The sequence below is a fragment of the Coregonus lavaretus genome (assembly GCF_964263955.1).
Source record: "Coregonus lavaretus genome assembly, chromosome: 19".
Taxonomy (NCBI): Eukaryota; Metazoa; Chordata; class Actinopteri; order Salmoniformes; family Salmonidae; genus Coregonus; species Coregonus lavaretus.
In genome coordinates, this window is record NC_140006.1 from 26446690 (window position 1) to 26590477 (window position 143788).

Genomic DNA, 143788 nt, shown 5'->3' on the forward strand with positions numbered 1-143788 from the left:
CTACTAAACACAGTACCATTTTTCTTGTACTGAAAATCAAAATAACATTTAATAAATTATACACATACACAATAACCATGGAAAGTACAGCTACCATCTAGCCACACTACACAAAGTACATTTCTGAGCAATCTCAAACAACAATCAAAACTCTGCTCGTCCTGTAAGCAGAATACTTCAGGTTTAGCGCCACAACATTTTAGTCCAGAGAAATGCACTAAACGTGTTTTAGAATAGGCTACACATTAGCTAACTTTTGCACATTAGTTACATTTGATTCATAGGCCTTAAATAATTACTTGATTAAAGTCGTATTGAAAAGTTACCCAGGTTTATGGAAGTAAAATGTAATAAAATATTTTTTACAAAACCACTTACCAAATATCTTGGCATAGCTGTATGTTGCTCCATTTCAGTTGTTTAAGTATAACAAGTATTTTGTAATAACATAAATGACAGAAAGTAACACACAAAGCTCATAATAAAATATATTTATTTTAACATTACAAATCATTTCTGTCCTGTTTCATAATGGACCTTAATAGATTTAAAAAGTGCATAGGCTACAATTACAGTACATACTTACATAATTCTACACAATGTACACACATTTTTTGTGGGAAATTACACAACTATTTAAATCAAATGGCAAACATTGTACCCAGGTGAAAGGAAATAAAGCTGCCCAGTCTTCATACCTATATTGCTTCCTATATAGCAATTGCTGTATTATTTCAATATTTGCAGTTGTTAAGCAAAATAAAGGCCTCTTAAATATAAATTATTGGCAGTGGTGGAACAAAGAACAATGTGTGCAAATCAATTGTGGAATCAAAGTATATACACTACCGTTAAAAAGTTTGGGATCACTTAGAAATGTCCTTGTTTTCGAAAGAAAAGCAATTTTTTGGTCCATTAAAATAACATAAAATTGATCCGAAATACAGTGTAGAAATTGTTAATGTTGTAAATGGCTATTGTAGCTGGAAACGGCTGATTTGTAATGGAATATCTACATAGGCGTACAGAGGCCCATTCTCATCTCATCAGTCCTGTGTTCCAATGGCACGTTGTGTTTGCTAATCCAAGTTTATCATTTTAAAAGGCTAATTGATCATTAGAAAACCCTTTTGCAATTATGTTAGCACAGCTGAAAACTGTTGTGCTGATTAAAGAAGTAATAAAACTAGCCTTCTTGAGACTAGTTGAGTATCTGGAGCATCAGCAATTGTGGGTTCGATTACAGGCTCAAAATGGCCAGAAACAAATAACTTTCTTCTGAAACTCGTCAGTCTATTCTTGTAGTACACAGCGTTGTACGAGATCTTCTGTTTCTTGGCAATTCCTTGCATGGAATAGCCTTCATTTCTCAGAACAAGAATAGACTGACGAGTTTCAGAAGAAAAACACACACTATACAATTTCTTCAATTTGCACATTTGACATAATTACAGTTGTATGGTGTATTATACCTTCACAATTTACCTTCTGTACATGTTGTTTTGTGACAAAAACTGAGTGCAAAAAGCTCCTGAAGATACACCTACAATAATAATGTACAGGTGAGGGATCTTAATTTGATCAGCCTGTTGCAGGAGAACTTTCCAGGAAATGTAAAACTTGTACTGTATTTGAGGTTAAAAAAGGCTTTTCCTTACGAAAAATGTATCAACCGCTACAAAAATGTCCATTCATTATAATCCACATAATAATTCACATTTCCTGTTGCTGCTGTATTATTTTCCTGCTGTAGGAGACTGGCTCAAACTAAGATCCAAATCTGTAGTTAACCATACAATTGATCACACTTTCAATATGTAACAGTTTGTCTTCAAAATAAGTAACTGCTTCATCTAACAAAATAAAGGCTATTCCTTACAGCTATTCAAAATGCTATTTTTCTTTATGCCTGCTGTGGAATCGCTCTAGTAATGCTCGAAGGACATTCCCAGGAATGATTTGGTGTCTGTCAATGAGTGCTTGAACTGCTTGCTTGGTCTGCAAATCAGAAAGAAAGATTAGGAAAATTCACTCCGACCCCATCTTTCCCAATCATTTGACTTTTGTGTGCACTACATTTCAGACAGTAAGTAGCCATTGAATTACAGATATATGCCACAGTTGCATAATGTCTTACCTTTTCAGCTAATTCTGCTGCACTAATGTTAGGGTCATATGGGATGGGGTCACCTAAGTATGTACGAAACTTCACAGGAAAACCTCCATAGACAGGGGCCATAGGCATGCGGAACTTTTCATACGACCATCTGAAAAAGCCTGAGAAATATAACATTTTGAAGTTAATTTATGCGCTTCTATTAGTTACACTGTAATTAAAATGAATAGTTAAGCATACTTACTTAACCCGCCGAGAGATCGGAATCCTTCCCTGACGTTTTGAGTAAACATTGGAATTATTGGCTAAAAAATATAAAGACAAACATTTAAGTGATGCTCCTTTGTAAGAGGAAAGTGACATGCACTGCGTCTGTCTCCAAATGACACCCTATTACCTATAGGGCTCCAGACCACCATAGAGCTCTGGTTAAAGGTAGTACACTATATAGGGAATAGGGTGCCATTTGGGAACAAAGACAGAAGGAGACAAAAAACAATATGTACCACTTTGGAATCGATAGCCACTTGTGCGAAGCCCTTTCTCTTCCCCCAGACAAGTGGATAGGTCTCGTCACTGAGGAGGGCCTCCCTCACGCCTCCAGGAGAGATGCCCAGGAGGTGGCCACTTTTCAGGGCCTTCACACACTCCTCCTGGGGCCCATGGATCACACTGAACACCTCCAACAGCAGCTTGAACCCTACAGAGAAGAATACCAGGTCATGCTTTTAGTGTCCAAGGCTGCGTTTACACAGGCAGCCCAATTCTGCTATTTTTTCATTTTTTTTGTATTTTGACCAATCACATTTCAGTCATTTAGCAGACGCTCTTATCCAGAGCGACTTACAGTTAGTGAGTGCATACATAATTATTATTTTTTTCATACTGGCCGCCCGTGGGAATCGAACCCACAACCCTGGCGTTGCAAGTGCCACGCTCTACCAACTGAGCTACACGGGGCCCACATCAGATATTTTGCGTCAGATCTTTTTCAGAGCTGATCGGATTGGTCAAAAGACCAATTACTGAAAAAAAGATCAGAATTGGGCTGCCAGTGTAAACGCAGCCTTAGTATCTCATGTAGTAAGAATAGACTAAGGCAGCTGTAGGCTACATACAGTACACTGAATTGTCCAACTACATAGAGGGAACATATCCTGAATAAAACATCTCCACCTTTATATTTAGATACTGGGAAATGGATCTGTGAAGATCTTACCTGGAACTTTGAACAGAAAGTGATCAGCGACTGAGTGAACAATACGTCCCTTCTGAATGATTACATTTGCCAGAAAGTAATAATAGTCAATGGGAATAGCCCCATGATAATAGACTATAAGAGCTGCTCCTTCATCTGGAATCTTCTCCATACCATGGATTTCATATCCTGTCAAGAAAAGGAATATGGTAGCATCCACATTAATGTAGAAGTGTTTAGAAACATATTATATTATATTATACAATAAAAGTGACTCCAAAATGGCACAATACATTATTTACCATTAATTTCTATTGGGCACAAAATAATCTGAAACACAACCAAAACAAACAACAAATGCATCCAACAAGTTTGAAGTAATCATTGCGAGCTAGGAATATGGGACCAAATACTAAACTTTTGATTACTTCAATAGACACATAAGTGAATTTGTCCCAATATTTTTGGCCCCCTAAAATGGGGGGGTCTACGTACAGAAAGTGCTGTCATTTCTAAACGGTTCACCCGATATGGATGAAAATACCCTCAAATTAAAGCTGACAGTCTGCACTTCACCCTCATAGTCATTGTATCATTCCTAAGTGCTGGAGTACAGAGCCAAAACAAAACAGGTCACAGTCCAAATACTTTTGGAGCTCACTGTAACTATGGACCCAATCATTGAGGAAAATGAATCCATGTCCCATGACTGATTGACAGGCAGGTGAGACTACAGAGGTGTGAGAATACAGAGATGGGGAAAAAGAGGACAACTCTATACATCTCCATCCCTAAACACTGTAACACACCCATCATGGCTTACATAGTGGCACTGCGGCACCTAGGGGCCCCGCCTGACAACCTTAGCCTCCCTCCCAGGCAGCAGATCGGCGACGCATGTTAAAGCTTCAAAGATGACACCATCTGTCATCATTAGCGGTGTAGGGGAGGTAAATACCTTGGCTTCACCCGATATGGATGAAAATACCCTCAAATTAAAGCTGACAGTCTGCACTTCAACCTCATAGTCATGGTATCATTTCAAATCTAAAGTGCTGGAGTACAGAGCCAAAACAACAACAAAATTGTCACTGTCCCAATACTTTTGGAGCTCACTGTATATATATAAATATATATATATAAATACCGTGCCATATGAACCCGTGGCCATCCCACAACGTTGCCAGAGTTTTCCTAGCACCATCCCACAGGTTGTTGGAGTAGGCCTCCCTGAGCTGGTTCTTGTGTTTGTACACATGGAGGAAGAGGATGGAGAAGTAGAGGAGGATCACAATGAGGAAGGGCAGGATGAAAACAACGACCAGAGGGGTGAAAACCCAGGCCAGGTACTCCAGATAGCTCAGATAGTCTTCCAGGGGTCCTAGTCCTGACCATTCCTCAAATGCGTGAAAGATGCAGGCCACAAACTCGGCTCCATCTCTGAACATGCAGGACTCGTTCCCATTTGACATACTGCCACACAGTTAGCCTCTCCCAGAGGAAGCCAAGTCGAATAAGGATACCATCTGCCAATGGGCAGGCCTGGAGTACAGAATAGAGAGAAGAGGGCTAAAAAGGTGATATTTCAGTACAGTCCAATACATTCATATTAATGTTTGTTCTGCAAAGACAGAGAGCAAACATTGAAGTGGGAATCGGATAGAAAAAATACATTGCCATACAGTATCTATTAAACTCAATATAAATATTTTACACACCATGCTGATTCTGAAATAAACAAATCAGCATGCATTTATAAACTGAACAATCAAGTTAGCTAGATGAGGTGCGGCTACTTCAGAAGCAACACAAATTGCAAGTAATCAAATGGTTGCATTTGTATCATCACTGAATTAAAAAGTACATGTTTTAGGCGGCAGGTAGCCTAGCGGTTAGAGCTTTGGGCCAGTAACTGAAAGGTTGCTGGTTCGAATAACCGAGCCGACAAGGAGAAAAATATTTTGATGTGCTCTTGAGCAAGGCACTTAACCCTAATTTGCTCCAGGGCGCCTTACTACTATGGCTGACCCTGTAAAATAACACATTTCACTGCACCTATCTGGAGCATGTGACAATTTTTTTTAGATTTACATTTTTGTCATTTAGTAGACACTTAGCCAGGGCGACTCTACATTTTGGTAGACGTTTCACAAACCCTTTTTCTTCCAGTGTAAATAGTACTGAGGACAGATCATACCAGGCTCACATGAAACACCTGAAAGACAAAAGTAAAGGGTCAAGCCATTCACACAATCAGAGACGGAAGAGGAAGCAAGAAATCCCACTATTATTATTATTATTAAAACATTTCTGGTTCACCCATGGCCAGCAGATGGCGATATTGAGACGTTTCATCTTACCGTCCAAAGGGAATCCATGCAGTCGGCTATACGTGGACCGGTTTGTACATAAAACATTCTCCATTCAGGCTGCAAAAGCGTACATTTCCTCCTTAACTCAATTTAATGGCGAGTAGGCATTTTTTAAAAAGGGGGGGGAAATATGCGTACTTTCTTTATGAAACACCTTTTTCAGCACCATGCGATGGTGGCTAATGCAACTTCCTGATATTGCGCACAGCGTTCAGACCAGGGGAGAACAACTTCCCCCTCTCATTGAAGCCACGAAAGTTCATAGCTGATCGCGCAACTGCAGGCATTGTTAGCAGAAAACAGGATCCCCATTATAGTGAATTGAAAAATTGCGATCTTCGTGGTCAATCTTCGCGTAAATAAGAAAATGTTTCGAACCAATCATGGTACCAATAATTGCTTCTAATACACCAGATGTACTTCCTTGAACGGATTATTAAAAAATCTAAAACAGAACAAGTTATGAGGATAATTGAGTTGCTAATGGCAGACTGCAGTACCCCGGTCGGTCTTCAACTTGAGTTACTCAATGGAGGGCACTGAGCTAGCCTGCAATGTCACTTCCTGGAGTAGCTCAAACTGTGCATGTTGTCTCCATGAGATACCATCTTAAAGGTAGACTCAGTGAAGTTGCCACGAGCAGCACCGCAGATGAGCGAGATGCAAGACTTCGCTCTCACACAGTCACACACAATTTCTGTGCATGTGCACAGGTTCACGTCACGCTGTTCACAGCATGGTAGCCAGGGCACCAAAACAGCAGAGAAATTGAGCCTCGAGCTTCAACGTAGAGCCCTGCACAGGCATGAATTTTAAGCCCTACCCATGCACGCAACGTTCAGGCCCTACCCTACCCAGGCACGATTGCTTCTGCCAAATTTAACGCCTGGCCCTGCCCGAAACCCGAAACCCGAAATCAAAAATAACTTACTCCGTTAGTAAATCCATTAGCTGCTCCTCTCTGCATGCGCTCTGCTCATGGCTGCTCTGAGTCTGTGAGTATCCATAGCAACAGCTCTGCTTGGGCTGCTCTGCTCAATGAAGAGACATGAGAGCACTTAGCTGCTAGCTACTTTGTTACTCAAATCTGACAAAACTTTTTTTTTCATAATCTCACCTGTCTTATATTTGATGAGGTTGAGGCACTTCTGACACCATGTTATAATCTTAGTCATGTGACTGTACTGCGCAGCAGCACACAATCAAATGGCTCAGCTTCAAAATGTTAGTGATCAATTTAGTGATGCCTAGCAGGTACCCTAGTTATTGATGAAAAACAGGCCCTACCCGGCCCTAACCCGATGTATAATGTCGGGGCCCGTCGGGCTCAGGTTGGGTAGCATTGCTCTATTTCAACACGCTTAGTTGTTGCGGAAACGGACCCACCATAATGTTTACTTTCTGCATCTACATCATATGGCTGAGTCTACCTTTTAACCGACTTCAAAGGCTATTGAGTCTTCTCATAGGAACGAATGGTGTCACGTGATCATATACACAGTCATTTGTTCAGACAAACGGTAAAAAACAGACTGCTGCAACCTGATTGGCTGAACGCGAACCGTCACATCTGGGACTAGCATTTAGCCACTCTAGCATGGTGGTGGAAAATGGTGTTTCATCAAGAAAGTATGCATATTTCCCCCGTTTTTTTCTGCCTTCTCGCTATTAAATCAAGTTAAGGAGGGAAACGACGCCTTTGCAGGCTGAATGGCGAATGTTTTATGTACGGACCGGTCCACGGGGGATATGAGTGTATAGCCGGCTGCATGGATTCCCTTTGCCTGTAATGAAACGTCTCAATATCGCCATGTGCTGGCCTTTGGGCTATAGACGGGTTGGTTGTTTAGCAACAAAACCGACCCCTGCACAACTATGGGGCAAAAAAGACGGGGTTGGCTTAGATTATTGACAACATGTAAACAATATTTAGTCTCCAGATGTTTATTGAAAACATAAATACATTTGCACAATGAGCACTTGTCTCTCAAATACGTCGTTGGAGTTGTTGGTTAGCTAACTAGTGTATTTTTTTGCTATATTAGCATTGACATGAAATCAGTCAAAACACCTCAAAACAAGACATGGTATCAACAACAAGATAACACTTGCTGAAACGAGCCACTTACGATTCCCCACATGCCAGCTTCATGTCATTGTTACTAGCTATCTGACCATTCCGAATCATAATAACGCACGGCTTCTGGCCACATCTATGCGGGCGGGTCAATTTCGTGACGTAGTCAGCCAACCCTTCTATGAACTCATGCTGCGTTCAAAACAACTGGGAACTCCGACTGGGAAAAATCGTTTTGAACGGTAATCCAACTCGGGAACTCGGGCCTCTTTCTAGAACTCCGACTTTCCGACCTGAAGATCACTGATGTCATGATTTGACCTCGTATTTTCGGAGTTCCCAGTTGTCTTGAAAGCACCATCAGCAGACCACCAGACCCAGCTGCTGTCCATTGGAGAGCCACCCCGTATTTGACAGCTGACTGAGCTAGTTACAGTGCTAACTAAGGCGTTAGTCTGACACCTCTGAGTGACACAACTGACTACTAGATATCCAAGTAGCTGCATCTTAAAATTCACTTCATACCTAGACAGCCTAATAATGAAAAAGTTGTTGATTATTTCGGATCGGCATTTCCCTCGATTAGCAAGCTGATTTGCTAATTTACACAGCTAATAAATTAGCAGGTTAGCTGGCTAGCTAGCCTACTTCTTGAGACTAGCTATAATAAATTACCTCAACTAGCCTTGACACGAGCAAAAGCTAAGAACATCCACTGCATAGACACCAATACTAGTATTGTATAAATAACAATACAATATTTTTATGAAATCATTACATACGTTTGGATCCCGTTGGTAGGTCGAGAGGAGGAAGATTCCTGATATTTTTTGTCCTGGTTCACCCGGTACCTTATTCATGTGACACAACCAGGAACGAATCTCATTGGAGCCTAAACGTGTGTGGATCCGAATGAACTTCGATAGCAGTGGAAGAGCCTTTCTATTTACATTTTAACGTTCGCTAGCTAACAAGCGTGAATATGATGATTGATCATGGAAAATGGAATGTGGTTGCCGACATTATTTTTAGCCAAAGGAGCTTGGCTGGAGATGATGGGACGATACACTGCTTGTGTTCGAGAGCTTTTGTACAGTAAGTGAGCTAGCGAGCTATAGCGAACGTTACAAGTACAACACACAAACTGTGTTGCACTGTTTTCACTTTGTGACTGTGTCCTCTTTTTCTCCCGGTGTAGGGATCGTGAGTTGTACAGATCTGACCGTAAAGCCATCACTGACCTGGCTGAAGCCGGTGGGCTACAAGGTAGGACATAACCAATGATGTTTGTATACATCATTAGACATAAGTTCCCTAGCCAAGTAAAGCTCAACTCCACGATGTACTTCACATCAAAGGCGTTGATCAGACTAGGGTGACCGACTGGAGCTCAGACATCACATACAATTTTGTTTTGATCAAAAACGACGGATTTCATCATCCAAGGAGAAGCACGCAATTACACAGGACCTTGTCCTATGTAATTGCTGGCTATGGTTGCTGAAATCCATATTTTTTTGAGAAAAACAATAATTTTATGTGACTTGGAACTCCAGTAAGCCCACACTAGTTGCAGATCAACTCCGTTGATGTGAAGTACGTCCTGGAGTTGAGTTTTACTTGGCTAACCTCTCCCAATGATTGACATTGACATGCATGTTGCCAACCTTTTCACAAGCTTTTTTAAACCTGAAAGTTGTCTGTAACTCTGCCTATTGTTGCACTCACAGAGGCAGAGGATGAGCATGGAGATGACCAGGCAGAAGATGAAGAGACTGAAGAGGAGGAGGAGGAGGAGGATGATGGACCAATCGATGAAGAAGCCCAGCTTATGGCCAGCATGGGACTGCCTGTAGAGTTCATAAGCTCCTCTGCACAGAGGAAATCTGTAAGTAGTAGCAAGTAAACATTGCCTATGTTTATCCTTCACAATAGAGTCCACCTAAAATAAAGAAAATAAGTAATGTTGCTCCGATTACTGATGTGCGGGTTGACTCATAACCCGCAGTCCCCACGGTTATATCCGCAGGGCGGGCGGGTTTAGGGTCATGAAATATTGTGTGGATGAAGGGCGGGGTGGGTGGTGGGCGGGTAGAATAAAAAGAAAACTATACCTTAATAATTCATAAATGTATAATTCTTGTGCAATTTATGTCTATAGGCTACATTGAGGTTTTTCTTTCATTATTTTAGGCTATCTAGCATTAGTGCGTAAGCCTAAGCTTTAGGGCCTAACTGTACACACGCCAAATAGCCTACATGCCAATCGCCAAATGCTTTTGGGAATGGGCAGAAAAAGATTGAGGAGCTATACAAATTCAACAGTCACAAGATGGGGACTTCAAATATGCCTATGGCACATCAAGTGAACTGTAGCCTACTGTTCAGATGGGTTACATGGAAACTGAAATCTGGACACTGATCATAGGTCTATAACCTCTCACATAGCCTTAATATTAACTCCTACAGAAGTAAGCAATTCTTGCAGTAAAATGATACACCAAATGTAGGCTACATTTTGACTCGGGGAACAGGAGAAATATGATTTATTTCTTTCAACATCTTGAGAGAATGCTAATGCACAGTTAGGGACCATCTGTAGTGGTGCTATCTTTATCAGCATCATAGCATTTCAACCACATAAAATAGTCTATGCATTCAAGCCGAACTGAAATATTATCAGAAACATGTTGGCTCGTTTTCACATCTTTGTTATTGCATGTTATCCCGGTCCCTAAACGTATTTGCGCCACGAAACAAACAGAGATGACAGAGAGAACTTTTCCGATGTCAACTAGATTGAAGCATTCATTCTATCGATTTATGACATTATTCTGAAGAGCAAGAGTTTATTTAGTCTTCTAGGGCAACATATAATGACATAAGAGAAGCAGCATGTATCTAATTATAGACAAGGTGACTAACAAATAGCCTACCAAAATGTTGTAAATTATCATCAGAAACATATCTAAATCAGGCAAAAAAAATCCTGCACCCCCTGTCAAAAAATCTTTCTACCATTTCTGACTGTAGCCTACAGTGCATGTTCTATGTTTGTGGGTTAGGGTTATTATCAATTGCGCACAGTTGCGTGTGAACAAACAGCTGACCCGCACACCACTAGCTCCTATGCTGTCTTTCACCTAGTGTCCTTGTCTCTCCTAAAGGGGAGAAAGTTAAGAAGGAAGAATGCTAACCACTGGGAAGCAGCCCCTGAGAATCTGGATGAAGATGATCCACATCCACTCCAGTTGCAGAAGGATGATCCCAGTGTTGAAAGCACAAATCCGGCATTTGATTGGTTTGATCTCACTGAGAGGCCAGGAGGAGAGGCAGACGCAGAACCTCAACCCACCCAGGCCCAGGAGGGTTGGGAAGGCTACTGGAGCCAGCAGGGAGAGGGGTTGTTGTGGCAGGGCTGGTTGGAGAAGCACCCTGAGACCTCCAGCTGTCCAGCCACAGCAGAGCCCCCCTGGGACTGCCCAGGCACTAAGGAGGCATGGGAGCAACACGCCAGCCACACCTTTCTCTACTACTGGGAGCAGTTCAACTACTGGGCAGCCCAGGGATGGACCACAGACTATTCAAGCGGTGCACCCATTGAACCAAAGCAGCCTGGACAGGAGGGTGAAGCCGAGGGAGAGCCAACTCCTTGTTGTGACCCACGGGAGTCTGAGTTTGGAGGAAGGCTGGAGCGGAGTGAGGCGGGCACTAGTGAAGTGGTCGATCTGATTGGGCAGATGAGCCTTCTGTCAGAGGGAGTTGGCCAGTGTGATTTGAGCAAACAACAAGCGGACCATGTCTGTGGAAATGATGATGAACCTTGTGATGGTGGTAATCGTAAAAGACCTGCCTCCTCAAAAACCAAGTCCACTGAATCAAGAGGTGAATCCTTCCACCTACATACATTATATTTCTGTCTCTCAGTTCAGTAAACTGTCCTGTATCATTGACTGACACTATATTGATATAGCAGTGATTCCCCCAGTTCTAGCTCTCAAATCGATTAAAACCTAAATATTAGGGCTGTGACAATACCAGTATCCTGATTTTTATTTTATTTTTCATGGCAAAATGAAAACACGAAGTAGACCTCACTCTTTGGTCCTTTAGAGTCCTGTTGTATGTCAAATATGGTGTGCTATAGCTTGGAAAATAAATACATGTGACTCTGGATGACAACATAATAATGTTTGTTTCCAGCATTAGGGCTGTTTTCCTAAATAATTTAAAATCCGCTTTGTGTTTTGTTTCCTTGCCACAATACTAACGAGTATCGCCATACTGGTATCGTCCCAGCCCTACTGAAGATGTCATTAGAGTAGCCTATTGCAACCAGGCAGCCAAATGATATTACATATTATTGCTATAGCCTACTCAACATGGGTAGGTGATAGCAATATGTCCTACAAACCACCTTTTTAAAACATATATTTTAGTCCTTGTAATTTGGGGCTTTTTCCAAACTGTGTGTTCACTCTGTCTGAATATTTTATGCATCATACTATCAAAAGATGTGTTCCTTTGAATGAAAGGACCATGTGACACAGGCCCATGCATTGTTAATGGCTCCTCTTGTCTGAGAGAGCAAAGCTCCACTGCCTGAATCAAAGGCAGTCTCCTCTCCTCTCTGTGACTTTGTAGACTGGGATGGATGCTCTCTAAAAATGGAACTTTCCATCTTGTCTGTAACTGATCCCACACAACACAACACTGCTGTCATTTCTATTTCATAGTATCTCTGTTTTTATCTTGCTTTGTAGCATTGTTAAACACCACATGCCGACTTTGCTTTCCCTGTTTTATCCTCTCAGAAAACATGTTGAAGGGACAAATGGATGTACACTTTTTTCCCCTTCAGATTCCAAACAGGACGGGTGTCACCAGAAAAATAACAATGGATCAAGTGAGAGAAGAGCATCTAATAGTGATGAAGATGATGATGATGAACCACCAGATGGAAGAGTCACAAAACTTAAGCGAAGGTAAGCTAAATGGCAATTTATTTATATTTCCATGTCTTGCAGTATTGTACATTATTGTCCTCTATTCCTCCTGTTGGCATAGCAATATACACTGCTCAAAAAAATAAAGGGAACACTTAAACAACACAATGTAACTCCAAGTCAATCACACTTCTGTGAAATCAAACTGTCCACTTAGGAAGCAACACTGATTGACAATAAATGTCACATGCTGTTGTGCAAATGGAATAGACAACAGGTGGAAATTATAGGCAATTAGCAAGACACCCCCAATAAAGGACTGGTTTTGCAGGTGGTGACCACAGACCACTTCTCAGTTCCAATGCTTCCTGGCTGATGTTTTGGTCACTTTTGAATGCTGGCGGTGCTTTCACTCTAGTGGTAGCATGAGACGGAGTCTACAACCCACACAAGTGGCTCAGGTAGTGCAGCTCATCCAGGATGGCACATCAATGCGAGCTGTGGCAAGGTTTGCTGTGTCTGTCAGCGTAGTGTCCAGAGCATGGAGGCTATACCAGGAGACAGGCCAGTACATCAGGAGACGTGGAGGAGGCCGTAGGAGGGCAACAACCCAGCAGCAGGACTGCTACCTTTGCCTTTGTGCAAGGAGGAGCAGGAGGAGCACTGCCAGAGCCCTGCAAAATGACCTCCAGCAGGCCACAAATGTGCATGTGTCTGCTCAAATGGTCAGAAACAGACTCCATGAGGGTGGTATGAGGGCCCGACGTCCACAGGTGGGGGTTGTGCTTACAGCCCAACACCGTGCAGGACGTTTGGCATTTGCCAGAGAACACCAAGATTGGCAAATTCGCCACTGGCGCCCTGTGCTCTTCACAGATGAAAGCAGGTTCACACTGAGCACATGTGACAGAGTCTGGAGACGCCGTGGAGAACGTTCTGCTGCCTGCAACATCCTCCAGCATGACCGGTTTGGCGGTGGGTCAGTCATGGTGTGGGGTGGCCGCACAGCCCTCCATGTGCTCGCCAGAGGTAGCCTGACTGCCATTAGGTATCGAGATGAGATCCTCAGACCCCTTGTGAGACCATATGCTGGTGCGGTTGGCCCTGGGTTCCTCCTAATGCAAGACAATGCTAGACCTCATGTGGCTGGAGTGTGTCAGCAGTCCCTGCAAGAGGAAGGCATTGATGCTAAGGACTGGCCCGTCCGTTCCCCAGACCTGAATCCAATTGAGCACATCTGGGACATCATGTCTCGCTCCATCCACCAACGCCACGTTGCACCACAGACTGTCCAGGAGTTGGCGGATGCTTCCAGGTCTGGGAGGAGATCCCTCAGGAGACCATCCGCCACCTCATCAGGAGCATGCCCAGGTGTTGTAGGGAGGTCATACAGGCACGTGGAGGCCACACACAATACTGAGCCTCATTTTGACTTGTTTTAAGGACATTACATCAAAGTTGGATCAGCCTGTAGTGTGGTTTTCCACTTTAATTTTGAGGGTGACTCCAAATCCAGACCTCCATGGGTTGATACATTTGATTTCCATTGATAATTTTTGTGTGATTTTGTTGTCAGCACATTCAACTATGTAAAGAAAAAAGTATTTAATAAGATTATTTCATTCATTCAGATCTAGGATGTGTTATTACAGTGTTCCCTTTATTTTTTTGAGCAGTGTAGTACCATTACCAAGAATAGTATAACTGGAAATTACCGTTTTATGTGGCTGCCATATATGCTGCCAGTAAATTACATATTTTTTAATAGGGGATTGAATTGAACTACGATTCAAGTTGTAAATGATTACATTCACTGCATCATAGCCAATAAAGAAAAAGTGTCAGCCAGGGGAATGAATGCTTATGTCTTTTCAATTTCAGTTTGATCCAAGGAGATGTTCATGTCCAAGACATAGATTTCGATGCTTCGATGATAAACACTCCATGTTTCAATAACCAAGGATTCTGTAAATGGAATCTGTATGCATGAAAATCAGTAAACATCACATGATGGCCCATTCCAACCTAAAGCCTGGTATTGGGGACTGATATGTGATTTAGCCTACACAATGCTTTGTGAGACTATAACAATATTTTTCTGCATTTTCCTTTTTTCTTGTCTATTGCATCTCATAAACGTTCTACTGTTGGCCACACCTCTTCTGCGTCCCGAATGGCACCCTATTCCCTATATAGTGTACTACTTTTGACCAGGGCCCTATAGTAAAAAGTGTACACTATATAGGGTATATGGTGCCATTTGGGATGGAGCCTTGTTCGATCATTGTGATGGTGTGTAAGGCTAATGTTGTGTATTGATCTATCGTCTACTGATCTGGTGATTGACACAGTCATGAACTGGATGTGGAGGAGAACCCTCAGATGTCTGTGGATGACGCCTGGGATAAACTGGGATTAAAGCGCAGCCACGACCCCATGTAAGTCAGCATTACTCCCTCAGACATGGGCTGTGTCCCAAATGGGAGCCTATTCCCTAAAGAGTGCACTACTTTTGACCAGCCTGTTATATGTACAAATGGTTGAGATTGTCCTCTTAGGATATCAGTCTCTCTTCATAGATTCTTAGAATATCAGTTTCTCTTCATAGATTCTTAGAATATCAGTCTCTCTTTATGTTTATGTTTTTTTAGGATTGAGAGCGTGCTGAAGTTTAAGCCCAGCCCCAGTCACCACCATGGTAGTAAGGCATGGAGGAATAGGAAGCAACATGGAGGGAGGAAAGCAGCCTGCTACATCAACAAGCACACCTTCTTCACTGAAGAGGGAGATACCACAGAGCCAAAGATGACCAAGACCTTTCAAAAAGTAAGTCTTCTGAACATTTTACCAATTATTTTCACACAAACAGTACAATCATTATTGATTGCGATACAAAGCGAATCACCCTCGTTTTAGTACCACACACACATTTCATAGCAGCTCCTGACTGGATTAGGAGGAGGATGCCCTGTGGTTGACACTGGGGGAGCCTTGTCAGAGAGGTCTCAGCCTCAGTCTCCACTGGCAGAGAGAGAAAATGAGAGTACAGCCAATACTCCCATCCTCCCTCCCCTCCTGTCAGTGCTGGCCTCCTCTGACACACCACATCTCTTTATGCATTCAGCTGCTGTTTTCAGCCAACTGAATCTATTTACAATGAGCTACCACATAGCACTGTACTGGTCCGAGGGTAGCCGCACTGTTTAAAGTTTGTATCATCCGCTTATTTGAGTCGGTCACATTTTAATTGGTAAGACTACCTTTGGATGGCTGATGTAGGAAGTTCACATCACTGGCTGACCTTGAGGAGTAAAGGGAGAGTGTGTTCAGCTGGTCCCTATGAACTCAAACATGCTTATTCACACCATGATAGAGAGGTTAAGAAATGCAGCTATTCTCTGTTTGCTGACTATGCGGGATTGTATTATCCCAAAGAAATTGGAACTTGTCAAAGTACTGCACTTCAAATAAGGAGATGCTTAATGACTTACTGTACCTACAGGTATAGTTTCCCCATTGAAGTGGACATCAGTGTGTTTCTACTGAGTTGGCACTGAATTGAGACATTAAGTCATGTGTCGCGCTGTGGGAGGACTTAAACCAGTTAAATGCAGTGCTTTTCCATTGATCTCTTTGTTTGAACTCACTGAATTGATCTTCTGGGCAAGACTTGCAGTATTTACTGTCTGCAGCAAATGGCACCATTATCCAGCAGGCACAGTAGAAATGACTTGAGCCCTGTTGAGGCCTACTTTAAAGTCTGGTTTCGTTGTGATATTTCTCTGTTCATCTAGCGTTCATTGGTCATGTGTGTTTCTTGTACACACTCACTCATGTGCTGCTCTGTTTTCAGGTTCAGAGTTTCCTCCAGAGGGTTCAGAAAGACAACAGCACACACACAGCCTTCACAGACAGGTCAGAAAGCCAGTCACATGAGCACGGGGAGCATGCCGACAGGGAGAGCCCTGCTTGTCCACAGTCAGAGGGAAAAGAGGAGAGACTGGAAGAAGAGATGGAGAAGGAAGATAGTCCTCAACTCTGTTTGGAGTTGGACTGTACTGAGCAGCTCCCTCAACCCTCCCAGCAGAACATCTTCACCAAAATAGAGGAGGAAGAGGATGACGAGATTAAATTCAGAAGAGAGGTGTACTCACTGGACATACCAGACTACTTAAATCACAATGCACCTGAACACAATAACACAGGTGGGTTTGCCTTAACAGCTGGTTTAGACCTTTTTCTAACCCAGGGCTTCTTTATAAAGAGTTCATGTCAGATCTATACTTGTTGGGGGGTATTTCCTGTTTGATTGTTGAAGTCTTGTACAATGTACTACTTTTGCGCTGCCTATTTCCCAGAGTCTACTGGGAAGACGGGTAAGAAAAAGAAGAAGAACAAGAAGACAAAGAAAATGGGGAAATGTGGAGGGATGCCAGCTGAGATTGCAGCGGAGCCCGAGCTGGCTAAGTACTGGGCCCAGCGCTACCGCCTCTTCTCCAGGTTCGATGAGGGCATCAAGCTGGACCACGGTGAGTCATGGAGCAAACGGAACACACACACTTAATAAAACACAACCAATTTCTTCATACAGGCTCAAGCAGAAAGGGTTCATCATATGGAGGAACTACTTTACCTCCATATTGTTGTTAATATTCCTCAAGTTTGAGAATAACTATTGTAGTCTCCCAACCACATCTATTAATGCAGCCCAAACGGAGGGTCAAATGCGATTCAGGAATGCACTTTATTCTGAAGAGAAAATGATTTTCTCAAGGTGACTGAACGTTAATTCTTTTTCTCTGGTTGAGAAACGAATGGCTGTTATGTCCAAGGTAAAAGCTACAGTTTTGTTGCTCCTGAAGTCTAACATCATGTTGTCAGAGAAGAAAAGAGGAAGAGATGCAGGGATGTTGAGATGTTGGTGGTGGGGATATAGAGGGATGAGATGGCAGGCAGGGCCCTGTCTGTAGGGAGAAGTGCTGATGCCAGTGAAGCATACCTCACATTTCTCCCTCCTGCGTCACATGACAGCAGCAGGCTCCCTCCCTGTCTCCCAGCAGAGCAACTCTACTCTCTCTCCCTCCCGCTTCCTCCCTCCCTTGTTCCCTCCTCGTGCACATGTCCTCTAATTTTAGTGCACCAGACCATGACTCTGTTTTTAAACACTGATGCACTGATAAGAGACTAATGATTGGCATTTTGTATGCAGATTAGGTTCATTTTAAGTAGAAGGATTATTTTTCCATTTCCAACACAAAGTGTAGATACTGTAGCAGAAACAGAAGCAACCTTGTACTCTAGAAGGACAAATATTCATACCTTTAGTGCTCAGTTATAAAAGCTTAGTTTTTACCTCCACTGAAATCCTCCAAATGCATCCTTTTGATTTAGAATTTTAAACATTGATTTTAACATTGGTTCAAAACGTCAAGTGGTTCTATAACCTATTTCTGGCAAAGAGCTGATCTGTTATCAGAGGGCCAATCTCATCCTGCCCAATCTCTCCCTATTCTCCAAAGTATTAGGACTAATATGTTCCCCTCGCTCAAATCAGAAATCTTTCACAGTGCATTCTGAATTCTGTTTGAAAATGAGATCAGAGCCTTCATAACTACTCACTTATTCATGTCAACAGAGGGGAGCCAGGATACATACCGCAGCATGACTGAAACTCACTCCAGATGATTTACACCTAGTCCTATCAGATCTATATGGTGTCTGTCGCTCAATTAGATACAGGAAGAAAGCCAGAGAAAATCTCTATACAGCCTCATGTGTAGCAGTGTCTGGCAAATGATAGAGAGCAGATTGTGAGGAGGGGTAATCTAGTCTTTTGGGACTGAAGTCATGTAGGTTTAAAAAAAAAAAAAGCTCTTTAACGTGGTGTTATAGGTTTCCTTCAGGAACAGCAATCTGTTTTGAGAATCCACTGCAAACTGCAAGGAAAATCTCCTGTCTCAGTGAACATTAGGAAAATAAATAAACTCTTATTTATCTATTTACGGATCCTCCCTTGAGCTCAACTGGAAAGTCCATCCATGTTTCTTTGTGAAACATCCTCTCCTCAGCCACTTTTCTCAGAACGGAGGGAGGGATGAGTACTGTAATGAAAGAGTGAGAAACGTGAAGCGTTAAAAGAGAAGAGTGCACTCCCATCATTGTTTGCCTTAGCAGGTGTTTATTCTCTGAGGAGGCTGTGAAAACAAGCAGCGGAAAAGAAAACAGTGATGGCTGCTGGAGAATAAAGGCAGATGGTCTAGGTGAGGAGAGACAGGAGGATGTGGTTGGTCTATGAAGCATCCCAGTCTCTCCACATAGTCTAATATACCTCAATATCCACAGCATACTTATTCAATACTTTTTGGGTTGTCTTGTATGGTATATTCAGGCTATTCTCAATGTGATGGAAAAACACACACCTACTTTATATTCCAGCAGGAATATTTGTGGCACTAGCATGACCCACAAAATGAATCAATTAGATGATATATCATATTTCTGGACAAATTTGATAAATCAAAAATGAAAATAAATATGTGGCTTGAATATCAGATTGGCATTGTTTGAACAAAACTATTTGACAGTTGACTGACCCCTGGTGGCTATGCTTTGCATTGGCGATGCCTCCTCCCCACCCCCCCATCCGATAAATGAAATTATGATTGATTAAAATATGAATAAATAAATAAAATAATTCTACAATGCATTGATTCGCTTTAAAATAGTAAAATGAGAGACATTATTAAATGCATCTTTGTATTCAGTTTGTTAAAGCCTTTCACTCCTGTCTGTCCGTCCGTTTGTCCGTTTGTCTGTACAGAGGGCTGGTTCTCTGTTACCCCAGAGAAGATAGCAGAGCACATTGCCCTGAGGGTCCAGGAGAGTTTCCACTCTGAACTCATCATAGACGCCTTCTGTGGAGTGGGAGGCAATGCCATCCAGTTTGCCCTCACTGGGAAGAGGGGTATAGTAGCATCATATTTGAGCCAAACTTCAGAGGCTCCTTTGATTTAATATCTTATCAACTTTTTTATAAGATATTTTTCCTGACCCTGTGACGTGACCAGGAAAACCTCTTGGCCCTTATTATATCCTATAGGTTAACAGTTATAATGCATCATATTGTCCTTAGTGGTTCTCCCTGTGTGTCTGACTCAGTCTGCGTCTCGAATGGCACCCTATTCCATATATAGTGTAGTTATGGGCCAAAAGTAGTGCACTACATAGGGAATACGGTGCCATTTGAGATGCACCCTGACCGTCTATGTCCCTTCCCCTTCCTCCAGACATTTATACAGATATAAAGCATGTTGTCCTGAGTGGGATTCCGTGTGTGTCTGACTCTCTGTCCTTCATGTCCCTTCCCCCATGCAGTGCTAGCCATTGACATCGACCCGGTGCGTCTGGCCCTGGCACAGCACAACGCCCAGGTCTACAAGGTGGCAGAGCGCATCGAATTTGTGCAGGGAGACTTCCTGAAGCTGGCACCGCATCTGCGGGCGGACGTGGTGTTCCTCAGCCCCCCCTGGGGCGGCCCAGACTACCTCAGCGCAGACGTCTTCGATATCAAGACCATGATGGCTCCAAATGGATATCCTTTATTTCTCTCAATGAAGCTGCTCTCAGGCTATTAGTCAGGCAACGGGCCAGACTCAGAGACGGGCCAGGACAGAGACAGATAGAGAGGCAGAGGTACATGCAGATAGAGGCAGAGTGACAGGGCCAGCAGTTTGTTAGCTAGCTAAGGGGGAATGTGAAGGCAGGAACTTTGGATGTACAGTTCGTTTTGTTGGTGGGTTGGTCTTTGCTTGCCAATCTGAGTTAGCTATCTTTTATATTTCACTAGTATTTACTATTTACAGGCATTGTAGCATTATATTATATTGTCGTAGAAGAGTTTAACACTGTTGTTTTCCTTAACTTTTAATACTTTTGACATTTTCAGGTTGTCCAAGATGATATCTGATAATATTGTGTACTTCCTCCCACGAAATGCAGACATGGATCAGGTAGGTTATTAGGTTATATGGACAAGTGGAGGAGTATTGGCGGTTTGCAACTCATATTTTGATGTTGAGTTTGTGCATGCTAGTCATGCTTGGCTAATTGTCTACCATTGATTCAATATATATTTGTTGATATTTCAGTGTAAAGTAGATAACAGCAGTATAGTCTAAAGGCCTATAGAAGTGTGATGTTTCTGCAGGGCTCCTTATATGGAAGCTGCATCCCAATTCACCACCCTTATCCCAAAGTGTGTACTTGCAAATTCCTCATCATTGATTCAAAAGGATTGGTATAAGGATTGGCTAGAGGGAGTTGCCACCATTTGATAAATCCATGCGAGGAAATGTGCAAGTGCACACTTCAGAAAAAGTTGGGACATAGCCGTAGTCAGAGCTGATGATGCCAAGCGTCTGCCTGCCCGGCTGAGCCTCCTCTACTGAGCATGTTCTGGGGAATGCCCATACTTCTCCTTTATTTACATGGCTTCCCATCTCTGTGCTCTGTGCTATCCCATGGCCTGGGGCTGTAAGTGTTCTCACTGTCAGATCAAAGGCTCCCAGAGCTGGGAGAGGCTACATAGGCCTCATGAATATTTCATTATGCCATCCTCATGTATGTTATCAGCAGTCTAACAAAGCAGGCTGTCACCTATTTGGTAACCTATTGATCTACTTATTTAGCAGTGGCAGATTTAACTATTTTTATTGCATGTCTACTACTACTTGCTACTATAAAGCTATGTCCATGGTAGCTGTTATCAGAAGATAAGAAGTATAATGAGCTTAGAAGTAGTACACAACCCTCCATATATATTTGGACAGTGAAGCCAAAATATTTAAATAGGGCTCTATACTCCAGGATTTTGGATTTGAGATTCATGTTTCATATGAGGTGACAGTACAGAATGTCACCTTTTATTTGAGGGTATTTTCATACATATCTGTTTGACCTTTTAGAAATGTACCTAGTCCCCCCCCATTTGAAGAAGTCATAAGTATTTGGACAAATTCACTTATAGTGTATTAAAGTAGTCAAACGTTTAGTATTTGGTCCCATAGTCCTTGTACACAGTGACAACATCAAGCTTGTCACTCTACAAACTTGGATGCATTCACAGCATGTTTTGGTTGTGTTTCGGGTTATGTTTTGCCCAATAGGAACTGAATGGTGAATAATGTATTGTCACTTTTATTGTAAGCAAGAATAGAAGATGTTTCTGAACACTTCTACATTAATGTTGATGTTACCATGGTTATGGATAATCATGCATTAATTGTGAATGATGATGAGTGAAAAAGTTAGTCAGAAAGACACATTTTTTTAAATGTAGCTTCGCTGTCCAAATAAATACAGAGGTGTATAGAACTACATTGACCCAAGCCACCCAGTTGATCAATTGGTACTATTTGCGTATTGGCTAATGGTTCTAGGCCCCTATTTATTTTAATCAGAGTTAGTATTGTTCTTTTTCTGTTCCATTCTCTAGAGGGGTTTGATTGTGGTGGTTCTGACTAACTCATATATTTAGGTCAGAGTCTGGTTCTGTTTGGCCTTTACTGTTCCTGTCAGACGACTGCGGCGGCGTTTATACAGGCACCTCAATTCTGATCTTTTTTCCAATTAGTGAAAATACATATCTGAATTGGGCTTCCTCTGTAAATAATAACTTGCCAGCTTTATAGGTATACAGTGAACTAGATTTACATACAAATCTATTACATTATTTAATGAACATTTTAATTGAAATAGACTTTCATTATATATCAAGGTGCTGATTTATTTCTCTCTATATAATTCATTTTTATGGCCATGACTCTGACTTGTAATTAGTATATAGTAACTGTTGTTGTTTTCTTGTTATGATTGTGTTCCAGATCGCCTCTCTTGCTGGGCCTGGTGGGAGAGTAGAGGTGGAACAGAACTTTCTCAACAACAAGTTAAAGACGATAACTGCGTATTTTGGCAATTTGATTAAATCAGATTGCTAGTTTTATTTGACCTAATGTTAATCATGATCTCCGTTTGAGGTCAGTTTTTTTAGTGCATGTTTGCAATCTGATAATGTGTAATCTGTAGCTCAGCTGGTAGAGCACGGCGCTTGTAACGCCAGGGTAGTGGGTTCGATCCCCGGGACCACCCATACACAAAAATGTATGCACGATGACTGTAAGTCGCTTTGGATAAAAGCGTCTGCTAAATGGCATATTATTATTATTATCTGATGTTGTTTTGTGTTAATGGTCTGCCCATGTGGTTATACACGTTTTACTGCTTTTATTTTTCAAAGAACAGATTTTCTTGCATTATCTATTTTTGTATTAAAGCTAACCATGCCATTTATCATTGGCTGGTTCTCAACATTGGCTTTTTTTTGTGGAAATACATTAATATGTTATCTACACACTAGATATGCGTAGATAGATTGGCATCAGAGTATAGCCAGCCAGCACAGAGTGGTGCTTGGGTCCACAGATGGGTCTCCCTCTCTCTGTGAGCTCAGCCCCCAAACAAAAAATCCAGTGGACATAAAGGTATGTAATAAATGACTTTGACCTCAAATTACCTTGGCCTTTCAAATGTGTACGGTTGGTGCGCAATTATGCAAATGCTTTGGACAAAACAGAACGTTGTACCAGGAAGTTGCACACAAAAAAAATCCCTACCATTTAACATATGAAGTTCCTCATTCTGTTAGATGAATGTAACTCTAATTGTCAGCTCTAATGAAGAGGTAGACATACGAAAGTTGAGGATTACAAACATTTTGTCTTTATTTGGATGAGCCGCTCAGCCGCATCTCCAACTAGTGACATTTGACAGGTAAATCTAGCCTATTTTATGGCATTGCACCTTTATTCTATGTATTTTCCTTGTCTACATTTTGTTTAAATCAAACAAGTCTTAATTGTATTTCTATAAACATAACGCTAGTCCATTTATTTGGCAATGTTGTCCACATTTTTGCTATAAAAAAAAATGTCATATGGTCCACTGAGCCGAGTGCACAAGTTAAAATTGTCCTTAAACCTCTGTCTGTACAACCCAGGGTGTTGCCTATGTTTTAGGAAGTGACATATTATTTCCAAAAATGTGTGGGGTTTAAAAGAAAGAATTTAAACTGCACTATGCAGCAGGTTCCCATCGCCCGCTCACATTTCACGATGGTGTGATCAGTGACCACGTTTACATGGGCACAGTATTCCGTATATAGTAGCTCATATCCCGCTTAGTCTTATTCGGGATAATCTGTTTACATGCACCTTTGATATCCCGCTCATGAGTATTCCTGTAACATGAATAAACAGAATAGGGGTTAAATGGAATAGTAACTCAAATATGGACACTGACTATAGGCCTATAACCTCTCATAATATAATATTAACTCCTGCAGAATGATGCATTTCTTGCAGTAAATTTATACAATAAATGTGTAAAGTAGCCTACTTAAGTAAAAATACTTTAAAGTACTACTTAAGTAGTTTTTTGGGGTATCTGTACTTTACTATTTATATTTTGTATTTGTATATTTAAAACCAAATACTTTTAGACTTTTACTCAAGTAGTATTTTACTGGGTGAATTTCACTTTTACTTGAATCATTTTCTTTTAAGGTATCTTTACTTTTACTCAAGTATGAAAATTGGGTACTTTTTCTATCAGTGTGTGCATGTAAACATGGTTATAGAGATAGATAGGGGACTCTAATGCGCACAAGCCCAGTTTATCATGAGCAGCGCAATTGAGGACTTTCACCATTTTTAAGTAGTCAACTGGGTGGGACTTCCTATGGGTTATGGAAGGGTCACATAATTCCATCCAGGTCACCAGGAAGGATCAGCCAATTAATTATACTTTTGAGCAAACATTCCATAACTGCAAGTGCCAGTAAATCACCAACCTTGGCATTATACATGTTCAAACAACACACTCCAGGTGGCAGTATAGAAGTAGTAGAAGAAGAAAATGGACTACTTCAAAATGGAGATGCTCCCACAGACGCCATAATGGAACAGGTACAAGGATGTGAAGTCTGAGTGTAATTGACACACCTGGCATGCGCATGCCCACATGCACTGTCCCCTCCACTAATCTAGGCCTACCCAAGTGTGTGAGGCATGGTTTAAAGCTGGAATCCTTAATGGTGAAATAGCCACGTCCGTTTGCGATGTTACTGCAAACAATGAACACTGTTTTTTCCCCTTGGACATCGTTGCTTGCACGATAGAACAGCACAATAAGTGCTGCGTTTGTTTTACCTGTTGCGTAATGCTCCTCAGCTCGGCAACAATAAACATAACAACGGTGGTGGGGTGGCCAGTGGCGCTGTTTCCACCTACTGTGGATTCCATCTTCAAGTTAATTTTTTATTTTCATCAATGTCTTTGTATTTATTCAACATTATTCAATGGAATTGCACTTTCTGCATTGTTTAACTAAATGAATTCCTAAAGATAGTAATAGTTGACATTAAACCTAAACAACACCAGACTTGGTTGAGAAATACATACATTATGCAGAGAGGGTTGTTCCTTGCAAAAGGCAGTGGCTGGTCAAATGAGGAAGTGTGCAGAAGCCACAGTAGCACGTAGCCTCTGTATACTTATTTTAATCTGTCCGGAGCCTTTACCTGTATCCTGTCAGTCATCTAAAAATACAGCCACAGCACTGAGACAGCCAGAGCCTGACACCCAAAGGACCCAACAGTGTAGTTGGGTTTGTTTTTCAGCATTTGATTCAGAGCACTAGAATGCATTATGTTGAATGCATTATTTTTATCACAGATATACAGTACCAGTCAAAAGCTTGGACAGACCAATTCGTTCCAGGGTTTTTCTTTATTTTTACTATTTTCTACATTGTAGAATAATAGTGAAGACATCAAAACTATGAAATGACACATATGGAATCATGTAGTAACCAGAAAAGTGTTCAACAAATAAAAATATATTTCTTCAAAGTAGCCACCCTTTGCCATGATGACAGCTTTGTACACTCTTGGCATTCTCTCAACCAGCTTCATGAGGAATGCTTTTCCAACAGTCTTGAAGGAGTTCTCATATATGCTGAGCACTTGTTGGCTGCTTTTCCTTCACTCTGCGGTCCAACTCATCCCAAACCATCTCAATTGGGTTGAGGTCGTGTGATTCTGGAGGCCAGGTCATCTGATGCAGCACTCCATCACTCTATTTCTTGGTCAAATAGACCTTACACAGCCTGGAGGTGTGTTTTGGGTCATTGTCCTGTTGAAAAACAAATTATAGTCCCACTAAGCGCAAACCAGATGGGATGGCGTATCGCTGCAGAATGCTGTGGTAGCCATACTGGTTAAGTGTGCCTTGAATTCTAAATATATCACTGACAGTGTCACCAGCAAACCACCCCCACACCATCACACCTCCTCCTCCATGCCATATTTTTCTCTCCCTCAGTTTTAGTAACACAGTAGTTTAAGATGAGGCAATAGGCCTATTGTGTTAATTCTATTATTTTGTAGCTCATAAGATAATACGATATTTATAACTTATAACTGAAATCCTTGGAGAATTCTCCTGGACACTGAGCATTGTCATTGGAGTGTGTAAACATGTTGTGACACAGTAAATCATGTGCTGCACCTGGTCCAGGTGAGCCGGCTGTAGAACCATGTTTTCTGCTGGTAGATAGAAAACGCGGCCTGTATCATGTCTATGGTATTAACCTACACAGCAGACAATGTAACATACCTAAAATTGTGACCTTTACAGTATAGTGCTCCAAACTGTGAGAGAGAGAGAGAGAGAGAGAGGAAGAGAGAGAGAGAGAGAGAGAGAGGAAGAGAGAGAGAGAGAGAGAGAGGAAGAGGGAGAGAGAGAGGAAGAGAGAGATACTGATACACAACCACTGCTGCTCACAACCCACTTGCTTCTATTTTGAGGTGTAACTTCATTTGCAGACACCGCTGAATCAAGTGGTGTTGTAGTACAGGAGAGGTTTCAACTCCCCTGAGAGAACATGTCTAACTGAGCCCAGTTGTTCAAACAGAAAGTGCCTAACTCAAAAATCCATACTTAGTTTATACAGGCTTGTTGCTCAGATACTGTATGTGTACTCTGTCTGAATACGAAATCATTTATCATTTCCAAGCCTAACAATGCCGAAGGACATAAAAAAACAAGTAAATCATTGATAATGCCTGTTAATGTTTGTGAATGAATAAAAGTTAAATGAGTGAGTGAGGCTTTGATCTGTGCTAGGTTGTGTGCTATCAATATTACGGCAAATAAATAGTTATATATTTTACAGTTATTGACACAGTTGACTCCTGATCAGTGCACTGTCATAAACTCTGCTGTGCACTGTCATAGTAACTTAGTCCCAAGCTACTGCAGTTCTACTTTACTTAATAACAAGTAATCTGTGTTTATGAGCAGTGGTCATCTGTGTACAGTCAGTCATGAACACTGCTAACACACACACACACACACATACAGTCAGTGTTTATCTTATGTTTGATGTATCATCTTTGTGATGTTTCCCATCCCTCATTCCTTATGGGCATTTAGCTGGAATATAGAGATGATGAATAACAAGCCATGTTCCAAATGCTATGTGCCCATCTGTGGTATTAACCAATGGGAAAGATGAGGTCAATACATTAAAGTTAGCTTCTGTGTCTTTCCCAACAGACAACATGGGTTGTAAAAAATCCAAGCTGAATGCCGGTCTGAATGGAGGTGTGCTTGATGGCAAGAACCGACAGCCAGTACGTCCCGACCAAACTGTAGATTTGAAAGATCACACCTGCAGTAAACCAAATGCTAAAGTAAGTACTAGTTTCAGGTGAAACAGTATTTTAGTAATCACTACAAAAAATCCCTGTCCTGGAAACAATTGACAAAATTGGTTAAAGTGCGTTGTTGATGAATCTTCGAATATTGACCATATTTTTTATTTAAATGGACGAAATAGCACACATTTCTCTGTCTCTTTCACTATCTCTTCACCTTAGATTCAAACTATTGTTCATAGATTAGCACAATAAAACCATAACAACATTTTGGCAAACTACGGTTCAGAAGTTCTGATATGAAATTATATCTTGATACAGAGTAACTCACCTCCTGGAGGTCTCCTGCCTGGTCAGGTATTCATGAATATGGAAGGTATGCTTGTTGCATTTCTTTATCGCACATTGTTACAGTAATGATGCAGAGCAAATATTGTATGATGGTTCCAGTTCTTTTGCAGTGCATTGTAATATTCCAATAACATTTGATTGCAGAGAAGTGTGTTCCCACTCTCTCCCCCCCTCTTTTCTAACACAGAGCAAAGCGAGTCTGGTAAAATAGCTATTGCAATATACCCATATGATGCAGTACATGCAGACGATTTGGGATTCAAGAAGGGCGAAAGGCTTAAGGTTCTTGAAGAGTAAGTGCCTGTTCTCCATATTATTACATTTGAGTGTGTTGGATTTTATGCATAAACCAACCCAATGTTGGACTAAGAGGAATATTGTTTTTGCAAGCATTTTATATAAAGATGATTACAGTGTCATCATTGAATAGAACACACTTAGAAAAAAAGGAGCTATCTAGAACCTTCGGATGTCCCCATAGGAGAACCCTTTGAAGAACCCTTTTTGGTTCCAATGAGAACCCTTTTGGGTTCCATGTAGGACCCTTTAGTTATACGTGGAACCCAAAAGGGTTCTCATTGGAACCAAAAAGGGTTCTCCAATGGGGACAGCTGAAGAACCCTTTTGGAACCCTTTTATTCTAAGAGTAGCTTGTTGTTGTGTCCCTTCCTTCATTGACATCATATGAATCGTAACTGTTTTCAGGCATGGTGAATGGTGGAAGGCTAGGTCTCTGACCACTAAGAAAGAAGGGTTCATACCCTCCAATTATGTTGCCGAGGCCAACACCATGGAGACAGAGGAGTGAGTGTCATTATCATAATGACTTTTACACATTTCTCTCAGCACCAACAAGGCTTTCTAGTCACCGTTAATAGATGCACATAGCTGTTATTTCATTCATTTCAGGGGAAGATTGGATGTCTAAATTGTGTCACTATAATATTGTTTTCTGCGTAGATGGTTTTTCAAGGATATTACAAGGAAGGACGCAGAGAGACAACTTTTGGCCCCTGCAAACAAAGCAGGATCTTACCTCATTCGTGAGAGTGAGACATCAAAAGGTAAGGACCCACTGGAGAAACTATGTCTCTCTAATGAAAAGAACTTGTCCATGATTCCCATACGTAAAATAATTTATGCACGCATGACTGTAAGTCATTTTTTGATAAAAGTATCTGCTAAATTGAATATATTATTATTTTATATATTATTCACTGTATTGTATTTGGATGTCTGAATGTATGAGTATGAGTATGATTGTGATTGTGTTTTTTCTCTTTATCAGGAAGTTATTCCATGTCTATCAGAGATGTGGATGCCCAGGGGACAGACGCTGTGAAACATTATAAGATCCGCATGCTGGATAACGGAGGCTTCTACATCTCTCCTAAAATCACATTTCCTGATATTGGCAGCATGATAAAACATTATTACAGTGAGTACCACTGTATTTGAGCCCACCTGTAATGTTGCACAAATGTAAATGTCTTGCTTGGTGACTTTACTTTGACTATTTATGACCTTAAATTAAGACATTTCAACTTCTCTATATACTAAAAGCACTCTGCTATGTCTCAACATCAGTTTGTGGTGTGATTGTCAGTACAATCAGATGGTCTCTGTCGAAAGCTGGAGAAGCCGTGTGATAAACCCAAAGCTCAGAAGCCATGGGACAAAGATGCCTGGGAGATCTCCAAGGAGTCCATCAAGATGGTGAAGAAACTGGGAGCAGGACAGTTTGGAGAAGTGTGGATGGGTGAGTCAATGAAATATACACTATATACACAAAAGTATGTGGACACACCTTCAAATTAGTGGATTCGGCTATTTCAACCACATCCGTTGCTGACAGGTGTATAAAATCGAGCACACCGCCATGCAATCTCCATGGACAAACATTGGCAGTAGAATGGCCTTACTGAAGAGCTCAGTGACTTTCAACGTGGCACCGTCATAGGATGCCACCTTTCCAACAAGTCAGTTTGTCAAATATCTGCCCTGCTAGAGCTGCCCGGTCAACTGTAAGTGCTGTTATTGTGAAGTGGTAATGCTTAGGAGCAACAACGGCTCAGCCGCTAAGTGGTAGGCCACACAAGCTCACAGAACGGGACCGCCGAGTGCTGAAGCGCGTAGTACGTAAAAATCGTCTGTCCTTGGTTGCAACACTCACTACCGAGTTCCAAACTGCCTGGGGAAGCAACGTCAGCATAAGAACTGTTCGTCGGGAGTTTCATGAAATGGGTTTCCATGGCCGAGCAGCTGCACACAAGCCTAAGATCACCATGCGTAATGCCAAGCGTCGACTGGAGTGGTGTAAAGCTCGCCGCCATTGGACCCAATCGAACACCTTTGGGATGAATTTGAACGCTGACTGCGAGCCAGGCCTAATTGCCCAACATCAGTGTCCGACCTCACTAATGCTCTTGTGGCTGAATGGAAGCAAGTCCCTGCAGCAATGTTCCAACATCTAGTGGAAACCTTCCCAGAAGAGTGGAGGCTGTTATAGCAGCAAAGGGGGGACCAACTCCATATTAATGCCCATGGTTTTGGAATAAAATGTTCGATGAGTAGGTGTCCACATACTTTTGGTCATGTAGTGTACACCCTGTGTGCTTGATTGTGTTTGTACTGTATATGTGTGTGTGAGTGTGCAGAATGTAGGCTAGTAGTGATTATCAGATATTAAAATTAGTAAGTAATCTTTATTGTAATAAAAATGGATGCATGAGTCATGGCAGACGTTTGGTCAGAATCCTCCATTGTTATTTAATACTATCACTTTAATGTGGTGTAATTGTATCAGGGGTAGGGCAGCTGAGACAGACAGGCATAGTCAAATGTTGATCTTACTGTCTCTATGAGATTGTTAGCAGCCTTAGAGAGTGGAGGGATGGGACTGGTACTAGGAGCTGTGGACACTGTTATCAGAGGCATCTGTAGAGGAAATGTATGTGTCTAACGTCGAATTTGCATTGGATTTTATTATTATTCATGCATTACCTTCCTGCACCTCGGCCTTGATGAATTGCAGGACATTTTTGGCATTGCAAATATACAAATGGACTGTGGGGCCTCCTGTACTGCGCTCAAGATGTTTCCTTCGTTTTCTCTGACCTCTCTGACCATTAAGGGCTTTTCCTATGGCATAGTGAGCCAGACAGATGGAACCGTCGAAAGTCCTGTTTCCTCTCATTCACCTCCATTTGTTATGTCTCTGGAGAGTTGTCTCCTTTTCTCTATACAAAACGAGGAATTAAAAGAGGCTTAGATGGGGGTGAAGTTCAGGGCTTGTTCAGCTAGCACGGTGGAAACACAATAGAGTTGTAGGAGACTTATGTGATAAAGAAATGCTATTCTAGACGGAGGGTTCAAAATGCTCAAACTTGTACTGAACTCCACTGGTTAGTCAGTAATACATACAGAGAAACTCTCTAGCTTGTATTTTATTAGTTTACATCCCAAATGGCACCCTATTCCCTACATAGTGCACTACTTTTGACCAGAGCTCCATGGTCCCTGGTTAAAAGTAGTACACTATATTTTTTAATTTTACCTTTATTTAACTAGGCAAGTCAGTTAAGAACAAATTCTTATTTACAATGATGGCCTACACCGGCCAAACCCGGACGACGCTGGGCCAATTGTGCGCCGCCCTATGGGACTCCCAATCACGGCCGGTTGTGATACAGCCTGGAATCGAACCAGGGGTCTGTAGTGACGCCTCAAGCACTGAGATGCAGTGCCTTAGACCGCTGCGCCACTCGGGAGCCCGAGAATATATAGTGAGTTATTGTTTTCAAATCGAATTACATTTTATTGGTCACGTGCCGAATACAACAGGTGTAGACTTTACAGTGAAACGTATGTACGAGCCCATTCCCAACAATGCAGAGTTAAAAATATTTGCTAAATAAAAAAGGAAATAGTAACACAATAAAAACAATAATGAGGCTACAGTATATACAAGGAGTACCGGTACCGAGTCAATGTGCAGGGGTACGTGGTAATACAGTATGTACAGTGGGGGAAAAAAAGTATTTAGTCAGCCACCAATTGTGCAAGTTCTCCCACTTAAAAAGATGAGAGATGCCTGTAATTTTCATCATAGGTACACGTCAACTATGACAGACAAAATGAGAAAAAAAAATCCAGAAAATTACATTGTAGGATTTTTAATGAATTTATTTGCAAATTATGGTGGAAAATAAGTATTTGGACAACAACAAAAGTTTCTCAATACTTTGTTATATACCCTTTGTTGGCAATGACACAGGTCAAACGTTTTCTGTAAGTCTTCACAAGGTTTTCACACACTGTTGCTGGTATTTTGGCCCATTCCTCCATGCAGATCTCCTCTAGAGCAGTGATGTTTTGGGGCTGTCGCTGGGCAACACAGACTTTCAACTCCCTCCAAAGATTTTCTATGGGGTTGAGATCTGGAGACTGGCTAGGCCACTCCAGGACCTTGAAATGCTTCTTACGAAGCCACTCCTTCAATGCCCGGGCGGTGTGTTTGGGATCATTGTCATGCTGAAAGACCCAGCCACATTTCATCTTCAATGCCCTTGCTGATGGAAGGAGGTTTTCACTCAAAATCTCACGATACATGGCCCCATTCATTCTTTCCTTTACACGGATCAGTCGTCCTGGTCCCTTTGCAGAAAAACAGCCCCAAAGCATGATGTTTCCACCCCCATGCTTCACAGTAGGTATGGTGTTCTTTGGATGCAACTCAGCATTCTTTGTCCTCCAAACACGACGAGTTGAGTTTTTACCAAAAAGTAATATTTTGGTTTCATCTGACCATATGACATTCTCCCAATCCTCTTCTGGATCATCCAAATGCACTCTAGCAAACTTCAGACGGGCCTGGACATGTACTGGCTTAAGCAGGGGGACACGTTTCGCACTGCAGGATTTGAGTCCCTGGCGGCGTAGTGTGTTACTGATCGTAGGCTTTGTTACTTTGGTCCCAGCTCTCTGCAGGTCATTCACTAGGTCCCCCCGTGTGGTTCTGGGATTTTTGCTCACCGTTCTTGTGATCATTTTGACCCCACGGGGTGAGATCTTGCGTGGAGCCCCAGATCGAGGGAGATTATCAGTGGTCTTGTATGTCTTCCATTTCCTAATAATTGCTCCCACAGTTGATTTCTTCAAACCAAGCTGCTTACCTATTGCAGATTCAGTCTTCCCAGCCTGGTGCAGGTCTACAATTATGTTTCTGGTGTCCTTTGACAGCTCTTTGGTCTTGGCCATAGTGGAGTTTGGAGTGTGACTGTTTGAGGTTGTGGACAGGTGTCTTTTATACTGATAACAAGTTCAAACAGGTGCCATTAATACAGGTAACGAGTGGAGGACAGAGGAGCCTCTTAAAGAAGAAGTAACAGGTCTGTGAGAGCCAGAAATCTTGCTTGTTTGTAGGTGACCAAATACTTATTTTCCACCATAATTTGCAAATAAATTCATTAAAAATCCTACAATGTGATTTTCTGGATTTTTTTCCCTCAATTTGTCTGTCATAGTTGAAGTGTACCTATGATGAAAATTACAGGCCTCTCTCATCTTTTTAAGTGGGAGAACTTGCACAATTGGTGGCTGACTAAATACTTTTTTTCCCCACTGTACATGTGGGTAGGGGTAAAAGTAACTAGGCAATGAGGATATATAATAAACAGAGTAACAGCAGCGTATGTGAAGAGTGTGAAAGTGTGTCTATGTGTGAGTGTGTGTGTGGCGTCAATATGCATGTGTGAGTGTGTGTGTGTGTGTGTGTTGGAATGTCAGTGTAGTATGTGTGAGTGTGTGGGTAGAGTCTAGTGAGTGTGCATAGAGCCAGTGCAAGAGAGTCTCTCTGGTAGTTCCATTATCATTCCCCAGAGATGTCATACAGTTGATTTTTGTTCAGAGGGTAGGGAAGCTGCAACACAGGAAAATGTATCTGTCTCAACCCACTGGGCACAGACGTCATTTCAATGTCTAGTTTTGATTTACATTTGGTTGAGTTGTCAACTAAAATTAATTCAACGTGAAATCAACAGAAAAAATGTAGGTTAAAAGAAGGAATTCCCTTACATTGATGACTTTTTGAAAATCTAATCAATTTTCCATGTTGATTCAACATCATCACATATTTATTTATTTTTAAGACATGGAAACAGTTTTTCTTCCCACATGGGAAGGCTCCTGGGGCCTCATTTATCAACCGTGTGTAAATATCGTACGTGGACAGTCTAGGATTTACTTGCACCACAAGTTATTGGAATTTAGCAAACTATCGCACGCAACACGCATGTTTTCATTGATAAATCAGAGCCATATTATACTTGTGCAAGCTGGAACGTCTCATAGGGCAGGAGCCTATCTCCTGTTTCTGTAGCGTGAGGCAGCTTAATGTACAAGTACAGGATGCTAGTCTATCGCAGGGCCTTACCCCCAATATATCTCCTTAATGCTGAGTGCCAAGCAGAGATGCATCCGGTCCCATTTTTACAGTCTTTGGTATGACTCGACCGGGGATCAAACTCACACTCTAACCACAAAGCCACTAAGTTGGTTGACTTGTCAATTAACGATATTTCAACATGAAATCAACAAAAACTGTCACCATGTCATGGAATTTAGGTTCAAAGTTGTGTGGAAAAAACACGAAATTCCCTTACGTTGATGAATTTTTGCAAATCCAATCAGTTTTCCACGTTGATTCAACGTGATCACATAATTTGGTTGTTGTTGAAATTATGTGGAAATAACATTGATTCAACCAGTTTTTGCTAAGTGGGATACTTTAACATACTGCCAAGGCTACCGGTCTATTTACTTTGGAGCATGCTTGGCTATTGAATGAGCGATTGATAAATGGTAGCCTACTATTTGTTGTGTAGCAGGAATAATTTAAACCAGTTATGTCAGAAAAGGAGAGACCTGTCCTGCAATATGATTATGATTTAGGCCTATATAATAAAATATATTAGACTTCATGCTGCTATGCGATCTCCTTACCAACAGCAAATGCATCAGTTTTACCATTAGGCCTACATTTTAATGTTTTTATTAGCCTACCATTATTATAATCAAACATTTCCCCCAAACGAACAATAAGAACAGAAGTTGAGAGTGGAGATACGCACACTTTCCCGTCAAGTTCAAATTGTATAAATACCAACCTTTGCAAGGTTTAGAGTATTTTTTGTGCGCACGCACATTGATAAATGAGGCCTTGCTGTCTACTTTTAGCTCTGTCAAACAAACTCATGTTTTCTGAACTGTTACAGCTTAATTCTTCAATTCTATTTATTGAGCATTTATTACGCTGCAGTCCCAAGTCCCTAGTGTTCGAGTCCGAGTCCAAGCCGGAGTCCTTTATACTCAAGTCATGAGTTGAGTCACAAGTCCCTTGGTAGTGCCATACATTGCTGTCCAACCATTTTTTAAAGCTAACTTTCATTACACTGTTTCACATTTGTAAGGCTAAATATATATTACAGCTATCTAACATTTGGTGTTGTAGCTAGTATGTTGAATTAAGAGAGAGGTTTACTGACAGCAAAGTCACAAGTGGTCGAGTCCAAGTTCAAGTCTGAGTCACCACTGGTCGAGTCCGAGTCGAGTTACGAGTCATAAAAATCGTGACTTGAGTCCAAGTCTGAGTCCTGGATGTGAGTACTACAACACTGCTTAGCACTGGCATTGGTTCCCTTGTTGCTAAGTCATGTGAGACAGTATGCATGTCACCTGTTTATGTGAAATCTTCCAATCAAAATGTCATTCAAATAAAAAAAGAGACAAAAAGATACAGTAGGTACAGTGGCTTGCAAAAGTATTCACCCCCCTTGGCATTTTTCCTATTTTGTTGCCTTACAACCTGGAACCTGGGGGGGTTTGTATCATTGATTTACACAACATTTTTTTGCGAAACAAACAAGAAATTAGACAAAAAAAACAGAAAACTTGAGTGTGCATAACTATTCACCCTACCAAAGTCAATACTTTGTAGAGCCACCTTTTGCAGCAATTACAGCTGCAAGTCTCTTGGGGTATGTCTCTATAAGCTTGCCCATTCTTCAAGGCAAAACTGCTCCAGCTCCTTCAAGTTGGATGGGTTCCGCTGGTGTACAGCAATCTTTAAGTCATACCACAGATTCTCAATTGGATTGAGGTCTGGGCTTTGACTAGGCCATTCCAAGACTTTTAAATGTTTCCCCTTAAACCACTCGAGTGTTGCTTTAGCAGTATGCTTAGGGTCATTGTCCTGCTGGAAGGTGAACCTCCGTCCCAGTCTCAAATCTCTGGAAGACTGAAACAGGTTTCCCTCAAGAATTTCCCTGTATTTAGCGCCATCCATCATTCCTTCAATTCTGACCAGTTTCCCAGTCCCTGCCGATGAAAAACATCCCCACAGCATGATGCTGCCACCACCATGCTTCACTGTGGGGATGGTGTTCTCGGGATGATGAGAGGTGTTGGGTTTGCGCCAGACATAGCGTTTTCCTTGATGGCCAAAAAGCTCAATTTTAGTCTCATCTGACCAGAGTACCTTCTTCCATATGTTTGGAGAGTCTCCCACATGCCTTTTGGCGAACACCAAATGTGTTTGCTTATACTTTTCTTTAAGCAATGGCTTTTTTTCTGGCCACTCTCCCGTAAAGCCCAGCTCTGTGGAGTGTACGGCTTAAAGTGGTCCTATGAACAGATACTCCAATCTCCACTGTGGAGCTTTGCAGCTCCTTCAGGGTTATCTTTGGTCTCTTTGTTGCCTCTCTGATGAATGCCCTCCTTGCCTGGTCCGTGAGTTTTGGTGGGCGGCCCTCTCTTGGCAGGTTTGTTGTGGTGCCATATTCTTTCCATTTTTTATAATGGATTTTAATGGTGCTCCGTGGGATGTTCAAAGTTTCTGATATTTTTTTATAACCCAACCCTGATCTGTACTTCTCCACAACTTTGTCCCTGACGCTTGCTTGGTGGTGCCCCTTGCTTAGTGGTGTTGCAGACTCTGGAGCCTTTCAGAACAGGTGTATATATACTGAGATCATGTGACACATAGATTGCACACAGGTGGACTTTATTTAACTAATTATGTGACTTCTGCAGGTAATTGGTTCCACCAGATCTTATTTAGGGGCTTCATAGCAATACATATGCACGCACCACTTTTCCGTTATTTATTTTTTAGAATTTTTTGAAACAAGTAATTCTTTTCATTTCACTTCACCAATTTGGACTATTTTGTGTATGTTCATTACATGAAATCCAAATAAAAATCCATTTAAATTACAGGTTGTAATGCAACAAAATAGGAAAAACGCCAAGGGGTAGGAATACTTTTGCAAGGCACTGTAGCCCTAGAGGTCAGAAAACAGTGGGCAGTAGTCGTACAATATGTATGAGGAGGTTTATACTTCATACTGAGAAAATCCCTCCTTGTTGCAGCGTTCTACAACAACACGACCAAGGTGGCAGTGAAGACGCTGAAGCCAGGCACCATGTCAGCTGAGGCCTTCATGGACGAGGCTAACCTGATGAAGACCCTGCAACACGACAGACTGGTGCGCCTCTACGCTGTCGTCACCAAGATCGAGCCCATCTACATCATCACAGAGTACATGTCCAACGGTAACACACACTCAGTCCAATTCCTTCAAGACAGACCTCTTGGTTTCAAACACTATTTTGTGGCCAACATGGACTGTTTTCATCAATACATAATACAGAAGTTACAGAAGTGTTCTGTAAGTCACCTTTGCATATTTTCATTGGTTTGGTTTCTATTCCTCAATTTTGTTTCTTTACCTTTTGTAGGTAGCCTCTTAGATTTCCTAAAAAGTGAGGCGGGCTGCAAAGTACTGCTACCTAAGCTAATCGATTTTTCTGCACAGGTAATGCGTGTTCTTCTTACATCTCTCTATGTCTCAATGATTAAGAGCATTGCTCTTTCTAGACTCTTTCCTTTTAAGAAATAGATGCTGATGTCACTTTTTCCATTGGTAAACCAGAAAGAGGAACAGAATACCATGTTTTTTTACACTTTCCAAATGAGCTGCAACAAACTAAGAACATAGAAGTGCCAAGTGAAGACCATCCAGTGGTCCCTCACACACCCCATGGAAGTAGAAGAAATTAGGTTAAACCAAACCGTCAATACACAAAATTATGATTAACCAGTGGAGGCTGCTGAGGGGAGGACAGCTCATGATAATGGCTGGAACGGAGCAAATGGAATGGCATCAATCACATACAAACCATGTGTTTGATGTATTTGATACCATTCCACCTATTCCGCTCCAGCCATTACCACAAACCCGTCCTCCTCAATTAAGGTGCCACCAACCTCCTGTGTGATTAACATGTACCATTGATAATATGCCTACCCAAAGAAGTAAACTACCTAAAAAAGGATAAAATATTAACCAAAATACCTCATGCCATGTCAGTACACTTGAGATACTAATTAGATGGGGTAAATTCAGAATTAACTTTAATCAGGTAATTGTGGAATGTCAGTTCTGGGGAAAACTGCATCAAACCACAGTTGCATATCCTCTTAGTGAAAGAGGATGCCGTTTATGAAATGAAACACTTGTCCCTTCCCTCAAATGGACAACCACTCCTCAGCTCAGCTCACTTAAACCCGTTGAGTACTAACAAAGTCAAATGGTTGGTAGCTAATTCAATTCTAACCAGACGTAAAACACATACATTAACTATGTTGTGCAGCATTGCAAATTACTATACTGAATTTTAGTCAGAAGAGGAGGAGTCTAGTTAATAACCATTTTTCAGTACTGTTTTATGGGAACACAACAACACAAGTCAGAGAGTCGGAAAGTTCTACTGAGTTGGGTTGAGTGCTCAATTGAGTTTCATTTTAGAAAATACTTTAGGTACTTCATTAATCCCTGAGGGGAAATGTCATCCTTTTTCAGATTGCAGAGGGCATGGCGTACATTGAGAAAAAGAACTACATCCACCGTGACCTGAGAACAGCCAATGTCCTGGTGTCTGAGAGTTTGCTGTGTAAAATAGCTGACTTTGGCCTGGCCAGAGTCATCGAGGATGACCAGTATACAGCCAGAGAGGGTAAGCTTCCAGTCTGTGCATGCTAGAATTAGTCAGTACAGTATTACACTGGCCAAAATGTTATGCATGTTGTGTTTCATGTGATAACTGTCATAACTGATTCAAAAGATCTGTCTAGTGTTTGACTGAGAAAGAGAAATTCCCTGGTGTTTTGAAGAGTTGTATTACAGTAGTGTAATTGTGTATTTGTAGAGACCAGAAGTACATCCATTCCCTCGAGACATGTTGTTGTTTATCTAAGGGACCAGGTCGTCACTAGTTGCCACAGCCACAAAGTCATAATTATGGCTAAACCCCACCCATTTCTACAATTTATCTTCTTAAAATCTGATTTCAAAACTAACACTAACACAAACCTTAACCACACTGCTACCGTTATGCCTAACCCTAACTTTAAATTAAGACCAAACATTTTTTGTTTTCATGGATTTTTATGATATAGCCAATGTTGACTTTGTGGCTGTGGTAATTTGCATATTGTGTGTTTTTTTTATTCTCATGCCAATCAGGAAGTAGAGGTCAATTTCAGCAATGTCAACATGTCAGAAGGAAACCTGCTATCAACACATATTGCATAGTTAATACAGACCTGGTTTGTACAAGAATGTTTCTGTCAGCATGTACAGCATGTAACATTACTTTGTTTTTCCTCCTGCAGTATTGATAGGCCTATATCAGTGTCAGAAACTCTTTCCCCCTCTGAATAATGTGAGTGTTTGTCCATTACAGGAGCTAAGTTTCCCATCAAGTGGACGGCACCAGAGGCCATCAACTATGGCTCCTTCACCATCAAATCAGACATGTGGTCCTTCGGAGTCCTCCTGTATGAAATCATTACCTATGGAAAAATACCTTACCCTGGTAATTACATGCAACCTTACACACAAACGCACACAATCAGTTAATATTTAAGACTAGCTACCCAAGACTGATTTTCCAACAACATGCTGCAAAATTTGGAGCTTGAATGCACTCAATAATAGGTGAGCAGATATTTATCGCCATCTACTGGTTAATGAAAGATGTTGCAAGAGATCATTGGGGTGTTTTCTCCAGATAAGGACCCCTGTCTTTGCTTTGATGGCATTTATTGTGATGTGTTAACAAATACCAAAATATCTGACTTTCTTTTATTTTATTCCTCTATTGCTCAACCATTTTCTCTACATAAATAAGAATTGGTCATGTTTGCTTCTTTCAATTTAGGTGGAACTGCTTTTCAGAGTTCCTGCTTCTTTTCACTTCTGATTCTTTGTTCCCTTTTTCCTTTTCTAGGGATGAGCAATGGTGAGGTGATGACATCAGTGCAGAGAGGTTATAGAATGCCCTGCCCTGAGAACTGTCCCAACGAGCTCTATGAGATCATGACCACCTGCTGGAAGAGCAAGCCAGAGGACAGGCCCACATTTGACTACATCCAGAGTGTCCTGGATGATTTCTACACCGCCACTGAGGGCCAGTACCAACAGTAGCAGTAGAAAGTCAATGTCTGAGTCCCAAATGGCACCCTATTTCCTTAATAGTGCACTACTGTTGGGCTCTATGGTCAAAAGTTGTGCACTGTATAGGGAATAGAGTGCCATTTGGGATGTAAAATGTCTGCCAATGTGCTGGTTTCGTCAATCCACCAGCAAAACAATCAGTTATTCAGCAGAGCGAGATATTGTCGGACATGTTGACTGCTTGTTTATTTGTTAAGCAAGCTAAAGATTCACCTTTGAATTCAACTTCATATTGAAGTATAAACCTGCTAGTAAACTTCAGCATTTTTACAGAGAATGATCACAAATAATGTACTGAATCTGTTACAAACAGGAAGAATCATCACATTGAACACAAAACTGATATTTTACCACATATTTATTATAATTTTAGCCATAGCTTGTTGAATTCAATCAGCATTTTTACCAGTACTATTAAAAGTATTTTTCTTTGCACTGTTACATTTCAAGGTACATTTATTGATATTTAGCAGCTGATCTTTTGGACTATTTCTGAATTTGGGGCATTAACTGATGTAAATTATGTTTCTGTTTAATCGTATTAATATTAAGGCTGTCACGAGAGACTAATGATTTACTAATGTGATGTATATTTGATGTGTTGTTTTTTACAATGAGATTGATGTGAGTGACATGACCATGTGTGTGATTAGTAAGCATTTCACTGTAATGTCTACACCTGTTGTATTCGGCGTATGTGGCAAATAAAATTTGATTTCATTTGATTACTGTGCTCTGAATAAATGCCAAAGATCTATATCAATAAACTATCAAATCATTTTTGGCCAGGTCGTCTTTTTTGTAGTAGAGCATGTCAGACGTTTAAAATGTCTCCAGGGGTTATGTGTGATGTAATTTGAAAATGTAATTGATTTCCAGAGCAGATCATTACAGTTGATTGACTTCAAAAACACGGAAGATGATATTGATATCAGGGCGTTCAGTATGAGAAAAAAAACCCGAGATAGTTAGAGGATGCAACACTGTATCTGTCCCATTATGATTCTGTGAGCGCATGGGCAGCGCCATAGACCTTGCCAGCTTGTAGTCCTAAAAAACGGAAATGAATACCTCTGGTTCGTTCAGCCAATCCTATGGGGAAAAATAATGGGGTTTTGGGATAAAAGCCAAAAATAAGGTTAACTCAGGCATAGGAGATCTTATCCACTGAGTATACCAAATATTAAGAACACCTACTCTTTTAATTACATAGACTGACCAGGTGAATCAAGGTGAAAGCGAGGATCCCTTATTGATGTCACTTCAGTGTAGATGAAGGGGAGGGGACAGGTTAAAAAAAGATTTTTAAGCCTTGAGAAAATTGAGACATGGATTGTGTATGTGTGCCATTCAGAGGGTGAATGGGCAAAACAAAAGATTGAAGTGCCTTTAAACAGGGTATGGTAATAGGTGCCAGGCGCACCGGTTTGTGTCAAGAACTGCAGCGCTGTTGGGTTTTTCACGCTCAACAGTTTCCCGTGTGTATCAGGAATGGTCTGCCACCCAAAGGACATCCAGCCAACTTGACACAACTGTGGGAAGCATCGGAGTCAACATGGGCCAGCATCCCTGTGGAATGCTTTCGACACCTTGTAGTGTCCATGCCCCAATGCATTGAGGCTGTTCTGGGGGAGGGGTGCAACTCAATATAAGGAAGGTGTTCCTAATGTTTAGTACACTCAGTGTACGTTTTGTTCTATGAGATCATATCAGTCAGTTAACATGACCTTTATGAATTATGAAGACCTTATGTGCTTTATGGGCTTGTTTTGATTACATAAATGGTTAAACATTTACAAAAAGTGACTTTAGCTAATGAAGATTATCTCATAGAACAAAACATAAGGTCTCCTAAACCCGTCTTTACCACAGACCTTATTTTCGGCGTTTAAACGAATCCATGCAACAACAAAAAAACATTCATTTTACATTTTTAGCAGACGCTCTTATCCAGAGCGACTTTACAGTTAGTGAGTGCATACATTACTTTTGTTTCATACTGGCCCCCCGTGGGAATCGAACCCACAACCCTGGCGTTGCAAGCGCCATGCTCTACCAACTGAGCTACACATAGGCTTTGGCCAACGAGCCATGGCGGAGTTAGCCTCCGTTAGTGCCTACAAAAAGACACCATTACTATTGCTCTCTATTGAGTCTATCTCCATTTTGAAGTAGTCAATGTTATCTTTCTACTACTTCTATGAGTTGGTAAAAAAAACTAAAAGGTTGTATACTGCCACCTGGAGTGTGTTGTTTTGAACAAGTATAAAGCGACGGTTGGTGATTTACTGCCACCTGCAGTTATGGAATGTTTGCACGAACGAGTATAATCCATTGGCTGATCCCTCTTGATGACCTGGATGGAATTATGTGATTCTTCCTTAACTCATAGGAAGTCCCACCCAGTTGACTACTTAAAAATGGTGAAAGTCCTTAATGGCGCTGCCCATGCAAAAACTGGCTTTTGGGCAATAGAGTCCTCTATCTTTCTTTATGGAAAAATTGTAGGGTGAATTCGGAATAAGTGGGACACTTTTTGCATTTCCGTCTTCTGTAACCTCTTTTGACATCTATCCAACATATTAGCCCAACACATTATACATTTCTGAAATCCTCAAGATGTTTCCTAATCACACACACACACAAAACGTATATATCATATTCACAGGATGCATGACACACACATTTGTGTACACTGAGTCAAAACCATATTTTCAGTTTGCATTTGGTAGACTGGGAAAGCAGGTTAGATAAACTGTGACACCATTATTATAGTCCTAATTGTACCCCAATGACAATTCTATTCAATTTTGTGTGATTAGGAAACATCAGAGGATTTCAGAAATGTATCATGTGTTGGGCTAATATGTTGGATAAATGTCTGAAGAGCTTACAGGAGACGGAAATGTAAAGTGTCCCACTTTTTCCTGAATTCACTCAAATAACAGTACTAATAACAGTACTACATGAAAAAAAGTACAGGATATAATATTACAAGAATCAGAGCCCTGCCTAACCTAAGTAAAAATGGTCCCTATTGTAAACTGGAGCTCTTTCCTACATTGGAAAAGCCTTTAAGACTGTCCCACTTTAGCTACTCCATGCTGTCCCACTTTAGCTACTCCATGCTGTCCCACTTTAGCTACTCCATGCTGTCCTACTTTAGCTACTCCATGCTGTCCTACTTTAGCTACTCCATGCTGTCCTACTTTAGCTACTCCATGCTGTCCCACTTTAGCTACTCCATGCTGTCCCACTTTAGCTACTCCATGCTGTCCTACTTTAGCTACTCCATGCTGTCCTACTTTAGCTACTCCATGCTGTCCTACTTTAGCTACTCCATGCTGTCCTACTTTAGCTACTCCATGCTGTCCCACTTTAGCTACTCCATGCTGTCCCACTTTAGCTACTCCATGCTGTCCTACTTTAGCTACTCCATGCTGTCCTACTTTAGCTACTCCATGCTGTCCTACTTTAGCTACTCCATGCTGTCCTACTTTAGCTACTCCATGCTGTCCTACTTTAGCTACTCCATGCTGTCCCACTTTAGCTACTCCATGCTGTCCCACTTTAGCTACTCCATGCTGTCCTACTTTAGCTACTCCATGCTGTCCTACTTTAGCTACTCCATGCTGTCCTACTTTAGCTAGCAGCTATGGTTGGTAAAGCTGGACAACAACAAAAATGACTGAATTACAAAATTGCCTACTTTTTTATGTATTTTGATGTATCAGTACATAGTATGCACATTTACATCACAATTCAGTTTTATAAACCTTAACCACATATGTTCCATTATATTGATCAGATACTCCATTGGCTGCTCTAACAATTAAAATAAATGTCTTCAAAAAGGCAGTCGGGGGAGGCAAGATCAGCTGGGATCATTCTAGCCAATGAGAGGGCAGATACCACAATGGTCCTTGCTAACCCGGAATCCTACGGACATTCCTACCCCAATGAAGTTGAAATGTAAAATGGTTAGCCAGTTAAGTTCACAACCGTTTTGCACTGTTTCGCTCTGGTTTTAGTCAACAAGAGGGCAATATTTTATTCATATAGTAGTGTTTCCCCCCCTAGAAAGCTATGACCTTTGGCTTTCACCTGGAAATGTTTATTATGTCTGTGAACAAAACACTTTTCAACCCATATGATCTAGTACACAATTAAAGTATAATAAAACATATACAAATAGGATGGTATGATTAAAAAAAAGTGAATGAATAAGCCTTTTCATACTTTATAATGTCCATATACAGTATAGTTATAATCTGTTTTAGGAACATCTACCCAAAATATTTCACGTTCTTTATTACTTTACCAAACATATGACATTAGTGATAGTCAAAATCTGTTAAACATGTGAACGTCTAAATTAACATTTGGGCCATTTAAACACCGTGCGTCCCTCCTATAGACAAGGGGAGAAGGGCTATGTAAAGCGCTTGATTTTGTCTTTCTGCGCATATTTCATGTGTCTGCCAAAGACTTAAAACAAATGTTTGACTTCCACACAGAATTACTTTTTACTTATTTTAGGTTTAAAGAAGTGTGTAGATCGCATTCTATATCGTAGAGCTATGTGAAAGTTATGTATTTATATTCTGCGATTGCTTTGCAATGTCAGTGCGGTGAAGCAGTTGAGCTGGATAAATGTTTTTCTAAGGACCGCCACTTTGACGTAACGTTACAGTGAAGTAATATAAATGGATGTAATGATGCAGCCGACCACCAGAGTGTGGCAAATACACGTTTATTCGACAGAGGACGTTGACTTGGTCCTAGTAAGGTCTGGATGACTGTCTTCCGACATAAAACGGTGGGAAATCAATAAAATGTGTCATGTAAACATATACATATTTTAAAAAGTAATTATAGTGCCCAATTTCGGGGACTGTCAGCTTAAGAGGTTTAATTAAGGTAACGGTTAAGGATAGGGTTAGGTAAGGGTTATGGTGTAGGTTAGGGTTAGGGTTTAGGGTAGGGACATCCCAATGATCCCGGATAGCACTAACAGGCACAACTCCAATATAAAGTGTTTTTTCTCAAAGTTGCCGGGATGTCGTAGCTCAGTTGGTAGAGCATGGCGCTTGCAACGCAAGGGTTGTGGGTTCGTTTCCCACGGGGGGCCAGTATGAAAATGTATGCACTCACTAACTGTAAGTCTGCTAAATGATTAAAATGTAAATGTAATGTCACGTATCCTACTTTTATCAATACACTCGTAACAACCTAAGCATTACAAAACGTATGTTAGATCAAATAAACCTCAAGTTGCAAATAAGCCATTACATTTTTTGTTGACCAAATTCCAAACTCACTGACCTCCATCAAAAAATGCCTTACTTGGTGAGCGAAAAAAAGAAAAAACGCCACCTGCTGGAGAAGACAGATTTTATGCCAAGTTATCCCTCTCGCTTCTCTTCTTCCTCTCTGCCTTAACGTCAAAGCAGAATTAAGGCTTTGTCACTGATTTTACCGTGTGCTTCGAGGGGTGAGCTTCCTGTTTGAAGCTTGCTCTGCCCCCCTCTATGATGTCACACCAATGAAGTGATGTGATTTTGACCATGTGGTTTCTCTGCAAGGGTTTAGTAAGAATAGTTTTGATTTTCTCTTGTCAGACCAATAAATAAACGCCTCAGGATTAAGATGCCCCAGATTATATGATGTCCCACTCTATCCGAATCCACCCAATCACAACGTTCAATTAAACGGAAACGGTGCTGTTCTGAATGGCCAGTTGAAAAACGGGAAAAACGGGGAGGGTTGTGGGTTGTTCTTTAAATTTTATTGGCGAATCGCAACCAACTGACAGGTGCATACACCACCACCTACTGTACTGGAGTGTGGACGGTCACAACCTATCTATACAACTATATTATTTTAACTAACCCTGAATTTCTAATAAAATAAAAGAATTCCCTACAAATTTCACTACTCCCATCACCCCCACCCAAAATACCACCCACTCCCCATTCCAGTCCAACATCGCTGACCCTGTCAAACAACCTCTCCCTTTCTACATCATACATTTCACAAAGTAATAATACATGTTCAACCGTTTCCTCTATCATTCATCCATTACACATCAATTTCAAAGATTATTTAAATCCCATATGCGCTAATCTCCTCCGACTCAACATAACCTCCTCCCTTCTGGCACTAAAACCGCACTCAATAAACTGTGTATGGCCATAAGCAAACAGGAAAACGCTCATCCAGAGACGGCGCTCCTAGTGGCCGGGGACTTTAATGCAGGGAAACTTAAATCCGTTTTACCTCATTTCTAAATTTCAAAATGTGCAACCAGAGGGGGAAAAAAACTAGACCACCTTTACTCCACACAGAGAGACATGTACAAAGCTCTCCCTCTCCCTCCATTTGGCAAATCTGACCATAATTCTATCCTCCGGATTCCTGCTTACAAGCAAAAACTAAAAGCAGGAAGCACCAGTGACTCGGTCAGTAAAATAAGTAGTCAGAAGAAACAGATGCTAAGCTACTGCACTGTTTTGCTAGCACAGACTGGAATATGTTTTGGGATTCTTCCGATGGCATTGAGGAGCACACCACATCAGTCACTGGCTTCATCAATAAGTGCATCGATGACATCTTCCCCACAGTGACTGTACGTACATACCCCAACCAGAAGCCATGGATTACAGGCAACATCCGCACTGAGCTAAAGGGTAGAGCTGCCGCTTTCAAGGAGCGGGACTCTAACCTGGAAGCTTATAAGAAATCCTGCTATGCCCTCCGACGAACCATCAAACAGGCAAAGCATCAATACAGGACTAAGATCGAATCGTACTACACCAGACTACAAAGGGAAGCACAGCCACGAGCTGCCCAGTGACACGAGCCTACCAGACGAGCTACATTTCTTCTATGCTCGCTTCGAGGCAAGTAACACTGAAACATGCATGAGAGCATCAGCTGTTCCAGATGACTGTGTGATCACGCTCTCCGTAGCCGAAGTGAGTAAGACCTTTAAACAGGTCAATATTCAGGGCCAGATGGATTACCAGGACGTGTACTCCAAGCATGCGCTGACCAACTGGCAAGTGTCTTCACTGACATTTTCAACCTCTCCCTGTCTGAGTCTGTAATACCAACATGTTTCAAGCAGACCACAATAGTCCCTGTGCCCACGAACATCAAGGTAACCTGCCTAAATTACTACCAACCCGTAGCACTCACGTCTGTAGCCATGAAGTGCTTTGAAAGGCTGGTCATGGCTCACATCAACACCATTATCCCAGAAACCCTAGACCCACTCCAATTTGCATAATGCCCCAACAGATCCACAGATGATGCGATCTCTATTGCGCTCCACACTGCCCTTTCACACCTGGACAGAAGGAACACCTACGTGAGAATGTTATTCATTGACTACAGCTCTGCATTCAACACCATAGTGCCCTCAAAGCTCATCACTAAGCTAAGGACCCTGGGACTAAACACCTCCCTCTGCAACTGGATCCTGGACTTCCTGACGGGCCGCCCCCAGGTGGTAAGGGTAGGTAACAACACATCCGCCACGCTGATCCTCAACACGGGGGCCCCTCAGGGGTGCGTGCTTAGACCCCTCCTGTACTCCCTGTTCACTCATGACTGCATGGCCAGGCACAACTCCAACACCATCATTACGTTTACCGATGACACAACAGTGGTAGGCCTGATCACCGACAACGATGAGACAGCCTATAGGGAGGGGGTCAGAGACCTGGCCGTGTGGTGCCAGGACAACAACCTCTCCCTCAACGTCATCAAGACAAAGGAGATGATTGTGGACAACAGGAAAAAGAAGAGGACCGAGCATGCCCCCATTCTCATCGACGGGGCTGTAGTGGAGCAGGTTGAGAGCTTCAAGTTCCTTGGTGTCCACATCACCAACAAACTAACATGGTCCAAGCACACCAAGACAGTCATGAAGAGGGCACGACAAAACCTATTCCCCCTAAGGAGACTGAAAATATTTGGCATGGGTCCTCAGATCCTCAAAAGGTTCTACAGCTGCACCATCGAGAGCATCCTGACTGGTTGCATTATCGCCTGGTGTGGCATCTGCTCAGCCTCCGACCGCAAGGCACTACAGAGGGTAGTGCGTACGGCCCAGTACATCACTGGGGCCAAGCTTCCTGCCATCCAGGACCTCTATACCAGCCAGTGTCAGAGGAAGGCCCTAAAAATTGGCTAAGAGTCCAGCCACCCTAGTCATAGACTGTTCTCTCTGCTACCGCACGCCAAGCAGTACCGGAGCGCCAAGTCTAGGTCCAAGATGCTTCTTAACAGCTTCTACCCCCAAGCCATAAGACTCCTGAACATCTAATCAAATGGCTACCCAGACTATTTGCATTTCACTGTAAGGTCTACACCTGTTGTATTCGGCGCATGTGACAAATACATTTTGAATTGATATGACACTATCTCCCGTACAGATTTCCTTGAACTATAAAAATATCATCCCATTGTCTCTGGCAGCAATCTAACCCATTTTCCCGAATCAATATTTTAATTTCCCCTCTTCCCAACTGCACCTGTATATCCACAATATTATTTTTCACTGCTCTTTTTGCTATTATATCTACTATATAATTTCCATAAACACCAGTATGAGCCAGAATCCAACAGAACTGAATTTCAATACTGTTTCTAACCATATATCCTCACATTCTGACTTTCCAAATCTTAAACTACACAAAACTGATGCAGAGCCGAACATATTACTACTCTTCTTGGTTGCACCTCCTCTATCCATTGCAATCCAACAATTATCACAACCATTTCTGTTGAATATAAAGATAAATAATTAGTCTCTTGCATAGATTAACATCGATCTCAGGAATAAATACACCTACTCCTGTCTTCCCATTCATGGGATCCTTTGAGCCATCTGTATACACTGCAAGACAAGAATACAACTGATTACTAATATATTGATCCACTATTGTTCCTACATTATCTTCTTCACAAAACTGTTTATTTTCTTTTATCAGGCTAAGATCAACATGTGGTCTTGTATAAAACCACGGTGGCACATTTCCTATTGCCACAGATGGCCTTATAAAAATATCTCTTAGTCCATATTCATCAACCCTTTTTCCAATCTCTGGGCCAAAACCCCTCTTTTGATATCATACATATTCCCAACAATCTTCCAACACTGTCAGTGTAGGATGATCTAGCATACTACCCTTCAGTCTTAACCAGTATGCCAGGGCTAGCTTAACTCTTCTAAGGGATAGTGGCATTTCCCCAGTATCTACTTGTAAAGCCTCAACCGGTGTAGTTTTAAATACACCATCGCACATCCTGAGTGCCCTCACTTGCATCCTATCAAGGCGCAACAGCGATGTAAAGGCCGCAGAACCATATACAAAGCACCCATAATCTATGGACAATCTCATCAAAGTATGACAAATATTCAGTAAATATTGCCTATCTGCCCCCCAATCACAACCAACTATTGTCCTCATAAGATGTAATACTTTCTTACATTTAGTCTCAATACATGTAATATGATATCTCCATGTAAGCTTTTCATCAAACCATAGCCCCAAATACTTAAATTGTGTTACCCTTTCCATTCGTTCTCCATGTAATTGAACACTGACATCTTCCTTAATATTTTTGCTAGCGAACAACATGTGGCAAGATTTAGATAAAGATAACATGAAACCCCATGATGAGGACAATTCCTCTACAACTACAACAGCACCTTGCATTTTCTCTATTACATAAGGAACATTCCTTCCCCTTTTCCAAATGGCACCATCATCTGCATATAACGCCGCCCCTATACCCTGTCCAATATCCCCAAAGATATCATCAATCATCAACATTAATAAGATAGGACTAATAGCACTACACTGTGGATTTCCATTTTCCACCTCATATTCTCTTGATAACTCCAATCCCACCAAGACCTGGAAGGTTCGGTCAAACAAGAAATCCATAATCCAGTTATACATTCTCCTACTAATACGCATTCCATTCAATTTAATCAGTAGACCTTCACGCCACATTGTATCATATGCTTTTTCAATTTCAAAATGTACTATTGACATCACTTCCTTCATTGCCAAAGCTTTGGTCACCTAAGTACTAACCTTAACTAATGCATCAAGGGTAGTCCTTCCTTTTCTGAATCCACTCTGGTATGGACTTAATAGACCCTTATGTTCCAGATAATACATCAACCTTTCTACAATCAACTTTTCCATTAATTTACAAAGATTTGATGTAAGTGCAATAGGTATATAACTAGCAGGACTGGATGGATCTTTACCAGGCTTCACAAAAGGCAAAACCACAGCACATTTCCATCCTGATGGTAGCACTCCTGTCCTCAATATTTTGTTAAATAAACTCAAAATCTTTCCCAAAACTTCTGTAGGCAGATGTTAAACATAATGTAGCATAATTGATCCTCACCTGGAGCAGTGCAACCACACCCCTCCAAAGCCCTTGTTATTTCAAACATGGTGAATTCAGCATCCAGTGATTCTCTAGAATCACACTTCTTACGGTGTTCATCTTCATGCATTCTTAGCTTTTCTTCCTTATGCATTTTACATTCATCACTTAGATTGTCAAGATTACGGATTGCCTCTTATCCGCTCGTCGTCCCCTTATGCCATAGTTTGTACATCTTCACACCACTGTTTATTTTCTTGCAAGCGCCGTTGCAAGCGCCATTCATTAAATTGAATGGCGCTTGCAACGGCAGGGTTGTGGGTTCGATTCCCACGGGGGACCAGTATGGGGAAAAAAATGTATGCACTCACTAACTGTAAGTCGCTCTGGATAAGAGCGTCTGCTAAATGACTAAAAATATCAGTGGAGCCTTGTCTGGCAGCGAAACAGTTCATTCAGCATCATTTACTGCCTTAAAAAAAAAAAGATGATATGGCTGACTTGCTGTTAGATTAATTTGGATTTTAAGTATACTGACTAAATGATTTCACCCCAAACACAGTATAAATGTTAGAATTATCATGTAGTGTCAACCCACTAACAGAGGGGGCGGTACTAAACATTGAAGGGGGAAGGCGGAAACTGTTTAGAAATTCACCTAAAGGTGGGAGGAGTCAAGTCCAGGAGGTATAAAATTGTCTGTTTGTGTCATTGGCAGAAGAGCTCTCCATGAATAAATATACAGATAATCCTTGTTGGTTGTGGACCTTGAATAATTGATGATTAAAACCAGAGCCTTACAACCTCTGGTAATGATTCAAGCTTAGGTTGAATTAGAATAAGAAATTCACATGACAGATTGGTCCTTTGAGCGGAGCTTAAATACGTCTTTATCGTTCTAAGGACACCGAATCCGTGCACGGCCGGGTGATTGCATCCGTGGAGAATAGTCCTGGCCTTCGACGTTAAGGTTATAAACAGGCCGGTGATTACTCTTTATGAACGATAAAGACGTTAACGAGTTTGAAAAATTCTTTAAATCCGAACTGCAGGGAAAAGGTCAGTAATTTTATTCATGGATTTTGGTGAAATGATTTGAACTTGTATAAGGATAGGAATTCTTGTAAAGGGCAGACAGGTTACCAAAATCTCAAATAAGGTAATAATTATTACGACTGGGGAGGGTCCGAAAATGACCCTAAGTAAATAGCTATTACAAAAATAAACTTGTCCGAAATGACATGGAGTGAATTGCAATCACAAATGTAAACTAGTTAATATTGTCATTGTACGAATTGCAGTGTAACAGTATAAACAGGGAAATAATTATCATTGTGTGAGATGGATGAGTCGGGAGTAGCGTATACGACTGGGGATTTGCTAGAATTTTGCAAACAAGTTTGGCAAATGATAAGGTCGTGTATGTGTGAGACTTAATCCATCGGGAGACGTGATCATTATTTCAAGGAAGGAGCAAAAAATAAGTCGCGTAAGAAAAATTGGGTAACTTACTCTTTTCATGAAACCGGAGTTTTAAATAAAAACAATGGGTTAGGTGTTAAATAAATTTAAATGGTTAATTACAAAAGCAAGAGGCGCACTAAGATATTAGCTCCTATGAAAATAATTTGGGAGTGAATTATTTAAAAAACAAAAAGGGGGGGGGGGATTTCTTATTGTTCCACCATGGGAAAGACATCTTCTAAAGAAGTCTGAGAATTAACGGGAGATGAAAGATATATGTTAGGAAGAGATCGAATAAATATGTTTTATGGATCCATTTGGGAGAAGAGGTATGGATTTATTGGGCATCTCGATGTTGCAAAGTTAGAAAATATGATTACGCAAATGCATATCAACTGTGGAGCAAATTTTAAAAAAAACAGCGAGCGGAGGGGCTAGAGACAGCGAGTGTGTTTTTTTAAGTGCGAAAATGCTTTAACGGTAACAAAGGAATATTTAACCATCGTGACTGCATGGGTAAAGAAAAGGAGGAGGACAGTCAATTTTTTGGTTCAACGGGTAAAATGTTTGGGGGAAAAAATGATTCGTGTCAATTAAGAATTGGCTAAAAACACCACAAAGCGATTATTTGAGAGGTACCTATAAAGTCCAACGATGCATATGTATGAACTTTCGCACTCAAACGTAGACGTACGTAATGAGTGAGAAAGTAGAGAATATTTACATTTGCATTTTTGGTCATTTGGCAGACGCTCTGGTCCGGAGCGACTTAAAAAACCAATAGAGAGTTGCATTGAACTATTCTGTCGTGTTGGGCATTTGAATAGCATAAGGTGAAATATGTGTGTATAAGGGAATTCAACGGCGGGTATGAATGATAACCGGATACTACTTAGTATTTGGTTGGTTAAATGCTGAATAAAAGATTTGAGGCGTGGTTATGGGGTAACTAGGAAGACGCACTTATTCAATGGGGAATGGGTGTAGGGAGAGAGAGTTTTTACGTGTAGTAAAAGTTGCATAAGATAGCTTTAGTAGTATTCTAGATAATCTATGAAAATATGTTACAAGTACGAATGACATTATTTCCTAAGAAGGTAGATTGTAGGGAAGTTTCCCGCGCCTCCCCCATAATGTAGGAAGGAGCAGGAGAGGAGGTGAGACAGGACATAGTTCAAATGGTAGGAATGTCATTAAGTGTATGCTGATAAACGATATCAAGTGTTTGTTTTATTGATTAGGGCCGAATCAGAGAGAACAGTTGAAGAAATTGGATGGTGAACTGAAGTAGCGATAGAGCTGTGAGGGTTGAGTTGAGGACAAGGAGAATGATTTGTGGCTCTGGTTGGCGGGAAAAAGGAGAGGCAGAGACAGACTTAGAGAGACAGAGGAAGTTAGAGAGGGAGAGAATAAAAGAAATAGAGAGAAAGAAACTGTTTAGGTTTGAAAAACAAGCAGGCTGAGAGACAGAGACAACAGTTTCTGGAGCTTGAAAAGCAGAGACTAACAGAGTAAGAAAAGGAACAGACGAGAGCAGAGTATTTAATGGCCACTAGGGGAAATAGCTGGTAGAGGTAGAACTCCAGAATAGAAGGAAAGAGAGATTTTACTAGGGGGTGGATCAAATAATTGATAATGGATCATTTGAAATGAGATCACATGTAGCAGATTTAGAGTAATCAATTAAATAATCATTGTATACTCAAGGAATTTTGAGGGATTTTATGAAGTTAGGCAGTATTTAGGTCATAAGAGGGAGCTACCAAATTAAGTTGAGCCTAACTATCTTTGATTGTTATTTTTCAATTGGGTTTTTCAAATAAATAAAAACACACCCAGCATGATGTTTATAAAGGGTTATTATGTTGAATTTAGGGGATTTTCAACAGTTCATAGGTGGTGTTTACTATGCTGTGGGATGGAACGGTTTATTGGGTGATATTTGAAACTAAATTAATGGAATAAGCTGCAGTAATCAGAGGAATGTACAATCTAAGGCGAGACAACTATTGCCTAGATCATTGATTTAGCAATAGGATCAGGTAGATAAGGACTAGGAAGAAAAAAAATTAGATGAAGAATGATGAGCTTTTTGGTAAGGATAGACTGCTGTAAAGCTTGGGTACTCCATTATGTACTGCATACGGGTAAATTAAGTGATCTTATCTATGGGAAGGCAATGGCAGCCCATGGTAAAATCATTTGGAACTCTGAGGAGGAAGAACAGTTTATGTTGTTGCTCTCTTCCCAAACAGTCTTAGCTTTTCATACATATATCAGGGATGTTACCCAAATGGTAGAGAGTAAAGAGGGATATGACATTGGTCGTGATTTAAAGATGATGGTTTTTTTTGGTGGGCTATTACAGATAACTGGGTTAATCACGAACATAGAGGTTTTTATTCTTTGTTGCTAGGCAGAACACTTAGGTGACCTAAATATGAACTTGTCATGTCCAACAATCAGTCTTCAGGTCAAACCCGGGAGAGCCGGGGTAGAACAGAGGTTGAACTAAACATAAGTGTTTTTACAAGATAAGAGATTGTTTGATTGGATTACTAATTGATTCTGAACTGAATGAAAGTCGAATTTAGCCACCATAAAGACAAAGGAAGTGGGAGGAGCAATAAAGAAGCAAAAGACAATCTCAAAAATGAAAGGCATGGTAATTGGTTGATAAATAACCTAAGGGAATGTTTAGGAAGGTGGTAAAAATTGACACATAAGCAGAACTATGTGTCAAGAGGGGGGAAGAGGCTAATTGTAGGATTAAATAATATACGAAGGAGAGGACCAAATACCTTTTTTTTTTTTTTTTTACATTTTTTTAGATACAGTCTAAAAAGAGAATGCAGTCAGAAATTGATAGATTAATCTGAACATGTGTGAAGATAGTTTATTAACCACACCCGTATGTCAGAGGTTTTGTGCTCCACAGGTGAACTAAAGGAGAAGGTGACCCACTATCTAACCAGGTGACTGGTGAGCATCCAGTCACTAGAAGGAAAACTGGAAGCAGGCCTGTTGGGAAGGGCCCTATCAGGTTATGTTGGTCACCACCTTGGCCATTAGAATAGCAGAGAGAGGAACCTGGGTCCATGTTACCCACTGCAAGAAGGTAAGACCACATACAAGCACCGCTTAGCACACGCAGAGTTGACGAGCAGAACTGGGCCACAGGGTCCGGGGTTCACCTCTGTCAACGAAGATCTCCTACCCAGACCTATCATCACTGTAGTGTGTATGGGATGGTACCGAGCAGAAGGACTCAAGACAGGAGAGGGTTGGCGATTTTTGGGAATATGGGTGACCCTGAGCTGCATCATAGTCTCGGCAATAGTCGTGGTATGTCAAGATCCACCACCACCTCGCACCAATTACGCTATGGCCTTACCATTATTAAGAAATAAAAGGGAAGCGACCCGACATACTGACCGTCAAGGGCGAGTGATCTACAAAATAGGAGTCAGAGAGGGGTGGGGAGTAAGATTCAAAATTAGGATTAGGGATCTTATCAGAGCGGATAAGCAAGCAACATGGGATTATAAGATCCCGTTGTATTTATGTTCAGCTCCCTCTGCAGATTGTTCCTGGGCTCAGGTATTTAGACATACTGGGGGACGGAGATTTGAGACGGGGGGGGGGGGGATGGACGTCCAGATGGAGGATAAGAAGGTATAACGACATCCCCACGGAAATGGTAGTAACGATAGTAAAAGTCACTAAAGAGGACATGAAAATAACTTACTGGGCTTGCGCGGACGTATACGGACGGGATACTTGTCTAAGATTACATTTAATGGAGTCAAAAGATATGGAAAGCACAGGTACTGTCATTAATCCACTAACAGCAATAGACCGAGTAGATCAGTCAAGGGATGACGGAGTCAATTCGACTAACCTGTCCACTATGAAAGATTTTCTCCTCCAAGAATGGAACCAAGGGGAAGTGGAGGGGGTCCCTGATGAGAATCTCTGGTTAAAGGGGATGAAATACACCGCTAGGGCCTTGGGGGAGACCAATTGTTAAGCATGCTCCATTGGGCGATCGACAATGTTGACCGCCCCAATGCCAAAGGCAATGTTTCCCTGTGTATTAGACCTGGGGTCCAATCAAAAAGAGCCAAATTGCACAGGGATTGGGCCAGCCCACCTAGATTCACTTTAACTCCTGGCGAATAACAGTGTTACAGACATAGAAATGGCACCCGTAACTTGGGTGATTTTGATGGCTGTAAGGAGATAATTAATGTGACTGATTTAGATAAGGAAGGTAGGAAAAAAATTAGGAGCCTAACCATCCCTCTGACTGATGTGTGGTGGGCATGCACTAACAAAGGGAGCATTCGGCAGACATTACCAGAGGGATGGGTGGGTACTTGTGCACCAGTATTGTTGGTCCAATCTGTAAGAATTGGTCATCAAAGACCAGTGACAGGAAGAATAATTAGGAGAAAAAGAAATAAGTCAGGAAGGAAATAGCCCAATTTGGATATATGGTATAGGCATCCCCAGGGGTGTTCCAGACGAATACAAAGCTATGAATCAAATATGGGAGAGTTTTACTACAACATTTTTCTGGTGGGTGACAATAAACAAAAATGTGGATTGGATAAATTATATCTATTACAACCAACAACGATTTATTGACCAGACTAGAGATGCAGTAAAGGGGATCTCTGAGCGATTATCCGCCATCCCGCTCATAACTTAGTAGAGGTTGGTTCTAGATCAGGAAGAAAGGGCCGGTGTCTATAGAAAGATAAGCCATTGTTGCATATTTATCCCTAACAACACCACACTGGATGGGACAGTCACCAGAGCTCTTACAGAATTAACTGCACTAAGTGAAGGATGAACTGAACTCAGAAGTTAGTACATTGTGGATAGATGGTTTGATGAAATATTTGGTAAATGGAAAACCCTAGCAGCCACCATTTTAGGAGCGGTCAGTGTTTGTATGGGTATTCTTGTATTATGTGGTTGTTGTCTTGTTCCCTGTGTCCGAGGATTGGAGAGTCAGGCGTTGGTGAAATGCAGTATCTAAACAATGATGAGAGATGGACTGACTCCGGACTCTGACCAGGGGAATGTGAAAAACGATCCTCCAGGCTTGGTGGATGACGAGGATTTGGACCCTGAAAGACCGCAATTGGATGAAATGTTTATTAGTTCTGATGTGATCTCTGAGATTAATCATGCTTGTAAAATACATTTATCCTGAATGTGGGAATATTTAGTCAAAGGGGTGGATTGTTAGATTAATTTGGATTTTAAGTATAATGACTAAAGGATTTCACCCCAAACACAGTATAAATGTTAGAATTATCATGTAGTGTCTACCCACTAACAGAGGGGGCGGTACTAAACATTCAAGGGGGAAGGCGGAAACTGTTTAGAAATTCACCTAAAGGTGGGAGGAGTCAAGTCCAGGAGGTATAAAATTGTCTGTTTGTGTCATTGGCAGAAGAGCTCTCCATGAATAAATATACAGATAATCCTTGTTGGTTGTGGACCTTGAATCATTGATGATTAAAACCAGAGCCTTACAACCTCTGGTAATGATTCAAGCTTAGGTTGAATTAGAATAAGAAATTCACATGACACTTGCTTAAACAAATGTGGTTTCTACTGATAATGGAGATGTACAAACTATGGCATAAGGGGACGACGAGCGGATAAGAGGCAATCCGTAATTTTGATTAAGACATTAATGAGCAAGCTAGGACGGACGTAGTCAATATAACTAGTTGTTCAGCACTTTTGAAATGTACAGCGACAGAATTCAGAACATGGGCCTTCTTACAGTATTCTCCCTGTACACCAAGTCAGAACACTAGGATAAATAAAAGGGGGCATATAAGCAGACAATGAAAGCTCTTACAATATTCGATGATGACATTTCTTTAAAACAGGCTATAGGCTACACGTGCGCCACCAAGTCAGAACAGGAGGGGAAAAGGAACCAAATTATTAGGGTGAGGCACTATGGGCTACTAACAGCTTACTACACAACATACACTTAGTATTACTTTCTTAGCTACAGTATACATATCTCCCTGGCATATTACATCATTTACGCAGCAGCATACAATATTTTTTGACTCACCTTGTAGTGCTGTGCTCACTTGAACAGGAAGGTGGCGCGGTCCTTCGTGGGCAAATTTTGTCATCAAACTGTCATCAAAGTCTGGCATTCTCTGGATTTATGGTGCTTTCAAGACAACTGGGAACTCGGATAAAAACAAGGTCGAATCATGATGTCCGTCATCTTCAGGTCGGAACTCTAGAAAGAGGCCCGAGTTCCCGACTTGGAATTCCGAGTTGGATGACCATTCAAAACTTATTTTCCCAGTCAGAGCTAGTTTTTTTCCGAGTTCCAAGTTGTCTTGAACTCACTGATTTCTGAGATTTCCCAGTTCGGAGTTTCCAGTTGTTTTGAACGCGGCAGAAGTCATGCTGGATTGACAGCATGGCCAATGTTGAATGGTTATCCTTTTAAGCTTGGAAATGAGACCCTTAAACCCAGACTTGGACCACACACAGACTCCACTGAATGGCAGGCTAGTCGTTGCTTTGCAATGCTTGCAGTTAGCCACTGATTCCTTCCAAACCACTCATTGTTGAATTTACGATTTCCAACTTGTTGTGTAATGTTTATGTCCAATGGCCGATGAGCACCGATACGTTTTATCTATAATTTCTCTTCATATGACAAGGCTTGAAAAGGATTTGCCAGTAGATTGTTGACTTGATTCATGATGATGACTGCTTGCTTGCAAGCTAAGATTTTGAAAGTATGATGTTACATGATCAGTCCAATCAAAAATACAGTAGATATGTGATTTTACGTCATTTTATCTGTGGCCAATGACCTTGAGCCTTCTTGGATGGGCACTTCTAATGTAACTCTATGGCAGCACCCAAGGGGCTTGAATTTTCGAGCTCTCCCTGCAGATTTTGTGGTGAAGTAGTGTCCCCATGAGTGACAGAATACTGAGCCAATCACGGCGCAACTAGAGAACATTACCAACCCCTACACTCAGTATTTTCCGCTGGCTGCCCCACCACCACAGAAAGCACTGAGCTAGGCTGAAACACCTGCATTTTGGAGCTGCCTTACTCAAGAAAGCAAAAAAGTGACCATGTTTGTATGCAGCTTTCTTAACTCAATGATTTTTTTCCATTGTTTGCAAACAGATTTTTTGTAAAATTATTATTATGTATTTATTTTTTGCTGGAGACCCACCTGCCCTGAATGACAGGTCGCCTCTGAGTAGTGTCCACTCCACTGCCACCCTTTTTGCGTTTCATCCTTTTCACGTCAATAACTTTTCCTCCTTTCAGGGAAGCCTTGACTTCTTCCACGGTAATTTCCAATGGCACCCAAGCATTTTAGACATAGCACCTGGAATGTGAAATTTTATCCGACCCCCATTTAGTGAGTTCAATTTAAAGACTTTCTCCTGCCGAATTGTACTGTTTGCAATGATCAGGACCTTCCCATAACCCATTGGTTTGGCATCCTTAATCACCCCAATCTCTTTCCTAATTACTTTTGTCAAATGCAAAGGATGGAAGTACTTACTTGCTGGTTCTGGGAACACTACCATAACATTACAACTTTCTACTCCAACCTCTCTGTCTAGAGTGGTCCTGCGCTTTACAGGTCTACTCTCAACACTACTCATTGTTTCTCCAACAGTATTCATCCCTCCATCACCCTCATCGCCATTTCTCTTACGTCTGTTCCTCCTATTTACGACAGGTGCAAATAGCTGATCATCACTGGTTTTATCATCAATATCAATTACCCTAACGCTACCATCTGAACTATCCGACATGCCGACCCCAGTACAGTTGTGCCAAATAACAAACAAAGATACGCCGGTTGAGGAACGCTCCTCTTCTCTTTAAATATGTCACTCATTGCTTCAAGCCACACCCCGCCACACCCACCAAACGGAGCAAATGTACCTCAAATTCTGTTCAAGAACGTTGTAGAACGTTTTGGGGAAACGTGGCGTTCAGTACAAACCGTCGTGCATTGTTGCAGACATCTAATCGAACTGAACGCACCCAAGGATTACGGATATGACATTCGCAACATACGAACACAGGTGAGATGACTACCTGCTCTGGAACATACCAAAAGTATAGTGGTCAGTGAACATTACTTTCTTGAGCTGGCCGCGCCCTGTAGCGGGGATGTAATAGATTCTGAGTTGTACAACATTCTGGATGACAGTCAATAATCAGGCAGCAGTGTGCCACTGACGTCTAGGACAAGTGAACAGCATCTCTGAACTTATTCTGCCATTATATCATCAGCCCCATCATGGACAAGGACGATTTAATACTGTATGTATATTATTTGACTGTATACCTGGCTAGCTACTACCTTCAATGTAACTAACGTTAAGCCGACTAGCTGGCTAGCCATTTAGCTCATAACCTTACAAAAAAAAATGCTATCTACCATGAGGACACGTGTATTGTGTTGTTTGTGAATATCATGCTTGATATGTGCTAAAAAGCTAGCTAGTTAGTTACCCTCCAATGACCACGAGCTGCGGCATTTCTGTCAAATTAAAGTATTGATCAGTGATTTAAGATTATTTCAGGGTTCAGAAATGGAAGCTACTACATAAAGCATTTATGTGACTGGGACCATGAAGTTGTACGAGAAAGATCTCACGATCATTTCACCAGCGTCTCATTCAACCGTTGTTCCACTGTGTGCAGCTGATAACAGAAATAGGGATTTATCTTCTGTGATCACCTGCTCCTGTACAGCACACTGTAGTGAGGACCCAACATGATATCATGGGAGGGGAGGGGTAGCCCTACCTCTGATAAGAACTAATTGTTAAAATGAGGAAGAATGTTACTAGCTAAATGTGTCGTTATGTGGGTTATGGCTTTTGTTTATATCAATTTCTAAAACATCCATCTTTGCCATTTTATTTCAATTTTAGCCCTAAAGACTTCCCCAAGTTGAAGAATGATACATTCCTTCTTGCATGCGGTGGCCAGGAAACCCCTCATGTGCCTGTGTGGTGTATGAGACAGGCTGGACGCTACCTACCAGGTGGGTCTCTACAACACACTCTCATTAGTCTCTCTAGACATCCAGGTTGCCTCCCACAATTTTCAAATGTTCTGGCTTAACAAGTCTGTACATAATCGAACATCAGTTTGGCATAAAGGAACTACGTCACTACCTTATCCGCTTGAATAAAATGCATAATAGTAGCTAGCAAGATGGAGATCAGAGGTTATTTTTGCATTTCGCAAGTGGCTAGTTTGCATCAACTACCTTCACTAAAACCACTGCACAGGTTTTGCCTGCAAACTTTGGTTTCGAATTGCGACATTCTGGCATGTCTGCCTCGTGATTTGTCTGTCTGAAGTGTACCCACCCCTTATTTATTTTTATTTTTTATCGAAGTTGCCAAAAGGGTTTGTCATAGAAACCAGACCCTAGTCAGTGCTGTTGCCTAGGGTTGGGTTTTCGAGACCATGCTCATGTACTTCACTGACCTAAGAAACACACATTGAACTAACACTACAAATATCAGTAGGTTGTTGTTGTTGGTTGAATGGACCTATCCATCTTTCAGTGTCTGCTGGCATTGACATGTAAGCTAACCTATTTGTTTGTAGAGTTCCGTGAGTCCAGCGCGGGAAAGGACTTCTTTGAAACATGTCGGTCACCTGAAGCCTGCTGTGAACTCACTCTCCAGGTAATCATTACATGTGTTAAACCAGCACGTTTTACTACAAAACATCTTAGCATAGATGGAGAACTCACTTCTTTTTTCTTACAGCCATTGAGATGTTTCCCATTTGATGCTGCCATCATCTTCTCAGACATCCTGGTTATCCCACAGGTAAGAGATATCTGTCTGAGGCAGATATTTATTTGCCTTTGCTTCAATCAGAAGTGTTGTGCTTCCTCTTCTCTACATACTAGACAAAGAGATAACCTTGTGGCAAGAAGGTAATCTATTTGTTTAGTATATTGAGAGGACGAAGCACATAACTCAGAGACAGTATAAGTTATGCTTTTGTTTAACTGGTTAATGACTCTCTGTGTGTGTACCTGTTCCCAGGCCATGGGTATGGCTGTCCAGATGGTGGCAGGAAAGGGCCCTACATTCCCAGAGCCCTTAAAGGAACCAGAGGACCTGCTGCTCCTGCAGTCCAAGGTGGACGTCAACAAGGAGCTGGGCTACGTCTTCAAGGCCATTACACTGACACGCCACAAACTGGAGGGCAAGGTCCCTCTCATCGGCTTCACTGGTGCCCCGGTGAGATGGATCTCTCTCACACACACACACACACACAGAGAGAACACTTTTCAATAGATAATCGATTGGTTACTTCAATAGTCAGAAGATACTTTTTTTCAGCCTTGTGTCGTATCTTGGTGTTCTTAGACTAGAGGCTTCAGTAAAGTGACCCATATCATCATCTGTTTCCCCCGTAGTGGACCCTGATGGCCTATATGATTGAGGGGGGAGGCTCAACAACCCACTCCAAGGCTAAGCGCTGGCTGTACCTTCACCCTGAAGCCAGCCACCAGCTGTTAAAGATGCTGACTGACATAATCATAGAGTACCTGCTGGGACAGGTGGCTGCTGGAGCACAGGTAAGCAAGGCACCATGGGAGATTGAGTTCCAGCTGTATCTTACTGCAGCTTACCCTCAGGTAGACTGCTAGCCCAGAGTTCTTGCTCATGGGAAAATGTTCAGGTGAATAGAGGGTAGATAATTTTATTTACAGCACTTCATTGGACAAGGAGAAGATGTTACACTTTCTAGAGTCAGGCATAAATGATCTGATAGCTCAATATCTAGGAACTGATGGAATGTTGATTTATTCATGTAGGTCTCTTTTAGGGCCCCTATCATAGACACATTATACAGTAGACATAGTCCTGTATAGATACATGGCACATTATTATTCAGTCTGTTCCACCGTCCCTGTATTTCCCCAGGCTTTGCAGGTGTTTGAGTCCCATGCTGGCTGTCTGGGCCCAGTGGAGTTCCAGGAGTTCTCCCTACCCTACCTACGAGACATCGCCCGTAAGGTCAAGGACCAGCTGAAGGAGTCAGGCCAGGATGTCCCCATGGTGAGCCCACACAGACTGTCACTTCTTCATTCACACACAACACAGACATCCTCATCGTCTTTGTGGATTTCATGTCACTAGATTTTCAAGACAAGCTTTTGTTGATCATCTCCTACAATGTGCTTAAAAAAGGCTTACCGGTCTTGTGGTGAGATAAGATGTTGGCCAGTGTAATGTGATGTTCCACCAGTAGATGGCACTACACTGTCAAAGATTTTCCTGTACAGACTTGTCATCTGGAGTAGTCAGAAATACATTTGAGTTTGTTTTAATGCTTTGAATCATTGTTTGGCATGTCATCAGTCTCAATATTGACATTGGTCAATATTTCACAATTGTTTTGTAATTTAGTTTTTTACTTTAGTGGGTCTTTAAAGTTCCCTGGACTGTACTGTAACTCCCTCATGTTCTGGCACAGATTGTGTTTGCCAAGGACGGCCACTACGGTCTGGAGGACCTCTCTCAGTCCCACTACGAGGTTGTTGGTTTGGATTGGACTATCGACCCTCACTCAGCGCGGTAACGGACATGAACCCTTTTCACAGAAATCAGTTCATGAGTAATTTCCCTAGACAGTCAGTGACCGAGCCAACATTTGCTAGAGGTATTGTGTCATGTTGAAATTGGATTGGATTCACACTCTCTTATAAAAGGTTATATTTATCTGGTCAACAATAAAAACAGGTGGTTCGGTCAACTGTTGACTGAACTCCAGGTTAATGCACCTTTGGTAATAAACCACTTGTCTCTGTGGTTTCAGGGAGCGAACTGGAGGAAAGGTTAGCCTTCAGGGGAACATGGACCCCTGTGCACTATATGCCTCCAAGGTAAGGCCAAGGTTTTTTTGAGATCCAAGAAATGTATATATTGGCAAAGAGAAAACACATGGCACAGAGAGATGTTTCAGTACAAAGGTACTGTACAGTAAAAGCACATAAACCGGCAACCTTTGTGTTATTGGGCCAGGCACTTGCTGCTCTAATTTATACACCCTACTTTCAAAAGTGATGCTTATTTGTCTCTGTCTATCTCTGCCTGTGAAGGAGCGTATATCAGAGATAGTGAAGAAGATGCTGGAAGGCTTTGGCACCAGAGGGTACATTGCCAACCTGGGCCACGGGCTTTACCCTGACATGGACCCGGAGAACGTGGGTGCCTTCGTAGAAGCTGTCCACTCTCACTCTCGCCACCTCCTCAACCTCAAGTAACACCCCTGTCACCTGGCAACATTGACCACAGTCATACTAGCAGAGAAGCAGCACCCAAAAAACAAAGCAACATTGCCTTGGATTGTAGAATGTATTCACAGTAATCCAATAAACCACCAGGTCTTATCAAGTGTGGAATCCAAGGACCGATCACGACGGATCTTGTCCAATTCTGGATGTTTTTTTCTTTCTGAAGAGAATAATTCATTATATTCTATAGATAATCCTTAGACAAATGAAAAACATTGCGTCAGTGTAAGACCTTGTAATATTTCATATTATTTATGTGTATCACTGATCTGTTTTATTCATCAGATGTAGTGCACCTAAAATTGAAAACAAGTGTACCTTATAAAAACAACAGTAGTGAAGTAGATTTAATGTGATTATCCTGAATGGTTGTGAGATTGTCTCAATGCAATCTTTGTTGCACTGCTATTATCTATTATGTATGTGACTGATGTACTGAAGCCTAATCACTCGTGTGTATATTTAGCTCTTAGTTCTTTTTTATTCAGTCAAATAAAGAATGATTAATTTAATTGGACCTGTATTTGAAATGTATCAAATAAATTACATCGGATTTCTATTGGATGTGTTCTGCCTCTGACACACCCTAATCGAGAACTATTGGCTCATCTCATTGTGCCCTCTGCAGTTCACTCCAGGTTTTCTCTAACCAGCAATCTTCCATCTACGACAATACCACTGGTGCTTGCGATTTATTATGGAAACCCATCAATTACAAATGAGATGAAGTGGGGGTCGGGTATGGTTGGCATACTGTACATTATTTAGTTCAAACCAGTTTAGTTCCGGAACTAATCTGTCCAGACTTCATTTGTTTCCACGTTGAACACATTTTTGAAATTGGGAAAAGGCTCTATTGTATTACTGCTTTTGGCTTAAAGGGAAATTATTATAATTAGACTGCATTTTACACAAGGCATAAAAACTGTTAATCCTAATGGGTGTTTTTCTATGAAAGGCCGCTAAGCACTAGAGATAAGTAGATCTGTACAGATCCATTTGTTTTTGTTGTTGGAATAGTGGGAAAAGGATTCCAGAAAAACACATCACGTGATGATAGATGTTTGTGAGTTTTGGTCAGTTTTCCTCCTTTACCTATGCTCCTCTGCGGTGTTGTAGGTTGAATTTGCCCCCAAGACACAGATCTTGGGTCAGTTTAGCATTTGCCCTACGTATGGTTAGGATTGGGAGAGGGGAAGCTGATCCTAGATCTGAACCTAGAGGAAACGTGTGTGAAACATGGCTTGAGGAAGCAGTTCAGCCTAGGAGGCTCCTGGTTGGGTGGATGACACAGCAGCAGCTGACATGGCGGCGGCGCTCTCCTTGTCATTTGGACACAAACAGCACATTGTTGTCACAATGTAAGAGCAGCCTGACCTTGATTGTGTTGTGAGGGGCTGCTGCCTTTAAACCGCTGGGAAAATAAAGACAAATAAAATATTAATTTTCTGATTAGGGCCATAGGACTCAAGATGCTGTCACTCAACGCTTCGTTGTTTAAGGACAAATAGCAAGGCTATGTTTTCTTGTTTCTTCTAGAAGTGTGTATATGTTTGTGTGTATGTGTGTTACCTCATGGGGTTTTCAGGCATTCTTTTTAATTGCAACAATGAATCTGGTGCTTAAAAAAAGCCCAATCCCCCAAGGTCTCCTTACAAAGAGGACCATGGGGATGGATTGAGGTGGGGGTGGGGGGCTCAGGCTCAATCTCGCAGCAAATCAGCAGGCCTGAAAATCCAATCTTCTCCTGGAGACAGCAGGCTTTACATCATTTGTCAGGGACTGGCACTATCAGCGCTTTATCAGATGGGAGGGTATGGGCTGCCTTTGTGGTTGATTTGAAATATTAACATAGGGCAATGGAGAAACCCAAACCAGACTTCTGACTGTATAGAAGTGAGGAGTCGCAGGCTGACACCAATGTTTCATACTGTAGCCGCTGTGGAAAAGGTGAAGACGATATTCTGTGGGAATGTGATAGTGATAGTCTCTGCACTGCCCTGTGGATTCCATCTTGTACCTCGTACCCCTGCACATTGACTCGGTACCAGTACTCCTTGTATATAGCCTCATTGTTTTTATTGTGTTACTATTTCCTTTTTTTTTTAGCAAATATTTTACTTTTTAACTCTGCATTGTTGGGAATGGGCTTTGTAAAGCCAAGTTAACAAACAGATCACCGACCATTTCGAATCCCACCATACCTTCTCCACTATGCAATCCGGTTTCCGAGCTGGTCATGGGTGCACCTCAGCCACGCTCAAGGTCCTAAACGATTTTATAACCGCGATCGATAAAAGACAGTACTGTGCAGCCGTCTTCATCGACCTGGCCAAGGCTTTCGACTCTGTCAATCACCGCATTCTTATTGGCAGACTAAATAGCCTTGGTTTCTCAAATGACTGCCTCTTCTGTTTCACCAACTACTTCTCAGATAGAGTTCAATGTGTCAAATCGGAGGGCCTGTTGTCTGGACCTCTGTCAGTCTCTATGGGGGTGCCACAGGGTTCAATTCTCGAGCCGACTCTATTCTCTGTGTATATCAATGATGTTGCTCTTGCTGCTGGTGACTCTCAGATCCACCTCTACGCAGACGACACCATTTTGTATACATCTGGCCCTTCATTGGACACTGTGTTAACAAACCTCCAAATGAGCTTCAATGCCATACAACACTCCTTCCGTAGCCTCCAACTGCTCTTAAACGTTAGTAAAACTAAATGCATGCTCTTCAATCGAACGCTGCTTGCATCCGCCCGCCCGACTAGAATCACTACTCTTGGCGGGTCTGACTTAGAATATGTGGACAACTACAAATACCTAGGTGTCTGGTTAGACCGTAAACTCTCCTTCCAGACTCACATTAAGCATCTCCAATACAAAGTTAAATCTAGAATCGGCTTCCTATTTCGCAACAAAGCTTCCTTCACTCATGCTGCCAAACATGCCCTCGTAAAACTGACTATCCTACCGATCCTTGACTTTGGCGATGTCATTTACAAAATAGCCTCCAACACTCTACTCAGCAAATGGGATGTAGTCTATCACAGTGCCATCCGTTTTGTCACCAAAGCCCCATATACTACATTTACATTTTACATTTACGTCATTTAGCAGACGCTCTTATCCAGAGCGACTTACAGTTAGTGAATACATATTTTTTTTATACTGCCCCCCCGTGGGAAACGAACCCACAACCCTGGCGTTGCAAACGCCATGCTCTATCAACTGAGCTACATCCCTGCCAGCCATTCCCTCCCCTATCCTGGACGACGCTGGGCCAATTGTGCGCCGCCCATGAGTCTCCCGGTCGCGGCCGGCTGCGACAGAGCCTGGATTCAAACCAGGATCTCTAGTGGCACAGTTAGCACTGCGATGCAGTGCCTTAGACCACTACCCACCATTGTGACCTGTACGCTCTCGTTGGCTGGCCCTCACTACATATTTGTCGCCAAACCCACTGGCTCCAGGTCATCTATAAATCACTGCTAGGCAAATCCCTGCCTTAGCTCATTGGTCACCATAGCAACACCCACCCGTAGTATGCGCTCCAGTATATCTCACTGGTCATCCCCAAAGCCAACACCTCCTTTGGCCGCCATTCCTTCCAGTTCTCTGCTGCCAATGACTGGAACGAACTGCAAAAATCTCTGAAGCTGGAGACTCTTATCTCCCTCACTAACTTTAAGCATCAGTTGTCAGAGCACCTTACCGATCACTGCACCTGTACACAGCCATTCTGAAATTAGCCACCCAACTACCTCATCCCCATATTGTTATTTATTTTGCTCATTTGCACCCCAGTATCTATATTTGCACATCATCTTCTGCACATCTATCACTCCAGTGTTAATACTAAATTGTAATTATTTAGCACTATGGCCTATTTATTGCCTTACCTCCATAACTTACTACATTCGCACACACTGTATATAGATTTTCTATTTTGTTATTGACTGTACGTTTTGTTTATCCCATATGTAACTCTGTGTTGTTGTTTTTATTGCACTGCTTTGCTTTATCTTGGCCAGGTCGCAGTTGTAAATGAGAACTTGTTCTCAACTGGCTTACCTGGTTAAATAAAGATGAAATAAATAAAAAGTAAAGTCTACAACTGTTGTATTCGGCCCATGTGACAAATACAATTTGATTTGATTTGAATAGAGCCACACTGTTTGAATCGTGCCATTACACAAAGTGGGTGATGGAAAACATATGCTTGTCAGTAAGTCACCCTAGCTTTAGAGACCAGAAAGCCCGAACTAGGTCAGAGTATATGTATATGTACTGTTTGCTCCAGTCACCTTATCACTAGTAAACATGGAGGTAGATGTGTCTGTGTCATCCATCTCGACAATCAGAGGGAGGCGAACTCTCTGTGTTCCAGCCTTGACTCGTCCATCACCATCATCTCTATTGTTCGGAAGACACATTTCAGTTGAATGCATTCAGTTGTACAACTGACTAGATAACCCTCATTCCCTTTCCACAGCTGAGACCACAGGGATCTCCCCTCACACCCCAGCATTTCTCATTATAGGATTCAATCCAATCCAAAAATATGCTAAGAATAGTTTGGAATGGATGGAATCATAGGGCTATTGCAGTTACTCCCCCCTTTCCGTTAACTCTCCCCCAAACTCCCCACTTAGACCTTCCTCACCCCACCCTCCATGTCCAGCCCCTCACACACCCAAATTACTGAGGGATACTGGGAAGTCAGAGCAGCAGAACAAAGCTCTCCAAATCAGCTCCCTGAAGAACGAGATGTCTGACAATGCTGACAGCACAACCTGCCATCCAAGGTGCAGAGAGAGAGAACTTTTTAACAGACTCAACTACCAACCAGTTAGTACACAGACACAGAGTGCTCTCGGAGCATGAGTTTGTGCATATTTGGAGGTGGACTTGACCACCGGGGCAATTTCCTCACCCTGTTGGTCCTTGCTGGGGTTCGACCGACCAATTGTCTACTAATGAACATAGAGCTCAGCCGTAGTGTTGGAACGAAGCACCTGCCTTCAGGACCACATAAGCAATCTGGTGCTCTGTCTGTGCAGCCAGCGTCTCACCTCAATGCCTGTTCTCTCTCCCCCAGCTGACAACCTCAGTAGCAGACGCAGGAACCACACAGCAAGGTGGGGGAGCCAATTACTTGTCTGTCTCTTCCCTACACGTCACTTCAGCTAAATCAGCCCCCTCTACAGGAACACAAACACTCCCCAATGGAGCCGGGCCATTCACATTTCATCCACTCTGCTGTGCTGGCCTGCCAGGCAAGGGAGCCACTCTCTTTCTCTCACTCTCTGGCTGCTTCTCTCAAGAGTGAACCCGCTCTGTGCTCCCTGTCCAAAACACAACGACGGAGCCCATCTGTGAAGCACCCCCCCCCATGTATAATGCAGGGGAGAAGCTGTGTAGTTTGGTCTTCATGGTGTTTACAGTGTAACAGATTAGCTCCTACAGCAGCAGAAACCAGAGAAAAGAGCCCCTACAACCCTCTAGAATAGATAGGCAGGTTAGAATTAGAGCCATACGAACCTGTCAGTCAACACGTTCAATATCAGTCCGGATCAACCTAAAAGGGATTCACGGAATTCAGTCAGTCCAATCCATATGTAGGAGGAGGGTGAGGTGCGGTAATTGAACAGATTGTGGTAGTGTTGGGGTGTTATACTGAGAATAGAATGTGAATCAGACAGTGGTGAGCCGTCTGCTGCATTAATTAATAAGCTCATTTACAGAGGCAATCAATCTGGGACGGAGATGTGCTGCCTGTCTCTCACACACAATTAGGAATTTTTTATGACCCGATTCACAGGTTTAGCTCTGTGAATTCCCTAATGAATGAGAATTGCAATGAGATAGCTGGAAAATAGTGTCTTAAGAGGAGAAATCAGAGCTACACTTGAACATTGATAGAGTTGCATCTGATCCCTTCTCAGAACAGTGTTGTTGTAAAGTCTGGTAAACTAAATGTGTGGCATTACTAAGAATTGGATAATTGTATAACCTACATGAAGTGATCTCTTATCTCTTCTTATGTATTCCTGATCTACTACCGGTAATTGAGCAACATCAGAGAGAAGCCAGTTCTCAGAAAGCAGCAGGAGTCATATACGTGTTTCACACTTTATTCATAGAAAAGCACTGAGATTCCAACACAAATTATATAAAATGGTAGTAGCGTTACATAAATAGTAATACATTTTTGTTTGAAAGACATTAGCTCAAGAGGTTGCACAAACAAAAAGTGTTGATGAACTATACTTTTGTGGCAGCAAATACTGGATACCTTTTATATAAATCAGTAGCACAAAGAGGCAACAAACACTTTCCCTTAAATGAAAATCAAACAGTAGATGAACTAGTGAACAATCTCTACCAGCGATTATTATTTCCTTCTAGATTCTAGGGACAGGTGAAAACACTGGTACAGTTAACACACATAGACACAGAGTATGGGAAAGAAAGAAATTAAAAGCCAGAGGAGTTTTTCTCCACTTTTTTTTGTTTTTGCAATGCCGTAAGACCAACTACTTGGGCGATAGAAAATGCTTGTTGTTTGATGTGTGTATATAACAGGCAGCTTTACATTAACCTGCAATAGCCTGCAAGCATCTCCCTCACATTTGAAAAAATGCTTGTTTTGTCCTCTTGTAGTAACTCACAAGAGTGGTAGCTAGTGAATGACAAAAAGAGAGGATGCTGCAGAAGCTAAAAAATATATTTTAAAAAGGAATTAAGACCAGCGATGGAAGGAAGAAAATAACTCAACTGCTCAATAAGGGTTTTAGAGAATGGTTCAGAGCATGGCCATGGTCGTTCAGGTGAATTGAACTGAATAGGCTTAAAAGCATGAAGAAATACAAGGGAGGATTATGGATATGGATGGGGGGGGGGGGGGGGGTACACAGTTCATATTATCTGCCAGTTCCTTCTTTAGTGTAGGGCATGCAGGGTTTTTATTTTCATTTATTTTGGACCGTTGTTCTCCCTAAACTCTCATTGCCAGGTACTTTGAGAAGACACTAAAGGCTTAAGTCCAAAGAAAGTAATTGTACATTGATCGGTCAAAGGCAAAAGTCTGTCCCAATTTGCAGCATGTGCAGGCTCGGTACAAATACAAACATGCCGTGTCTTGCCTCGTCTGTCCTCTCTAGGATAGTGGCTAGCCCCCCTCGGACATTCGTCTGGGTGACTCCGGAGAAGGGGACCAAACCATCAAGTGGTTTCTGCATAGTCGGGTTGCTTTCTGGTCACAATGGTATGCCTTCTTTTTTTATAATCTCCAAATAACATGCTTGCAAAAACTAAACTAAACATACAAATAAAACATTTAAACAAATTCTGAAAAATGTACACAGGAGCACCTGAGAAATGCCTTGAAGTCTTTTCTTCTAACTGTCGTCACATTCCCAGCCCACAACAAATTCAAGTATCCCAAAAAACAAAAACATAGTTATCATAAATAATTATAACTTTACAATTTTCTGAATTGACACTTTTATATTTACAATATCTTAAATGCTTATGCTACTACTTTTTTGTTTTTGTTTCTTGAAGTGATTCCCTGAGAACTGAGTTTAGCATCTCTTTTCTCTTTACCATATTACTTCAAACCCCAGCTCCAGACAGACAGTGCATCTGCGGCCCCAGGCCACCTGACGAGCTTGGTAGAGGTGGCAACAATGGAATGTGGAAGCTGACATGGAACGGTTTTCATAGCCTCAAAATGTGTCTTCTGTCTAATATTCCTATTTTTGTATATTAAATATAATTATATGCTGTCTATGTCTGTATTCATAGTATTCATTCATACACAGATTATTTTAATGATCGATAAATAATTGCTCAAGCAGACAGAATGGTGTTGAGTACGTGACATTTGTCAATTGCTTGTAAACAATAGTACTACTGCTAAATTTCAAGCGGTCACTGCCATATGAAAAACACTTTCCCACAGGGTCTGAGAGGTTGATAGTTATAGTTAGGGTTGTATGTGGAATACTAACACCAACTGGCTACACCAAGGCATGTTGTTTAAAAAAAAAAAAAATCATACACGTTTTGCTTTGAAAGATACAAGATGTTTTTCAGCAATGGTATTTCAACATGTATGTTATAACCCCAAATCCTGACAACACAAGCCACTCCACCTCACAGTCCAAGATCCACAGTGACAGTATCGTTCTCAGGCAACAAGGCCAGTCAATTAATCTCGCCGTGATCTAATCCAAATACCAATCTGAAGCAACACGGCTCTCTCTCTGTACGCTTCTCTCTTTTTGAAAGGTACCTTCACTAGAAATAATACAAGGTACCAGACAAATCGATCAGGCTACACCCAAGGAAGGAGGAGGAGAATACATGTGGGAGAGTGTGAGAGGCTTGGTCAAGTCTGAGGACTCTGTATGTACCTGATGAATCTGGTGAATTTAGACTTGGGCACTGGACCGTGGGATACACATCCAAGTTCAGCATTCCACCTCCTCCAAACATAATGCCTTGAAACAAGGCCTTTTAACAGGAAAAGTTTAAAGCTGATTCTTGGAATACGATCGAGGTATGACAGTAAGTTAACACTATGTGCTTCAGTGTTTTTGGCAGAGATGGGAACAAGTCACAATTTTGCAAGTCCTAAGCAAGTCTCAAGTCTTAAACTTTGAGTCTCGAGTCAAGTCCCAAGTAATAATGGGCAAGTCCCAAGTTCCACAGCTCAGGTCCCTAATTTTAGGTTTCGAGTCCTCAAGTCAATGGTTAAGTGGTTTATGTCAATTTCATTGCAATTGCAATGCATCAGTGATTTTGGACCCATATGTTTCACAAACTGCCTCCCTTTTCCCCCCACTACCACATAGCCTTTGGAACCGAATGCAATGATTTTTAGGACCGATGATGCCCTGATGCAGAGGTGGCACCACAGGTCCCAGAGTGGTGGGGCAAATTGTTTTCCCTGGGGCCCGGAGCTTTTCCTAATCTGGTAACCGAACCAGGTATAAATCAGGAACCTGACAGTGTCTGAAAGTGATTAATTAGTAGTTGTAAAAAGGTATTCATATGGGAGTGGGACCAGATTTACATTTCAGTCATTTAGCAGATGCTCTTATCCAAAGCAATTAGGGTTAAGTGCCTTGCTCAAGGGCACATCAACAGATTTTTAACCTAATCAGCTCAGGGATTCCAACCATTGACCTTTCAGTTAATGGCCCAATGCTTTTAACCACTAGGCTACCTGCCACCTATGTATACAGATATGTTCTAAACAGGTCACATGGTCTTAACATTTCTGGAAAAACTCCTGGCCTTAGGGAGGATGAAAACCCAGTCAAACTGCAGCAACCTTGTACTTGTTAATATGAATTATATTTTAAAACTAGACTTTCCTTTACACAGACACAGCCACTGCAATTGGACAATATAACTCACAGGGCTGAGCTTGCTTTATGCAGGTTGCATCGTATAGGCCTAAGCAACTGCAATTAAAAATAACTCACACAGTATATTTATGTAATCAGTATTGTGTTGTTTGATTAATTTCAGTTAATCATTTTGGATTGAAAAGGTCAAGGTAGCCTAGCCAGCCAGCCCAAGTTTGAATATAGCCTAAACCAAATTTGATCACATTCACATTTTCTCCTAACACAAATAAACAGGCTATACATAGGCTACATAACATTACCACTTCTTTACCCTGGCCAGAGGGCAAATGGGGACAGGGCGCATTATCTGTAGCTGTGGTTGTTATCAGTAGCCTAGTTGATCAGACTGAGAAATCATCTCATTTTCTTCCCATACAGTTTAGTTGTAGGCTGCTGCAACATTTCTGTGAAGAGTTCTTGTTTGTGTATTTCGGGAGTGATGTGTTATCACGTTTGCTAAATAAATATCGGAGGACAGTGGAGCGGCGCAAGCTTCGCTAGTGGACGTGCTTTGTGCCCGGCCTGCGCAACCTGTGATTTCCGTGAATCTGATTGGTCAAGACACACAACGCACAGAACCTGCAGCACTCCGATATAAAGGACAGATAGGCTTACATAGTGGGCGAGATGACAAATCATGTCTCTCGAGTCATACAGTTGAAGTCCAAGTTAAGTCACGAGTCAGAGTCGAGTGGCAAGTGTTTTTTTTCTTCTTGCCAAGTCTCAAGTCGCAAAATGTACGACTCGAGTAGTACTCGAGTCCAAGTCACGTGACTCGAGTCCACATCTCTGATTTTTGGAATGAAAAGTTCTCTCTCCTTCAAAAACCACTAGTAACTCACCACAGCAGACAGCAGACATTCCCTGGCTCAAAACACCCCATACATCATTTGGTTTTTCATTATGTGCCACCTCAACGATTTTTCATCATCATCACAATCTTTTTCATACTAAAACAAACAGTGGTTGTTGCTCACGAGAAAATATAAAGACAAAAACAAAAACAGACAAACATAGAATTTGCCACAAGAATGACACAAAAAAGAGAAAATTAATGAAAACTTAAATAAATGAGTAAGTAGTACTAAAAGTAGTTCCCTATATTGCCTGTCCTGTTGGGGGTTCAGCCAGGTTCAGCCGAAGCGTTCCCGTACCAACATCATGAGTTTCTTCTTGCCCTTGTAGATCTGTTTAAGGTTGTCTATAAACTGGGCAAACTGGATGTGTCCATCCTGGGCCAGTAGAAAGGTCTCTCTGGCCTTACTAAGGAACTCTATGAACTCTCCGTAGTGCCTGGGGCTGATGTGAGTGAGCCGGGAGTGGGTAGTGTTGATGTAGGCGCTGATGGTGGCGTCCAGCAGCTGCCGGAGCGGAGCCTTGTCCGTGGACATGAGCTTCCCAGAGTTCCGTCGCCCGGGGATACCGGCCAGGCCCGGGGCCGTCATGGTGCAGCGGCGCAGGATGTCCGAAAGCACGGTGGCGCAGTGCACGCTCTTCACCACCAGGGGGATGATGGCGGCCAGCTCGTTCTTGCCCAGCGAGTGGGACAGGGCGCAGGCCCAGAGCACGTCGTTGATGGCCGGGTGGGTGTCCTGGTTGTAGGCCAGGTTGAGGTGGGTCATGGCCAGCGAGGCCAGCTTGAAGGCTCGGAGCGGGTAGCCACGGTGCTCCATGTAGCGGGCGATGGTGAACAGCTGAGAGTAGGTCATGCCCGTGGAGGCTGCGTCGATGACAATCTGGTAGGCCGTCTCGAAGGCGATGTGGTCCTTCTCGCAGAGCGTGAGGGCCGAGAGGGCACAATTCTGGGGGTCCTTCATGGCACACTGCAGGGCCAGGGTCCGGGCGCAGCTAGCCAGCTCCTCTCTCTGGGGGTAGTCCAGGCTGAGGCGCAGGATGGTGTTGTGGGACATGACGGTGGCTGCTACGATGCTGGTGGCCTCGGTGGGGGTGAACAGGGTGTACCAGCTCTGGAGGATGCTCACCAGCGCTCGCAGACCCACCTCTGTGGCACAGGTGACCAGCCAGCGCACCATCTCCCTGCGTCTCCAGTTCAGAGTGGAGAGGGTCATCCTCATCACCTGCAGAGAGAGAGAGCGAGAGAGAGACATTGAGGCCTGAGTGCAAAGCAATTCAATACCCACCCACCAGCACAAGCGCGCGCACACACACACACACACACCCTACTAGCTATCCCTCAGTACCTGCAAGCCCAGCTCCAGAGATACATTGAGCAGGGTGATATCTGGGGGGTTGTCAGCCGGAGTGGCGATCTTGAAAGCATCCTGGGCCAGTTTGAAGATGAGGGAGGAGGAGTGGATATTCTTCTGGATGGCCTCCAGCACCGTCCGCAATCTCAACATATCTCCTGGAGGTACAAACAACACAGCATTAGATTCAAAAACAACATTTCTCATCCTACAGTGTATGTGGTGTTCTGTAGCGGTGGACATGGGCATAGGAGCGTTTATCTGATAGTGGTGTGGTTGTGTATTTTGGCTGATGGGGTGTGTCTGAGTGTATGTAAGTAGAGCTCAGCTGACCTTTGGCTGCGGTGAGCATGGTGGAGGCCAGTTCACACTGCTGAGACTCCAGGTGGCCCAGGGTGAACCAGCGTGGGTAGCGGCTGGGCACGATGCTGATGCCATGGTGGGGGTGACCCAAGTCTCCCGAGGGTGCCATCGACTCTAACACAGGGAGCCTAGAGGGTACACACACAGAGAGAAAGAAAGACAGAGAGAGAGAGAAGGAGAGAGAGCGAGACAGTGATTAGAGGAGTTATGACTACTAAGAAAAAGTTTCCTACTCAAAATTGAACTGAAAAAGGCTTCCAAGCCTAATAAAGCATGTGCATTTCCTACAGCAGGGATGGGCAACTGGCGGCCTGCGCCCCTTTCGTAGGCCCACGGATCAAACCCGACTGAGTTTTTTTACAAGTCAACTTACTGTTGAGTTAGAATAGTATAATACACAATTTGGTTGTGCATCAGCAGTTTTTCTCTTGTTATGTCAGTCACTCAATTAGCCCATGTCAGCTAGCATTTTTTAGATTGGATAAGTTAGTCTAGCCAGCTATCTGCTTGTAGTAATCAACAACATTTCCCTTAGGGCCCCCAAAAGGCTAGGGCTGGATGGGTATGGATGTGGGTACGCAGACCAGCGAGCCACTGCAGCCCTTGATGATGAGTTCAGATTTTGTTATGGCCCCCACCCCATCAAAGTAGCCCATCCCTGGTCTACAGCATTATTATAGGTATCATCGTCAGATTAATGCTGGCTCATCCAATCTCAAGTCTGTATAGCTGCATTAGAGTTCTCTGCTCACGAAGTCTACATATGCACCGTGTGTGAGCATGTGTGTGCAGCTCTAAGCCCTGTTATTGATTGTGTATTAGCCGGGACGCTGAGGAGTCTCAGTGGGATAATGACTCTGCAATGCAAGTAGAGCCTCTTCTCAGACACACACTGTTGCAGCAAGATAGGAGGATCACTATTTTGATCATAACATGTGATAAAATCCTGAATGTTGAAAAATGAGTTGTAAAATTATATTCAATTCAATATTATTTAACAACTTACAGTACACCTTCAACATTCAGGATTCATATGTTCTGTTTTTGGAATACACGCTAGAAGGTTTTGAGCCATCGAAATACATACAGATGCTTGAAACAGAGCAGTGAGACTGAACAGGGTGGGAAATAAATGTAGGTTGTGGGATCTCACCTCATGGCCTTCAATGCTAGTTTGTAGGCCAGGTCAGCGTCGTGGGGAAGCAGGGCTGAGAACAGGTACTTGGCAAAGGTGTGCATGGGAACACTCTCCCTGTGGATGACATCACCAAGGCCACTGAAGGGACCTCCTGAACAGAGACAGACGGACAGACAGACAGACAAACACAATACATCAGAATTGTCCAGCTACATACACACACAGCAACAGGGAATCTTCCCTTTCTGATTTGGCTCCGTTTCTTGGTGAATAGTCAAAGTATACCAGTATAAACAAACCATGGCTCAAAATAGAGCAGGGAATAACAGCAATATGAGGTTATACCTCTCTCAACCTGATGGGGGCGACAGAGAGCAAACCGGAAACCATACACTCACTGCCCATTGGGCTTTAACCAAATATCTTGTCCCTAGCAGCGAGACAGATGTCTTCTCTAGGGTTACACAGCTAACATTCCCCAAAGCCCCAGATGGGGGTGGGCTATAGCATAGCTAGCATGGGGAAGGGGAATGAAAAGGAAGGAAGGGTGATAGACATGGTGGGAAAGGCCAGGGTTGAGATCCATTTTCAGCTGTGTGTTGCGAGGCAGGATCAGTGGAGGGGAGCCAGGTGGGAGAGAGGGATGGGATGGGAGCGCTAAAGAGATAGAGTGAGAGGGAAATAGAGGAAGGGAGGGAAATGCGGAAGGAGAGGGAGGGAAAAACAGAGTGAGGCAGCAAGCAGGGCAGATAGAGAGAGGGTGAAAGAATAGAACGGGAGAGCGAGGGAGGATCAGTGAGGCAAAGAGAGAGGGAGATTGAAGGGAACAGAGAAGAGATAGAGGATGAACTGAGATGAGCAGAGGACAATAGTAGAATGAAACTAGTCTTCATACCTTCCAGTAGGAGGATAGCCTGTTTCCTCAGCGTCTGGACCAGAAGATCATCCAGCTCCATCTCCTGCAGCTTAGCCACGATCTGCTCCTCATTACGACACACCTTGTCCTGGGCGTAGAGGCCCTCGGGCATCACCCTCTGCTGCCCCATGCCCATCAGCGCCACCTCTAGGGCCAGCGCCAGGTAGGACTCCCCGCCGTCTGGGCAACCCCACACGGGGACGTGGTGGTACACCGGCGGCTTGGGCTCTCCAGAGTCTGACGAAGAGAGGTTTTTAGTTTACAGGGATGGTCATGGAAGTGAGACTTCGTTCTACTTTATTAAACCTTTATTCAAACGGTTTAGTCAATTCAAACCAATTTCTCATTTGCAATGACGATCTAGCAGGATTTTGAGACACTGCTAGGTGCTAACACTAATCCAAAATGGCCGCCTAGTTTTTATGTGTGTTTTTTTGCCTGAAAGGTGCTGGGTGTGGAGAGCAGCTGACACAGACAGGAGCCTCTCTCTCTAGCTCCCCGTCTCCCACCCGGGCAGCTGTGGATGCCAGGCAGCACCAGAGAGAGAGAGGTGTCCCTGAGGTCCCAGAAAAACAGTAACATCTGCTGACAAGGACTCAGACCCAACCCACGGGCGGCTCACACTTAAATCCCCCTGGCAAATTATCCCTCCCTCCAACAATCCTGTTTATTACAGGGGGAGGAGGGAGGAGGGGGGATATCAGGGATTCTCCAATCATGCCGCTAGATAAAAACAACATCTATTCTCCAATGGAACGTCCATTGGAAGTAAGCCTTGGGCTTCTAGGCTTTTTGGCATGTGTCGTGTGAGATCACTTCCAAGGTGGATTTAACCATGTGGAATCCCTTTGCTGCCCGGGCTAGTTCTCATACTGTAACCACGATAGCCTCCATGTTTTCCTCTTTCCACTGTTATGGCTCTGGCTCTTCTGGCCAGCTGCAGCTGCTGTTGTTGGGTCTGAAGTGTAAAGACCCCTGATTGGTCAGAATTCAAGTTAGGCCCTGCCCCCATACCAGATGTTTCCAGCTGTTTCCAGTCAAACAAAGGACTGTGAGGATGACCCTATAAGCTATAAGCCACACACTCCATCGCTCCCTCTCTCTCTCTTTCTCTCTAGCCCTCTCACCGTACCAATCGCCAGTATTGTTCCGGCACACAATGCCTCCCTGTAGGTTTGTCAGAATAGGCGGTACCAAATTCCTGCTCTCTGTTTGGCTGGGCTAAAGGACGTATGGAATGCAAATGGTGATTGATTTTATCTATGTTCCACCACTGTGTGGGCTGGGGCTGGATGACCTTTCTGCGGCATAGCCTTTCATCTCAGGCTGTTTACAGAGGGGGGGGGGGGGGGGGGGTTGGATAGACCAGGACTGGATTGGATGGGTGACTTTACCATCTGATGGCCTTCATTCGTTTTGGGACAACATGAGATTGAAAAAAATAAAAAATGGGTGCCAGTTGCCTTGGCCTCTGCCTGGGCCAAAATTGTATGGGACTGTACTATATGGGTGACTTTACCAGGGGATGGTCTTGATCAGTTATGGTTGCTGGACTGAACCCATTTTGACCAGTTTGATTGACATGGACTGTAAATGTTGCCTAGGCAGGGCTTGGCCAGATGCATACCTCCAGTGTCCATAGCGTTGTCGTCCTCCACCCGGCAGGTCTCAGTGAGGGTGGCGAACAGACAGCCGATGGGATCTAGAGGGTGTCCCACCCAGCCCTCCAGGTTAGTAGTGCTGGTCATCCCCCTCTGGAGCAGCTCTGACACACACAGGAACACAACAGGGTTACAACAAGATCAAACACCCACATACCATACATTGTACTATAAAATCAAATGCATTCATTCTGTTATGTAGGGTTTAGAGTTTTTCCCTCATCAGGTCATATAACCAGGAAAAACTCTGGGCCCTACTAGTGAGAACAGTGAACTGTCTCCAGGCAGACAGGGGGCGCTACCTTTCTTCTGGTGCTTGTAGATGTCCAGCTGGCGGTGCTGCTGCAGCCGGAGGGTGTTGATGATGGCCACGCCCAACCGCAGCGCCTCGCGGGGGTAACCATGGGAACGCAGGGCATCGACCCGCGCGCACGCCGTGGGGACGTGATCTACGGCACAAATCACATGACAGGGGCTCAGCATAAGCAACACAACGCCCAGGCAGGCTGGCAGGCAGCCACAGCAGAAGAAACCCACTCCCACTACCCAGGCTTAAGTTGCAGAATGTGGAAAAATCTTCCCCCAGAAGCTGCTTACTCCAGCTCCAGGATTCAGTGGAAGTGGAATTAAAGGAGGCTTATGACACAAAAAGTGGTGGTGTTACGGATAGGAAAACACACCACTATCATGGCTTTAACTCCTGCCAGGAGCTGGGCCAGTGTGAGTGAGTCTGTATCTGTGTATATGGTGTTAATAAATATACTGAGATGGCCTTCCGATACCATCTTGAATTAATATAACATTTAACATCTAGCGCTGAGTGTGTACTGAACAGGCCAGATAAAATCTTGAACATGTTGTGTAATTCTCACCTAGCCATAGAGGCAGGCCCTGGGGGTTGAAGAGAAGACTCTCTCCCTCTCTCTGGTAGGCTGGGGACATGTAGTAGTCACAGCTGATGATCCTCTGCAGGTGGCTGTCCTGCCAGTGGAGATCACAGGCCTCCATGGCCCGCGTGAACACTGTCCGTCTGGGCCGGGCCAGGGAGTCTGGAGGGGGACACACAGAGAGGGACGGAGGGGGCAAGTTAGACCTCAGTCCATACTGTATAGTAACACTCAGCAATGGAGATCTATTGATGAGTACTTTGAGTACAATATACACAGGATTACAACGATAACTACAGTCAACCTTCACCACTGTATCAGAATCATGGTTTGGGAAATAAAATGCTTTCCAGTGACAGTGTGTGTGTGTGTATATATATGTATTGTATACATGTGTATTCTATATGTATGTGACTGCAGACTGCGACTGACCCTGGGCGAGGTTGCTCTGTGGTAGAGCGTTGGTAATGTTGGGCAACTCACTGCCGTAGTTGCCGTCCTCCAGGGGACAGATGTCCATGTCGCCCCACTTCTTCAGCTGCTTCAGCCAGCCGCTCTTCTCCTCGCTCTTACAGTGCGGGTTCAGCACGATGCACACCCACAGGGCACCTGGGGAAGGACAAAGGTCAGGGGGTAAAGGTCAATGGGTGGAATATCCAATAATGTTTGACTATTTCGGTATAGAGGAGTGAGGGTCCATAGAAAGATCATGTCCTTCTATGGTAATATTGTGAATGGGTCATAAAAATTAACAGTGTATGTTGTGGTCCGGGTTGGACTGTATTAAAGTCACATCTTTAAAACAAAGGCACTGGGATGTTAGACAGATCCTTAGTAGTATAGACTCAGGAAAGGGAACTGAACTAGTTTACCCCTCACGTCCCTTCCTATCGAAAGGTAACTAATTACCAGTATTCACCCCCTCCTTCTTGCTACCCTTTAAACCCTAGTTTCAGAGCACTTTGTTAGGGTACTCATTCCTGACCACACGGACAGTTTCTGGTACTAACAGCGTATTAGAGTGCAGCACGGTCGCTTTAAACCCCCCCCCAACAATAATACCTTTGATTGGCCGCTTTGGTGATCATCCTGTGGCAGTCCTAGCCAATCAGAGAGCCCTGTCCTGTCGCTCCCCAGTAACTAAACATTACCCCTGAGCCAGGGTTCTGCTGTTCTGTTGTGTGTCCCTGAGGAGGGAGAGAGGCACAGCAAACTTCTCTCTGCTGTTGCTCTCCAATGAACCTCCTCAGGATCTGCAGTCATCGACCCCTTTAAATGCTCCGATCAATACTGGGGAGGTTGAAAACCCCATTGATCCCGGCCCTTTTTCATGCAATCCCAATAGAGGTGAGTGCTTGACCCTGATGTATGCACTGCTGGACTGCTGCACAATCACAGACTGACTCCACCACTGATTGATCCACTCCTATGGCCGCATGCATGGGGCGAGAGCGATATCTCACATCACGTGTATCATGGTGGCTTTCCAGTTAGGAAACAGTTACATAGCTGTGCTGACCGAAGTGGTGAGGTCACATTCCATTTGGGATTGCTCTTTGAGCAGAAAGGTTTTTCAGATGTACCTTGACTAGCTGCTAGCTAACCAACTAACCAACTGCGAACGACACAGTGCTTTGGACAAGGGCATATGGTTTTCAACTGACGCAATTCAATAACATCCAAGCAGCAATGAGACAGTTGGTCAGTTACACTTCCTATGAATACCCTCTTCATAATGCATTATGTATGCATTGATAGCCTTCTGCAATACATTATAATACAGAACATAGGCGCTAATAATCATCTAGAACTGTGTTCTGTGTGAATTGGAGCTCTACACTGTACATTTAAGGATGTGAGAGGGACTTACCCAGTTCGTCCCATAGCTGCCGACACTTGTCCGTCATGCCAGTCCCCTGCTGCCTCCACAGAGAGAGGCGAGGGTCGGCCATGAACTGTTCCGTGATCAGGGTCAACATCCTGGCACCGTTAGAGTCACGCATCCGCAGCATCTCCCGCACCTACAGAAAACATTCATTAAATACACAGCAAGTCATCCGGGATAGATTTTGATACTGAATATTCATGCAGACAGACAGACAGACAGACGTACCTTGGCGAACATGGAGTTGAGCTGCTTCCCGGAGCCGTAGTACCCTCCCTGAGACAGGAACAGTTTGACCTGCTCCCTGACCTGCTCCTCGTCCAGGTGCCAGCAGTTGTCGTCATCGATGCTGGCCCCTGCCGTGGGGTCCGGGGCCCCTGGGAACACAAACAGAAAGAGAATGTCAGACCAAGGATTAATTAAAACCACAACTAAAGCTAACAGGCCCCAAAACATGCCTTATAACAATAATCACCTCAAATCTAACCTCATATAAGACAAAGTTTGTTAGTTGAATATTTTTCTAATTAAGCAAACACCTAAAAAACTGAAACACTGTGTGACCCCTAGGTATGTAAACCTAGGTAGGCGTCCTATAGGTAGCACCCGTTTGATCAGCCCAGTAGAACCAACTGAAGTCCTGCCAAGTCAATGTTGCATCCGAACATTCACATTCCACAATCAAACCCTCAATCAAATCCTCCTTCTTCATTGTCAAGGGGGCTCCCACTTCAACCCACCGACAGCAAACAACACCAGGAAACTGGGCGATGGACTTCCTTGTTAAGAGGCTGGGGTGGATAAATATTTAGATAGTGATGTGGAGAGATAGCAGGCTGCAGAGTTCCCCTGTATTCGTCCCAAATGGCACCCTGGTGCCATTTAAGACAAACCCTCTGTTTTCCAGACTAGAGGGATAACTGGGGGCTTTTCATGCCTGCTCTGGTGCTGAGCTAGAGCAGTTAGGAATGTTAGCACGCTGACATCTGACTTTCTTCTTTTACTTCCTTCTCCTTGTTTTTTTTTTACTTTTAGAAATGCAAAGCACCAGCAGGCTGGGAGACTCAGGCATCAAACGAGTTGTTTGATGCCTCAGAGGCCTGTCTGCTGCTTTGGTACCACAATCAGTACTCTGTCAGGACTCTGCCAGACATCACACCTTGCTCTTCAAGCCCACCAGAGGAAGATTGGGGTAGAAACTAAGGAGTGTAAGGGACTAGCAGAGGCTCTGGGTAAAGCACAATATGTGGCCATCTTGTGGCAGGTAAAGACTAAAACCTTGTTGTTCTGTCTAATCTCCTGTGATAAACGTGAATCAATTATTCACCAAATGTAGACTTTATGTGAACATGGGGACAACTGATGTATTGGTGTTGTGTGTCTTTCTTACCATGGACCTGGTTGATCTCAGAGTTGGACGAGAGGATCTCGTCGGCCAGTTTCTGGGCGGTGGGCAGCACCTCTGTGTGGTGTGCTGTGATGAGGTACTGTACCAGCTTCTGTAGCTGGTCTCTGTTCATTTGGAACAGGGTCTCAGAGATGGGCAGCCGCAGCTTGACCTGCTCCGGCTTTCTGATGCGGTAAAGGGACAGGGCTACCACGTGGGCGCAGTAGAAGATGTCTCGGTTGCCGCAGCCGCAGGTGACCGAGGTGATCTTGCAGCGGTCGAAGCTGATGGCCACCTTGTGGGTGACCTCGGGCTCCGACTGGGAGGCGGGCTCTGTGACCGTGCCACTGAGGTGGAAACCTGGAGAGACAGAGAGAGGGAGAGAAGACCGGTGTCAGCAGAGTTGATCAACATTGAAATTACTGCTGTGATTTCACATCTTCCACCTTTAGCAGTACATTCAGCTGAAGAATAGTTGTGACTCAGCACTCTAAAAGTCACATAAGTAATGAAGGGGTTGTCAAAACATTCTGGCAACATACACACACAAAGAATCCTGCAAAGTAACATGTGATGAAGTTAACCTTTACAAAGAGAGCACCAGTATGCAAAACAAAAAAAAGTTATCTAGCCCCAAAGCACTCTGGGATTGAGCTAGCAGAATCATAATCAGTTCAAGGGAAGCTAGAAGTTCAAGCCACGTAGTACACGATCTTAAAATAATAACAACTGAGGGCAGGTTACAGCTCATAAAAGCGCTCTCAAATAAACCATGTTTGTAGTTTAGTTAGCTGATAAGATGTGTAATACAAAGGGAGTAGATAAGATAGTGAAGTAGAAAGTGGATACTAGTTAAATAGGTCTGGACCACATTAAAACAGTTTCTTCACAGGAAATGCTCCTGCCTGCTTGCGAGGTTCTGGCATATTTGAGGTTTGAAGTCAGTCAGTCGGTTGTTGAGGGGAAAAGGGAGGGGAGAGGAGAGAGCGCATGCAGCAGGAGGGATGGTAAAGGGATGTGTGTCCAATAGAAAGTCTGGCAGCTCACTTTGACTGGTAAATTATTAATGCTGGAGGGAGGCTCAGAGAGGGGGCTGGCTCGGAGAACAGAACTGAATTACTATATCACAGTATCCCACCAAACCATAGCAACCAGGCCTGCTCCCTGAACTTAAACACATTCTATTCATTTCATTTCTATGTTCCCTGGCTGGATGACTAATGGCTAGATGCCAGGCGACCCATGATAGCAGATTGAATGTTGATAAAGGGTTGTAGCACCTCACCCCTGGCTACCCATAATACCCACTGGACATAGGTACACTACACACACCAATACAACATAGAGGGGTATATAAAAAGCCCAACCTACAAATCTTCAACTTAGAGAGATCAGCTAACCAAGGCTAAGCTAATAAACACCAACCTGTCTGGCTGCAGCAGATCACTGCTACCATACTGAGTGAACTGTAACAGACCTGGAATGCCTAACACACACACACACACACACACGCTCACATGCACAAACACACAAGCTCACACGCACACACACATGCTCACAGACACACAAGCTCACACACACACATGCTCACAAATACAAAATTAATTCTAGGGTTAGACTAGTGAGACGGGGGAGTAAAGCCTGCAGTTCTCTTGCCAAATCCCACAAAAGCCTTTCCCAGATGAGTTCTTCTGAGAAACTAGACCCCCTCTTCCCCTGTTTTTTTTTTTTTTGGGGGGGGGGGTGTAAATTCAACGTCCAATTTACTGCCAAACCCTTTCAGGCTGAGCCAAAACCACAGGCCCATCTGATTAAGGAGAGTTTATGGTGATGTCTGTTTTCCTTTTGATAAAAGAAAAGGAGAGAGGCTACCCTGATGTGTTGCAAATTACTTGCAGCACAATGCAGAGTTGAAAGTAAATTTTGTGAAAGACAAAGATGCATGGAAACCTTGTGGAGAAAATGGCGGACTTTTGTGTTTACTGCGTCCATTTTTCTTCCATTCAGTCATCAACTCTTGTACTGTACAAGTATGGTCTTGGTCTATTTCCAAGGCAATCTTGTAAAACTGGTACACTATATCAAAATGACAGAAACAAGGGAACAAACTAGCAAACTAGTAAGATGTGGGATAAGGGTCATTCCACGGTAACAGAGTGATGCTGAGACTCAGATTCTTCACTTTAAAATGTCAAACAAAAAACAATGATTGCGAAGTTAAACCATACAACTCTATGCACAAGGACTCCTTGGGAACAATGTCCACAGAATAATAAATCAAATAAAAACATTTACTTGAAGAACAGTCAGTAGACGCAAATGGACAATTATATATAGTTTCTGGAATAATCCTTATCCTATATATCTAATCTGTTCTCAGGTTGTTGTTGTTCAAGTAAAGCTTTGAGTCAGTTCATGTCATTTTATGTATTTAGCCAGGATAGTCCACTCATGAACACTTGCCACTGTTTTCCAGGGAGTGATTTCACAGCAAACTTACAGAAAGTATGTATGCCATAACCCTAACTAATAAATGCAGCAATTTATGAAACAATCCAAAGTGTGAAAAACAAGTCATATTTGTTACTAACAGGAGTTTGTCAACTCCTTACAGCTCACCACCATGTTCCTCTAAGGCAGCTCTGTGTAATGTAACAGTAAGCCATCAGAGGGGACGACACAGAGGGGAGATAGAAGAGGTGACTGATGTGTTTTCATCAGAGATTATGATGATACCATCCTTGCTGTAAACACTAACTCCACAATGGAAAGAGAAGATGTACATGATGCACGCTCATAATACCTCCATCCTTACTGTTCCACTCATTTGATGACAGAGTCCATGTACACTCAGTACGAGGGAGAACCAAACTCTGTAGTCCAAGCCTTCTGCCATACACCTCTGAGGAGATCTCAAAGGGATCTAGTCCCCTGTAGCTCAGTTGGTATAGCATGGCGCTTGCAACGCCAGGGTTGTGAGTTCGTTTCCCACGGGGGGCCAGTATGAAAATGTATGCACTCACTAACTGTAAGTCGCTCTGGATAAGAGCGTCTGCTAAATGACTAAAATGTAAAATGTAAATCTAACCCCCAGTCTATAGAGAGGGAGGAACTGCTGCACTGAAAGGTTTTGTTTACAGAAAAAAAAGTGATCTTATAAATTGAAACACATACACTACCAGTCAAAAGATTGGACACAACTACTCATTCAAGGGTTTTTCTTTATTTTTACTATTTTCTACATTGTAGAATAATAGTGAAGACATCAAAACTATGAAATAACACATATGGAATCATGTAGTAACCAACAAAGTGTTAAACAAATCCCCCCGACCTCAACCCAATTGAGATGGTTTGGGATGAGTCGGACTGCAGAGTGAAGGAAAAGCAGCCAACAAGTGCTCAGCATATGTGGAAACTCCTTCAAGACTGTTGGAAAAGCATTCCAGGTGAAGCTGGTTGAGAGAATGCCAAGAGTGTGCAAAGCTGTCATCAAGGCAAAGGGTGGCTTTTTGAAAGATTTCAAATATAACATATATTTTGATTTGTTTAACACTTTTTTGGTTACTACATGATTCCATATGTGTTATTTCATAGTTTTGATATCTTCACTATTATTCTACAATGTAGAAAATAGTAAAAATAAAGAAAAACCCTTGAATGAGTAGGTGTGTCCAAACTTTTGACTGGTACTGTAGGTAGAGTACTGCTGCGTCTTTGGCAGTTGCACAAGAAGAGATGTGTATGGGTTTTACAATCTTATCAAGATGTGTCCCTAACTCGAAAGAACAAGGCCTGACAACTAATGTTCCCTCTAAACGGCGCGCGTGCCGCACACTTCCTCCAGGACTGCCTCGCAGAGGCAATGCCATGCGGCGCAGATACGCAAGAGATTGAACTTCACTGAGTTCGACCCATTTGTTTGCACTATATAGATCAATGTTTTCTTCTGTGATCGAATCAACAATAAATCAGCCCCTTTTCAATGCAACAAACCAAAACAAATCTAACTTTGCAAGATGAAGTCTGTGATTTTCTTGTAGGCAGAGCCAGAGCACAATTCAATCACCCGCAAGTGAATGCGCTTTTCAGATCAGTTTTCGCTCACAAGACCTAAAATTTGCTCAGGGCCCCAAAACATTTGAGGGAACATTGCTGACACAACTATACGTAAAGTACCACATGTGCTACCTATGGAGATGTAGAGTTAGACCCAGCGGCCTCGCTCACCTCTGTGGTCAGTCCCTGTATGTAGAGTGGCTGCAGACTGCAGTATGGGGCCTGTGCTCGGTGTGAGGGTGACTATGATGCCCTATCTCCGTGCTGCAGTGTGGTGTGGGTCTGAATCTGACAGTTGCTGCAGTGCCACAGCCTGCTGCTGGTTAAAGAAGGGCAGGCAGGGTAAGGTGGCTCCTCATCTCCTTTCACAGTGTTCCCTACAGTAGAGAGCCAGGCATCTGCAGCTGATGGACATGAAGGGCCCTCCTTCCGTTTCCCCCCAGCCCCCGCCCTGTCTTTTGTTGGCCGGCCGCGTCGCTGAATGTGATCCTGCCGTCCCTTTCCGCTGCTCTTTTCTTTCCTATCATTCTCTAGAAGCTTCTTGGAACCCTCCTTCCTTCCCCACTGTGTGCGTCCTTTATGTACCTTGCCTAGACCCTGTAAACAGTGACGCTCTTCTAGATGAGGGAGGGGTGTCTGTGTGTCCTGAGGAGGAGGGTCTGGGTGTCGTCAGCAGGTGGTGTGGAGGTGTCAGTTCAGTCACAATGCAAGACACTGCTGCTGCTGCGTCAGTCAGTCAGTCAGGCAGGGATGGAGGGAGTAGTAATCAACACAACACGCTGCCACGGCTATTATGGGTCAGACCAGCACTCTGCACACTCCGTGGCAACTCTCAATTGTCTCCAGGAAGAGTCCCAGCAGGTTGCCATGGCCCGCCAGGCATAGAGGAGGAGAGGACAGCTGATTTTGGAGGTTGGGGAGGGAGGAGGAGGACGGACCATGTGGCAGACACGGCTGGCTTATTTAATGTACACAAGCTTGCGGCAATACAAGATGCTGTGGGTGTTTATTCTATACAAGCTTGTTCGGGCCCGGACCAAAACAGCAGGAAGAGAGAAGTGACGGCAGAAAAACAGGTTGACGTCAGAGACCGGGTCAGGGGCAGCAGAGTGCAGATGAATTAGTGTGTTGCCAGTTCTAGTCACTGCAGCACTACCTACAGTAGGAGGCTATTGGCACTGCAGTAGAAGTCACTTCCCATCGGGAGGCCAGCTCTGAAGGAGGCCAGCTCTGAATCAGCTATAGGGGTCAGATCTAAAAGCAGCCGCTGAAGCTCCCTTCTCTCTTTTCTAGACCACTACTTAACTGGGACTGTGATATCACACAGAGGTCCCTACCCTTCTCACAGCACTGGCTTTGTTCACTATGACAGAGATATGCAAAACCATCGTCGCAACCATTAGATATAGCATTTTCCCTCAGTTATTTCCCCATACTGTTGTAAAGCCCCTAAACAGATGAATTTCTAACAAAGGTGAAATTAATGTACGGTTCTGGGAGCCCTGCCAGCCCCACAAAGCTGATTTGATCTTGAGCAGAAGCACATGGCCGTCTGTCCCTGGGGATGAGCTGTGCTGTGGGGGAGGAGCCTGGATGGTTGCAGCCTACATGGATGCTACATGAACAATATGACTGAGCCAGGGGAGGGAGGGGGTTACTAGGGTTACTCTTACTCTACACCATCCTGTCCATAGCACCAAGTGACTGGGTATATGCCTACAGTTATATAGGTATAACGAGGCCTGATATGTCTAAGTAGGAGCTAGGAGGAGAGAGGCAGTAAGCCATTGAGACTGTTGAGACCTTTGAGTCCAGCTCATTGATCCGTCTGCTGCAGTGTCTAATAGTCATAATAATTAATCTGGGGGTGATGCTTCTAATGCAGCTCCTCCAGCCTACATCCTGGGCTTTTAGACTCATTTACTCTGCTGAGGCGGAGCCCACCAACCATCTGTCTACTGCAGCAATGGCTGCTCGCTGGATGCAGTGGTGAGGTTGAGGTTATACGTGTAGGCCTTCCATAGCCGGTGAGTGGGAAGAGAGGTGAGGATAGGAGAGGATAGGAGAGAGAACCCCCTCATTCATTTGCTCCCTCTTTTCCTCCCTCCCTCACTGGGCCTGCACCATCTGCCACTCCGCCGGCCCGCCCACGCGGGCCCCGCCAGCCAATCAGAGGGAAGTCCCTTCCCGCTCTTAAACCATTAACCTCTAATCAGCCATGGAGGCTGAGCTGGAGATCTGTATGCCAGGCAGGCAGGGAGGGAGCTGGGCCAACACAACACGCACAGTACAGCCTCCACAGCCTGGGACCCCCCTCTCTTTCTGCCCATTCCATTCCACCCCAACTACAGCCACAGCCCAGCCCATCCCAGCCCACCTTCCATCTGTTCCAGCAGCAAGGAGGTTAACACAGCACCCCTGCCCCCCACCCATCTATCTCCACACAACAGACATGGATATGCACAGACACACCAGTGCATTCAACGTCACACAAGGCCCCGGGCCCGCTGATCTGATAAAGGCCTGATTGATTCATTTGTGATTTCGCAACAGCACCATCATGGCCCCAGCACTGGGAGCCATTTGTCATGATCACATTCAATTGATTTCTGATTCGCTTGAATTCTATGGGATGGCATAGACGGGAAAAAGCTTTAATCAACTCCCTTTCACTGGGCCTCCCTTAAAAACACAGGCACTGACGTCTACGGAAATCTAACATGAGATGCGTCAGCCAATTTCCCATTACCTTGTGATGTGTATTGAGCTTGTAGGCTAGTCATTGAGTTGGGGGGGAATACAAATCTGCGCTATAGCTAGCAACGCAGCACTGGGGAAGATCAAAACAATCATTTAGCACCTGATGCAAACCAGACCTGGCTGAAGTGCCTTTATTTGGCTGCTGATCATTCATAGATTCAGGCAGGAGAGCAGTCTTACTGGAAGAGATAAATATGGACGAGAGAGAGAGAGCGGGTTGAAAGGAGAAGATGAATCGTAGCACGTTGGGATGGGCCGTAATCACATACAGATGTCCTGCTTGAGATAAAAGAACGCTAGCTCTTCAACTGGAGGCCGACAGAATGGGAGGGGGATATCCCCTCATTGTTATTTGGGCTCAAGGTCTTCATGGCTGCCATACTAAAAGCAGAGCTGAGAAAGCATATTCCATTTCCAAGACCAATTCAAGACATTGTAGGAGGCAACAGCGAATGTTCCTTGTGTGTGGAAGGTAAATTGAATTCCCTTGAATGGCGCTGCGCAATGTGTAGCAGAGAAGAAAATACAGTATATCCAATGTTCCTCACAAACAAACACCTGGGTTATTCCAGTCAGTACACAGTACAGCACTCAAAGGGCCTTGGTGATGTGTACAGAAAACTGGCCAGCCTTCTCCTCACTCCTGTGTGTGTGAGCAAACCTCTTACCCAAGGCCAAACAAAACGATAGAGATCTGGTGTTTCGCAGCTCGTTTGCTTTGTTTGCGTGCCTCGCATTGTTCCTTGGCCTTGTGTGTGGAGGGAAGGAGCTGCAGTTAGCGGGTTAGCGGCTAGCTGAGGGGCAGCCAGGGTGCATAAGAGAAGCTGACAGCTCCCAAAGGTCACCAAGCTGCATTTATCCCCCAATTACTGATAGATCAGGTCAGCTCCTCAATTCCTAGCGATGCTCTTATCAACCGCCTCTTGTCTCCAGTCTCTACAGCTATGGCCCCTAAAGCACTCATCTAACACTGGCCTTTCATTACGTGTGCCCTTAAAATGTAAGGATTCCTGTTTAATATGCAAGCACGCAAGGAACCATCTGCCGCCGTCTTGTTGCAATTGACAAGGAGCAGTCAGGGCGGCAAAATGCCTCTTGTGAGGCGTGTTTGTTCTTGAATCACGGTCAGCTATGCTAGATAAGTGAGCATTAAGAGTCTTATATTTCATAAAACTCAAAAAAGAAAAACGCTGCCGTCGACTATGTGAAAAGGTGCAAAGAATAGCAAGTGGCTAAAGACAGAAAATGTGTATCACAAATCTAATCGCCACTTTTGGCATAACTTATTAACCCCTTCAGTTGTAAACCAGTCTCAGATGGAAAGAAACAAAACAAAGGAAACTTCAAGGAAGGACAAAGCTTATAAGAAGCTTATAAAGTCTGAAGATACTGTGAGCTTGTCGGGACACAAACCTCCTCCTCCCCCACCTCACAAACCAAACCATTGCCATAATGATGCGGAAGCTATGAGCAAATGTACAGCTGAGGCGAGATGAACTGACGTCTCCATTGGTCCATTAACAAGCTAGCGATCACTGATCTGCAATTGGGCTTCTGGTTGACTTCATAAAATGTTCATAAAGCCAAGCTTAGCATCTGGACCAGGACAAAACCAGAGGGCCTGACACAAAGGATGAGGCATGATATGAAGCTTTGTCTTGCATGCATTATGATGCTGCCTGGGACCCTGAAGGTGTGTTGTGTTCTGTAAAGACAGGCTTCAGATCAGCTGAAGTGAAGGCAATGTAATGGCGGCAAACTCAAATGACCCCCCCCCCCCCCCCAACTCCAAAACTCCTCCATTCTCTAGGCCTATCCCCCTTCCTCCAACTCCTCCATTCTCTAGGCCTATCCCCCTTCCTCCAACTCCCAAACTCCTCCATTCTCTAGGCCTATTCCCCCTTCCTCCAACTCCCAACCTCCTCCATTCTCTAGGCCTATCCCCCTTCCTCCAACTCCCAAACTCCTCCATTCTCTAGGCCTATCCCCCTTCCTCCAACTCCCAAACTCCTCCATTCTCTAGGCCTATTCCCCCTTCCTCCAACTCCCAACCTCCTCCATTCTCTAGGCCTATCCCCCTTCCTCCAACTCCCAAACTCCTCCATTCTCTAGGCCTATCCCCCTTCCTCCAACTCCCAAACTCCTCCATTCTCTAGGCCTATCCCCCTTCCTCCAACTCCCAAACTCCTCCATTCTCTAGGCCTATCCCCCTTCCTCCAACTCCCAAACTCCTCCATTCTCTAGGCCTATCCCCCTTCCTCCAACTCCCAAACTCCTCCATTCTCTAGGCCTATTCCCCCTTCCTCCAACTCCCAAACTCCTCCATTCTCTAGGCCTATCCCCCTTCCTCCAACTCCTCCATTCTCTAGGCCTATTCCCCCTTCCTCCAACTCCCAAACTCCTCCATTCTCTAGGCCTATTCCCCCCTTCTTCTTTCACCCCTCCCTACTTTTCTTTCAGGGGACTGCCTTTCCTTGTGAGCTGGCATGCACCCTGAAAAAAGCCCAACGATGCGCTAGCGCCCCCGCTCCCCTCCGCATGCACACAGTGCAGTCTTAATCTCGCCGTGACCTGCTTTATTCCCCCTGCACCGGCTGCCCACTGGGACCAGGATTCACAGGAGCCCTTTGTTCTCGCCGGGTCTGTTTAGGCCTCAGGCAGGGGCCTGGCCCACCACAAAGCTTAAACAGCGGTTAGCAGGCGTCAGCTTGGAAGCAGGGTCCTAGACACCACTGCTGCTGCTCCAGAGATGCTGCATGCAGAAGAAAGAGAAGGAGGAGAAAGAGAGAGAAGGAGATGTGTGGAGAACAGAAATGAGATAGAGAGACAACAAGGGGGTGCCAAAAGGAATTGATGGTGCTCGGAACACAATTGCTCCCGGTTACTTAGCACTGCGGTGAAACGGGATGTTATTTTGTGAGAGGGTGCGAGAGGCTTTCTCAGTGCTGGCTCTGGCTGGGACCTTTGAATGGGTAGTGTGTGTGGGGGAGTCTTAGGATTGGACAGACAGAATCCCAAGTCCCTGGTTATATTACATCACCCATGTTATTCCTTTCTTTCAATCATTGAACCACTGGAGCATTGCAATATAGGAGAAACACTATAACTGTGGCCGTGGCAAAGTAACCATTTCAACAGTCATTTCAACAATTCAACTTGTATCTTTGTCATATTTGCCACCGGTTTCAGTAAGTGAAATATCAGTCTCTCGCTCCAGCAGAAAACCCCGACATGTGGCGTCCATATTGTAAAGATTATAACAGGGGATTTGGCTCTGCTGTCAGTTTATTTTAGAGCACAAAAACAAGTGAACTCAATAACCTGGGGGATGCGATAAAACTGACACCAGCTCATTCAGGCCCGCACCAAATAATGTCAAGCGTTCACACATGCAGCCAGAATAAAAGGCAAGGCTCAGTAAACAATACCACACAATGCACTTTGGCTCTGCTGTGTTTACAAAGAAAAGGCCTTATCGCTAGACAGCCATTCATTCACATGGCCCTGACACTCTGAAAAGAGCAGCTCACCAGTGACAGCGCCTCTAAGGCAAGCGCTGAGGGACACATAAAGCCAGCCCGCTCAATGGACCCACCGGACCACCATTCTAAAGTACCAGATTCCATACAGACAGAAGGACGTCATTAGTAGAAACTAGCCTGCATGGAGACAACGTAGTTCTCTGTCTACCTTGGTGTCCATCTACCCAAAGTCCTGTTGAATCTTTCCCTCGATTTCCCCACTTTCACATTGACCCGAAATTCATAAAACATTGTGAACAAAGAGACATATGCAGACATTGGATGAGGAACCTCACAATAACCTACCAAGCATGTGAGCCTGAGCCGTAATACGAGCCTTGGGTGGTATGTTCCCTGGGTTCTGCTTACTCTTTCCTTCTCTTCCCCTCTTTCCACATAGACGGCTCTGCATTGTATGCTATGTCTATGGGTAAATAGAGGCTTTCCATGGCGCTCCATTCAGGGCAGACAGAGGCCATGTCATCAGGGTGGCAGATCGGAGAGTCAGGGGGCGGTATATGCATTCAGTGCCCATTAGGCTGCGATGCCTGTATTGATAGGCACACCCCAAAAACAATAGGCCAGATAGACCAGTGGAGAAAGACAACTTAAGACTAAACCAACAATGATGCAAGCTTTACAATTCTGGATGTGTAGACAATGGGTGCCAGTAAAAACAAGCATGTCCAGTGTGGAAATCCAAGAGCTGAGCTGTGTGTCATGCTGCAGTGCTGGAGGGAGCCTGAAACACCAACTATCATTAGACAAGCCAGAACTCCTACAAGTGTATTTTATAATGTGAGTAATTATAATATACACTCCGCTACACACACCTATTACCTAACATTCGCTCCACATATTTCCCCCCGTACTCCAATGCATCTCATTTAAGCTCTACTTGAAGAGAATGGACATCGATACAAGTGCTTTAAAAATGACCTATGCCTTCATCCAGCGGGAGCGTTTGAGTAGCTTTTGGACCGGTCGTAGCGTTCTCTCACAAAGAGAGCTTGATTAATAAGCATGGCTCCTTTTCCGGAGCACGACAGAAAGGAAAAGGCCATCTGAAAGGCACTTAAAGACAAATTATGTAGATTTAAACACTGCTTTGGTCACCGGGGATGCGGTGGTGAATATTCATAAAGTAGCACTCCAGACTGGTTAAAGAGCCTCACCTATGAGAGGTCACCACAGAGAGACAGCCAGCAAATCAACTCCTCTGATTTGGCTTGAACCCGCCTCCTCTCCACTGAATAATGAAACAGAGAAACTTTTCCTGACATTCTGTCTCTTTAGCATGTAATAACCTTCTGTGCCTAAAGACCCATAACTATCATACTGCAGTGAAAGGAGATGTTTTCCATGCAGAGTCACACAGACCCAGACGTAAACCTATTGGTAAGGGCAGTGACATCACAAAGGCTGAGGACTAGCTCGTTTTTACGTTCTTATTGGATACTATATGTCATTCTATACTAGTAATAACCTGAACTAGCTTCAGACGGTGGCAACATTGTTTCCTTCAGGTGCCATTAACCACAGTGGCACAGTAATCTCAACTACATGGCTTAGTTATAATACAGGGCTGTTCTGTTCACCTCCTCCCAGTCCCTCCCTCTTCACATCAAGGTCGTTGCCATCACAAAAAGACAGCAAACGCTAACAACAATGTATGCTGTGGACTGGGCAAGTGCCAGCTAGACCCGCCTGACTTGGCACACGTCGGTGGCCGTCCTTGGTGAGTTAGCTGTTAGCTGTTAGCTGGGGGATACAGCAACGCAGAAAAGCCTGCTTTCAAGGAGCTCCATTCTCAAACAACTTTCTCTTCCTTCCTTGTGAGAAGTGGGGATGTTTTTAAAATAAGTTTTCCTTCTTTTTTCACCGAAGTGAAAAAATGGGAGGAATGGGCAAAATAAAAGCTCTAGGCTTGGCTCTAGGCTGGCTAGCTGCCTTCTCCCACCCTGCTTTAGTTTTTTACCTCCGTCTGATTACAGACCTGACTAGGACCTGGCAGGCTGTTAGACAAACACTGGCCACTCCAGTAACAACAAACACCGCTATTGGTACCACAATACACTACCAGCACCAGGCAATTAAACGCTCACACACACACACTTAGTTGAGGGCAGGGCACCCTTCTACTATATATCCCTCTCTCAAATCTCAGCTTAAAGCTTCTTCCTGTATCGGCACGCAGCGACCGGCCACGCTACACTGCTCAGCCTAAACCCACACATGGAAGAGGATCATACACCACTATGACCAGGAATGTGAATGTGGATTGTGAAACCCCCTTTATGCTGTGGGGTATTGAAAGCCAGGAAGCTCCACCTTGAATAGTTGCTGTCTGTTCAGACATATCGCCTGGAGAGGATAGCCAGGGGAGGGGAGGGGAGGGCTACTATGTGAAATGAGGGGGAAAAAGCAGATCGCACAACTAGATTAAACATAGGAATTTTGCAAAAATAATTGACTCACTGAGGGGGAAGAAAACAATTAATTTGCTTAAGGGGGAGGGAGAGAAAGTCTTGGAACTCCCACACCACATGGGGTATGGAGGAGTTTGGTAATGAAAGTTCCCCCCATAGGCCTCCAGAATATAAAATCATGGGTATGATTGTAGAAGTGGGCAGCTGCCTATCAATTTAGCCTGGATACAGACAGAGAGCAAGAGAGAGGCTCCATTCCTTACTCAGCAGGAGTTGTCTGCCAAGGCCCAGTGGATTCAGGCAGGGGGTAGAGGGGATGCAGGGTGGTGGCACACCCCCCTACCCAGGGCCACGTGCCAAACACAATGACCCAAAGAGCTGCCAGGGCACTGTGTCTGCTGGGCTCGGTGTGTGTGTAGGAATGTGCATGCTTGCATTCCAAAGAGGCATGCTGCCTCCCTCGCCACAGCGAGAGGAGCGTTTGGACTTTGCTGAAACAGAGGGAGGAAGGGAAGGAGGGAGGGAGGAGACAGGGTGGACGGAGGAGGGAGGGGAAAGTGACATCAATGGCTGAAACTGGGCACTGAGCCAAGCTCCGGCATTACAATACAAAGAATTGAGAGAGAGAGAGAGAGAGAGAGAGAGAGAGAGAGAGAGAGAGAGAGAGAGAGAGAGAGAGAGAGAGAGAGAGAGAGAGAGAGAGAGAGAGAGAGAGAGAGAGAGAGAGAGAGAGAGAGAGAGAGAGAGAGAGAGAGAGAGAGAGAGAGAGAGAGAGAGAGAGAGAGAGAGAGAAAGGGGCAGGGCAGGGCAAGGAAGGAGAACAGGACAAGAGGCAGTGTGCTAGTCTGTCGTGTAACTGGGGCTGAGGCCAATTCAATTATCACTAGCCGGAGGGGAAAGGAAGGTGCATGGGTAGCTCTCTGGTGGGCTATAGTGGAGGAAATGCTATTGATATTCCGTTAAGAAGAAATAACTTTCTTCCAATAACAGCGCACCATTCTAAACTACCTTGCAACACAACATAATGTTTTCAGTATTTTGAACCAAACTCCTTTCTGAAAGCACAGTAAAGATAATCAGCTCAGCCCATCGCCATGCTCCACCAGGCACCATGGCAGACAGACAGTTAGCCTCCTGCTCCAGTAACAAGGTGTTGCAGTAGCTATTAATTGGCTGCTCTTTCCCCCGTGCCAGGCATTGGGAAGCAGGGTGCAGGTAGGGAGCAGTGCTAGCCAGACCGGGTTTCATTAGCCTAGCCTCTGCAGTACCTGACACTTCAGATGTGCTGACATCAAAACAGAAGGGCTTGCTACAGCTGCCTGCCAGGCCCGGGCAGCAGCACACAGAACTAGATTAGAGGCAGGTGGGGTAATAGATTACAGAGTGACTATCTGCTGCAATCAGGTCAACCCTGGCTCACACACTTAAGACACATAGACCTACATGCACGAGCATGCACACACACACACACATTCTAGGAAAGAAACCCAAATCACTCCACAGGCCCAACTAAAACACGTTGAACCAGTTTAAAACCACACCTTATTGTCCTCCTTCTCCCCCTTTCTGGACAGACAGACAGACGGACGGAGGGCGAGTGCTGGTCAGACCACTAGACTCACACATCGACATATAGATGTGGAGGAGGATTAGCCGGCCTACTGCTGAGCCCTTCAGCAACCCAGCCCATACAAAGAGAATCTAAGTAGGCCTTCTTAGAATGGGCCAATATCTAAGATTAAGCATTATCCTGAGAAGTGCAAATCACCCGCCAAAAACAGGTGACATTACATTATTATTTGGGTTGGGCATAGTGTTGATAACATTATCAGGCCCCACTCTGTCTACTAGGTAGGCCTATTCTTTGAACCTATGGCTAACCAGCCACAACCAGAGGCTGACGTACTCCATCCTGAAATTATATGCGTTGGAGCTGGCAAGCACTAGTATCCAAGCCATGCTAGAAGGATTGGACTTCGCCCAATGAGAAAGCTTGTCTCCTCCCACACTCCTAAAGGAAGGAGGAGAGCTCGTCTCGTGGTTGGCAGCTCAGGTCCCATCTGGCCTGCACACACACACAGAGGAGATTCTTCCTTCTCCCCTATAGCACTGGCCTCATTTAGCAGCTACACACACACACACACACACACACCCAATGTCTCAACCATTGTCTGCAGGAGGGAGCTTCACTGTTACAGTGGCAGGAGAGGAGGGACTCTCTACACTGGCTCCCAAATACTAAGAAGACTAATCCTGTTATACACGTCTTAATAAGAAATTAATGAATGAAAAGCCAGCTTCTTCACAGAAGGGGAGCAGGCAGCAGTGGGGCTGGGGTTTGGCTAAGTGGGCCCAGGGGGTTGGGTGGCCAGGCTACTTTAGCAACCCAGTGTGCTCTAGGTCTAAGTCTAATTTGTGCAGTTGTTCCTTTAAAGTGGCCCTGGGGCCTCTGGGAAGGTTCTAATCAGTGTGTGAAGGCAGATCCATCAGATATGCTAATCAGACATCTTACCTGAACAAATACCCTCAAGAGCAGTCTCATCCATCTTAATTGGGAGAGGGCTCGTTAATAATGCAGGCTAGGCAGGCAGGGAGGGGAGGCTGAGGGGCGCTCTGCAGATATTAATAGAGGGATTTGATGAGAGGGGGATTTTTTTCATCCAATCAAGGACAGAACACAAATCAGACGGAAAAAAGAAAGCCCCCCCGAGAGAAATTCCTGGGTGCACTTCAGCGTAGCTGTGACCTAGCGGTCTACCGTGGCTGTTGAAAGACTTACTAGTTCTGTAACTATCTGAAATCCACAATAGTCATATCAAGAAACAACAGTAGCCTATGTCTAAAAATGGAGACTCTGGAGTTGAATGCTCATGGGAATGACTAGCTGGGAGGGTGGAAAATAGCCTAGTAGCATCAAAAGGTTGGTTAGTAAATGAGTGGCTGGGGATGAATATCCACTGTTATGTTATAAACCACTGACGTTACTATAATAGGAATCCAGTGTTCCATAACTGGAGTGAAACTGCATACTTTGAAGTTGGGGCTGGCACAAAGGCTGCTTGATATACAAAAGAGGCTTCTAGGTTTTCAAACTGGGGGAAATTGAGAGGCAGGCGACCATTGTAGGAGCTCAATTGACTTTAAAGCTCGGGGAGTGTTTATGACACATGTGCGCCATTTGAGGCGGGTTTAACCTCTATGGGACGTGAGGACCCGAGGGAGAGCAGGGAGACAGGGTGGGACAACCCCTTTTCCCCAGAAAGACATGACCAGGAAGACTACTGAGAATACGAGCGGCTAAGAGATTAACTCACGCATTAGCTTTGTCTTACTTCTACCTCAGGTATAGCCTCCTGGACTAGTGTCCACTGTCAGACAGTGGTACTGAATGGAAATATGAGCTGGTTGTACAGTCTTCTATGTCAAATACATTCTTTAAAGCTTGAATCCCTAACCAAGGCTAGCAGTAGCAGGACAGCCCTCTTTTTTTACTAGTGGTGGCCTCAAAGTCACCTAGCAACAGACAAAGACTATTCTACTGTGCTTCACTAGGTCATTTCCAGTAGTAATGAGAAAAGACAAGGTTAGTAGCACAATTAGCTAGGTGTTTGGCTGGCTGGCCCAATTATGCTGGACTTGACAGAAAGGGAGGGAGGGAGGAAGGGGTGGGACTGGACAATTGAGCAGGTCTGATGATAGTTATTGGATTCCCACAAAGCACCACTACTGACTCCAGACTGCGTTACCTGGGGGAGTTCCCAGCATGACTGCTTTTGTTCCAGGAGTGGATAGCATGGCGGAGGAAGACTGTTCTGACACACACAAAAGGACATCACACTAAAATATGATTGGAGTAGCCATAATTAGACGAACATATGTGTTGTTTTGCTTGTTGTTGAGATAAACAACTTAAAATGGAGCATAATAGCCTGTTTCCTCAAGTGTATGGGTACTTGTGACAAATAGGACAAAAGTAGACAGAAAACAGGTGAAACCACAAGGAAACCACATAGGAAGTCACACTTCACTATGCATGGCTTCCGTTATTATGGTCAAAACAATGTTCAAAATGCTGTCTGCAGAAAACAATCATCGGAAACCTATCATTCTGAAAGCAGGAAAGAACTGAAAATAACCCCTAATCAAATCTAACTGACACCATTATGCCCAGGGTGAGCTCCATCATCACCATCAGGGTGCAAAGATTCCTGCTACCTCTAATGTCAGAGCCCAGCCATGATGGACAGAATAAATGAGTTGACAAGGGAAGGAAGACGAGGAGAGGACAAAGGGGCCCGGGTGAGGGCTGTGGTGTGGAGCAGCTCTAAAGAGACAGAGAGACAGAGAGAGAAAGAGAGAGAGAGTTTTGATGCAGGGGCCTTCCCTCTCCTCTCTGTGTTGGGCAGGGTCAGTAATGACAGCCTGAGACTCCAATCAAACAGAATTATCCAGGAAAGGCCTCTTCAATCACCCACTGATTTACTTTCCTTCTTTTCACAGCCCCAGGAATCAAGAGATGAAAAACGATGAAAGGTAGCAGTCATGAATATTCCCTTAAATTGTTTTTTTTTCTCTTTCAACACAAAACCTCCTCTCCCCAGCCCCATGCAGCCATGGTCGGTCAGGGAGGGACACCTGTTTTCAGCCAGGTTCAGTTGTGTGTGTGATGAGCAAGGCCACAGCCATAGCCTTTCATCAGCCAGCCTTTGTAATATAAATAATAATATGCCATTTAGCAGACGCTTTTATCCAAAGTGACTTACAGTCATGTGCGCATACATTTTTACGTATGGGTGGTCCCAGGGATCGAACCCACTACCCTGGCGTTACAAGCGCCATGCTCTACCAATTGAGCTACAGAGGACCACGTGTGTGTGGCTCTAGGATAATGCGGCATTTACTGTTGATGAAAACAAATGGTGTATGGGGCTGCCAGATTGGATCACTTCAATATACTGAATGTACTGCCATAGAATTCTATAATTCTACACCTCAATGTACTGCCATATAAAATCTATCATTCAACACCTCAATGTACTGACATGGAAATCTATAATTCTGCAACGTTCTCTGTATAGGTCCAGCTCCAATGAGGACTAATATCAAATTTGAGTCAAAGTAATAGTTTATAATTTGGACATAAAGGTAAGAGATTGCAGAAGAATTGTACAAACATGCACACACACACTAGCCCTTCACGTTGAAAGTTCTTATCTGGTCTTCACAGCATCAGAGGGAGTCAGAAAAAGGGAAAAAGATTGGTTCAGACATGGTGTGTGAATTGACATTCATGTATTCTCTTTATCACTGCAATACTATTGTCATCCAGTCAGCATGAAATATGTTCCAGAGCTCACAGCCTGGTCCCTTCATCAAGCCATGTGTCTACCTGTCTGAAACCCTGCAGATTACTACCCACCACTACCCCTATGGCTCAAGAGGATATGGAGGACTGTATTAGAAGAGAGAGGGAACTTCAGAAATAAAGTGCCTTTGAGGGAATCTGATCAGATAATGTTTAATTGCTTCTTTCATCCGTTGTGCTTTAATCCTATTGTTGCAGCAGGCAGTTTCATCCGAGAGATAACGCACAACACTTTCAACACTGATTTACACTTTTCAGACGCACACACTGGCTGCTTCTTTCTGCTGCCGCAGCACAAAAAGTGCTTAGCGCGCCACTCCCCTCTTTTCTGAGGCAAAATTAAACTAGGTGAAAATTTGAATTTTAAATCAATAGTGGTGGTGGAGGGATACAGTTTGGGATTGCGACTGTGGGGACCCAAGCAAAAGAGACTGGGGAGGGGAAGTCCGATATAGGATGCCAGAGAGAAGATATCGCTTCTCTTCTACCCTCAAACCCACCACGGCAACAGTATCAACAGAACAAGTTGGACTACTGTATTTAGCTAGCTACTTACACTCCCCGAAAACACTAAAACTAACATGCCATTCAGTGCTCACATGGCACCATTGATTCAAACGGCCTGCCTGGCCTAATTGTTGAAATGTTTCTACAGCTGTGAGTAACTACTAATGGTAGTTATTAACCACAAAAATCCATATTTGAAATTTCAATAAGCGCCTGTGGAGGAGTGCTGATGAATGATTGACCAGTCAGTCGCTGTGGCCTGGCTTGCTCTGCATTACTTACTGCATCGGGCCAGGAACGGTCAGCACTTAGCGCTTCTCTACTAAACCTTACTAGTGTGTTACCTGTCAGTCAATAACTGGGCTTCAATGTGTATGCAGAATATAATGTAAATTATAAACTGGGTTGTTCGAGCCCTGAATGCTGATTGGCTGACAGCATACCACGGATATGACAAAACATCAATTTTTACTGCTCTAATTATGTTGGTAACCAGTTTATAATAGCAATAAGGCACCTCAGGGGTTTGTGGTATATCGCAAATATACCACGGCTAAGGGCTGTATCCAGGCACTCCGCATTGCGTCATGCATAAGAACAGCCCTTAGCCATGGTATATTGGCCATATATCACACCCCCTCGGGCCTTATTGCTTAAATGTAGTAACCATGCTTATAAACAGCCCTTCTACTGCTTTTTATAATAATTCTGTTCTCAGTAAGAGGGGCTTAGGGATTGAGGTGGTGGTAGTGGGTGGGGGCATTACAGCCCTGAGACTGGGGTGGGTTCCCCGTTTTAGGAGCTTTATCTCTGAAGGGAGTCATGCTCTGGAGCCAGTGGGGCCTCTGCCCAGCCCACTGAGGCAGTACAGCAGCAGAGGTCAGGCAGCCATTCTTACTAACAGCTTCACAATGGCCCTTTGCGGTGAAGGCTGGAGCTCTAGGGTGCAGGGGTGGAGGGCAACTGATCCTGTTACACCATGACAACTATCAGAATTCCCTCCATTGAACCACACACTCACCCGGGTGGAGGGGAGGGAGAATGTTCTCAGATATCGGTTTGGTATTAATGACAGGGGAATACCAGTACCATTTATAAAAATGTCCAGAGTAGTCACTATCCTGTACTTCCTGAGCTGAGCTTATACAGCCAACCTTGTTGTTTGGTTTCATCACAGTATTTTGGGGGGGAAGAAGAGGTGTCCTTAATCTGAAGTGGCTGGACTGAGCCAAGCCAATGGCTGCGTCTGAAACGGCTCCCTATAGTATTCAGACCCCTTGACTTTTTCCACATTTTGTTACGTTACATCCTTATTCTAAAATGGATGATATTATTTCCCCCCCCCCCTCATCAATCTACACACAATACCCCATAATGACAAAGCAAAAACGGGTTTCGACATTTTTGCAAATGTATTGAAAATAAAAAACGGAAATATCACATTTACGTAAGTATTCAGACCCTTTACTCAGTACTTTGTTGAAGCACCTTTGGCAGTGATTACAGCCTTGAGTCTTCTTGGGTATGACACTACAAGCTTGGCACACCTGTATTTGGGGAGTTTCTCCCATTCTTCTCTGCAGATCTTCTCAAGCTCTGTCAGGTTGGATGGGGAGAGTTGCTGCACAGCTATGTTCAGGTCTCTCCAGAGATGTTCGATCGGGTTCAAGTCCGGGCTCTGGCTGGGCCACTCAAGGACATTCAGAGACTTGTTCCGAAGCCACTCCTGCATTGTCTTGGCTGTGTGCTTAGGGTCGTTGTCCTGTTGGAAGGTGAACCTTCACCCCAGGCTGAGGCCCTGAGCGCTCTGGAGCAGGTTTTCATCAAGGATCTCTCTGTACTTTGCTCCGTTCATCTTTCCATTGATCCTGACTAGTCTCCCAGTCCCTACCGCTGAAAATTATCCCCACAGTGTGACGCTGCCACCACCATGCTTCACCGTAGGGATGGTGCTAGGTTTCCTCCAGACGTGACGCTTGGCATTCAGGCCAAAGAGTTCAATATTGGTTTATCAGACCAGAGAATCTTGTTTCTCATGGTCTGAGAGTCCTTCAGGTGCCTTTTGGCAAACTCCAAGCGGGCTGTCATGTGCCTTTTACTGAGGAGTGGCTTCCGTCTGACCACTCAAACATAAATGCCTGATTGGTGGAGTGCTGCAGAGATGGTTGTCCTTCTGGAAGGTTCTCCCATCAACAGAGGAACTCTGGAGCTTTGTCAGAGTGACCATCGGGTTCTTGGTAACCTCCCTGACCAAGACCCTTCTCCCCCGATTGCTCAGTTTGGCCAGGCGGCCAGCTCTAGGAAGAGTCTTGGTGGTTCCAAACTTCTTCCATTTAAGAATGATGGAGGCCACTGTGTTCTTGGGGACCTTCAAAGCTGCATAATTTATTTGGTACCCTTCCCCAGATCTGTGCCTTGACACAATCCTGTCTCCGAGCTCTACGGACAATTCCTTCGACCTCATAGCTTGGTTTTTGCTCTGACATGCACTGTCAACTGTGGGACCTTGTATAGACAGGTGTGTGCCTTTCCAAATCATGTCCAATCAATTGAATTTACCACAGGTGGACTCCAATTAAGTTGTAGAAACATCTCAAGGATGATCAATGGAAATAGGATGCACCTGAGCTCAATTTTGAGTCTCATAGCAAAGGGTCTGAATACTTATGTAAATAAGGTATTTTTGCTTTTTATTTTTTCATAAATTTGCAAGCATTTCTAAAAACCTGTTTTCGCTTTGTCATTATGGGGTATTGTGTGTTGATTGATGAGGAAAAATATGTATTTAATCCATTTTAGAATAAGACTGTAGCGTAACAAAATGTGGAAAAAGGGAAGGGGTCTGAATATTTTCCCAATACACTGTAATGCACTACTTATGACCAGAGCCATACAGGCCCTGGTCAAAAGTAGTGCACTATGCAGGGAATCGGTTGCTATTTCCGACGCATCCAGTAAGTTACACCTCTGTCTCCTTCCACTGCAAGGCAGTCAGTCAGAGGCCATGTTGGATTACATTTCCAGACTGCACTGCAGCACCTTTGTTTTGGAGCCGAGTGACCGGGGGAAGCCGGGAAGTTGGAGGGGAAGAGGTGCAGCTTGGGGTTAGGGGGTGGTAAAAGAAAGCGAGGGGGCTAGGGGTCCAAACGCAGCCCTGCCGATGTTGCCCACATGAATCATGTTGCAGGGTGGGGCAGGCGGAGGGGAGCTGGCTATCCTGTCCCCTCTCTCCCTCTGCATGTTGGCATGTCTGTCTGCCGCTGCACTTTGCATGGTGTGGTACTCCCTCCCTCCTGTGCAGTCTCAGGGTGGGCTGGGGGAGCCTAATGAGGTGTCTCTGTCACCAGCTTCCTTCGCCGGGGCACTTTAGCTTTTTTTGTTATCACTGGTGGGGGAGGTGACAGGTTGCTTATTTACTCTGCCTTTCATATTTGCCTTTTAGTTATTTTTTCCTTCCCCCTCTCTCCCCACTCCTCCTCTGCCCTCCACCCCTTTTTCCTGCTGTCATCTGTTCATTCAGCTGCCTGCCTGCAAGAACCAAGTGCCTAATGGGCCGTATCAGCAGAGCCACTGCAGGGAAACACAGGCCTGTCATTAGCCCATATTGAAAAAGAGAGCCGGTAGGCAGAAGAGAGAGTGAGAGAGGCAAGCTTTAGCTTGAGGAGGCTATTAATATTTAATAGGGAGTACAATTTTTCTACGCAAAAACAGGGACTGGCTGTACCTGCTTTGAATAACCTAGACCTAGATATTCACTCCCCCGTCTCTCGCGTCAGCCTAAAAACTGACAACTGAGCGATGCTAACGTAGAGTTGCTAGCAGACTCTAATGCTCTATGATAATATGCTGTTTTCATCTGTAAAACACCTCACTCACATGAACACCTATGAATTCAGAGAGGACACGGTCGGCTTGGACAAATTACCATTAAATACAAGACGACAGAGGTGGAATCCACATAATGCACATTGTCATTGTATTCTCTCTCTCTCGCTTAACTATCAGCAATTGTAATTCTGAAGCACTTAAGAGACATTTCCTATGACAACTGGAAAAGGCTTTATAGAATATCATGCTAATGTCCTCCACAATAAATTGCAATGGGCTGCAGTTTCTGTCTTGTTTATAGTAATAGCACTCCATTGTCAAGGCACCACATGTGACCATTGCAATAGTAACTGCCTGTTTTGTAAGACAACAAGTTAAAGAGAAACTGTCTGTTTCTAATCAAAATTTGTTCAAATGACTACAAATAGCATTACTCATTGCCTTTCAGGTCTGGAGGGAAATTGTTTCATTTCTACCGAAAGGTTGAAGAGTTAGCACTGTAACGGCCCTAGGTCTGTGACATTGACATTTGGGAAAATCCACTTTTTGACAGAATCCCTTTTGATTTAAACAAAAAACTTTCCATACATGTTTGCCTATGGAAGAAGTGATCAGAAAGTAACTTTTTGTACCTGAATGCAGAAACATTCAGGAGATGGCTCAAAGTTGACCCATTTTGTATACCACACCATACCATAAGACATCGATGTCTTCATTTAAATGCCATTTAGCAGACGCTTTTATCCAAAGCGACTTACAGTCATGCGTGCATACATTTTTAGGTATGGGTGGTCCTGGGGATCGCATCACTGGAAAAGATAAACGGATGAGTATGATATCATTTAAAAGCATACAAACTATGTTATAATGTCTCGGGATTTTTGTATTTATACAGTAACATTATTTTTTACCTTTGCCGTAAATGATCTAAAAACGCGTATGTTGTAGCTTAAGCCCAAATCAAAGAAAACGCATATGAACGAGTGTTTACACGCCGGAATTAGAATGCACGGTAGTGAATGATAGAAAACAGACGGGCCGCAAGCGTCAACGGCGGAAAATTTGAAATCAAGTTATTTTTCTCGTGGCTACGCGAAGCAATGCTGGTAAATCGAGCGGATAAATAGACTGAAGTTTTTGTGTAGTGCCCGCCATCGGTTGAGACACAACATGCTCTTGAATACAGGGTGGGTGTAATTTCAATCATAGAAATATAATTCATAAAATGGACCTATCCCTTCAGACCACTACAATTTAGCTGGTACAACATTTAAGATGGCCGTTGGTTCTCCCACCGTCAAATGTCAAGTGAAATGGTCATGTCTATTTTATTATCTATATTTCAATGATTTCAATAGGTTTCTTATGGAGGATTGACAGTATAATATAAAACAACAGATATTCCCATTCAAGTCAACATTCTCTGATGTGTAGACCTCCAACCATCTTTGTAGTACCACTTGAAATTCGAAATGTCCATTTTATTCCCATTTTAGTACATTTATCCGCCAAAACATGACACCCACCCTGTATTCAATAGTATGTTGTGTCTCTACCGATGGCAGGCACAATACAAAAACCTCAGATGATGTAAAATAGGGTCTAAGCTGCAACATATTCGAATATGGAGGGGGGGGGGGGGGGGCGGACAGAGTTCACGTTTTTAGTTCGTTGACGTTTAACATTACAAAATGCCATCATTTCTATTTTAAAAACATTTTTTTCAAGAAATTATCAAACAACCCTGTTTGTAAGCTTTTAAATTATATAAAATCTCAACTGTTTATCTTTTCCAGTGATGACGACATGGATGTCTCATGGTATGCAAAATAGGTCAACTTTGAGCACCTTTATTACTTTAATGTTTTGGCATTCAGGTCCAAAAAGCCACTTTCTGAGCCCTTCTACAATGGCTAAATAGGTATGGAAGGTTTCGTTCCAATCAAAAGGGGTGCTGTCAAAAAGTGATTGAATTCAAATGGATTTACCCATTTGCTGTTCCTCACAAAACAAACAATGGTGACTAAACACAGCTCTAATGGACAGAGTTATAAGGTCAAATCTAAGTGGCTGAGAAAATCCTTGATGCTCATCTTGCAATCTGTACCTCATCCCAGCTTGTGGCCCAAATGGCACCCTATACCTTACATAGTGCACTACTTTTGACCAGGGCCCATAGTCAAAAGTAGTACACTATATAGAGTATATGGTGCCATTGGGAGCGCATGTCTCAGTCTCTAGAGCAATCAAAGTACAGAGACAGGGCCATAGTTTATCATTTATATGGACAGCCATTAGTAGAGATATCCTTGAACCATACCTTCAGCTTCCAGTAAAGACAACTATCCCGGGTTTCCTAATTCAATCAATGAGGGGAATTTCAATAAGAATCAATGAGGGGAATACTGACATTAAATTCAGCCGGAATCTAATAAAACAGCCCAGACAGACAAATGGGCATCAAGTGGTTTCGGAAAATCAAAACGTGTGCAACTGTGACCATACCATGCATGGTATAGCACAGAGATGGGTTGTGGTTGAATCTGTTAGTTTTCAGTTAAAACAGATGTAGCACATTCATTCAATGAAACACTGGAAATTGATTTTGAGTCAATAAAATTAAGCAGGGATCTTAAAGTGCACTACACCAAAAGCTAAAACATCTTAACAACAATCTCTGTCTCCCTATCAGAAATGTGCTAAGTGTTTCACACATACAGTGGGGGAAAAAAGTATTTAGTCAGCCACCAATTGTGCAAGTTCTCCCACTTAAAAAGATGAGAGAGGCCTGTAATTTTCATCATAGGTACACGTCAACTATGACAGACAAATTGAGAGAGAAAAATCCAGAAAATCACATTGTAGGATTTCTAATGAATTTATTTGCAAATTATGGTGGAAAATAAGTATTTGGTCACCTACAAACAAGCAAGATTTCTGGCTCTCACAGACCTGTAACTTCTTCTTTAAGAGGCTCGTCTGTCCTCCACTCATTACCTGTATTAATGGCACATGTTTGAACTTGTTATCAGTATAAAAGACACCTGTCCACAACCTCAAACAGTCCAAAGTAACAAAGCCTACCATCAGTAACACACTACGCCGCCAGGGACTCAAATCCTGCAGTGCCAGACGTGTACCCCTGCTTAAGCCAGTACATGTCCAGGCCCGTCTGAAGTTTGCTAGAGTGCATTTGGATGATCCAGAAGAGGATTGGGAGAATGTCATATGGTCAGATGAAACCAAAATATAACTTTTTGGTAAAAACTCAACTCGTTGTGTTTGGAGGACAAAGAATGCTGAGTTGCATCCAAAGAACACCATACCTACTGTGAAGCATGGGGGTGGAAACATCATGCTTTGGGGCTGTTTTTCTGCAAAGGTACCAGGACGACTGATCCGTGTAAAGGAAAGAATGAATGGGGCCATGTATCGTGAGATTTTGAGTGAAAACCTCCTTCCATCAGCAAGGGCATTGAAGATGAAACGTGGCTGGGTCTTTCAGCATGACAATGATCCCAAACACACCGCCCGGGCAACGAAGGAGTGGCTTCGTAAGAAGCATTTCAAGGTCCTGGAGTGGCCTAGCCAGTCTCCAGATCTCAACCCCATAGAAAATATTTGGAGGGAGTTGAAAGTCCGTGTTGCCCAGCGACAGCCCCAAAGCATCACTGCTCTAGAGGAGATCTGCATGGAGGAATGGGCCAAAATACCAGCAACAGTGTGTGAAAACCTTGTGAAGACTTACAGAAAACGTTTGACCTGTGTCATTGTCAACAAAGGGTATATAACAAAGTATTGAGAAACTTTTGTTATTGACCAAATACTTATTTTCCACCATAATTTGCAAATAAATTCATTAAAAATCCTACAATGTGATTTTTTTCCCTCATTTTGTCTGTCATAGTTGACGTGTACCTATGATGAAAATTACAGGCCTCTCTCATCTTTTTAAGTGGGAGAACTTGCACAATTGGTGGCTGACTAAATACTTTTTTCCCCCACTGTAGCTGACTGACACAGAGGCCTCTCTCTCCTTTCTCTTTGTGTCTTCTACCCTTTGGCAGGAGATTTGACCCTTTCTTCAATACATTATCCTTCCCTGCAGTCCAGACGGAGAAAATTAAGTTTCCATGTGAACTAGCCACAAAACCCCCAGCAAAACAAAAACTCAGCTGGATAAAAGGCTTGTATGGGAGAGGCTGGTTGCTCTACGGCTGCATTTCCTCCTCTCCCAGTTTTATGTTACACTCCCAGCTCCGATGCCACTCTCTACGGCAAAATGTGAAGACTGGGACGGAAAGGAAGGCATTGGGATTTTTTGCTTGGCTACCCTTAATCCTATAGCAGACCAGGATGTGAGCTGATGAACTTTCCCTACTCTCTATTCAATGTAATTGTGTATCCCAACCGCTTTTTACATTCCTTGGGCTGATTTGCCTTCTCTTCCCTGGCTTTTTGTTACCCCTGGTATTCTTTTGCATTTGTTAGGCAATTACAACCAAATGAGGCCACAATAGGCCTTTCTGGGGGCCTCCTCTTTCAAGTCTAGCAGCTTTCTCTCTCTGCTCATCTTACAATGACATAGAGATGCACCACAGCCAAACGTGAAAAAATAAAAAACTCAGCCTCAAACATTATTACACATTTGTCCAGGAACAGGCAGAAAGCCTTTTGACTCCATGTAGACATAACAAACACGGCCGGCGGTTGAGGTTACATGTAGTCCAATAATAATCTCTAAATTGGTCACAATAAGTCACACTGCAGCAGCAGCCACCTTATGATAACTGTATAATACATACCTGCTGGTGGGAGAACTAACAGCCTAACTCACCATATAGGCATGATGACTTCAATAGGAACTTTTACAGTTATTTCCTTGAGCCTGTGTTTTGTGTTTGATCAGGGAACAGTGCATGTGTGCAAGCTGTTAGCTCCAATAAAACACATAAGAGGCGGCGTGTTTAGTGACTGATGCACGACACACCAGCAGGTATGTGCATGGGGCCCGGCCGCGCCAGCCAGGGAGGAGTGGAGAAGAGGTGATATCTAAACCTTGCCCCTGGGCCGAGGCTAGGAGGTAGAGCCAGCCTATCAATGTGGTGCAAGCTACAAATCAGTAACAGACAGTGGAATGAATAAACCCATTGCTCCCTGTAGCACGAGCCCCATGTTCTACCACGCTTACACAAGCCAGGCCCGTAAAGCCCTTAAAAGCTTCTATCCCCAAGCCATAAGACTGCTAAACAGTTAATCAAATGGCTACCCGTACTATTTGCATTGACCCCCTTTTTTACGCTGCTGCTACTCGCTGTTTATTATCTATGCATAGTCACTTCACCCCCACCTACATGTACAGATTACCTCAACTAACCTATACCCCCTGTATATAGCCTAGTTATTGGTATTTTACTGTGTTACTTTTTTTAGCAAATATTTTCGTACTTACTTTTTAAATAAATCAGCATTGTTGGTTAAGGGCTTGTAAGTAAGCATTTCACGGTAAGGTCTACACCTGTTGTATTCAGTGCATGTGACAAATAAAATGTGATTTGATGACACGTGGGATCTGTGCTGAGCAGTGTGTATTACTGATAAAGTCAATCAGAGGGTATCGCCGGGCAGGCAGTGAGCATCAAAAGCAAAGGTCACTTAATATTGATTTGTAGTATTTGAGAATGTACCGAGCCCAAGGTAAATCATTGCTATGAAACCGCTACAGACAACACATGTTATATGAGAGGGGTGGAATGTGAATGGTGCTGTAGCTGGTTTTCATTTAAGTTCTAGTGTAACATATGGAAACAAGCAGCAGTACTGGGGGCCTGGATGAGAATATATGTGGCATGTAAGAGGATGGCTAGAGTCAGCATGGTCCCTCTTCTACATGGTCTGTACTCAGTGTCAGTCAATACAGCTCACATAACACATTCCCACAACTTCACAGCAACATTGTGTAGGCCTAGCTACTATAGAGGCTGTTTGTGTATGTGTTCACCTTGCTCTATCAGAATGAACATTTTGTGCTCTCCCCTGATTAAAGCATTTACATATCTCCCGGGTGGCGCAGTGGTCTAAGGCACTGCATCGCAGAGCTAGCTGTGCCACTAGAGATCCTAGTTCGAATCCAGGCTCTGTCGTAGCCGGCCGCGACCGGGAGACCGATGGGGCGGCGCTAAATTGGCCCAGCGTCGTCCAGGGTAGGGGAGGGAATGGCCGGCAGGGGATGTAGCTCAGTTGGTAGAGCATGGCGTTTGCAACGCCAGGGTTGTGGGTTCGATAAAATAATGTATGTGCTAACTAAGTCGCTCTGGATAAGAGCGTCTGCTAAATGACTAAAATGTAAATGTACATACTTACGCCCCCCCCCCCCTCCCCAGACCAAATTAAGTTCCTTCTTTGATAGAGAGAAAAGGCTTTTAATGGCTGTGTCCTTCAAACCTGAGACTGCTAATAAGTGTAAAGAGCAGATTTGTTTAACTGATTTTCTTTAAGACTTGCATGCATGGAATTAATTGTCTTGATTAAATATTGTCAGTCTGGGCATTGAGAGACGGAGCAGAATTAGCGGTCCCTTGTTAAACTTGTATAGGTTCTGGCCCAGAATACAAAGATGACAGTTACCACGCTGGGAAGACAAAGACCTTCAGTTATATAGGGCTAACTATGAGTAGTGACATCATTGAGGAGCAACAAATTAATATCTGCCTCAAAACAGACATGAAATAGAAAATATAGGGCACTATAGAAATGTGCAGTTGAAGTCGGAAGTTTACATACACTTAGGTTGGAGTCATTAAAACTTGTTTTTAACCACTCCACAAATGTCTTGTTAACAAACTATAGTTTTGGCAAGTCGGTTATGACATCTACTTTGTGTATGACACAAGTAATTTTCCCAACAATTGTTTACAGACAGATTATTTCACTTATAATTCACTGTATCACAATTCCAGTGGGTGGGTCAGAAGTTTACATACACTAAGTTGACTGTGCCTTTAAAGAGCTTGGAAAATTCCAGAAAATGATTTCATGGCTTTAGAAGCTTCTGATAGGCTAATTGGCGTCATTTGAGTCAATTGGAGGTGTCCCTGTGGATGAATTTCAAGGCCTACCTTCAAACTCGGTGCATATTTGCCTGACATCATGGGAAAATCCAAAGAAATCAGCCAAGACCACAGAGAAAAAATGGTAGACCTCCACAAGTCTGGTTCATCCTTGGGAGCAATTTCCAAACGCCTGAAGGTACCACGTTCATCTGTACAAACAATAGTACGCAAGTATAAACACCATGGGACCACGCAGCAGTCATACCGCTCAGGAAGGAGACACGTTCTGTCTCCTAGAGATTAACGTACTTTGGTGCGAAAAGTGCAAATCAATCCCAGAACAACAGCAAAGGACCTTGTGAAGATGCTAGAGGAAACAGGTACAAAAGTATCTCTATCCACAGTAAAACAAGTCCTATATCGACATAACCTGAAAGGCCGCTCAGCAAGGAAGAAGCCACTGCTCCAAAACCGTCATAAAAAAGCCAGACTATGGTTTGCAACTGCACATGGGGACAAAGATCGTACTTTTTGGAGAAATGTCTACTGGTCTGATGAAACAAAAATAGAACTGTTTGGCCATAATGACCATCATAATGTTTGGAGGAAAAAGGGGGTGCTTGCAAGCCGAAGAACACCATCCCAACCGTGAAGCACGGGGATGGCAGCATCATGCTGTGGGGGTGCTTTTCTGCTGGAGGGACTGGTGCACTTCACAAAATAGATGGCATCATGAGGAAGGAAAATGATGTGGATATATTGAAGCAACATCTCAAGACATCAGTCAGGAAGTTAAAGCTTGGCCGCAAATGGGTCTTCCAAATGGACAATGACCCCAAGCATACTTCCAAAGTTGTGGCAAAATGGCTTAAGGACAACAAAGTCGAGGTATTGGAGTGGCCATCACAAAGCCCTGACCTCAATCCTATAGAACATTTGTGGGCAGAACTGAAAAAGTGTGTGCGAGCAAGGAGGCCTACAAACCTGACTCAGTTACACCAGCTCTGTCAGGAGGAATGGGCCAAAATTCACCCAACTTATTGTGGGAAGCTTGTGGAAGGCTACCCGAAACGTTTGACCCAAGTTAAACAATTTAAAGGCAATGCTACCAAATACTAATTGAGTGTATGTAAATTTCTGGCCCACTGGGAATGTGATGAAAGAAATAAAAGCTGAAATAAATCATTCTCTCTACTATTATTCTGACATTTCACATTCTTAAAATAAAGTGGTGATCCTAACTGACCTAAAACAGGGAATTTTTACTAGGATTAAATGTCAGGAATTGTGAAAAACTGAGTTTAAATGTATTTGGCTAAGGTGTATGTAAACTTCCGACTTCAACTGTAGCTAAGTAATACGTCCATTATGACAGGCACAGATTTACAAACTAGGCCAAACGATAAGCATGTCCATTAAACAACGCAGACACTATGGGCTTGTCATTAGTAAATGGGTAGAGTTTCCATTTTGTAGAAGGGAAGTAGAAGTGTCAAAATGTAACAGAACGGTAGAGAGAGAAAAAGACAGAGGTCTACCCACAGCATTAACATGGAATTGACTTGTTTAAAACACAACTTATTTTGCCATGTCTCATTTCTAAAGAAATCCCAAAACATCCCAAAAGGCATGATCGTCCTTGGCCTGCACCCTGCCACACAACAACCCAAGAGGGGGCTGACTCCTGTTTGAGTCACGGCTGAGGTGCATCATCTCTACAGACCAGAAGCCACACATGACTAGAAAGCCCCCCAAACATTGGCGCAGGAATCTCAAGAGCTAAATTGTTGAAGCATAATCCAGCGGAAACTTTACTTAGTCTCTAGTTTAAATTTTTGTACTCTCTCTATGCACACTCAAAAGGACTCTACACTCTCACGCACACTCACATACAATCTAAATTTACACTGCTGCTCTGTTTACCATACATCCTGATGCCTAGTCACCTTACCCCTATACATACAGTATCTACCTCTCTCAGTATCTCTGCACATTGTAAATATGGTATTGTAACTGACCCTGTATATAGCTTCTTACTTTCTTGTGTTCTTTTTTCTTGTGTGTTTATTGTTATACCTTATGTTATTTTTAGTACTACATTGATATTGATTATTGAATTGTTGGGTGTTGAGCTTGCAACAAAGGCATTTCACTGTACTTGTGCACGTGACATTAAAACTTGAAGTCAGTGAAGCTTCAAAGAGGGGGACCTATTACGACTTTATGCAACAACATGGTGAGGTAGAGAGAGGACCATGCTTATAACATTCACCACCCCACCACACACACCCTCCCTCCTACCCCCTTCTGTGAACAAGGGCTTTTTCTACAGCTGGGTAACAAAGCATGACCCAATAATCCTGAAGCCTGACTCAAAACTGGAACCGCCTCTCTGAGGTCTTTATAAGACTGCCTGGCGTTGGGGGTGATGAGGAGGCTGCTTAGGCATGTGTGGGGGATGGGGGGGATTACACACACACAACTAGCTTTGATTATTCTAATTATGACTAAAGCCCTGACTGAGTAGATTATGAGCACAGGCCAATATGTGCAATATGATGAGTTTACATGCAATAAGGGATTTTACCGTTAACTATACAAAACAAAGGCATGTATCTGGGCCAAACTGGTATTCTTGTCATCAGCTAAACACACCTATACTCATTAATTTCTCAAATCCAAACACGGATCATTTATTTTTTGAGCCTTTGCATGCAAACTATCCAGATGAGTTTGCGCCCATTAACACAAATAAAAACATGAAATGCACTGAGTAAGGACTTTGGGGCTTACTGTTACAGCATGTGAATATCAATTCTGTTGGGAAAGAGTGGTGGGCCAGCCAGACATGAGGCAATGGAGAGAGCTAGCAACAGGTCTGCTCCTGTCCTGACAGTTGGCTAAACGTCTCAAGGCAGATAACAAGGTTTTGGATGACTATGAGTTGCATGTTCTGTCTGAACTATCAAACAAGCAAGAAGTCAGAAGAAGTGCCAGTTGTCAAATCTTGTCTAACTGAGGATACTAAAAGGCAGAACAAAAATGGTATGTGTTCCACAGAAGACATGTTTCTCCAAAGCTTCATGTAAGCAGTTAGTTTATAAACAGCCCATCTGCCTCGCAAGCCGATGCCTAGAGAACCAGGCAGAACTCTCTATGAAAAATCACAGCAAGTTTAGGTCAAGTTTATACAGGGAACTGGTTAGGTCTGGCAGTCACATAGAGCAAGTAGAAAACTATCCTAAATATTTTGTAGGCACAAGCAACTCTCATCTGTAGCTGGTTTATACCATAGGAATGCATGCACTTTGTAGAAAGACTTGGTGCTGTAAACACCATTAAAGTTAATGTACCCCAAATCTTTTGGCCATTAGTTAGAAACAAATAGATACGGTTAGAGAGACAAAAATCACACAAAAACCAAGGGGATTTTTTTTCCTACTTCGCAGAATTCACATTGACCTGCATTCCATTTCGCTTATAAAAAGGTAAACACAGGCCTGTATTGACCTTGAGACGAAAATAATTATTTACTGCTAACTGGTAAGTGTCTCTTTTAAGTCACATTATAGATTATTTCAAAGGCAAAATCAGACTCCACTGTGCTGATATTGGTTGTATTTTCATCCTCTGCCACACATTTCCATAGAGAAATCACTTGAGTTCACAAATTGTCAGTCTCTTGTTGGACACACATCTTCTGCATTATTTAAGTGATTTTATATTTCTATAGGCTATTATATTTCCTTATGCCTGGATGAACATAAGGCTTTTTAGAATGTTATTAGAATGGAGCTTTTATTATTTTCAAGTAATACTGTACATAAACAATATGAAATCAAAGCATTTCCACATAGGTTATAGCAGATGACCTATTGGCCTATAAAAACGTGTTATATTCCTTTTCCAGTCCTCAGGATGTGTAAACCCACATGTTTATTGGGCTCAGCCCCTAACAAACATTCCAATCAAATCCTCCATTGGTTTAGATTATAATGATACATTCTTCATAATTAACATGTTATGGTGGCAGACGCATGAATAAAATAATATTTCGTTTGAAAGAGGAGCGTCTGAAGTGTACCTTTGTCTAAAATAACCAATGGTTGCTATTCTGCAGTCATCGCCTTGGAAATGCGAGACGGATATCGATCATCTCAACTGGAAAGCTATTGTGTAGCAGTGGGGCTACCCGAAGACAAATTTCCCGCTTCCCAGCATTATTTTTGTGAAATTAAAAAGGTACTATTTTAATACTTCCAAATGTACGTCCAATGCGTGGTTTACACTGCGTAAATATTTTCCGTAGACCTACAATTGGCTATGAGTCCTTTGTCCTGTCCAACGAGCAAATAAACAAAAGATGTAGGATTTGGATCAAATCGGCTTACGTTGGCTTAATTATAATAAGAGACCAAATAACCGTATTTGTCTCTCACATAAACTACCCTCTATCAAAAATAAAGACATTTAATCGAGGTGTAACATACAGTGTAAAACTGTCGGTAATGGAGATACGTTGTGTCTCTCGTCCTCTCTCCCCCAACCCCCCCCCCCCACACACACACACACACACACGCGCGCACGGAAAGGGTAGGTAGCCTTCCATAGCCCTCGACGAGGTGAAAAAAAGTGCTGAAATGTTGCCAGCACATAGCTGGGTCGGCTCAATCGACTCAACAACGTAATGTGAAGCGAGTCAATGCTATATCGAGGCTATGGATATGTTACTTCGTTTTAAATAAATGTGCGTAAAACCACAAAAATAGTTACAATATCAATTTACAGCCCTTTAATTTTTAAACAGCTGAACTGATACAGATCAAGTATCCTACTTCCGAATGAAACAGAGTAGCCTAACTAGCCATCGGAATTGAATGTAGAATAGATCACTCTTTTCACTTAATTCGATCCGAACCAAATTATTATCGGTTTATACTAAAATTGCTTCAACATAGACCAGGTTTTCCATACTTTTGTTTTTATGGGAAAACTTATATCATTACTAAACGCCAACCTACCCTTCCTTGATCGAGTTAGGGGCACAGACTAATCTGAAAATCCGTGTAAGAGGAGAAGAGGGACATCGGCAAAGTGCTGTGATTGCTCCACTTACCGACTTGTAAGACATTTTCCACACAACCAGTCTCTAAAAGCCGAATACCCCGACGGAAAGGCAGCCCATCTCCGGTGCCCGCTGCCCCAGTCGTACTGGTAACCCCTCCAGGGACAGCCCCGGATCCAGCGGGAGCCCCTGTTCCCACCGCCGGACCCTCTTCGCCGGCGATGCGGCACTGAAACGACGAATACATACATATTTCCCTTTCGTTCCTCGGAAAAGACCAGTATACGATACGACGCTGTACTGGCTCTGGGATCCGCTCGAAGCGCTCCTCCACCCTCTCAAAGGCCCATTTCTCCGCTACAGCCTTCGCGGCACAGTCCAACAGAGATTCCGGGCAGCGAAACCGAGAGTTCGGAAAACCTGGACCAGACCCCGGACCAGGTCCTCGGGGAGCCGGGCGCAAGCACAGTCGCTTGCTGGCCGGGGGTAAAGATAGATGAAGCTGAGGCGGTAGCTCTCCACGTCCCTCCGCCATGACGACCAGATAAACACTGAGAACCGGCGACCAGCTTCAGAATTGCACAAACGAGCCACAGCACAACCGAGAGAAGGTCGTCACTAGTTACTACAGCCACAAAGTCATAAACCCCGCCCATTCCAATAATGTATCTTCTTAAATGAGATTTTAACCCTAACCCTACCCTTAACCACACTGCTAACCATATGCCGAACCCTAACCTTTAATTAAGACCAAAAACACTCATGTTTGTTTTCATGACTTTTTATGGTATAGCCAATTTTGACTTTGTGGCTGTGCTATCTATTGGAAACCGGAGAGGAGGGGGTGGGGGTTGACGGGTCATACGTCACCACCAATAACAAACACTCCCCAATCGCATGGCAATACTGTACTGACAACGCACCACCGCTACCCCCCTCTTTGTGTGTGTGTGTGTGTGTACTTGTTGTCCTACATTATGTGGACCCTAATGTCCTAACAATGCACCCAAATGTCCTGAAAAGGTAGGAAAACAATAACTTTTTTGAAAAGTCAGGACTTTTTTCAGGTCCTGAATTTGTTCAAATGCTATGTTAAGCTTAAGGGTTAGGTTTATAGTTTTGGGGTTAAGGTTAGGGTTTTGGGGGTTAAGGTTAGGTTAAGGGTTAGGGGTAGGATTAGGGGTTAGGGAAAATAGGATGTTTAATGCTCAAACGTGTGTGTACGTGTGTGTGTTTATCTAGTCTGCAATTCTTAAGATAGACACACACCTTTACTCACCTCACCTCAACTTTAACCTTGACCTATGAAGTGAAAAGGATTACCATTTTTTTTCAAATTTGTCTTAAATAAATCATAAAAGAATGTTCTGAAATAAATAAAATCAAACTTTATTTGTCACATGCACCGAATACAGCAGGTGTAGACCTTACTGTGAAAGCTTACTTACAAGCCCTTAACCAACAATGCAGTTCAAGAAAGAGTTAAGAAAATATTTACCAAATAAACTAATGTTAAAAATGATAAAAAGTAACACAATAAAATAACGAGGCTATATACAGTGGGTACCGGTACTGAGTCAATGTGCGGGGGTACAGGTTAGTAGAGGTAATTTGTACATGTAGATAGGGGCAAAGTGAATATGCATAGATAATAGACAGCGGGTAGCAGCAGTGTAAAAACAAATGGGGGGGGGGGTCAATGTAAATAGTCCGGGTGGCCTTTTGATTAATTGTTCAGCATTCTTATGGCTTGGGGGTAGAAGCTGTTAAGGAGCCTTTTGGTCCTAGACTTGGCACTCCGGTACTGCTTGTCGTGCGGTAGCAGAGAGAACAGTCTATGACTTGGGTGACTGGAGTCTTTGACAATTTTTTGGGCTTTCCTCTGACACCGCCTAGTATATAGGTCCTGGATGGCAGGAAGCTTGGCCCCAATGATGTACTGGGCCGTACGCACTATCCTTTGTAGCACCTTACGGTCAGATGCTGAGCAGTTGCCATACCAGGCGGTGATGCAACCGTTCAGGATGCTCTCGATAGTGCAGCTGTATAACTTTTTGAGGATCTGGGGACCCATGCCAATTATTTTCAGTCTCCTGTGGGGGAAAAGGTGTTGTCGTGCCCTTTTCACAACTGTCTTGGTGTGTTTGGACCATGATAGTTTGTTGGTGATGTGGACACCAAGGAACTTGAAACTCTCGACCTGCTCCACTACAGCCCCATCGATGTTAATGGGGGCCTGTTCGGCCCGCCTTTTCCTGTAGTCCACGATCAGCTCCATTGTCTTGCTCACATTGAGGGAGAGGTTGTTGTCCTGGCACCACACTGCCAGGTCTCTGACCTCCTCCCTATAGGCTGTCTCATCGTTGTCGGTGATCAGGCCTACCACTGTTGTGTCGTCAGCAAACTTAATGATGTTGTTGGAGTTGTGTTTGGCCACACTGTCGTGGGTGAACAGGTATAACAGGACGGGACTAAGCACGCACCCCTGAGGGGCCCCAGTGTTGAGGATCAGCGTGGCAGACGTGTTGTTGCCTACCCTTACCACCTGGGGGCGGCCAGTCAAGAAGTCCAGGATCCAGTTGCAGAGGGAGGTGTTTAGTCACAGGGTCCTTAGCTTAGAGATGAGCTTAGTGGGCACTATGGTGTTGAACGCTGAGCTGTAGTCAATGAACAGCATTCTCACATAGCTGTTCCTTTTGTCCAGGTGGGAAAGGGCAGTGTGGAGTGCGATTGAGATTGCATCATCTGTGGATCTGTTGGGGCGATATGCAAATTGAAGTGGGTCTAGGGTATCCGGGATGATGCTGTTGACATAACATGACATTATGGAAATAAAATGAACACATCCAAGTAGTAAAAATTATTCCTTCCATTAAATCCCTACCTATGCTGTATAGGCCTATTTTACTGACTGAGATTAATTACAAAGACACTGATTTGCAAATTCAATTCACACCATTTACCTCTAGAATACAGTGGCTTGCGAAAGTATTCACCCCCCTTGGCATTTTTCCTATTTTGTTGCCGTACAACCTGGAATTAAAATAGATTTTTTGGGGGTTTGTATCATTTGTTTTACAAAACATGCCTACCACTTTGAAGATGCAAAATATTTTTTTGGTGTGAAACAAACAAGAAATAAGATTTAAAAAACAGAACTTGAGCGTGCATAACTATTCACCCCCCCCCCCCCCCCCCCCCCCCCCCCCAAAGTCAATAATTGGTACAGCCACCTTTTGCAGCAATTACAGCTGCAAGTCTCTTGGGGTATGTCTCTATAAGCTTGGCACATCTAGCCACTGGGATTTTTGCCCATTCTTCAAGGCAAAACTGCTCCAGCTCCTTCAAGTTGGATGGGTTCCGCTGGTGTACAGCAATCTTTAAGTCATACCACAGATTCTCAATTGGATTGAGGTCTGGGCGTTGACTAGGCCATTCCAAGATATTTAAATGTTTCCCCTTAAACCACTCGAGTGTTGCTTTAGCAGTATGCTTAGGGTCATTGTCCTACTGGAAGGTGAACCTCCGTCCCAGTCTCAAATCTCTGGAAAACAGGTTTCCCTCAAGAATTTCCCTGGATTTAGCGCCATCCAACATTCCTTCAATTCTGACCAGTTTCCCAGTCCCTGCCAATTAAAAACATCCCCACAGCATGATGCTGCCACCACCATGCTTCACTGTGGGGATGGTGTTCTCAGGGTGATAAGACGTATTGGGTTTGCGCCAGACATAGTGTTTTCCTTGATGGCCAAAAAGCTAAATTTTAGTCTCATCTGACCAGAGTACCTTCTTCCATATGTTTGGGGAGTCTCCCACATGACTTTTGGCAAACACCAAACGTGTTTGCTTATATTTTTCTTTAAGCAATGGCTTTTTTCTGGCCACTCTTCCGTAAAGCCCAGCTCTGTGGAGTGTACGGCTTAAAGTGGTCCTATGGACAGATACTTCAATCTCCGCTGTGGAGCTTTGCAGCTCCTTCAGGGTTATCTTTGGTCTCTTTGTTGCCTCTCTGATTAATGCCCTCCTTGCCTGGTCCGTGAGTTTTGGTGGGCGGCCCTCTCTTGGCAGGTTTGTTGTGGTGCCATATTCTTTCCATTTTTTAAATAATGGATTTAATGGTGCTCCATGGGATGTTCAAAGTTTCAAATATTTTTTTATTACCCAACCCTGATCTGTACTTCTCCACAACTTTGTCCCTGACCTGTTTGGGGAGCTCCTTGGTCTTCATGGTGCCTCTTGCTTGGTGGTGCCCCTTACTTAGTGGTGTTGCAGACTCTGGGGTCTTTCAGAACAGGTGTATATATACTGAGATCATATGACAAATAATGTGACACTTAGATTGCACACGGGTGGACTTTATTTAACTAACTATGTGACTTCTGAAGGTAATTGGTTGCACCAGATCTTATTTAAGGTCTTCATAGTAAAGGGGGTGAATACATATGCACGCACCACTTTTCCATTATTTATTTTTTAGAAATTCACCAATTTGGACTATTTTGTGTATGTCCATTACATGAAATCCAAATAAAAATCCATTTAAATTACAGGTTGTAATGCAACAAAATAGGAAAAAACGCCAAGGGGAATGAATACTTTTGCAAGGCACTGTACATGTCAATGTTTCCAATCCAGCAAATACACATCCTCAGAATACTCATTCAGTATCAGATCTGGGGAATTGTGAATCCATTTTCACAAACACTCACAGACATGTCAAGACAGAGGAGAGGATAACACAATGTTAGGATAATTAATTCAATAATATCAACATACATCAAGATATGTAAAATACCCATTTTGTATACAATTGGCACATTATAAGCCATACAGTACGTGCTGTGAGTAATGTAAAAATAACCTATGTTGTCTAATAACTCTTTAGCAGACTATACATTGATCACTAAGGATTAGCGCTTGTGCACTATTTTCTTTGAAAATGGAAAACCCTGGGGTCGATCCACCTCAAATGGCACAAGAAAGAGGATTTCGACACACACCATCTCAGATTGTTCTGAAATCGTTTATGTATTTAGTAACAGATACGATTAGCATTCCTGAAACATTATTATATAATTCCATCTCTGAGAAATTAAGATAACTGACGGTACCCAAAGTGGCCATTAAAATGTATAGAATTCAGATTATATTCAATAAATATAGTACCCAACATCCGATATGGACCAAACCTCTTCCTACCAATGAGTAAGACATGAGGAATCCCCCCCAAAATAGTAAAAACCACCCACGGACCCCCATACCCCATGCCAATCCCACCCCAACAACCAGTATACAGTATCAGTTCTCTATGTAGTATGAAGCTGTAACTTGGAGTATTGCTTCTTCATACTATGTAATGTATTCTCTGTGATGCTGATGTTTTTTTCCCCCTGTTCTGAGAAATTAGTCATTGAAGTCACTTGCATTTATTTAAAGTAGTGTGAAAGTACCAGGTTTTGACCAGTAGATGCTCGTGTTCCTGCTATACCGCCACACTCTTTTATTCATTTTGCTGGTCTCTTGTGTTTATTAAGTAGATCACAACATTTCCTTTGCAACTTTGGGTAGAAAACCAATAGATTTGTCTCATTATGAAAATTAATTGTGTGGTAATCCTCACAATTTAAGCCAGTCCTCCATGACAGCAATTCAGTTTGTCCTAATAGCAACCTAATGCTTCAACCCAACTCTCCTTGAATAGTCCAACAAGTGGCCGCTCTCTGAGAGGGCTATCCTAATGCAATTCTCAAATGAAGACTTTTCCTACAAGCCCAAAATGTTAATAGAGAAATGGGCTAAGGACTAAAATGTTGTGATAACCCTAATAAAATAATTAATGGCATGGCAGTCTTATGTTTTTCAATCGAATTATCAGGAAACAGCTCTATATGTTTTGTGATTAGTGACATTTACCATTAAACCCTTTACCATTGAAGACCATTAGAGACCGTAACATTGAAACCATTAGAACTGCTGTAGCCTAATGGTTTGCTTGTTCACCAGGAATTGTCTAACAGTAACTAATCCAGACCTTTTTTGAAGGGAATAAACCACACACAAAGGGGCTGTTTCTTGAACACAGATTAAGCGTAAAATAAGGACAAAATTATTTGCTTTCATGGAGGACTTGCTTGAATTGTGAGGATGACCACACAATTTATTTTCATCATGAGCCAAATGTTGAAAATGTATGCACTCACTAACTGTAAGTCGCTCGTGTCTGCTAAATGACTAAAATAAAAAATAAAAAAAATAAAAAATATATATATTGGTTTTCTACCCAAAGTTGCAAAGAAAATGTTGTGATCTATTTAATAAACACAAGAGACCAGCAAAATGGATAAAAGATTGTGGCAGTATAGCAGGAACAGTGATATCTAGTGGTCAAAACCAGGTACTTTCACAATACTTTATGGCAAATATTGCAAGCGACTTCAATTACTAATTTCTCGGAACAGGGAGAAAAAAACATTACCAGATTCACAGGGAATACATTACATAGTATGGAAAAGCAATACTCCAAGCCACAGCTTTATACTACTTGTCAAACAGAGAACTGGTACTGTATACTGGTAGGAAAAAGTTGGCTCCAAATTGGATGTTGGGTACTATATTTATTGAATATTAGCTGAATCCTATAAATTATAATGTCAAATTTGGGTACAATCAATCAGCTTAATTTCACAGAGATAAAATTCAATTTCAACAAAATAATGTATCAGGAATGCCAATCTTGCCTGTTTCTAACTACAGAAAGGCTTGCTGAAATGACATGGAACAACTCCCTGGTAAGAATAACCATGGTGCATAATAAGAACGTCCTGAATAAGTAAGCACATTTTCTTCAGTAATGAAGCTTAAATCAGCCAGTGTCTCTGATCAATCATGCAGTCCTCATTTAGAGACAGTGACAAACATTGTCAATGCTCGATTACACCCAGACTGAGTGACTGAATGGTATTTGCTCCAATTAACATTGTTATGAATAATTAATACTAGGGGGATTCACAAACTTTACACACAAACTGAGGCTGTGTGCGTTTGGGAGATTCACCTTTCCGGTTCTTTTCTCTTTAAAATCTTCATGCTAGTCACCCAGGACTATCTAGGATGGCTAGGAGAATAGAGAACAGGGAATCATGAATTTACAGTTCGGTTATTATCGATCAACCACCTATTTTGTCAATCTGTCTACCTGAAAGCTATTGCACCTATTTTGGTTCATACATATTTGAAGTCACTCTGATACTATTTTCACCCATTTTCATGTTCAGCCAGCCTTTCCAATAAATATTTTACATAAAACTGTGAAAGTCGTAATATTATTATTCATCAGTGTCAGTGATGAAAAGCATAGAGTGTAGATGTCCTTGGGTCCTTTTCAGTTCCCTGTTTTTCCAGACCTTGAACATTATAAAAATATAAAACGTATCACAGGGTTGAGAGAGATCAGTCAGGCCTCTCAGTGAAAAGAGAGGGACAATGTTTTTGTTTTTTTAAGAAGAAGATATTGGCATTAGGACTCTTTTAGCCAGCAACTCAATGTCTGTCGCCAGGAAATAGCAGCTCCTCTCCTCCCTGCATGCCACCCCCTGACTGGTTGTGATGAAATCTAATAAAGTTTCTGAAAGCGTTTTAACAGCTGACAATGTGAAAGAGAAGGGCATTGAAATACAGGCTTTCTTAAAAACGTGCACACGCACGCACACACAAACAAAGGGCAAAAGCTGCAATTGTGTGTGTTGAGGCCCCGGCCCCTCACCTTGTTCCCCTGCAGAGACAGTGAGGGACACTCCTGGAGGCTGCTGTTGTCATCCCTCCTCTCTCTCTTCTCTCTCTCTTCTCTCTCTCCTCTTTTCTCTTTGAGGAGGTCGTCTCTTTGAGGCTCCCGGCCAAGGAGCTGTTTTGTCAGTCAGTGGAGATGAGATTGCCTGGCCTCATTGTCCCTCAGAGCTCACAGGGATCTATAAAGCCTCTTTCTATCTTAAAGACTGCCAGTTCTGGAGTCCAGCTGAGAGCTGTGTGAAGGGTGTGAAAAGGGAATCAGAAAGCTTTTCCCATCATGGGTGGCCCCCAGCAGTCTGCCCAGCCTGCTGCCACTCTCACCCGCTCGTTGACTGACACACTGGTGTTGCTCCTCACATGTTTCACAAGGGCAAACACCACAGATAGTGCATACGGACCATTGGCCATCATTGTATAGGGAAGATAATGTTTTAGCACAGGCTTACCTGGTTGGATCGTGATAGTTCATGAGGAAGATCAGACATTTTGTGGCATTTGGGGAAAACGGTGACAGCTCATTCCACTGCAATGATAATTGAGGTGACAGTGAAACGGGATATTGTTTTGGCTAAACACAGTGTTTGATTGTTTGTTTGTTTGTCGGTGTGCTCTTAGACAGAGCAAACAGCAGGTACGAGAGTAAGTAATGACAGGACTCCCAGCATGCTACAGTCCAGTCGAGTGAATAGAGGGAAAGATGACAGGATGACAGCCCACAACAGAGGACACCAGCCGTGTGTGTGTGTGTGTGTGTGTGTGTGTGTGTGTGTGTGTGTGTGTGTGTGTGTGTGTGTGTGTGTGTGTGTGTGTGTGTGTGTGTGTGTGTGTGTGTGTGTGTGTGTGTGTGTGTGTGTGTGTGTGTGTGTGTGTGTGTGTGTGTGTGTGTGTGAGTCTCCCAATTCCTCTCATCTTGTTTTTTTCAACGGGATACTTTCACTGTTGTATGACAACGAACAATAAATGTAACAAATGTGTGTTAATGTACTCAATTTCTCCCAAAACATGGTCAAAATAAGAACTTGGAACCCCCCCTGCCTCTATTGTCCTCCACTACGTCCCTGCTATCTTTGTAAACTTCTCTGTCCCCCGTCAAAGAATCCCCTTTTGGCGCATAATTACAGTAGATCAAACAATGGACCAAACCCAATGGTGGATGCAACCAGTTACCAAGGCAACTATTATGATAGATTTAGGCGAGACAAGACAGGTAATTGGAAAAAGATTGATAGGGTACAAGGGAGTGGGAAAAGCCTATCAAAGAACATCTCAGAGGGAATTACAATTACATAATGACAGGGCTTCTCTTCTACCAAGGCGATAGGCCCTCGTTCGTCTGCCACAAGATAAAGGCCACGACTGCTCTCTTTGTCATTCTCCTGCTATATTGACTTGCACAGATATAGGCTTAGTGTTGTTTGATGGCTCAATGGCAAACAAGGAATATTCAAATCAGTATTTGAGATATAAGTGATCTCTCAGGCAGGTGAATGTGTTATAAGGATCTGGGTAGTGTGTAATACACTAACCAAACCATTGTGTTGTATTCTACAGATCAATCGACAAAACATTACATCTGTAGTAATGATGTAAGAGTCTGATTCAACCCCTTTTTTGCTATTCCATTCCTTTTTTCTGACCACCATTTCCTATTTTTCATATGCGTAAGAGAGGAAGAGTTCTCCTGCATTCTTGTACTAGTTTCATCCTCCTCTTGGCAGGTTCAGTTTAGACTTGGTCTCCACAACATTTTACATTTAAGTGCTTTGCTCAAGGGCACATTGACAGATTTTTCACCTAGTCGGCTCGGGGATTAGAACCAGCGACCTTTCGGTTACTGGCACAACGCTCTTAACCACTAAGCTACCTGCCGCCCCAACATAGACTGGGGTGTTGTTCACTCTCTTCTCTCTGACTCTCGGTCTAAGAATGCACTTTATGTGGCTCGGGTGGTGTCAGCGGAAGTTCCTGTCAATCTACCTGTCTCAGTGTATATCTGCATGGGTGTAGCTCGGATATAGGCTTGGAGAGATATATGGAAAGAAACATTGGAAAATTCCCCAGGGACGTTGGGGTGGAGGATGGTGGAGGCCGTACGTATACCTTCCCGCCAGCCCCTTGGCCTCAGGCCCTCAGCCCGGTGACGTCAGCAGTTTGTGGGCAGGTTGTGGCATTGCACAGCGGCGGTTGGCGTACAGCGAACAATGGCTGTGTTGATAGAGGAGCCAGCCTTACCTGTAGGGCCTGATTTTTATCACAAAGGCTGCAGAGAGAGGCCTCAACCTCCTCCAACCCCCTCCTCAGGCCCGGAGCTGTCAGCAGGCCCAGACATCCATTAATACAACCATGTGAGTCACTGAGGCGCACAACACAACACTACTCACCCGGTGTGAATAGGGAATTACCCACGCAACCCTTTGTTTCACAATGCCTCGACTAGAAGGGAAGGTAGCAGTGGAATGGGCTAGTGTTGCCATAAAATACATTTTTCGTCACTGGGAAGGAACATCTCTTGTTCGCTGTCTACTGTTTAAATAATAAATGTTTATTTGATGTGTGTCTTGAGTGTGTCTTGGTGTGCCCTGGCCCCAAACTAAGCATTTGTTGGGCTGATAGTGTGATGATTAAGTCTGAGGTGTCAATTTAATTAGGTGTTTGCGTATTGGCCAGACACCACTCCATAAAGGAACAAGACATGGAGGTGATTTTTATAACAGATAGCTCCTCTCAAATTTGCCTCTCACCTTGGAGGACTTCCTCCCTTTGCACACCCCCCTACAACTAGCCACACTCCCCCAATCCTGGTTGGCTGATGAGAAGGTAATTAGTGGATGTAAGCTACACCCTCATTCATGGCAGTGTGCCTCTCACCAAAGGTGGTAGAAGCTCTTAGCAACCCTTCATGAGTCTCCGTCCCCCTGGTCTGCACCCTTACTACTGCAAGCAATGGCTGTGTGCTCACAACTGGAATGGCCGTGTCTACTTTACTCCAAAGACTCTTCTCTGTTCACTTTTTACTCTGTATTGCACTCCTCCTATCTTCTAATCCCCACCCATCTGTCTCTTGTATCTCCCTCTCTTTGCCTCTCCTTTCTCTCCCTCTCATTCTCTCTCATCTCTTTTCTTGAGTCCCTACTCTATTGTTGGAGCCCAGAGGGTATTTCTTCCAGCCAGGAGGAGTATGACTGTTGGTCTCTGGAGAGGCTTAAACACAAACACAGGGAGTGATGGGTTTTATCTAAAAGACACTGGCTTTTATTGGCTCTGTTAATGCAGCATTTACTGTGACAGGACTGCTGTGTCCTCTGGGGCAGTCAGTGGTGCAGCTGCAGTTTAGGCCTCCAACGCTGGCTTGTGAGTGACCGCCCGGCCCCGGACCAAACCAAAACCAGGATTCCTGTCAGATGACCAAGAGGCTCTATGGTTACTGCAGCAGAATCCTCAGTGGTAATTTAAGAAGGAGGAGGAAATTTGTCCAAATGGAGTCCATTTACTTGAATTCTCTCTCCAGTAATATCTCTCCCTGCAATCCATCTGTTATTAGATGCTCTCAATGTGTCTCTCTGTTCTCACTCTCTCTCTGCTCTGAACTGAAGAAGCAGGAAATGACCAGTCCCCCCTCTGTTCTTGTCTACAATGCAGCACTCCACATCGTCTCGGCTGAATTGGTTGAAAATGGCATGTGTTGAAATGGCTGTTGTCTGTCTTAGGCCTATGGTGTCTGATTGGTGGGATGTCTCTAATGGTGTTAGGAAGCGATTTCACGCCCAGCAGGCCTCCGGGCCCCATCAGCCTCCATGCTGGCCAAGTGGCCTGTGTGAATACTGGGGCTGGAGGCGAGGAGCCTCCCTTTATGGTGATAGGCAAGATGTGTGTATTTGATCAAGGGAGTGCCCAGGTCCTTATTTGCATGTCTACGGAAAATAAATACCTATTTTAAAGTAGACAAATAGAAGAGATTAGCAATGTAGATAAGCCATCATCTAGCAGAACATCCCACCCTATTTGGCAGTGCAATGACAGAGGAGTAATAGAGTGTATGGCATTTCTGTTTGAAAAGGTTTATTTGAAAAGGTACACTACCGTTCAAAAGTTTGGGGTCACTTAGAAATGTCCTTATTTTCCATGAAAACATACATGAAATGAGTTTGAATAGGAAATATAGCAAAATGCATCGGAAATGTAGTCATTGACAAGGTTAGAAATAATACTTTTTAATAGAAATAATAATTGTGTCCTTCAAACTTTACTTTCGTCAAAGAATCCTCCATTTGCAGCAATTACAGCCTTGCAGACCTTTGACATTCTAGTTGTCAATTTGTTGAGATTATCTGAGGAGATTTCACCCCATGCTTCCTGAAGCACCTCCCACAAGTTGGATTGGCTTGATGGGCACTTCTTACGTACCATATGGTCAAGCTGCTCCCACAACAGCTCAATAGGGTTGAGATCCAATGACTGTGCTGGCCACTCCATGATAGACAGAATACCAGCTGACTGCTTCTTCCCTAAATAGTTATTGCATAGTTTGGAGCTGTGCTTTGGGTCATTGTCCTGTTGTAGGAGGAAATTGGCTCCAATCAAGCGCCGTACACAGGGTAAGGCATGGCGTTGCAAAATGGAGTGATAGCCTTCCTTCTTCAAGATCCCTTTTACCCTGTACAAATCTACCACTTTACCACCACCAAAACACCCCCAGACCATCACATTGCCTCCACCATGCTTGACAGATGGCATCAAGCACTCCTCCAGCATCTTTTCATTTGGTCTGCGTCTCACAAATGTTCTTCTTTGTGATCCGAACACCTCACACTTCGATTCGTCTGTCCATAACACTTTTTTACCATCTTCCTCTGTCCAGTGTCTGTGTTCTTTTGCCCATCTTAATATTTTATTTTTATTGGCCAGTCTGAGATATGGCTTTTTCTTTGCAACTCTGCCTAGAAGGTCAGCATCCCGGAGTCGCCTCTTCACTGTTGACGTTGAGACTGGTGTTTTGCGGGTACTATTTAATGAAGCTGCCAGTTGAGGACCTGTGAGGCGTCTGTTTCTCAAACTAGACACTAATGTATTTGTCCTCTTGCTAAGTTGTACACCGGGGCCTCTCACTCCTCTTTCTATTCTGGTTAGAGCCAGTTTGCGCTGTTCTGTGATGGGAGTAGTACACAGCATTGTACGAGATCTTCAGTTTATTGGCAATTTCTCATCTAGACTGATGAGTTTCAGAAGAAAGTTATTTGTTTCTGGCCATTTTGATTCTGTAATTGAACCCACAATTGCTGATGCTCCAGATACTCAACTAGTCTCAAGAAGGCCAGTTTTATTGCTTCTTTAATAACATGAGTAAGACAGTGGTTTTCGGACACGTGTGAAGTTTCACGTAAATTTTTCACATTCTAATTTTTAACCACTTCCAGCTACATCTGGTCTCCCATCCAGGGACCTATCCTGCTTAACTTCAAAGGCAAACCAGCAGTGAGATGCAGGCTGCTATGTTGCTGGAATGAACGTGCCAAAACTTGCAACTGGTAAAAAAAGGCCAGGGTAGCATGACCAAAGATAGGGAAAATTGCAGGAAAGAGTGAGGCTTTTTATTTAATTGTGTTATCATTAAAAAAAAACATTGACACCTTTTTTATTTGCATCCATTTACAATTAATTTGCTCTTGCATTTAAAAATGTCCTTGCAAAATCAATGCTTGGCTTTCAATATCATTATTTTTGTTTGCAATACTAAGAATTTGTCACGCCCTGACTCAGGGGACGCTTATATGTTGAGTCAGGGTGTGTATATTCCTTGTTGTGCTTGTTCTATGTATAAGGATCTAGTATGTCTAGTTCTATGTTGGCCGGTGTGGTTCCCAATCAGAGGCAGCTGTCGCTCGTTGTCTCTGATTGGGGCCCATACTTAAGCAGCCTATTGGCACTGTCTAGTTGTGGGATCTTGTTAAGGTAGGTTGTGTGTGCTACCTTGGACTTCACGTTTCGTTTCCTTTGTTGTGTGTTTATTAAGTTCAATAAACATGTACGCATATCACGCTGCGCCTTGGTCTGACCCGTCATTCAACGAACGTGACAGAATTTGGTTCTGGACTTCAGACTTTGCTTTATATTAATGGCATAGAAGTAACTCACTAGCGAGAGGATTGCACCATATAATAACACTATTACTCTATTAAAGTTAACAGTCTCCAACAGTAGAGACCAGTTAAAGGTGTTTAAAGCGGCGATCCTTAATTGAAACATTAAAAAAGTGCATATCCAATTCTCACGTAAAAGTTAACATGTGAAACTTCAAATTTCACATGTGAAACTGCAATTCACAGAGGTGAAAAAATTGTATTCTAGTACATCACTGGGGCCAAGCTTCCTGCCATCCAGGACCTCTATACCAGGCGGTGTCAGAGGAAGGCCCTCAAAATTGTCAAAGACTCCAGCCACCCTAGTCATAGACTGTTTTCTCTGCTACCGCACGGCAAGCGGTACCGGAGTGCCAAGTCTAGGTCCAAAAGACTTCTCAACAGCTTCTACCCCCAAGCCATAAGACTCCTGAAAAGCTAATCATGGCTACCCGGACTATTTGCACTGCCCCCCCACCCCCCACCCCATCTTTTTACGCTGCTGCTACTCTGTTAATTATTTATGCATAGTCACTTTAACTCTACCCACATGTACAGTGGGGGAAAAAAAGTATTTAGTCAGCCACCAATTGTGCAAGTTCTCCCACTTAAAAAGATGAGAGAGGCCTGTAATTTTCATCATAGGTACACGTCAACTATGACAGACAAAATGAGAAAAAGAAATCCAGAAAATCACATTGTAGGATTTTTAATGAATTTATTTGCAAATTATGGTGGAAAATAAGTATTTGGTCAATAACAAAAGTTTCTCAATACTTTGTTATATACCCTTTGTTGGCAATGACACAGGTCAAAGTTTTCTGTAAGTCTTCACAAGGTTTTCACACACTGTTGCTGGTATTTTGGCCCATTCCTCCATGCAGATCTCCTCTAGAGCAGTGATGTTTTGGGGCTGTCACTGGGCAACACAGACTTTCAACTCCCTCCAAAGATTTTCTATGGGGTTGAGATCTGGAGACTGGCTAGGCCACTCCAGGACCTTGAAATGCTTCTTACGAAGCCACTCCTTCGTTGCCCGGGCGGTGTGTTTGGGATCATTGTCATGCTGAAAGACCCAGCCACGTTTCATCTTCAATGCACTTGCTGATGGAAGGAGATTTTCACTCAAAATCTCACGATACATGGCCCCATTCATTCTTTCCTTTACACGGATCAGTCGTCCTGGTCCCTTTGCAGAAAAACAGCCCCAAAGCATGATGTTTCCACCCCCATGCTTCACAGTAGGTATGGTGTTCTTTGGATGCAACTCAGCATTCTTTGTCCTCCAAACACGACGAGTTGAGTTTTTACCAAAAATTTATATTTTGGTTTCATCTGACCATATGACATTCTCCCAATCCTCTTCTGGATCATCCAAATGCACTCTAGCAAACTTCAGACGGGCCTGGACATGTACTGGCTTAAGCAGGGGGACACGTCTGGCACTGCAGGATTTGAGTCCCTGGCGGCGTAGTGTATTACTGATGGTAGGCTTTGTTACTTTGGTCCCAGCTCTCTGCGGGTCATTCACTAGGTCCTCCCGTGTGGTTCTGGGATTCTTGTGATCATTTTGACCCCACGGGGTGAGATCTTGCGTGGAGCCCCAGATCGAGGGAGATTATCAGTGGTCTTGTATGTCTTCCATTTCCTAATAATTGCTCCCACAGTTGATTTCTTCAAACCAAGCTGCTTACCTATTGCAGATTCAGTCTTCCCAGCCTGGTGCAGGTCTACAATTTTGTTTCTGGTGTCCTTTGACAGCTCTTTGGTCTAGCCCATAGTGGAGTTTGGAGTGTGACTGTTTGAGGTTGTGGACAGGTGTCTTTTATACTGATAACAAGTTCAAACAGGTGCCATTAATACAGGTAACGAGTGGAGGACAGAGGAGCCTCTTAAAGAAGAAGTTACAGGTCTGTGAGAGCCAGAAATCTTGCTTGTTTGTAGGTGACCAAATACTTATTTTCCACCATAATTTGCAAATAAATTCATTAAAAATCCTACAATGTGATTTTCTGGATTTTTCTTTCTCAATTTGTCTGTCATAGTTGACGTGTACCTATGATGAAAATTACAGGCCTCTCTCATCTTTTTAAGTGGGAGAACTTGCACAATTGGTGGCTGACTAAATAATTTTTATCCCCACTGTACATATTACTTCAACTACCTCAACTAGCTGATGCCCCCGCACATTGACTCTGCACCGGTACCCCCCTGTATATATAGCCTCCCTACTGTTATTTTATTTTACTTCTGCTCTTTTTTTTTTTCTCAACACTTTTTTATTTTATTTAACTTTTTCTATTAAAAATACATGCACTGTTGGTTAAGGGCTGTAAGTAAGCATTTCACTGTAATGTCTGCACCTGTTGTATTCGGCGCATGTGGCCAATAACATTTGATTTGATTTGACATGCGAAAAGGTGGTGTTAACATGTGAAAATATGGTTTCACATGTGAAATTTAAGCTCAACATGTGAAAACAGCTACTGCAAAAATTGTAAGGGTGATGTGCACTACAAAACGTCATATCTTTTAGCACCACTGTTTGCAATGTGTTTGTCCCTCATTAACTATGCAATAGCCATTGATATGTATAGACATTACACAAGCATACTGCAGCTCACCTAGGCCCTTCCCACTGTTACCATTTGATGACTGAGACACAGGTCGTGTTCCATGCAGACTACATTTCAGACGTGGCAACTTTAATACACTATAAGTGAATTTGTCCAAATTCTTATGACTTCTTCAAATACGGGGACTAGATACATAGTGTTTTCATTTCTAAACAGTAAAACAGATACAGTTGAAGTCGGAAGTTTACATATATCTTAGCCAAATACATTTAAATTCAGTTTTTCACAATTCCTTACATTTAATTCTAGTAAAAATTCCCTGTTTTAGGTCAGTTAGGATCACCACTTTATTTTAAGAATGTGAAATGTCAGAATAATAGTAGAGAGAATGAATTATTTCAGCTTTTATTTCTTTCATCACATTCCCAGTGGGTCAGAAGTTTACATATACTCAATTAGTATTTGGTAGCATTGCCTTTAAATTGTTTAACTTGGGTCAAACGTTTCGGGTAGCCTTCCACAAGCTTCCCACAATAAGTTGGGTGAATTTTGGCCCATTCCTCCTTACAGAGCTGGTGTAACTGAGTCAGGTTTGTAGGTCTCCTTGCTCGCACACGATTTTTCTGTTCTGACCACACATTTTCTATAGGATTGAGGTCAGGGCTTTGTGATGGCCACTCCAATACCTTGACTTTGTTGTCCTTAAGCCATTTTGCCACAACTTTGGAAGTATGCTTGGGGTCATTGTCCATCTGGAAGACACATTTGCGACCAAGCTTTAACTTCCTGACTGATGTATTGAGATGTTGCTTCAATATATCCACATAATTTTCCTTCCTCATGATGCCATCTATTTTGTGAAGTGCACCAGTCCCTCCTGCAGCAAAGCACCCCCACAGCATGATGCTGCCACCCCCGTGCTTCACAGTTGGGATGGTGTTCTTTGGCTTGCAAGAACCCCCTTTTTCCTCCAAACATAACGATGGTCATTATGGGAAAACAGTTCTATTTTTGTTTCATCAGACCAGAGGACATTTCTCCAAAAAGTACGATCTTTGTCCCCATGTGCAGTTGCAAAACATAGTCTGGCTTTTTTATGGCGGTTTTGGAGCAGTGGCTTCTTCCTTGCTGAGCAGCCTTTAAGTTATGTCGATGTAGGACTCGTTTTTACTGTAGATACTTTTGTACCTCTTTCCTCCAGCATCTTCACAAGGTCCTTTGTTGTTGTTTTGGGATTGATTTGCACTTTTGGAACCAAAGTACGTTCATCTCTAGGAGACAGAACGAGTCTCCTTCCTGAGCGGTATGACGGCTGCGTGGTCCCATGGTATTTATACTTGCGTACTATTGTTTGTACAGATGAACGTGGTACCTTCAGGCGTTTGGAAATTGCTCCCAAGGATGAACCAGATTTGTGGAGGTCTACCATTTTTTTTCTGAGGTCTTGGCTGATTTCTTTTGATTTTCCCATGATGTTTGAAGGTAGGCCTTGAAATACATCCACAGGTACAACTCCAATTGACTCAAATGATGTCAATTAGCCTATCATAAGCTTCTAAAGCCATGACATCATTTTCTGGAATTTTCCAAGCTGTTTAAAGGCACAGTCAACTTAGTGTATGTAAACTTCTGACCCACTGGAATTGTGATACAGTGAATTATAAGTGAAATATTCTGTCTGTAAACAATTGTTGGAAAAATTACTTGTGTCATGCACAAAGTAGATGTCCTAATCGACTTGCCAAAACTATAGTTTGTTAACAAGAAATGTGTGGAGTGGTTGAAAACAAGTTTTAATGACTCCAACCTAAGTGTATGTAAACTTCCAACTTCAACTGTATGTATGAAAATACCCTCAAGTAAAAGGTGACATTCTGTACTGTCGCTTCATTTAAAACATTTTATCTCAATCCAAAATGCTAGAGTATAGACAGACATTGAAATATGTACTGTAGCTTCACTGTCCAAGTAAATACGGAGGGGAGTGTATGCCTCTCTGTCTTCATTGGCACATGGGTATGATATGATGGCTGTACCAAATCTGAGTGTGATGTAAGGAACATTTAGACATATAGACTGAGACGGAATTGAATTGAAAGGAGACAAAAATGACATTTCTATTTATAATTCCATTGAAATTCACAAGACTACTGACATATAATCTACACCTAAATGGAAAGAACCTTGGTTCTTGTTTGGCTAAATTAGATGTTGAATGCTGAACCTAAGACAACATTGTAAAGAGAACAGTAATTTGCTTGTGAAAGTCTAGGTTTGTTAGTGTTTATACAGCTCTCTAGGACTGCTCAATTTGCCAGTTTATCTACAAAGGCTATAATTATCTTCATGCTCGTATTCTTAGCCCTGTTTTTCCACAACAATCCAATCCCTATTATGTGTATAGTTCATCACCATACAGTGAAGGAGTAGGACTATGCTTTCTTTCCATTCAAAAGACTCTGAGATTGAAATGTAATGAGGCCTTTGTAAAACAAAGCACAACAAACAAGAAAACACTTCGTCAGCAGTGTGAAATTGCATTTAATTTATCCACCAGCAGACAGCAGATCCAGGCTGACAGGCAAAAACAAGCTGACAGGCAGGGAAAGGTATTCCAGAGAGCTGCTCTGCATGTGGGGTAACTGCCACAGCCAGACAGGGCATGAGGGGCGACGTGGTTGCAGCAGACTGGCATGGCCTCTCCTGCTCCCGCCTCCCGCCCCTGCCTGTACCAGGGAGGAGGGGTCTGGGTTATGAGGACCTCGGGGCTGGGCTTGAGAGGTAGTGACAGCTAAAGGGGGGAGAAATTGTAGCCTCCGTCAGGTCTCTCCGGCGATCCATTCACCCTCTGAGCTACATCCGGGACGCTAAACATCATGCACTTGGAAGTGCAGTAAATTAATGATCATAAATCATACAGAATTAATGACAGACTCAATAGTCTATCCTGCCCCATAACCCTTCTCCTCTCTCCCCTCCCCCTACTCTGTTAATGGAGGGTAACAGTAGCATGGTCCTGGAGGGGGCTGGAGGGGCTAGAGTTGCCTGGTCCTGTGAATGGCCAGTGGTGATAGGGGGTTACTAACTGAACACAGTGTTCTGGACCACTGCACCCAATGAAGGTACCCCCCCTCAGCTGTTTCATATGAGACCATTGTTTGGTGAATACACCACCAGATGGTTTGCACCAGATCGGCGGAGGTATTCATTTGACACTAAGGCAACCTATGAGGGAGGTAGCGTAGGGCCAGCTAGTAGAATACAACCGGAAAGTAGTAACACATCCATAGAAACAGGATAGTAGTGCTGTGTTTTCCTTTTTGGAATTATAGTGTTGTTGATTTTAGTATTGGGGATTATTTCTGAGCTCCTCTCATTCAGCCATGCATCCACCCAGGTCTGGGGTGTAATATTAGAGGGTGATAAGGATAAAGAGAGAGAGGTATATCGGGAGAGAGGCAATCCACTGTAGCACAGGGTCACGGCCTCTCATAATCTGCTGCACTCTCACTAATGACTGATAACACGAGTTGGCCAAGGTGTGTCAGCCCTCATCGCTCTTTTTAATTAGAGATTGCGTACACTCATTATTTTTCCCGGGCCTGCCTTCTTCTCTCTCCACTCTGCTACACACACCCCGAGTCAGCCAATCACTCAGCAGCATCACTCAGCCTGCTATTCAGCTGAACGAGGACCCTCCCCCCTCTCCACTCATATGGCATGGAGAATACACACACAAAGTTTATATGTAACTTATACAAGCTGAGCTATTAGGTCTATGTTCACAGTCACACCACTTAGCAGCAGGGCCTTTGTATGGCTCATCCATAGCCCAGGTTGGAGCATATGGGCTAGGAAACATGATAGCTTTAGCCGGTAGATAAAGACATACACATGAACTTAGTGGTCAGGTTTCAGCTCCTACTCGTTTACTTCACAGGCCCATCAGTTCCTGAACTCTATAACCTCTGACCTACAAACCAGATGACCTGTCACTGTGCATCCAAGTCACTGATTAGGCCGACTTTGCAGGTGTGTCGGCTACAGCATCACAGCCGAGCCCTCACTACTGCTTACATCCACTGACAGACTCCCACGCACACACTTACGCACGCATGCACGTGCACACACACCAAGAACCTGGTTGTAGGCAGGGGTCGAGAGCGGCCTGACCCCACTTAATGAAGTGGGCAGAGGAGAGTGAGCAGAGCAGGGGGGATATGGATAATTCATGGCTAATATGGAAGTCTTTCCTTTAAGCTAGTCCCCAGTGGCACAACATAAGGAATCAGAATATATGGGAGATGGGAGTGCATCATAGGGGCATAAACCAAGCCAACCAGTGGCAGGGGGGGGGGGGGGGGGGGGGGCAGGTCTTAAAGTGAGCCTGTATACTGTAGTGTTTGTAGTGGTGTGTAACCATTGTCATAAACAAAACAAGCTAGCCTGACATTGAAACCTGGCATCATTTTCTGTGGGTGGTATTCTGAAGAAAAAAAAACCTCATACCAACATCACTCTGATTGAGGTAAGTAGACAGAGGCAGGAAGGGCACAGTTATGCAGTTCTCTGGGTAGATCATATTGATGCAAACCACAATCCCACCACCATGTCTCATATCAGGCTGAGTGAGACAGAGAGACAGAGACAGAGAGAGACAGAGGCCAGGCTTTGGCCCAGCTGTCTCATGGCACCGTCTTCACGACCTGCTCTCTGTTGAGACTCCTCTGGTAACAAACATAAACCAAGTGCCTGGCTGAAAAATTGAGCTGGGCTTCAACAATAAACAGCCACCTTAGCTGGGAGAGAGGGGAGAGAGGTCCACATCCATCAACTGTGATGAAACCTAGTATTCTGGGCCCAGTCAGAGGACTTTGAATAGGGCTCTGATGATGAACATGATCACCTCTGACCTGCTGGAACAACAACTTTACTGAGACATTTTGGATTCATCTTGAGAAGGGAGAAACCAGTGTGTGTAACCATGATAGTGTTGTCTATGGATTTATGGAGCTTTTACATTATTTGTGCAAGGCCTTTTGTTAGCTGTAAAGTTGGGGGTAGAACAGTTGGAAAGTTCAAATTATTTGGAATTTGAACTTAGTAGCAATGACTCCTAACTTTGCACTTCTACTCCACTGCAGAACAATGACCTGTGAAGCTTGTCCAGCATGTGAAACTCACTTTAGAAAGATTTAATTAAAAGTAGAACCCATTGCTGTGTAAATAGACTCGATCCATTTTGGGAAAATGTAATCTGTTGGATAATCAAAAACACGACCAACGGTTTGCTGAAAATCACAGGGCCTGCTGCCTGCAATGAGAGATGACATTGTCCACATACCTCATCACATTTTGTTGTGTAGACAACATAATTTCATGGTACTCAAGATTTTAAAGTCAAAATTGTTTTGTTTACAAAACAGAGGATGAAAATGATCATGGCCACAGAGCATCCAATCATAGACATTATGAAAGCTTTCACTGTTCCATAGCCTATTTTAAAACGACCAAGAGTCATTTTCCACAGAGATTTCAGAAGAGGGCTTTTTTTAGCAGGGCAAATTTGGATTTATCCCTTAATGTCTTTCACAGTTTGTTTATTAGTGGGCCAGCCATGCGGAATGCTCGGTAATGACACCACTGTGAGTGGAGACTGCAGGGATGATTAGCTAACTGGAGCACTAGTGACACCATCATTCCTCGTGGACCACTGTGGCATATACAACACACAGAGACCACATAAAAAAGACTACAGTTTACTATAGAATCCTGTAGTACTTACTATAGAATTATGTAGTAAACTGTAGTATTACTATAGAATTCTGTAGTAAACTGTAATATACTGTAGAATCCTATACTACACACTGTTGTGTCCCTCAATTGTGTAGTGCTTACAATGGACTTTTGTAGTATACTGGAGAAAACTATACTACACACTGTACTATCCCTTGATCATGTGTAGTACTTACTTTCAAATGTTGTGGTATACTGTAGAATAGTATACTACACACTGTAGCATCCCTCGATCATGTAGTGCTTACTTTAGAATGTTGTAGTATACTGGAGAATTCTATACTACACACTGTAGTATCCCTCGATCGTGTAGTGCTTACTTTAGCATTTTTAGATTGATTGGACTGCTAGCTAGCTTTACTGCTATCTGCTAGCTTTGTCGACATTGTTTTGATTTGAAAGTGCTGCGTTTGGGGAACTCATGAAGATACAATGCATTTAGAAATGTCGAGAATAACACAAAAGTAAAACAATTATGTAAATCCAGGCTCTGTCGTAGCCGGCCGCGACCGGGAGACCCATGGGGCGGCGCACAATTGGCCCAGTGTCGTCCAGGGTAGGGGAGGGAATGGCCGGCAGGGATGTAGCTCAGTTGGTAGAGCATGGCGTTTGCAACGCCAGGGTTGTGGGTTTGATTCCCACGGGGGGCCAGTATGAAAAAAATAAAAAAGATAATGTATGCACTCACTAACTGTAAGTCGCTCTGGATAAGAGCGTCTGCTAAATGACTAAAATGTAAATGTAAATGTAAATTGTGGTCCTAGTTCAAACATCAAACATGTTACACATTTACAGCTAACCCACATGAAAAAATACTATAGTATACTATGGCCTAAATACTGTACTATGACTAGTATACTATAGTATTAACTGTAGTGTTTTTGTGGACATGACTGTAGTATACTATCGTATTCACTAGTTGCGGACATGACTAGTATATTTTAGTATTTACTGTAGTGTTTTTGTAGACATTAATGTAGTATACTGGACCATTTTCCTGTCCTGCTAAGAATTCAAAATGTAACGACTACTTTTGGGTGTCAGGGAAACTGTATGGAGTAAAAAGTACATTATTTTCTTTAGGAATGTAGTGAAGTAAAAGTAAAAGTTGTCAGAAATATAAATAGTAAAGTAAAGTATTTTTACTTAAGTACTTTACACCACTGTATGCTATAGTATTCTCTAGTGTTTTTGCGGACTTTCCAGTAGTATTCACTAGTGTTTTGCGGACATGACTGTAGTATATTGTAGTATTTACTGTAGTGTTTTTGCAGACGACTGTAGTATATTGTAGTACCACCTGCCGACTAGGGTTAGCTAAAATGGCACAACTGGGTGGTGCAGCAGTCAAAAGCACTGCACCGCATTGCTGAGGCTTCACTATAGCTGTGTCACAACCGGCCGTGACCGGGAGCCCCATAGGACGGCGCACAATTGGCCCAGCGTCGTCCGGGGTAGGGGAGGGTTTGGCCGGTGGGGCTTTCCTTGGCTCATCGTGCTCTAGGACTCCTTGTGGCAGGGCCGGGCGCCTGCAAGCTGACTCAGGTCATCATCCGGCACATTGGTGTGGCTGCCATCCTGGTTAAGCGAGTAGTGTGATAAGTAGGCGGCCAGGCGGGTCATGTTTCGGAGGACGTATCACTACACCTTCGCCTCTCCCGAGCCCATTGAGGTGTTGCAGAGATGAGCCAAGGAACCTAATTTGGGGAAAAAACGGGGGGGGGAATACGTTTGTGGCCATACTATAGTATGGGCCTGGTTAGTACTGTGATGGGAGACTGCCTGGGAATCCCAGGTGCTGTAAGCTAAAAAAAATGGCACAACTACCAGACTATGCCAGTTACTATTTAATGAGGGGAACACCTCAACCAGAACATAAGACAGGTTTGTGACAGGCCACCTATAGAGTTCCATTGCTCAGAACTGTTGATACAACAGACCTGAGAACACCTTAGCAAAAATATAAAATGTTTATTACAATTGTAACATTAAACGTAAGACAGGTTCTAGGCCCATTAAAGGGAACCAGTACAGAGGCACATAAAGAACAAGCTTAGAGGATTAGGTTTGCTTGTTTGACACAAATAACACATTAACAAGAGTACACCAAAATGACTTCTTAGATCTGTTACTTCCACTAAATAGCTTTCTGAAATACAACCGTGCTTTCAGAGATTCAGCTGACCAAGTAATACCAATTAATTTACTTAAAGACAGTCACCTTATTGGAGGGTGCTGCCAATAAACTGCCTGGACCTCAAACCACGAAGCCTCTCCAAACAAACTGAAAGCAAAAGGACATTATTGCAATGGGTTTACATACTGAACATCTTGAATATTGTCACATGACTAAACTCAGTGGTCAAACTCACATACCATTCAGAACAATTGAC

The 143788-nt window shown here is 43.2% G+C and overlaps 5 protein-coding genes across 10 annotated transcripts; 3 read left to right on the forward strand and 2 right to left on the reverse strand.

Annotated features, from left to right (window-relative positions):
- Positions 1-476: 476 nt before the first annotated feature.
- LOC311146601 (DGAT1/2-independent enzyme synthesizing storage lipids-like) lies at positions 477-8635 on the reverse strand. Of its 4 annotated transcripts, none has more exons than XM_084183123.1 (8): positions 8546-8635; positions 5470-5529; positions 4462-4856; positions 3336-3503; positions 2623-2816; positions 2361-2421; positions 2138-2277; positions 477-1998 (listed from the first exon to the last, which is right to left on the reverse strand). In XM_084183123.1, exons 3-8 carry the CDS (start codon positions 4784-4786, stop codon positions 1894-1896), a joined length of 993 nt encoding a protein of 330 aa, XP_084039249.1. In that variant the 5' UTR covers positions 4787-4856; positions 5470-5529; positions 8546-8635; the 3' UTR covers positions 477-1893. The 4 variants fall into 4 exon arrangements, with proteins under 4 accessions (XP_084039249.1, XP_084039251.1, XP_084039250.1 ...); XM_084183125.1 differs by having other exon boundaries at positions 5512-5529; positions 8546-8601; XM_084183124.1 differs by lacking the exon at positions 8546-8635 and adding an exon at positions 7816-7913.
- Positions 8636-8650: 15 nt separating this feature from the next.
- On the forward strand, positions 8651-23074 carry tgs1 (trimethylguanosine synthase 1). Its single transcript, XM_084183122.1, has 13 exons — positions 8651-8858; positions 8962-9029; positions 9494-9651; positions 10931-11648; positions 12625-12748; positions 15061-15147; positions 15361-15535; positions 16563-16914; positions 17068-17238; positions 19530-19673; positions 20084-20300; positions 20640-20718; positions 22591-23074. The coding sequence occupies exons 1-13, from the start codon at positions 8746-8748 to the stop codon at positions 22702-22704; spliced, it is 2520 nt and encodes an 839-aa protein (XP_084039248.1). The 5' UTR covers positions 8651-8745; the 3' UTR covers positions 22705-23074.
- A 327-nt stretch (positions 23075-23401) lies between these two features.
- Positions 23402-41190, forward strand: LOC311146233 (tyrosine-protein kinase Lyn-like). Its single transcript, XM_084182738.1, has 13 exons — positions 23402-23536; positions 27382-27518; positions 27804-27858; positions 28021-28126; positions 28539-28637; positions 28794-28897; positions 29122-29271; positions 29440-29592; positions 37263-37445; positions 37632-37708; positions 38756-38909; positions 39639-39770; positions 40185-41190. Exons 2-13 carry the CDS (start codon positions 27387-27389, stop codon positions 40379-40381), a joined length of 1542 nt encoding a protein of 513 aa, XP_084038864.1. The 5' UTR covers positions 23402-23536; positions 27382-27386; the 3' UTR covers positions 40382-41190.
- A 19091-nt stretch (positions 41191-60281) lies between these two features.
- LOC311146213 (uroporphyrinogen decarboxylase-like) lies at positions 60282-65262 on the forward strand. 2 transcript variants are annotated; one of them, XM_084182720.1, is made up of 10 exons: positions 60282-60414; positions 61273-61385; positions 61961-62040; positions 62125-62187; positions 62410-62607; positions 62787-62948; positions 63298-63432; positions 63851-63951; positions 64193-64259; positions 64476-65257. In XM_084182720.1, exons 1-10 carry the CDS (start codon positions 60389-60391, stop codon positions 64638-64640), a joined length of 1110 nt encoding a protein of 369 aa, XP_084038846.1. In that variant the 5' UTR covers positions 60282-60388; the 3' UTR covers positions 64641-65257. The 2 variants fall into 2 exon arrangements, with proteins under 2 accessions (XP_084038846.1, XP_084038847.1); XM_084182721.1 differs by having other exon boundaries at positions 60391-60655; positions 64476-65262.
- An 8828-nt stretch (positions 65263-74090) lies between these two features.
- On the reverse strand, positions 74091-119706 carry LOC311147005 (zinc finger SWIM domain-containing protein 5-like). 2 transcript variants are annotated; one of them, XM_084183604.1, is made up of 13 exons: positions 119174-119706; positions 84540-84896; positions 83378-83526; positions 83135-83285; positions 81697-81873; positions 81250-81426; positions 80680-80826; positions 80344-80481; positions 78696-78953; positions 77816-77951; positions 76633-76790; positions 76294-76457; positions 74091-76170 (listed from the first exon to the last, which is right to left on the reverse strand). In XM_084183604.1, exons 1-13 carry the CDS (start codon positions 119655-119657, stop codon positions 75226-75228), a joined length of 3441 nt encoding a protein of 1146 aa, XP_084039730.1. In that variant the 5' UTR covers positions 119658-119706; the 3' UTR covers positions 74091-75225. The 2 variants fall into 2 exon arrangements, with proteins under 2 accessions (XP_084039730.1, XP_084039731.1); XM_084183605.1 differs by having other exon boundaries at positions 81748-81873; positions 119174-119668.
- Between the last annotated feature and the right edge of the window lie 24082 nt (positions 119707-143788).

Excerpts from the sequence above, each read along its gene's own strand:
- tgs1 (XM_084183122.1), top strand. The coding sequence starts at position 8,746 with ATGATGATTGATCATGGAAAATGGAATGTGGTTGCCGACATTATTTTT. Across the intron at positions 9,030-9,493 it reads TGAAGCCGGTGGGCTACAAG|AGGCAGAGGATGAGCATGGA; the intron begins GTAGGACATAAC and ends TTGCACTCACAG. Across the intron at positions 16,915-17,067 it reads ACCTGAACACAATAACACAG|AGTCTACTGGGAAGACGGGT; the intron begins GTGGGTTTGCCT and ends CCTATTTCCCAG.
- LOC311146213 (XM_084182720.1), top strand. The coding sequence starts at position 60,389 with ATGACATTCGCAACATACGAACACAG. Across the intron at positions 61,386-61,960 it reads GGCTGGACGCTACCTACCAG|AGTTCCGTGAGTCCAGCGCG; the intron begins GTGGGTCTCTAC and ends ATTTGTTTGTAG. Across the intron at positions 64,260-64,475 it reads GTGCACTATATGCCTCCAAG|GAGCGTATATCAGAGATAGT; the intron begins GTAAGGCCAAGG and ends CTGCCTGTGAAG.
- LOC311146233 (XM_084182738.1), top strand. The coding sequence starts at position 27,387 with ATGGGTTGTAAAAAATCCAAGCTGAATGCCGGTCTGAATGGAGGTGTG. Across the intron at positions 27,519-27,803 it reads GCAGTAAACCAAATGCTAAA|AGTAACTCACCTCCTGGAGG; the intron begins GTAAGTACTAGT and ends ATCTTGATACAG. Across the intron at positions 29,593-37,262 it reads GTTTGGAGAAGTGTGGATGG|CGTTCTACAACAACACGACC; the intron begins GTGAGTCAATGA and ends TCCTTGTTGCAG.
- LOC311147005 (XM_084183604.1), bottom strand. The coding sequence starts at position 119,657 with ATGGCGGAGGGACGTGGAGAGCTACCGCCTCAGCTTCATCTATCTTTA. Across the intron at positions 83,286-83,377 it reads TCAACTCCATGTTCGCCAAG|GTGCGGGAGATGCTGCGGAT; the intron begins GTACGTCTGTCT and ends TGTTTTCTGTAG. Across the intron at positions 81,427-81,696 it reads ACAGAGCAACCTCGCCCAGG|ACTCCCTGGCCCGGCCCAGA; the intron begins GTCAGTCGCAGT and ends GTCCCCCTCCAG.
- LOC311146601 (XM_084183123.1), bottom strand. The coding sequence starts at position 4,786 with ATGTCAAATGGGAACGAGTCCTGCATGTTCAGAGATGGAGCCGAGTTT. Across the intron at positions 2,817-3,335 it reads CTTTCTGTTCAAAGTTCCAG|GGTTCAAGCTGCTGTTGGAG; the intron begins GTAAGATCTTCA and ends TCTTCTCTGTAG. Across the intron at positions 1,999-2,137 it reads CAGCAGAATTAGCTGAAAAG|ACCAAGCAAGCAGTTCAAGC; the intron begins GTAAGACATTAT and ends TCTGATTTGCAG.